Source organism: Callithrix jacchus, chromosome 9 (genome assembly GCF_049354715.1).
Source record: "Callithrix jacchus isolate 240 chromosome 9, calJac240_pri, whole genome shotgun sequence".
Lineage (NCBI taxonomy): Eukaryota > Metazoa > Chordata > Mammalia > Primates > Cebidae > Callithrix > Callithrix jacchus.
The window spans coordinates 4,674,351-4,804,302 of record NC_133510.1 but is presented as its reverse complement, the minus strand read 5'-3'; the positions used below and the strand labels follow the sequence as shown (position 1 = coordinate 4,804,302).

Here is a 129,952-nt window from a genome sequence, read left to right as displayed (position 1 = left end):
CATTTTGGTACCAGTGCCATGCTGTTTTGATTACTGTAGCCTTGTAGTATAGTTTGAAGTCAGGTAGCATGATGTCTCCAGCTTTGTTCTTTTTGCTTTGGATTGTTTTGTCTGTGTGGGCTCTCTTGTGATTCCATATGAAGTTTAAAGTGGTTTTTTCCAGCTTTGTGAAGAAGGTCATTGGTAGCTTGATGGGGATAGCATTGAATCTATAGATTACTTTGGGCACTATGGCCATTTTCATGGTATTAATTCTTCCTAACCATGAGCATGGAATGTTTTTCCATCTGTTTGTGTCCTCTCTTATTTCCTTGAGCAGTTGTTTGTAGTTCTCCATGAAGAGGTCCTTTACATCCTTTGTGAGTTGTATTCCTAGGTATTTTATTCTCTTTGTGGCAATTGCGAATAGGAGTTTCCTTTTGATTTGGCTCTCTGTTTCTCTGTTATTGGTATATAGGAATGCTTGTGATTTTTGCACATTGATTTTGTATCCTGAGACTTTGCTGAAATTGCTTATCAGTTTGAGAAGATTTGGGGCTGAGAAAATGAGGTCTTGTAGATATACTATCATGTCGTCTGCAAATAAAGACAGTTTGATTTCCTCCTTTCCTGATTGAATACCCTTTATTTCTTTTTCTTGCCTGATTGCTCTGGCTAGAACTTCCAATACTATATTGAATAGGAGTGGTGAGAGTAGGCATCCTTGTCTAGTGCCCGATTTCAAAGGGAATTCTCCCAGCTTTTGCCTGTTCAGTATGATATTGGCTGTAAGTCTGACATATATAGCTTTTATCATTTTATATACATTCCATCAATACCTAGTTTATTGAGAGTTTTTAGCATAAAGGGCTGCTGAATTTGGCTGAAGGCCTTCTCTGCATCTATTGAGATAATCACGTGGTTTTTGTCTTTGGTTCTGTTTATGTGATGGATTACGTTTATAGATTTGCATATGTTGAACCAGCCTTGCATCCCCAGGATGAAGCCTACTTGATCGTGATGGATAAGCCTCATGATGTGCTGTTGCAGTCAGTTTGCCAGTATTCTATTGAAGATTTTTGCATCTATGTTCATCATGGATATTGGCCCGAAGTTTTCTTTTCAGTTGAGTCTCTGCCTGGTTTTGGTATCAGGATGATGTTGGTCTCATAAAATGAGTTAGGGAGGGTTCCCTCCTTTTGTATTATTTGATACAATTTCAGAAGGAATGGAACCAGCTTCTCTTTGTATGTCTGGTGGAATTCAGCTGTGAACCTATCTGATCTGGACTTTTTTTGGTTGGTAGGCTATTGATTGCTGCCTCTACTTCAGCCCTTGTTATTGGTCTATTCAGGGTTTCAACTTCCTCCTGGTTTAATCTTGGTAGAGTACAAGTTTCTAGAAACTTAGCCATTTCTTCCTGGTTTACTGGTTTATATGCATAGAGCTGTTTGTAGTTACCTCTGATGGTAGTTTGTATTTCTGTGGGATCACTGATGATATCCCCTTTAACATTTTTATTGCATCTTTTTGATTATTCTCTCTTTTCTTTTTTATTAATCTGGCTAGTGGTCTATTTTGTTGATCTTTTTAAAGAAAAAAAACAGCTTCTGGATTTATTGATTTTGTGAAGGTTTTTTTTTTGTGTCTCTTTCTCCTTCAGTTCTGCTCCGATCTTAGTTATTTCTTGTCTTCTACCAGCTTTTAGTTTTTTTGATCTTCTCCCACTAGCTCTTTCAATGTTGATGATAGGGTGTCAATTTTAGATCTTTCCTTATTTCTCATGTGGGCATTTATTGCTGTATATTTCCCTCTCAACACTGCTTTAAAGGTGTCCCAGAGATTCTGGTAAGTTGTGTGTTCATTCTGATTGGTTTCGAAGAACATCTTTATTTCTGCCTTCATTTCATTGTTTATCCAGTCGACACTCAGAAGCAAGTTGTTCAGTTTCCAAGTGATTGTGCAGGTTTGAGTGTGTTCTTAGTCCTGAGTTCTAGTCTCACTGTGCTGTGGTCTGATAGACAGTTTGTTATGATTTCCATTATTTTGCATTTGCTGAGGAGTGACTTGCTCCTAATGATGTGGTCAATTTTAGATTAAGTGCAATGTGGTGCTGAGAAAAATGTATATTCTGTGGGTTTGGGGTGGAGCATTCTGTACATGTCTGTTATGTCTGCTTGGTCCAGCTCTGCATTCAAGTCCTGGAAGTCCTTGTTAATTTTCTGTCTTGTTGATCTGTCTAATATTGACAGTGGAGTGTTGAAGCCTCCCACTATTATTGTGTTGGAGTCTAAATCTCGTTTTAGGTTGTTAAGAACTTGCTTTATGTATCTGGGTGCTCCTGTGTTGGGGGTGTATATATTTAGGATAGTTAGCTCTTCTTGTTGGATTGATCCTTTTACCATTATGTAATGTCCTTCTTTGTCTCTTTTGATCTTTGTTGGTTTGAAGTCCATTTTATCAGAGATTAGAACTGCAACCCCTCCTTTTTTTTTGTTCTCCATTTGCTTGGTACATCTTCTTCCATCCCTTTATTTTGAGTCTATGTGTGTCTTTGTATGTAAGATGGGTTTCCTGAATACAGCACACTGATGGGTCTTGACTTTTTATCCAGTTCACCAGACTGTGTGTTTTGATAGGGGCACTTAGGCCATTTACATTCAATGTTAATATTGTTATGTGTGAATTTGATCCTGCCATTTTGTTATTGGCTGCTTTTCTTTCCCATGAGTTGCCTCATTTTCTTCATTGCATTTTTGGTCTTTGCCAACTGGTTTGCTTTTGCAGTGCCTGATACTTGTTCCTTTCTGTGCTTAGTGTTTCTTTCAGGAGTTCTTGTAGGCGGGTCTGGTGGTGACAAAATCTCTCAGTAATTGCTCATTTCTCCTTCACTTATGAAGCTTAGTTTGGCTGGATATGAGATTCTGGGTTGAAAGTTCCTTTCTTTAAGGATGTTGAATATTGGCCCCCACTGTCTTCTGGCTTGTAGGGTTTCTGCCAAGAGATCCACTGTAAGTCTGATTGGCTTCCCTCTGTGGATGACCTGACCTTTCTCGCTGGCTGCCCTTAGCATTTTTCCCTTCATTTCAACCCTGGTGAATCTGATGATTATGTGCCTTGGGGTTGCTCTTCTTAAGGAATATCTTTGTGGAGTTCTCTGTATTTCTTGAATTTGAATGTTGGACTGCCTTGCTAGGCTTGGGACGTTCTCCTGGATAATGTCCTGGAGTGTGTTTTCCAGCTTGGACTCATTCTCCCCATCATATTCAGGTACACCAATCAAGCATAGATTAGGTCTTTTCACATAATCCCATATTCCTTGGAGGCTGTGTTCATTTCTTTTCACTCTTTTTTCTCTTGTCTTGCCTTCTCTTTTTATTTCATTGAGTTGATCTTCAATCTCTGATATCCTTTCTTCTGCTTGATCTATTCAGCTATTAAAACTTGTGTTTGCTTCCCATAGTTCTCATGCTATTTTTCAACCCCACCAAGTCATTTGTATCCTTCTCTAAGCTGGTTGTTCTAGTTAGCATTTCGTCTAACCTTTTTTCAAGGTTTTTGGTTTATTTGCATTGAGTTAGAACGTGTTCCTTTAGCTCAGAAAAGTTTGTTATTATCCATCCACCTTCTGAAGCCTGTTTCTGTCAGTTCTTTGCATTCCTTCTTGGTCATGTTGTGTTTCCATGTTGTTGAGGAGTTGTGATCCCTTGCAGGAGAAGAGGTGTTCTGGTCTTTGATGGTTTCATCTTTTTTGCACTGTTTTTTTCCCATCTTTGTGGATTTACCTGGCTGTGGTATCAGAGAGCTGTTTGATAAGGTCGCTTGTCCACCTGTCAAGGCATTAGTGGGTTTCTAGGGACTCCTTTATGTTACTAGGGAAGCTTCCTGCGTCTGTTTTGTTTATACTGTGGGTTTAGGTCCGCCTCTTCCGCTGACCTGGTGGCACTGCTGGGTGGTCAGGAACACAGTACCGTTGCTATGTAGGCTTGCTGTATTTTTTGTTAAAACATGTAGCCCAGTCCCACCCCTCTAATGGTGGGTTGTGCCCTTCCTCTACTAGGCTGGATCATTTAGGATTCAGCTTAGACTGTGGCACTGGCTGTGCAACCCACTATAGTCAGAGCTTCAGCCCTCAGGGACTTGTAGGAGAGAGGAGGGACCCGCCCAGCCACACCTGGCTATCTCCCCCTTTCAGCTTCCTTTCTCTCTGGTCATGGGGTAGGGGCCCACCCAGCTGCTCCCACTTACAGCTCAGTCTCTCTCCAGGTGCGGGAAGGGGGTGATAGCTTGGTCTACAGGCTCTCCCAGCCAGCTTTGGGCTTATGTGTCTGTTTAGATCTGTGCACCAATCCAGGACACCATCCTGGATTATTATTCAACTTCACACTTGTAATTCCCGGCGCTTGACTAGCAAATATCCCGTTCTGTGTATTGCTGAGGCTTTGAGGGAAGCGCTGTATCTGGACCAGAGTGCCAGAGGGGGAGCCTCTGACTCACAGTCAGATGCACTTTCTGGGTAAAGCAGCACCCCTCCCTGCCTCAGTCTGCCCTGTGTGGGCTTTGCGCACTGTCGGATCAGTCCCATTGAAATGCACCTGGTAGCTCAGTTGTAGCTAGGAGATCTCTGGATTTCTATGTCTGTCTTGCTGGGTGTTCTGTGCTGCACTTGTGTCTATTCAGCCATCTTGGAGAGTCTGATTCATTGATCTTAATGGATGTATCAATAGTCTATTCCTTCAAATATTTAATTACGTTAAATAGTATTGGACATAACATTATTTATTATCTATTCCTTTATTACACTAAATAGAATTGGACATAACATCATTTGTTATCTATTCACCTGTTCATGAGCATTTGGGTTGTTTCCAGTTTGGGGTTATTATAAATAAACTGCTATAGGCACTCATGGAAAGCCTTTATGTGAACATGTGTTTTCATTTCCCTTGAGTAAATGTCTAGGACCAAAAAGACTGAGTTATCTGGTAGGTATGTGTTTGACTTTATAAGCAATTGTCAAACTGTTTTCTTGCTGATTGTCCCACTTTACATTCCCACTAGCAGTGTATGAGTTCGGTTCTCCACATCCTCCCCAACATTTGGTATGGTCATTTATATTTTATTTTAACAATACTAATGATAACTCATTATAGTGTTAAGTTGCCTTTCCCTGATGATGAATGGCATTGAGCCTCTTCTCATATGCTTATTTGTCTTTCACATATTTCCTTTTGGCAAGTGTCTGTTCAAATATTTTGCCCATTTTCCTTATTGGGTTGTCATTATTAAGTTGGAAATATTCTTCATATAGTCTGGACGTAAGTCCTTTGATATATGTAGCTTAACTTATCATTTTCATTATGGTGTTTTTCAAAAGGCAGAAGTTCTCTTTTAAAAATTTTTAATGAAATCAAAACTATCATTTATTTTATGTCTCACACATTTAATATTTCAAGAAACTTTGCTTATCCCAAAGTTACAAAGATATTCTATTTGCTTTCTTCTAGCATTTCATAATTTTAGCTTTTCCATTTAGTTTTATGACCCATTTCAGTTAATTTTTGTGTATTGTGCATTAAGTGACAACACTTATTCTTTTCAGACAGCCCAAAATTAATAATCCTGGTTCTGTTATTTACTGTAAGCCATAGGCAAAGTGTATAATTCCTGTAGACATTCCCTCAATGTTTCTGGCCCTGTTTCTTTAACAATATTATGTAAGATTGTTAAAAGGATTAAGATTCATTTTGTTAATATTAGGCACACATTAGGCCCTGGCTAACATTGCAGATATGGTGATTAACACGTTAGAAAAGAGACTGCCCTGTGAGAAGAATGGAAAAGATGACTGAAAGTGTGCAAGTTAAATTATGTACACAGGGAGAGTAGAAAGAGGCCACTAAACCCTGAAAACAGGTATGTTATTGAGGCGTTTAACAGCACCTCCCTTGAATGCTGAGCTGTTGTGTAAGCATAGAAGAATGCAGAAGAAAATCGATCTCTTCATCGTTTCAAATCCACTCCAATTCACCCCTTCGGTGTTTGGAATGAGAGTTTTCAGTGGCCGGTAGAAGCAGCTTGACTATGAATCCTGTAGGAGGCTCAGATTTTATGGTCTAATAATTTAGAATGCATCCTGAGAATCCTTTGCTGGCACATACATTTCCAGTGTCTGAGAATCCTTTGTTGTACACACATTTCCAGTGTGTTATTACTTTGAGAGTCATGCAATTAAACAGATGTTTTTGCAGTACTGAGAATAAAGGGATCCGAAGAACTCTTGAAAAATGAAATGCAGTCCATATATTCTCCCAATAAAATGTCCATTGTTCAAATCTATAAGCATTTCACTCAAAAGGGATTCCATTCTCTCTGCACTAACCTACAGCACAAGCTTCTTTCTAGTGTGGCTCCCAAATCTCCCCTGAGATTTGCACAAAGGTTTTGACTGGAACTCCTAGAGGCTCTAAGGGACATGTTTTACATCCCTCAAAACCCTCCCTTATATCCAACGTTTGTAATGGAGATCTTTTTACAGCTACAGGGAAGCTTTCTCCCACCTCTTTCAGAGACAAGGCAACTTCACTCTTTAGCAACCAGTCTTTCATTTACCTCCAGTGACCATCATTTCCCAGACCAAAGTCCAGATAAGTCATGTTCTATTTGAGGCCCTAACCAACTATAACAAGAAAAAAAAAAACCCTTAAAAATAGCAACATAAGTAAACTTTTCTGTAGCACATATCAGTAAAGGGTAATGGAAGAAGTCAGAATTTGTTTAGCCAAAGACCACCAGGAACGCACAGTTGTATCTATGGTTCCCTATAAAAGGAGACACAACACAGGAAGCCATGGGGCATCTCTCTAACAGGGGATTAGAAAGGACTCACTATTGGATTTGGGCCTGTATTAAATGATTTGGAGAAGATTGAAAAAAAAGTTCTCTTTCGTTTGGATGTTGTCAAGAACAGAGGTCAATTCTCTGATTAGAGTAAATCTTATCTATAAGACGAAAAGGAATAAATCAAGGCTAAAGTGATAATTGGTAAAAAAATTAATAGTCATTTAGGTCAGCCACGACAGGGGAGCGTGTAGCATTGTTGCGTTTGGACAATACTCATGTTCTTGCTGTGCGTTCAATCGTGATTACAGCATGGGTCTTGTCTTTGTCTTGTCCTGTCATGGTACAGAGTGGCTGTGTCTGGGTTGATGCTCTGTGAAACTGTTTATGTTCAACAAGGAAACACCACAGTCTGGCTGTGAGCTCCATGGCAGCTCGTAGGGCTGATAGCACAAAGTTGGCTCCTAGCTGTCATCCGCTGTAAAGAAGCGTAAGTCAGGGAATATAACCGAATCTAGGAGAACGTGGATGGCTTCCCCGAGGAACTGACATTTAGACTAAGACTTTAAAGTTTAAAAAGTCTTCTGTTGCCACAGTCTCAAGGGTTTATTTTAGCCTTTCCCTGTGTTCCCTTCCATTTACCAACACAACTTTTTCTTACAAATGAATTGTACCTAAAAAGCATGAGTCAAATCCGGCTTCTGGTAACATCCCCAACCTCATCCAAATGTGAGAACATTCCCTGACTCTCGAGTTTTATGTGAATAAAATCTGCTAAATGTTCCCATGAGAAAATTATAATCAAAATTCTAGTTCAATATATAAGGGACATTAAATGGAATGCACATTTTAAGATGGAACCAAAATGTTTCAAGACATCACAAGATTCTCAAGCAAGAAATAATTTAATATTTCCCTCAAAGCCCATATTCGTAATATAGAGTAGAATATTTCAAACTGAACAATTTGGCCTTCAGAATTAGTGAGATAAGTTTGGTACCTAAAGAAAAGGAGAGAAAATAAAATATATCCTTTTTCCATCTTGTTTCGAAGCTTGATGGTGTAAATGAGAAGCAGAATTTTATTCTACTACAGAATTAATGAACTCTTCTCAAAACTCACTTGATTAAATTCTTTAAATTTCATGGAATTCCAGATCTTCAGAAGGCCTTAAGAGATTAAGGGAGGGTAAAGCCTTGGGTCAACGGGCTAAACATCCCTCCTGCTATCATGCTGAACGGAAGATGATTTAAATAAGATCCATCCATTATCTGGCAAAACAGAAGCATCTTTTTAAGAATTGTCTGTGCATCCCTACTGGGAATGGTGTGCACTGATCTTAAATCCAGAGAGCCCTTGAGGTAGAAATTGGAAGATTTGTGCAGTTAGTAATCACGTACATTTCTTATCACCTATGGCTTGGGAATTTGAGTTCTCAGTGATAAGTTTATTTTACACATTTAGTGCTGAGAGTAAACCATGATACAGTAAAACATGCTAGATGGGTTGTATTTCCTGGTCATAAAGATATAATGTGTTAGTATACATCCCAAACAGTCGTTTTTGTTACTTTAGTTGTTAGGAATCAATTGCAGAAGTACCTGTTAAGGGCCCCCCAGTTTTGTCAAATATTGTGCTGAGTGCTTTCACACTACCACCATGCAACAATGTGGTAGAACTAGTGTTAACATCCCTGGTTTCCGTATCCTTCTACATGACATTTAATAAAGCAAAGTTCTGCTGTTGGTAAGAAGCCTAGCTGGCCAGGTGCGGTGGCTCACGCCTGTTATCCTAGCACTTTGGGAGGCAGAGGTGGGTGGATCACCTGAGGTCAGGAGTTCAAGACCAGCCTGACCAACATGGAGAAACCCCATCGTTACTAAAAATACAAAATTAGCCACATATGGTGGCGCACGCCTGTAATCTCAGCTACTCAGGAGAATCGCTTGAACCGGGGAGGCGGAGATTGCGGTACAGCTGAGATCACACCGTTGCACTCCGGCCTGGGCAACAAGAGCAAAGCTCCATCTCAATAATAATAACAATAATAATAATAAAATAAGTCCAGCAAATGAGATAGCACAGGATTCTCATCTTTGACCAAGAGACCATTTTGAAAGTATATTTAGTCTAGATTGAGAAATACTGCAAATTAATTCAAGATCCAAGCATGTAAGTCCACACAGATCTCTTTTATAGATATGGAGCCTGAATACTGTTTGCATGCAAATCAATTTTATATACACCATAAAAATGGCTGTCTAATTGCAGGGTACCAATTCCAGTGCACAGCATTAAGAACTAGCATAAGAATGCAGGGGCCAATTACTCTCCAGGATATAAAAGTCTCAGAGGGCCCAGCAATCTAATTCCTTCCCGTGAAAACACGCAGTAGTGGAGGTCTAGAAGTTAAAACACTCTTAGATTTCACGTTTATTTTATACTGCTAAATATTTGCCAATGTATCTTTTACAATCAGACATATTTCAAAAGCTTATAAATTCTAGCAATTAAAAATGGTACAAGCCAGTTGAAAGCAACTGAGCAGCAGAAGAAGGGCAGGAGAAATCAGCTAAGAAGAACGCCATGCTGGGTCAGGACCCTCTGAAGTTTCCGTTTTCTTTCTTCCACTGATTTATTTTGTGTATTTTTAAGTGAATGGGCTCAATATTTCTAGTTTTATGAGTAATTCTTTTTGTGTTTCAAAAGAAAACATAGAGACGTTCATTTTGGCTGTTTTATTGTGATGCACAGCTAACAACGTGTCAGATATCATTAGCTGTTATCTGATGTACCAAACATAAACAAACAGTGAAGCAGGCTCAAGGCTCTCACCCATTCTGGACAACAGAGGAACGCGACGGTAACCTGCAAGAGAAATTATGTCTAATTAGACCAGTAACCAATTAATCAGCGGTGGCCCCAGTAGCCGTGCTGAGAAAGAAGAGCTCTTTACTAAGCATACATTAAAAACCATGACTAGAGAGTTACATTCCCATCTGGTATATTAATCTTCCACAAAAATTAAATATGTGCATTTTCTATTCTGACTTCCTGCTGCCCAGCACTGAGCACACAGCTCATACTTCTCCTTCCGCAAAGTGCAGCTTGATCCAAAATTAGCCCCCATCCTTCTGCTTCAGGAAGACCTGTTTCCTAGGCACAGAGGAGGTTCAGATGCCGTTAGAAAAGTATTGTTAAAAAGAGGTAATTGGGAGCACAGTGTAAATCACCTTGGAAGGCTGACTCTGCAACACAAAGATAATCAGCCCTGAAAAGGGGTCAGGAAAGGATAGTCTCAGGCTCCCAGTCTCTTCTCCTCAGGCAGGAGGATGAGTCACTGCTTCTCCCTTCTGGTTACCACCCATCATCATTCCTTTATGGTAGTCATGACTACTCTTCACTGAAGCAAAAGAACTCTGATGCATGTAAAGAAATGCTTATACATGCCAAGTTTGTCTAATTAGCCTTCCTGTCAGTCCCACACCCCCACCCCACGTTCCACATGAGAACACATTTCTGTAATTCCACAGAGAAAAAACTATGTATCAATACATAAAATTTCCTTTATATCCTACTTTATGGATAGAGCTATTTGGTGTGTCCAAATGTGTCTTGATATAGACAAGTTATATTTAAATGTTTGTACGATCATCTACCTTTTAAAAACATTACCTTTGTTCATGCACAGAAGTGGCAAAGTATATTGCCCAAGAAATTCATTTCCTGCTATTAAACCTTGACTTTCAACAACAAAACGTATTAATGCCAGTTCTGGCACATGAATAATAAATGTAAATGTTTCATTCCATCTTGGACTAAAAGCTGAAATAGAAAAAAGAAAATACAAAGAACAGTAGATACCATATCTATGAAAAAAATAGACAACACTTGTTCTCCAAACTTTTTCTTTTTTAACCCTTTAACAAGAATAATATCTCCTGTTTTAGAACACATAGGTTTTTAACATACTCAGCGTGAGAGGAATAAGAATGAAACAATATTGAGTGTTTACAATTGCTGTTGGCAATGGCCAATTTTACATGGATCAACTCAATTAATCCTGATAACCACCCCATCAGGGTAGGATGGGAAAACTGAGCCACAAATATGTTATATAATGTCCTGAAGGTTTCACATATGTGGTCATGAAGTGGCAGAGCAGGAATTCAAACACGGGGAGTCTGACTTCAGAGCAGAAGCTTTTAAGCATTATGCATATGACTGATGTGCTTGGCAATGCTTTAGCCAATAAACAGAAAGGAAGAAAATCAAGGAACACCATTTTTCTATACTAAGTCCTTGGTATGGTTAGGCTTTGTGTCCCCACCCAAATCTCATCTTGAATTGTAATCCTCAGGTGTTCAGGAAGAGACCTGGTGGGAAATGATTCGATTAAAAGGACAGTTTCTCCCATGCTGTTCTCGTGATAGTGAGTGGGTACTCATGAGATCTGATGGGTTTCCTCGCTCTTGCTAGCACTCTTTCTCCTGCCACCACATGAAAAGGACCACATTTGTTTCCCCCTCACCTTCTGCCATGATTGTAAGTTTTCTGAGGCCTCCCCAGCCATGTGGAACTGTGAGTCAATTAAACCTCTTTCCTTTATGAACTACCCAGTCTCCAGTAGGAACTTTAAAACAACGTGAAAACAGACTAATACAGTCAGTCTTGTTATGGGAAGAACTTCATAAATAGTTGCTAGATACAAACTAAAGCCAACTCTTGATCCTTCTTTAGACTAAATGCACTTTTCAAAGTCCAAAGTTGATGAATTTCAATCTCTAGGAAAAGAAATCATCCCAAACAACCAATTTCTTGCCAGGTAAGAAATGCAAATTGTATCACAATATGACCAAAATCATCCAAAAAGTAAAGCATAATTTAACAGAAGCAGGAAATTCACAATCAGATTAAATATAAACTCTACTTAATAAAGACTCAAAGGTTTAGGAAGGAATTATATGCATTATTTTTCATTTACAAGGGCGATGTTACACTTTCTACGTCAATAGTTTTTGTTCGACTTACATTTCCAGAAGCTCTGATGAATTTCTAATTATACTACATCTATGTTTTCTATGGTGCACCTGTGGTCACAAGAGCACATTTACCACATAGCAGTCCAGGGTGCAGTCTATGCCCACAGAAATAGTAAACTAATTGGCTCATGCTGAAATAATGACCACATTACCTTGACCTAAGAAGAAAAATAATTTCATGGAGTACAGAGGCAGGTTTATAGTCAATTCTTTATAGACACCGCAAAACACCTGCAGAAAACATTTATACTGATTTCTTCTTCCTCCAATCCCACTTCATTACGCATATGCCTCTGCCTCCCTTCCATCCTCCTCCTGTATCTCTCTGTCTCTCTCTCTCTCTCACACACACACACACACACACACACACACGCAAATACTATGATTAATTATAAGAGAAAGCCCTCACTGTTAGATGTCAATATAAAATAGTAAACAAAGATACAAAATCTGATGGTGATGAAAACAGTTCTCCCAGATTTGACCAAAACTGAAGAATTACTTCCACGCTCTAACCAAATGTTATCCTTTTCCTCCCAGGCTCTCGTGTCTAGCTAAACCATCTTAAAATCCTTCCTGTCCAGCCATCTGCACATTGACTCCTGCACAGTGTTTCTCACTTACGTCCCCCAGTCCTTTCCCAATGCGATGGCCTCCTCTACATCATGGCTTTTATATCCTGTAACCACTGAAATTTTATCCTGACTCTGCTTTGTATTTCTCATTTCCCTCTCTTATACTTCTTCATCTCAAATCTGCAGAAACAACCTAACACTCAACTCTGTTCGAGTTATGGCCCTCTTTAAAAGTCTGAATTTATCCATTTTCTAGAAAAAAAAAAAAAAAGTTCCTGATACCTTAGCATGGCTTTTGAGATTTTCCATGACCCTCCCTAAATAACTTTCTCATTTTCTCTCTCTCTCATCTTTCTTAAGCGCCCTATCTTTCACCCATCTTGAGTTTCTTGGCTTTTCTCTAGCATGTTTAAATTGTGTTTTCTTCATATTTTAGGATTTAAATTGTGTTTTCTTCATATTTTAGTATTTAAATTGTGTTTTCTTCATATTTTAGGATTTATATGACGTCTTCTGCCTTAAATGTCCTTGTCCCCAGTCTCTCAAAAATTCTACTCATTGTCCACAAACCATCTCCAAAAGTGCCCCCTTCCAGTACAATTCTTTGTACTCTCCTTGAAGTACTAAGTACTCTAAATCATAATTGTTTTACTTATATCTGACCTTTCACACTGAACTATAAACTATCTATAGCAGAGCTATTTGGTCCGTATATAAGAATATATTTAATAAACAGATTTTACGTCTTCTACTACTTAGCACAAGGCTTTTAGCATAGCCGAGGCTCAGTAATGTTGGATAAAACAAATTGAATTGCTGCAAGGATATTCCCGTAAAATCGAGGGATGTAATTAAAATTCTAGAATCATAGTATTATAAGGAGTGCATTGAATAAATTAAGGTTCTGAGCATTTTGTGATGAAGATTCAAGTAGAGGATGGAGGGAAGAAGAGATAGATTACTATAAGCTTCATGACATCAGCAGTTAACATCTCTGGACACAGCCATAGCAATGTACCTTCAACTTTAAAGGGTGTCAAATGAGGCAGGAAGTCATCATCAATATCTCTTCCTATTGATAACATGGGATAAGGCAGTAAATATTTCCCAAATCTTTTTCCATGACTTTTGCTCTAGAGGCCACACAGGAAGTGTACAGGGGAGTGCAAGGGAGGCAGACTAGAGGCATTGTTAGAAATTACCATCCAAGAAGATAAAGGAAAAGAAAACTGTGCCTGCTCCTCTATTGGTACCATTTGGACTGGAGCATTTTGCCAGACTCTGGAATGATGCTCACTTTGCTTTAGGAATATACCTTGAAGAATCAGTCCCAATGTCTCCTTCAAGGTGACCCTGACGAGGGGTCAATCCCAGGAAACTATCCTTTTCTAATTTCCTTAGTTATTCCAACCTCAGAGAGGAAATGGCAGTGCCAGTACATACTGTATAAGATGCCATGGCATGCCAGAATGCTGAAAATCTTACCAAAGTTATTTTCTCTAATTCTACACTTCTCTTATGGCAAAAATGACTGAATTATCAACATATTATATCAGTAGGTTTCTATGGCATCCTTCTGATTCAGAAGCCACAGACATTTAATCTAAAATTATTCAAATAATTCATTATAAAAATACATAATATGCTATGTCAAAAATTATAGATTTTTGATTTACTACAAAGGCTAGAAAGAAGGTAAGTAGATTTGAGGCTGTCAGAATATCTTTCTTAATTCAGTGATATAAGGGAAAATATAAAAAAAAAAAGGTAAATTTTTTTAAGCAATGATTTTGCAGGTCAGATAAATTTCTATATCCATAATCTAAAAATATAGCTAAACGACCTAATCATTGTAAAAACGCTTTTGCTGCATATAACGTTTTGCTAATTTTGGACGTAATGGAAATCTCTTGCCTTATGAATAATAAATTTGTATAAAAACTCTATCAACATATAATTTGGAAGCTTTCCAACAAGAAGTCTAATGGCAGTTCAATAAGGTATATTAGGAGCTCACCATTTTTTTTAATTACACGAGTCTGCTGCTTCATTTGATCATTTGGAACACCAAACACTTCTATAATGACTAATGTGTCCCCTTTGTTAGATGAGGAATGACTAAGAGGCAACTGGATACCACTGATGAGCTGCACAAATATATATAATACAAGAATTTAGCAAGATGTTAAGGTACATCACCGCTTATCTCAAAATTAAATTATGTGTTACAAAAAGTTGAGAGACTGTAAGTTCCCACAAAAATTTAAATTGGAGTATAATATATAATACAAATTCAAAATTAAGTCTTTTATCCTCAATTATCAGTAGACAAATACCAAGAAGGTGTCCAGAATTACAGTGGAATCCACAATGTCCATAATTTTTGATTCATTAACATTTTAAAATCATTTGTTATTATCACATTTTATGGGATTCAGATTGAGTTACTCTGATAGCATGTACTATTTTTGAATGCATATATATATATGCTGCAAAAAAATTAAACGCAATATAAATATTACTTTTTAAAAAGTACCATTTAATTTCCCATGATAGCATTTTCTTAGTTTGACAAAATCAGTTATCTTAAATGTATATTAGGGACTGGGTATCCAAAAAATCTTAACAAAGTAATTAATAATCATTGCACTTAAACTTTTATTTGCTAAGCTAACTGTTGAAGCAAAGATTGGTTTTAATTTAAGGAACAAAATGAGCACACAGGAAAACGATATTTGAAATGTTCTAACTTAAGCTAAGAGATAGAAGATACAAGTGTAAAACTGCAGTTATAAAAATTGAGGCATAATTCTAATTTCTGAAGGCTACGTAAGGGGAAACAAATATATAATTAAGTTTGATTATAATGGAATAAAGGAAGGAAAAGAGGAAAGACAGGAGGGAGAGAAGGAGGAGAAGAGACAAGAAAGGAAAACAAAAACCACTAATGTGTAATTTTTCCTAATTCCGCAGATTATGGCATTAGCTAGAAGCCAGTGTGACTGTGCAACTATTTAGCAATCAGTGTGGAATGGGCATCAGCATAAACAGACATCAAAGTAATTAGAAAGAACAACGGCCATTAACATTTAGTACGCCGGTCCCAATGCCACTGCAGACTAAATAGCACTCTGCAGGTAATAGACCCTTACCAGAATGGAGTAGGTTCTGCTTGGTGTAACTCATTCCAGAAAAAGAATTACCTAATTCTGAAAAACATAATTGGATACCAGAACTGAGAATATAGGGCAAGTTTGTCCAACCTGTGGCCTACATGCAGCCCAGTCTTTGAATGTGGCACAACACAAATTTGTAAACTTTCTTAAAACATTATGAGATATTTTTTTGCATTTTTTTAAAGTTTATCAGCTGTCAGCTTTCAAAAGGTTGGACACCCCTGAATCAGGGAATACTGATTTGCAAAGAAATTCACAAATTTGTTTGTAGAGGAGCCAGTGCAGAGGAATGAATGTCAAACCAAAAGCCCTCAATAATCAACCCTGTTGTTGTCCATTGGCCTTACTCGTAAGATTTTGGATTTAGAAAGCAGTCCTGTAGTTTTTATAAATTTGAAAATAACTGGCCTCGACCAAAACTCTCAGATTGCAGATGACAAGGGTAAACCAGCCATGTCAAATCCCTTCCTTCATCAAGAACTTAAGAACGCTTACAGTAAAACTAGGCCCTCAGATTCCCAAATCATGCCTCTACAAACTGCAATTCAAAAAGGAACCATAAAGCTCCCTAGAGTGATCAAGGCAACAAAGACCCGTGTGGCCATGGCAGCAGCTTCCCTGAGAATCATTAACTCTCCGTAACACGAGACTCCTCGGAATACAAATGTGGCATTTGTGAGCGTTTGTGCACTCTAGCTGCCTTCCACCTTCACTTTCTCAATAAAAGAGCGCATATGTTCTCTTTACTATTCTCACCAGAAAAAAATAATGTATTTGTTCAATGAACCTAGACATATTAGCCACATACTTTGTGTCATCCACAAATAGGAATGGAAAATAACACATCCTTTTTTTTTTTTTTTTTTTTGAGATGAAGTTTAGCTCTTGTTGTCCGAGCTGGAGTGCGATGGCACGATCTTGACCCACTGCAACCTCCACCTCCTGGGTTCAAGCAATTCTCATGCCTCAGCCTCCTGAATAGCTGGGATTACAGGCATGTACCACAACACTCAGCTTATTTTTTGTATTTTTAGTAGAAACAGGGTTTCACCGTGTTAGCCAGGCTGGTCTCAAACCCCTGACCTCAGATGATCCTCCCATCTCAGCCTCCCAAAGTGCTAGGATTACTGGCATGAGCCACCGCACTCACCCACATCTTATCCTTAAGAAATTCTCACACAAATGAAGAAGACAAGTAACAAATAAATGAACAGTTGTCAACCTTGTGATAAACGTGATAAATGTATAATATATGCATGCAGAGAGGCTTACGGAAAACAACAAAGCCACAAAAAGAGGCACACAGCTAACCTAGCCTGGGAAAACGTGTTCAAAAAGAAGTGATTCCTACGTCTTGAACAGTGAGTCAAAATGGAGGAGGCAGGTGAGGGCTGAAAGAATACTCTAGTGACGGGAAGAACATACAGAGTTCATGGAGGCGAGTCATGGTTAGAGAAGGATCCTAGCTCCCGATGGTCATAGAACAGGGTGCAAGACGAGAATTGGTGAGAGAGAGGCCAGACAAGTAGGCCAAGGCCTGAGAAAGTGGTCAAGAGACACAAATAAGTACTATGTATGCATGATTAGCACTGTAGCAAAATCTATCTGGTCAACCTGTGGAGGATAGAGATGGAGGACTGAGACAAACTACCTGAAACCATCAGGAAGCCAAAGGAATAGACCTGATGACAGGTAGTAAATTCCTGATACAGGACAGCAGCAAAGTAGGTCAGATCAAGAGAATGGAGAAGGAAAACATTTAGGAATAGAATCATCGAATTTAAAGTTGATCTGCATGTGGGAAATGAAGGCTATGTGGAAGAGGAGAATGCTTCTCAATTTTCTAGTCTGAGCAGAGTGGAAGAATGAGGCCATTTGTGGAAATTTAAATAGGAGTAGAAGTAGATTTGACCAGGAAGGGATGTTCAAGTTTTAATATTATAGCTTTGACAGAATGGTGATTACAGAGGTGAGGGTGCTCAGTGAGCTAAAATATGCCTTTAGATTCCCAAAATGAGGTCCAATTAAAACTTGAGCATTGCTGGTGGTGAAACTATGGATGCTTATGTAACAGAACCCAAGGAGAATCATTTGAGAGCAGGTTTAAGGAAAGACTTTAGTTAGCATACATATCTTAAGGGAAGGCAGAGAAAGAGAAACCACAAATAAAAGTGACAATCACTTGGAAGGTAGGGGGTAAAAGGAGAGTCCAGTCCCAGAGCACAGAAAAGCAGTGTGTGTAGAAATGGAAGGAATCTTCAACCTGGTTGATTTGCCATTTCTTTTTAACCAGATCAACTACAAAAAGGGTGCCAACATTGTGATAAGGTTGTAAAGTGAACTCAGCGGCTGATACTTGGCCAGACCTTGAAAGAATACCAAGGATCCAGTGTTGTAGGCAGTTGCTTCCTATCCACTAAATGCTTCTACATCCGAGTTACGAACTCCTTAACGGACAGTGGAAAAGTCAGCTCCGTACTTCATAGGCACTGTTTCCTGCAGTGGTCAGGATCTTTCTAGTCCTGTTCATCTTTGCTATACTTTCCACATTAATTTCTGGAAAACAGCTCTCAATCCTCTCATTCCCAGCTGAGATAAAGTGGCCAGGGCCTGAAGTAGACATGGCATGTAGTTTCCCAAATCCTGCGGTATTAGGATGGTGGAAAAAGGAGCTGAGCTAGGAAGAGTCGCAGGAGAAGCACATTCTAGAAGCGCCAGCATTTCCTGCGCTCTGACAGCCAGGTAATGAGGAGCAGGGGGGCACTCAGCATCTAGCAGAGCTTCACTAAGTAATGACGTGCTGGTCAGGGATGGAAACATAAGTACTTACAAAATTCCAGGTAGGATCTGAGATGGTTTATACAGTTCTAGGAGCAACCAGTTAAATAGAAAGAGGGGCCAATGAAACCCTACCCACTCCCTCGATTTGCAAACAAGTACAGTTCCACCCTAAAATAGAATTGCTCATAAGTGGAGAGAAAAAGCGAGTAGAGGTTTTTCAAAAGATTTGGTGACCTTTTAAAAAGAAAATAAACACAGCACTTAGGTTATAGAGGAACAAGAAAGATGTTTTGAAAAGTCTTTACTAATGGAAAAAAATCTTAGACACTGCTTTTGTGCTCCGTAAGGTTTTACAGGATGTAACTTTTAAAGAGATAAAATAATAAGACAAGAGTTTGGAGGAAGGGTACTAAGTGGGATACGGACAGAAATAAAAAGGAAGCAACAGGAGGTCAACCGCCATGGGGCAGGAGGACTAACAATGCAGGAGGAAAAAAATCATCACATTAAAATTAAAATTAAATCAGTAAGGAACAAAATCAAATGCAGACTTTGAATCATCAACATAAAGGAAAGAAAATGTTAAAACTCTCCCAACATGCAGCGGAAAAGGGAGTATGTTAAAGTTGACACAGATTAACAGAGACAGAAGACAGATACTGGAGAAAGACATATGGGTAATTTTTCTTTTTAAGTAATCAAATGATATTCACAGACATAAGGGGGAAAAATCCTGACCTACAAAAGCCTAATAGTGGACACTGAGGAAAAGACAACAGCTCATAAAATACCCTGGTAAAATTCATGAAAGGCAAGAAAAAGCGACATGTTCGCAGCGTAATTAGTGGCTGGCTTGTGACCTGTATCTCACAATATTAAATTCCTAAATATAATGAAATCATATAAGTAGAACTTTGAGAGGAAAGGTTTTAGCCTCAATATGTCTAAACACAGGCAGCTAATCATGCATGTAAAATTGCAACAGGAAGACATTTTTCAGATGTAGAAGGATGCTGAAATACTGCCCACATATAGTACCTGAAAAGATTAACAGAAACTTAAAAGAAATTAAAGTAAATCAGTGGAATTCAAAATGCTAATGAACACTATCTAGTTTATATAATAACCAAAAAGTGTAAGAGAAAAGTTTTTCGTCTTACCCTTATTGTAAGTGTAACCGGCATGCTCTCTTTTATGTTACTTGGGTTAAAGTCTGATTTACTATCTCTTAAGAAATGTGGTTTCAAAATATATCCAGAACCACCATTATCCAAAAATTTCCCGTTTTGCAGATCCATAGGCAGACCAGGAGTCTGGAAATTTAAAGCCACTGTAAGAAAGAAGTGTCTTGACATTATCAGGAAGTAGAGAATACAGATAAAGGAACACAATTAAACCATTGACTGAAATCTAATCATGAGTTATGTATCCCCGAATGTTCTAAGAGCAAGCATCATTATCCTAATAATTCACGATTTTTAAACCTTTTTCTTCTGCCACGTCCCCGTGAATGAGTTCCAAAGTTTAATCTGTAATAAGTTACTACACAGCTTTGAGTAAATGGTATCCAGTATAGAGCATAGAATAACAATGCTCATGTCAGGTAACATTTAAGAAACATGAGAATGAAGAGGATCGGTGCATTGAATGCAAGAAGTAAAGCCAGCAACTATGTCATCCATTTTCAAGTCCAAGATGCTGTGGTCACTTGAGGGGGAGTGAGAAACAGGCAAAGCCATAATTGTCTTTAAAATAGGGAAGTGTCCTTGATACAGGCTGGTAAACAGCCACTGTAGAGAGTACCACCCTCCACCTCCCACCCAGCCCTACTATTCCCCCTCCTCACACCTACAGGCCTCGCCACAGTCTGGTGGAAGAAGGGTAACACCTGGTACTTTCTGACTGGTTAGTGCAGTGCTGTACCAGCTGTGCAATTTGGAATGAGAGTCTGGTGAGGACAAATAACACAGTTGTGCAATCTTACTCACTTTTCAAGGCCATGAATGTAGAAGCTCATGTAAAGTATAAAAGATAGAGGTCATTTGACTTGAAGAGGCCTTGAACAAATCTCAAGCAAAGGAATTTGATCTTCAATGTCCATTTGGGTTTCCTTGTGCCCTTCTTCCACCACACACGTCTCATATTCACTCCTCATGGCTTTAACCACCATTCCCTAAACCATCACCCACATTTACCCCACTTCCACCCAGTGAAGAATGACTTCAACTCTTAAAACCCATGATTCGCCATTACTGCCTGAACCCAAATCCCCCAGGAACAAAGAATTCTTTACAAAAAGTCTTTTGCATGAATGGTTCATACATCCATAAAGTGAATTCATTTTATGTTACTTTGCAAACAACTCAATATCCTATATAACATACCCATTTGACAACCTATATTCCAAAACTCTTGGGGATTAAAATTAGAAGAGTCTGCTCTTGTTGCTTTGGGATATATTCTGGTAATGAACTTCCTGGTGTGAAAAATAAACTCATGGACTGAAAAAGAACGATGAAAACATTGTGAAAGACTTCAAATGAATTAAATAAACCACTATTTCTATATATACCATATAATTCTATAATAGTTTCAACAATTTTTGTATGTATTTTCTTGGCAAAAATTTGCAATGCATGAAAATCAGAATAAATCCATGCTTTGTCTACAGTATAATTCACTATTATTTAGATGTTAGTGACAATTTTATCACAAAATTTATGTACACTGATTATTCAAGGAAAAATTGATTAGCTAATTTATATATTTTTTACATCCAAATTATTTCACTCTGTTGTAATAATACATAAAATTCCAAAATAAAATACATGCATTTTTCAAAACAAAAGCAGCATTTCCCCCCATTATTTTTCCATTTTGATTTTGGCAGTAGGACCGAATCACATGGAAGTCACACAAAGTTATTTGATTCCACTAAATTAATCCTACTTTCACAGATTCTCAGGGTCGAAAGGTACCTCAGAGTTGTCCAGTTCGACTTCCAGCCCCTTCACTCCAGCATCTTTCCCCAACGTTTATTCAATCTGAGTGCACATGTCTCTATTGAAAAACTCTCAATGCTTTTAATTATTTCCAATGACTTTCTTACTTGGGTAATCTTTGCCTACTTGTAGTATGCACATATTCAGGAACAAGCATACACATGCAATCTATTTCAGTTTCTGTATGTACTCTTTGTGTTTCTTCTTTTCTATATAATATTTAAGTCACTTGAGATTCAAACGTATACCCTTTATCGTTTGGCACCTTCCTCAGATTTCTGAACACAGTTTCATGCTTCTCCAAGGCTTTTCTCTTTCATTAAACGGATCCTGTTTCTGTAACCATTCCTGCTGACGCGGTGACTGGTCACGGGAGAATGGTTATTGCTTATGGCTTACTTGATTTGCTAATCCAATGAGAATAGAATCACCTTCCCCCTCACCCTAAATACTATTATTTAGGAAGCATTGTCAATTAAAAATTACAGTTAATTTTATCAATATGCATTTTCAAAGTTACACATTCCTTGAGAGAAAGTTTATCTCAAAACCGTGTGTGTATTAATGCCACATAGGTGTCCAAGCATCACACTCCCTTATCCAGTCCTAACAGATGTCTGTCCTTAGGCAAAACACATACTCTTCTAAGTTTAATGTTTCTCATTTACAAAGTAATAAATATGAATGATGACTAAGGTCTCATAACATAATATGATTTTGTTATTTCTGAGATTAACCTTTATAAATTAAACATTTTTGTTATTACAAATGCAGTTCACGTTCACTGTAAAATAGGAGCACATCAAAGAGGAAATGAAACCACATGTCATCAACTGGTAGCCACTGATAAATCCTTGATATATATCTTTCCATCCTTTTGTCTGTGTATAATTTTTAGTTGAATGATAATGGTTGCCCCTTTCATAAAACACTCTTTTTATTTACGAAAATAATCTGAACATCATTTCATTTCAATAATATTCATCTGCAACTTTATTTTTAATGATGTTTATTATGTTTGTAGTAATAATTGGCATCCTTCAAGTTAAACCTTTGCTGACTTCATTAATTATTTACCATTAACTTTTGGTGCAAGAAAAATGCTCTATACCCCTTCCAAGAGATGGTAATGCTATACTTTGACTCTACTCAGAACTATCCAATTCTTTTCCATATTTTTTTGCAAGTTTTTAATATGATGAAAGTAATATAATTATAATTAATCTATGTTGTGTACAGGTCCTGTCCTCATGAACAACAGCAAACAATACAATCATTTGAAGAAACAGAGACCAGTAAAGCATGTCATTCAAACTCTCTTAAGCATACCTTACAGTAAGAAATACATTTTCGGCTGGGCGCGGTGGCTCAAGCCTGTAATCCCTGCACTTTGGGAGGCCGAGGCGGGTGGATCACAAGGTCAAAAGATCGAGACCATCCTGGTCAACATGGTGAAACCCCGTCTCTACTGAAAATACAAAAAATTAGCTGGGCACGGTGACACGTGCCTGTAATCCCAGCTACTCAGGAGGCTGAGGCAGGAGAATTGCCTGAACCCAGGAGGCACAGGTTGCGGTGAGCCAAGATTGCGCCATTGCACTCCAGCCTGGGTAACAAGAGCGAAACTCCATCTCAAAAAAAAAAGAAAAAGAAAAGAAATACATTTTACAGTCCAGCACACATGCACCATGCACAATTGCTTCATAAAACCATACTACTATTAGTGCTTACAATACAGTCTTCTTCTATTTTATTCCATTCCATTCCATTCTACTCTACACTACTCTGTCCTATGCTATTATTTAACTGTAGTCCAGACCTACTGAATTAATTTTTGGTTATAACCCACAGGTTAAAAAAAGAAAAGACCCTTTAAAAAATACAGGATCTCTCTAATAGATAGAGAATATGAACTAAAGTAATCTTCAAAATCCTTGAATACCTGTGACCAGCCCAATAAGGTTAATCATTAAATATATCAGAATCTGCATTCCCAAACAGCAACTTTTCTCAAGTCAATTGTAGGTGCTGATTTTCCTTCTGTGGTATTTCTACACAAGATGATAGATTGCATTTTTTAACTTTTAATTTTTGTGGATACATAGATATATATATATTTATGGAGTACATGAGATATTTTTATACAGACGTACCACATATAGTAATCACAACAGGGTAAGTGTTGTATCCATTACCCCAAGCATTTATCCTTTGTGTAACAAGCAATCCAATTATACTATTTTAGTTATTTTTAAATGTACAATAAATTATTGTTGACTGTAGTCACCTGTTGTGCTATCAAATACTATGTCTTATTCAATCTATCCAACTATAGTTTTGTATTCATTATTGTCCCCACTTCCCCTACACCCCCACTACTAAAAAAAATTGTCACCTGGCGGTTAAATTAGTTGCCCTCTCCCTTTTAACTTTGGGACACTCCAAATAATGAGTCTTCTTCCCATTCTCTTTCTCACGCCCTGTTTTACCTTGGGCATTGCCAAACAGAATAACCACCTCTGGTTTAGAATTGGAGGCAATGAAAATAAGATGCAGAGACAGACGACACTTCTAGAGATGTGCAGTGTGTATGTACACTCCGCACAGCCATCTGGTAGTCCAGACTGGGCGCCATTTTTCCCCCTTCCTTCGAAATAGACATAGAGCCTCCAAGTCTGATTAACTCTACCCGCTTCGATGCCTATTAAATACACAAAGTTGATCCTGTCTCCGCTGTCACTGCCATAAACCTTCATTACCGCCTTCCTGCCTGCAATCTCACCCTTAGCTGCTAGCAGAGGCATTGTTTAGAAATACAGTGAATCATGCCACTCCTGAGATTTCAATCTCTCCTGCTCACCTTCACTCTAGAGCAAAGTTCAAGCCTTCCAATTTGGCTCTGCCTCCCTCTGCAGCCCTGCCGCTGCTCTCCTATATAAACAGCTCGCTGCAGCCCCCCAACCCTTCAACAATGGGAGTCACATCGGACATTCTCAATCCAAATGTCATGGCTTAGAAAAGTTAATTAATGGCTATGTTCTGTGAAATAAACCTTAGCAAGACCTGAGGAATGTAACCCTTTTCTAAATTTTGCTAAATATGTTGAAATTTTATAAGAATATACATTTTATAAATATCATTGAGCAATCTTAACACCCTAGCAGTGAATCTAACTCATTTAAACATTTCTTCTATTTGAATCATAAAAATTTACCTCGCAGTTTTGAAAGTTTTCGGGCTCGTGTCTCCCCAATAGAATTACTTTCATTAAATTGTTGATACAATCTTGAATGCTGAAAGTTTCTGAACTTCTCGGCTTTAGTATAAATGACAAGATCAGATAAGGCCAGAGAAATTTTTAGCTTCCTGATCTAAAAATAAAATGCAGTCATTTCAGATTTTTATGCTAATCATTGGGGAAAAATCTTTTTCTAATAAAACATACTTTGAAATAAATGATTTTCATCTTTTCATTAGATTATCTCCTCAAACACCATTTGTATTAATTCAATGTGGTTATTTTTGGGAACAAAAATATTTAATGTTAATAAAAACTAGCTCAAATTTAAAATCATGATTAATGTAATAAGTATTGAGGACCACAATTATTACTGTTTCATTTTTCATAAAGATCTCAGTATCTTCCTGTGAATTTTATAAATGTAGGAATTTTCATCATGAATACATGTACTTTGAAATGACTTCAATCCTATAGTGAACATTTGCCACCTCACAACCCGGCATCTATTTCTTGCACACTTCTCTGTAGCCGTTTCCCAAGTTTTGTTTTGGGAAAACATTTCTTGCTCATGCTCAATCCAAGCATGAGTTGTGCAGATTGGGTGGACTAAACAGCATTTCCCTAGCAGCAGTGACTGGTTCAGGGATATGAGCATAACCAGATGAGAGCCAACGTACCAAAAAAGAAAAAAAAATGCTTTCTCTGCCAAGAGATAGGCATGCCACTGGATTTGAGGTGGAAATGATATAAAGCTGAATTTTCGCAATAGTCTTGCACCAACACAGAGAAAGTGGGAGCAAAGCTGGAGAAAGAAAGTTCTGCTGACCTTATGTGAGACACTATATCAAGTCGTTTTTGAAGTTAAAATCCCTTTCACTGAATTTTTCATCTATGTAGGCCAATTAATTATCATTTTATCTAAGCCAGCCGGATTGGGTTTGTGTCCTATACAACCTAATGTACTTTCTTTCACCATGCTAATGTATATACATATAACACTGCATATTATAAACACTGAATCTTGTCTCTGCCTTTACTAATACCAGGGAATTTCTGTTGTGAATCTCGGCATCTTTTTTTTTTTTTTTTTTAGACGGAGTTTTGCTCTTGTTACCCAGGCTGGAGTGCAATGGCGCGATCTCGGCTTACCGCAGCCTCCGCCTCCTGGGTTCAGGCAATTCTCCTGCCTCAGCCTCCCGAGTAGCTGGGATTACAGGCACGTGCCACCATGCCCAGCTAATTTTTTGTATTTTTAGTAGAGACGGGGTTTCACCATGTTGACCAGGATGGTCTCGATCTCTTGACCTCGTGATCCACCCGCCTCGGCCTCCCAAAGTGCTGGGATTACAGGCTTGAGCCACCGCGCCCGGCCGGATCTCCGCATCTTTTGCACTTTGCACAAAGTGTGCTTCATAAGAGTGCATATTTATCAACTATAGAGAATTTTTTTATTTTTACTTATTTATTTTTGAGACAGGATCTCATTCTGTTGCCCAGGCTGGAGTGCAATGGCATGATCTTGGCTCACTAATCCTCCACCTCCCGGATTCAAGCAATTCTCCTCCTTCAGCATCCCAAGTAGCTGGAACTACAGGCAAGCACAACCACGCCAGGCTAATTTTTGTATTTTTATTAGAGACAGGGTTTCACCATGTTGGCTAGGCTAGTCTCAAACCCCTGACCTCATGTGATTTGCCCACCTCAACAACCCAAACTGCTGGGATTACAGGCATGAGCCACCGTGCCCAGCCTAGAGAAAAAAAAAAAAAATTTTTTTTTAAGCAGCTAACATAAAAAAAAAAGGCAATTAAAAAAATTTCTCTTCCAGCATCAATGTTTTCAAAGTAAATTGTAAATGTTAGACTAGAGTTTTTATAAGAAGGAAAAAGATTTTTCCAGAATTTAAAAAAATTCTCCACCAAGAATAAAATTAGAAAACTTCTTAATCACTTGTAAGATTTTCACAACCCACCACCTCACCTTCTTTTTCTTGAAAAGCATTACTCCAGATGGCTTTTGTACCCCTGTTTCCTTGTCTTGACTGTCTCCTAAAACAGACTCGAATATTTCTGATTCTTTGAGTTCCTCCTCCTCCTCCTCCTCCTCCTCCAGATCTGCCATCTCTTCTTCCCATTCCTCCACCAGACCATGCTTATTGGAACCTTTTCTTTCACGGGTTTCCTTCAAGGTTCCTATTTTCTTGTTTTTAACTAATACTTTGAATTTTAGTGCCTAAGGAAACAATTTGAGAGACACAATTACACATTTACAAGTAAATTTGCATTTTAACAGTCATTGAAAAGTGTTTCACTATATTTTCAATTAGCCTACATTAATAAGATATGTAAGAACTCCATTGTTTCCTATTCATACCTCAGTACAGGAATGAATACAGTGATATAACGTTATTGATTATAATTCACCAAAAAATAAGCCTGTTATGATTGAGACTTACCATATGCCATTTCTTTTATATTTCACAAGTTGGTACTATTCCAAAAATTTGAAATATGTGAAAAGTATATATATATATATATATATACCATAATATTGCAATTAAAATGTTACAAACTTCTGGTAGTAAATACTTCAGCTCATCATTTTCTTATCCAACATTAAAAAGTTTTAAATGAAATCAGGTATATTAAAATGTCTGTCCTAAGTGTCTGGCATCTAGTATAGACTAAATTAAAGATTTGTAATAAAGACTCTTCAAATTTCTTCTGTATTACATATAAGCATCATTAACTTAATATTTTCTGTCCATCAAATCTTGAAGCATAGCAGAATTTACCATCAGTGTCACTTGTTCTAAATTTGAAGACTCTGGTTCCATTCTTTCACTTGGTTATTCCTGCCCTTAGGAAAATTTCCTTAATTTAACGAGTACATTTAAGCGCCAGCTCTGTTATATACAATGCTGAAATCTGGATTATAAAGTTTTTTTCTCCAAAGCTCATTGATTGTCCTTTCCCTGTTGTCATCCTCAGGTATCCATTCAAATGATTCCATCATCTTGGGTCTTCTCTCTTTTAAGTGACCCTTCTAATACTCTGTACTGCAGAGTTTACCAGTGTACACTCTGCAATCCTGTGCATCAAAAATATTATCAGAAGTGCTTGGAAAAGGGACAAATTCCTAGGATCTATTTCAAAATTAGAGAATTCGATTCTTGAATTGTGGGGCTGGAATTGGGCCTCCTTAACAAGTCTCTAGGCTATTCTTTTATACACAAGGACAGAATATTGTAGGATAAAGTAACTTTTTTTTTTTTTGAAACAGAGTCTCACTCTATCACCCGGGATGGAGGGCTGTGACGAGGTCTTGGCTCATTGCAACCTCCACTTCCCGCATCCAAGCAGTTCTCCTGCCTCAGCCTCCCGAGTAGCTGGGTTTACAGGGTAACTTTAATTCTTCATTTACTCATTGAAAAGCACCTCCCTGCTTTAGTATGGAAGCTAAAATTTGAATGAAAGCTATGTACTGGAGTGCTAGAAAAATAGATTCACATATAATAGGAAGCAGGACTCTCTTCCAAGAAAGCTAAAAATTATTATAATTTCCAGAATTGGCCTATGGCTCGGGTTTAATCTTTGATAATATGTTTCCAGCACTTTACAACATTCTTTACTATTTCTTTTCTCCCACAATTGAATACATTATGTGGGCATTCTTATGAGGCAAGAGAACTGTGGTCTTTCCAATTATTACACAATTCACTTTTTTCTGTCTCAGTTCTATTGTGAGCCCTATATTTCTTGTCACTAGTGTCACAACACTTTCACTTTAAAATTTTTCACTGATTTAAATAAAATGTTAAAAGAAGTAAAATTTGAGGATCTTCCAAATTTATTATGCCATAGGGAAAAGTTCAGCCCTGGAAACTCAGTCATGTAATTCAGCTGTTTTTCTTATCTGGTGCCTGACTATTGCTTCCTGACCTTTGTGTTGAGATGTTATATGTTGACCAGACTCCCTATTCTTCATTCAAACCTAGACAAAATATTCTTAGAAATAGAGAACCTTGTAATTACCTCTTTACAATAAAGTGTTAAGCAAACCCCGTAGAGTGTAATCAACGGTAGCCAGTCAAATCTTAAATCTGTAGGTTAGCCATCGGATGGAAAATACTGTAACTCTCTTCAGCACATCTGTTTTGCCTGGATAAAACGATTTTCACTTTTTCTCACACCAGGGGCAAGGACACCATTCTTTGCTGTGTGTCCCAGAGAGCTACGCTCACACTTTACACTCGAATAAATTCTTCTAACTGAATCCTGAGCCTTTTGATTATTTTAGGTTGACAAAATAAATAAATAAATAAATAAGAAAAACACAGAGGGAAGTATTCAAATATTACAAAAATATTGCTGTGTCTACCAAAGTTGAAAACATGTCAAAACTAAACTATTGGTTGTTAGACAAACTATCATCAAAAAAAGTTTATTTATCATCTGATAAAAATGGGAGTAAAAAGAAAGGCCCAGCAAGGAAAACTAAACAGGAGGAGTCAAAGAGGGGCGAGGGAAGGCTAACGAATGTGATGTTACAGGCCAGGCGCGGTGGCTCACACCTGTAATCCCAGCACTTTGGGAGGCCGAGGCAGGCGGATCACCTGGGGTTGAGAGTTCAAGACCAACCTGACCGACAGGAAGAAACCCCATCTCTACTAAAAATACAGAATTAGTGGGGTGTGGTGGTGCATGCCTGTAGTCCCAGCTACTCGGGAGTCTGAGGCAGAAGAATCACTTGAACCCAGGAGGCAGAGGTTTCAGTGAGCCGATTAGGGCACCATTGCACTCCAGCCTGGGCAACAAGAGTGAAACTCCATCTCAAAAAAGAAAAAAAGAATGTGATGTTACAAGAGAAAGTGTTTCAGGGAAAGGAAGTGGAGGTCTACAGTACTGAATGTTAATGAGAGAACAACCAGATGAAGACTAAAATAAGTTCATTAGAATTTATCATTAAGAAAATCTCTGATGAATGTAACGGGAACTCTCCTGTCAAGCGGTTAGAAGAGGAAGAGGGACTGGATAGGTTGCAAGGAGATGAGAAAACGGAAATTTGGGCTGTGAGAGGGAGTAATAAAGAGAGAGCCAGAGACAGAAGTGAAGTCCTGAGAGTAGAATGGACGTGATTTTTCAAAGCAAATACTTCAGTATGCTCAAATTAAGATGGAAAGGGTCGTAAAGACAGTGAAATTGAAAACAGTACATTTTTTAAAGGGGAAACTGTTACCCAGCTATCGAGATATTGGGTACTGGCTCTATTGACAGTCTAGAACTTTTGCCACTTTCTGAGACTTTTGCCTATAAAACATACTAAATTTTTGGTCCCTGATACTCATTGCTTTGAAATTGGGGACCCATGAAGTAGGAGACACAATCAAAATGTGGATTTCACATAAAGATATATTCTCTTTATCAAAGTATATTCACTAAATGTTCATGAGAACATTCCCTAGGCAACATTGCCAAGACAAACCTCTATGAGTGATCAAAAATAAGCATTTTCATTGGTCTCTAGCCCAGTTTCAAGGGGCAATATAACAGTGACATGTTTTCACGGATTTTTTTTTCTTAAAGTGAATTTCTCAGAAAAAAAAGTTACCTCTGGTGATGGTAGAGTATCAGGAAAATCATCAAGCATATCAGAAAGCAAGGACTCTCCAAAAGTAGTCTGCAAAATGTCTGCCATTACTTCTTGTTGGGCGGGAGAGCAGTGATTTTCTAAAGAGAGCACCACTGGGTAGTCAGATGTCTAAAAAAGTAACCATTACTGTGGTTATTCATCAAAACTTCTAAACAACTGTAATGTAATTAAGTGTTTACTGTCTTTTTTTAAAAACTTACTTCTAATGTTTAGTACCTTTGCAAAATAAGTATTCTTTAAACTGTAAGTACTCGAGTTTGGCAAAACAGAGACCATTAAATCTGTATAAAAAGAAAAATTTATTACTATTTATGCCAAAAGAATAGAAACAACTGAAGCACCCAGCAGTGAGTACTTGTTTAAATAAATTATACTGGCCAGGCTCAGTGGCTTACACCTGTAATCCCAGCACTTTGAGAGGCTAAGACGGGTGGATCACCTGAGGTCAGGAGTTCAAGAACAGCCTGTCCAACATGGTGAAACCCCATCTCCACTAAAAATACAAAAATTAGCCAGGTGTGGTGGCATGTGCCTGTAATCCCAGCTACTAAGGAGGCTAAAGCAGGAGAATCACTTAAATCCAGGAGGCAGAGGTTGCAATGAGCAGAGATCGTGCCATTGCACTCCAGCCTGGGTAACAGAGAGAGACTCCATCTCAAAAATAATAATAATAATAAATAAATTACACCATATTCATAAAAAGAATGATATAGACCAATTAAGAAGAAGGCAGGTGGCCCAGTGCGGTGGCTCACACCTGTAATCCAGCACTTTGGCCAAGGCACGTGGATCACCTGAGGTCAGGAGTTCAAGACCAGGCTGGCCAACATGGCAGAACCCCATCTCTACTAAAAATGCAAAAAAAAAAAAAAAAAATTAGCTGGGCATGGTGGTGGGCACCTGTAATCCCAGCCACTTGGGAGGGTGAGGCAAGAGAATTGTTTGAACCCAGAAGGTGCAGGTTGCGGTGAGCTGAGACTGCATCATTGCACTCCAACATGGGCAACAGAGTGAGATTCTGTCTCAAAAAAAGAAGAAGGCAGAGCTATCTATACTGCTATAGAAAGTTATCTATACATTTATGAAGAAAAGCAAGTTACCAAAAAGTAACATACTACATTTTTATTTATTAATACACAAATATTTAGAGATTTTAAATGTGAGACAAAAACATTATTAATACTCATGAGTTGAGGGAAATGTTAATATTCTGCTTTTTTAGTTTTAAGTTTTGTAATCAAAACTCATTGTTTTAAAATTAGAAATGACAAAGATAAAGATATTTCCAGTTTCTAATAGCAAAGGAGTTTATTAAGTGAAGCGTCTGCCCTTTCTCACTGCTGTAACTTCAAAACTTGCCATAAAATCAAAACATCATTGGATCTTATTTAAGATTTTTTCTTTGTTTTGATTTCATATTTACTTATCAGGGCACAAATTTACCAATTTGTGAAAAAGCCAGGGGATCACAAGTCTTGCTGCATTTGCATAGCACTCAGAACAGAACAGATCATGACTATGTCTTTTTAATGTGTGAGTATGTTGTTCTGTGATTACTGTGATAAAAATCACTACAAACCTTGGTGGTTCAAAACAACATTTATTCTCTCACCCGTCTAGTCACCAGAAGTTTGAAGTCAGTTTCACTGGGCTAAAATCAAGGTGTTGGCAAGGCTGCGCTCCCTGGGGAGGCACTGGGGAAGAATCCTCCTTGCGTCTCCCAGGTTTGGGTGGCTGCTCACATTTCCTCCACTTGTGGCCACACCTCTCTAATCTCTGTCCCTGTCTTCCCATTGCCTCCTCTGGTGTATCAAATCTCTCTCTACTTCCTTCTTATAAAAGTGCATATGATGGTGTTTAGAGCCCACTCAGATAATGCAGAATCATCTCCACATCTAGAAGGGTTTAACTTCATTACATCTACAAAGGCACTTCTTCCAAAGGAAACAACACTTACAAGCTCCAGGAATGAAAACTTAATATTTTGGAAGCCCTTATTCGACCTACACAATGACCTTCTCAATTAGAGTGAGTCTACTGACTCACTCTGACCCCAACAGAATAGTGTAAATCTTTTTCCAAATATAGTGAGTAATTCTGAGACTGGGCAAAGTGATGGCCTAGAAGGTGAATTCTTCCATGTGGCCCTGAAAACACTGATGTCATTTCTTGATCTTCTTGGCTCCATCCTCTGGAAAGATTCTCTTTCTTTCATCTTCTTTGGCCACATTGAAAGCGGATGTTGAGGAGTTTGCTCTCTTGAAAGCTAAGCAATGTTTGCAGCCCATGTCCTTACCAAAGGCTGTTTTAAGGCTCACCTAAGGTCATACTTGCGGGGGTTTTTTTTTGGCAATACAAGTCCCTCAAAACTTCGATGTCTTATATATTTGTGCGAGTAAACTCATGCAACTAGACTCAAGGTTTTTTTCCTAGTCATAGTTATCGTGTCTTTAATTTCATGTCCTCTTTTTCCAACTTAATAGTGATTACCTTGAGTAGGAAGTCTAAACTTTAATCTGATCTCTGCTGCAAAACTGAGTCATCTTGTTCAGCTGGGAAGTCTCATTGAGTTTTCATTCCTCAAAGCGTTGTTTAAAATCTCACTTCTTGCTCTTTTGGGTGTTTTAAATAAGTTTTATTGTGTATACTTAACGTATACAACATGATGTTATGGGATACATGTAGATACTAAAAAGGTTATTACAGTGAATCAAATGAACATATCCATCTATCCATCATCTCGCAGTTACCCTTTTTTAAATTTCTGTGGCAAGAGCAGCTAAAATTTACTTATTCAGCATGAATAATATAAACAGTACAATTTTATTACCTATAATCCTCATTTGGTACATTAGATAGCTAAACTTTTTCATCCCACATATGTGGTACTTTGTAGCCTCTGACCCACCTGTCTCCATTTTCTTCCCACTCCCCATATCTCATTCATGTCAACCACTGTTTTGCTCTTTATCTCTGTATATTTTAGAGTTTCTTTTTTTTAATTCCACATATAAGAGAGATCAGCCATTATTTATCTCTGTGGCTGGCTTGTTTCACTTAGCATAATCTCCTCACCCATGTTGTGGTAAATGGAAAGATCTCATTCTTTTTAAAGACTGAATCATATTCCACTGTATATATCCATTTTCTTTCTCCATTTGTCTGTCAGTGAACACTTAGGTTGTTTCCATATCATGGCTATTGTGAATAATTCTACAATGAACAATGCAGCACAAATATCTTTATGAGATGGTGATTTAATTCCCTTTGGGTATATACCTAGAAGAGGGATTACTGTGTTATATGGTGGCTCTATTTTTTTAATTTCTTTTGCAAACTTCATGCTGTTTTCCCATTGGTGGTACCAATCTACATTCCCACCAACAGTGTACACTAGTTCCCCTTTCTCCACACCTTCGCCAACATTTGTTATCTTTTGACTTTTTGATGAGACCTTCTAAGATGGTAACACTGTGAGGTGGTATCTCATGATCATGTTAATTTGCATTTCCCTGGTGTCTAATAATGTCAAGAACCTTTTCATATGCCTGTTGGCCATTTTTATGTCTTCTTTGGAGAAATGTCTATTCAGATTTTTTGTTCATTTTTTAATTGAGTTGGTTTTTTTCCACTAATGAGTTGTATGAGTTCTTTATAAATTTTGGATATTATTCGCTTATCAGATACATGGTTTGCAATTATTTTTTTCTAATCCATAGGCTGCCCTTTCATTTTGTTGATCATTTTCTCTGCCGTGCAAAAGCTTGTTAGTTTGATGTAGTCCTAGTTATTTATTTTTGCTTTTGTGATCTGAGCCTTTGATGTAATATCAAAAAAAAATCATTGCTAAAATCAGTGTCTAGGAGCTTTTCCCCTATGCTCCCTTCTAGGATTTTCATAGTTTCTAGTCTTATATGTAGGCTTTTTTTAAAATCCATTTTAACTTGATTTGTTGTGTATGGTGTAAAATAAGAGTCTAATTTCATTCTTTAGCATGTTGAAATCTAGTTTTTTTTAGTACCATTTATTGAAGATACTGTCCTTTTTCATTATGTCTTCTTGGTCTCCTTGACAAATATTAGTTGACCATATATACTTAGGTTGATCTCTAGGCTCTCTATTCTGTTCCACTGGTCTATATGTCAGTTTTTCTGCCCAGGACCATGCTGTATTGATTACTATAGCTTGTAATATAATTTTAAATCAGAAAATGTGATGCCTCCAACTTTGTTTTTATTTCTCAGAATTGTTTTGGCTATTCGAAATCTTTTATAGTTCTTTACAAATTTTAGGAATTTTTTTTATTTCTATGAATAATGCCATTGGAATTTTGATAGGGATTGCATTAAATCTGTATATTGTAGCCTGGTATAGTTACACACACCTGTAATCCCAGCTCTTTGGAAGGCCAAGGTGAGGCCAGGACTTTGACACCAGCCTGGACAACATAACAGTGCCACACACCCCAAGCGGGGGGACCCTGTGTATTGCTTTAGATAGTATAAACATTTTAACAATATTGTTTTATATCTTCTGATTTAGGAAAATAGGATATCTTTCCATTTATTTGTGTCTCTAATTTCTTTCATCCATCTTTTATAGTTTTTAGTGTATAGATCTTTCACCTTCTTGGTTAAATTTATTCCTAGATATGTTATTTTTACACTATTATAAATGAGATTGTTTTCTTAATTTATTTCAATTAGGTCATTATTTGTGTATAAAAATACTACTGATTTAAATATGTTGATTTTGTGTCCTGCAACTGTACTGAATTCATTTAGTTCTAACAAGTTTTTTTGTGTTGCATCTTTGGGCTTTTCTACAGATAGGATTATGTCATTTGCAAATAAAAATAATTTTGCTTGTTTTCTTCCTACTGGAAGGAATAGGAAGTATTCCCTTTTGTCTCTTTTTCTTGACTAGTTTCCCACTTCTTGCTTTTTGGAATCTTAGAAACTGTAGGCTTTTCATCTTTGCAAGGCCTTTGAATTTTGAGCCTGTCTCCACTTTTTAAAACTTATTTTTCCACTCTGAATTCGGTGAGGGAGTTCACCATGCAAATATTTGGGAAGAGTATTTCATATAAAGGGGAAATAGCAAGTACAAAGGCCTTGAGATGTGTCTGAAAAAGACTAAGGAGGCCAGAACGGCCAAGTGAACAGGGATGGAGCAGCAGGAGAGTTCAAACCGGTGAAGAAAAACCGACCACTTAGGGCCTTTTAAGTCATCGTACAAATTTTAGCTTTTATTTTTGAGTGAGGCCGAAGGCTTTGAGAAGGGCAATGACATAATCTGACTTACCAAAAAGTCACTCTGGCTGATATTTTGAGATGAGACTGCCGGGGAGTAAGGAAAGAAGGAAGAATACCAGAGAAGCGGGTATTGGGATCATTCAGGTGAGAGATGGTGTTGGTTGACTGGGAAGTGACAGTAAGAATGAGAAAAGGGAGTTAAATTCCGGATACTTTTTTTTTTGAGACGGAGTTTCACTCTTGTTACCCAGGCTGGAGTGCAATGGCGCAATCTCGGCTCACCGCAACCTCCACCTCCTGGATTCAGGCAATTCTCCTGCCTCAGCCTCCTGAGTAGCTGGGATTACAGGCACGCGCCACCATGCCCAGCTAATTTTTGTATTTTTAGTAGAGACGGGGTTTCACCTTGTTGACCAGGATGGTCTCGATGTCTTGACCTCGTGATCCACCCGCCTCGGCCTCCCAAAGTGCTGGGATGACAGGCTTGAGCCACCGTGCCCGGCCCCCAGGATACATTTTAAAAGTAAAGCCAAGATGATTTGCCGAAATATTGAATGAGGGGCTTGAGAGAAAGAGAAGAAGGTTGGCAAAAAAGATTTTGGCTGGAGCATATGGAAGTTACCATTAATGAGATGGGGAAGACCATGGCAGAGCAGGACGAGAGAAATAGCAGGGAGCTCAGTTTTAAACGTGTTAAGTTAAGTATGCCCGTTCAATCGCCAAATGGAAATGTCAAATAGGCAGTGTGTACATTGGTGTGAGTTCAAGAAACAGATGGGAGTAGAGATACATGAATTTAGAAATCATCAGAAATGATGTGCTTAGGAGAATCAGTGCCATATTCTCAGTGTTTTTATATTAAGATAAAAGTTGTTCATATATAATATTTGTATCTTTGGAATATTTATTTTGTACTCTTTTAATATATAGTAGATAAATTTATATAAATTTGTGATTTTAAGTTTATGCTGACAGATTATGTAATGTATTGACATAGGAGAAGTTAATCACATTTGTAAATTTAATGTATTAGGTACACATTACATAGTTTTAGTAATGTAGTAAGAATTTGTTTAGCCATTTTGATGGTACTAAAATTGTACTGTAATTGAAGGGCTTAAGAAATCAAATGTGTTAAGTTTACAAAAACTTAAAATGTCTGAAGGTACAAAATTAGTCACGTTTATAAATGAAACCAAATGTTCAGAACTCCTTAACACTGAGGGATTGCAAAATCCTGCTCAATTCATAGAGTAGGATTCATACACCAAGTTTGAATTCTGGGAATAACTGTATCTTCGAATCTGTAATAAATTACAGATTTACTTTTGAATCCAAAGTAAACTTCTGAACATTTCTTGCTATATAAATAGCTGTCATTATAGTCATTAAAATGTCAACAATTGAAATGATGCATCGTTGACACATTTTACTTTGTCTTGAAAGTAAAATAGTTGAATATTGGGAAAACATTTACTATTACCTAGACCAGCATATCTCAAACTTGCCTGGGCATCATCCACAATAATAAATATATTTTACCTTGTGAAACAATACACACACACACACACACACACACACGTAAACAAAAATTTCCATGAAACACTGTGTACCTTACTAACTTTGACAAATCTACCTTTAACTATATATAACATGGATTTCACAGCCTACCAATGGGTCGTAACCCACAATTTGAAATTATTGATCTAAAGTAAGGCTACGCATTATAGGATTTTGAAAGAAGTAAATTAGAATTGCTTCTGTTTAAATAACTACAGTTGAACAAAGATGTTTACATACCATGAATGCGTATTTGTGTATTGCTTGGATAACAGTTTTAAACAGAAGTTTGCTGGTGAGGGTGTAGCCGTGATACACAACAGGTTCATGCTGGGCTCCATCCCAGCAGTCAATCTCCAAACAACGGCATCCTTTAACAAGGGCACTAGCAAAATTTAAGCAAAATAAAATGTTACCCCTGGACCATTAAAAATACATACCAAAGTCTTAAAGTATCCCGAAGACTTTCGATTTTATAATAAATGCATAAATGAGTCCATGACACTCTATAAAAACTTGTGTTTAAGACACGTTTTGCGTATCTGGAAATCTGCATTAAAAAGGAAGACAAAAGCTGCCTGTGTAGTACTTGACTGTGTCTTTCTTTCTAGGCAAATGTTTTACTCTCGTGCGCTCTCCATCCAAGGCTTGGTTTTCAGTAAGCAATGAAGATTCCTGCTCCGTAGTTGTAGCTCTGAAACATCTCTACTCCCAACCCAGACAGTTTTGCTTATAGTGGCATTTACCGTTCAATGCGATACTGTTGAAAAGCAACAATGTTCAAAGCCCTCTCAGAATAGTAAGATAGATTAATACAATCTTATCTAATTCTTTTCTCGTGTCAGGCTTTGGGGAATGGAGTAAATGGTAGGAAGGGAAGGACAAAGGAAAGATAAATTGTGACAGTACTTGCTCCCTGGACACAATGTTGGCTAGAGGGTAGGGAAACTAGAGGACCTAGCGAATCAGTTAATAATCCTTATCTCTCTAACCGTTTTACATAAGGCCATCTCTAATTGTAATACAAGTAAGTACTAGAGAAAATTAAATTTATGCAAAGGAAGCCTGGACATCAGCTAATCTATGTGTATTCGACTCATAATTTCACTGGGAAAAAAATCTGAGCTGACTGCCTCAGAATACAAGTTTACAGCTTTATCAAAACTGTGATTTCTGCTGCTGTTGATGTCTAAAACTGGGTCTGATTTTTCTACCTAAAAAATAAAGATCAGTTTCTTGATTTAGACATAAATTCTCTTAGGTTCATTAAATCAGTTGTACTCACTGGGTTAAAATTAATTCTCAGTGTTCATAATATAAGAGAGCGGTGACAGGATGCTTTATTAACACATATGCTTTGATTTACTCTGTGTCCGTTGAAGCTGATTGCATTCAGATTTTTCACTGACTTTATAATAAAGAATATAAGCAAACAGCGATGTTTCAGAATCTTCATACCCAGCCCAGAGCAGGCCACTGTATGCCATCATGAAATAGGTCATTTGCCCCAAACTACCAAGACCCAAGAGTTCCCTCAAATTGATTGATTGATTGATTGATTCCTGCAAATGTAGATATATCAATAAGATAATTCTTTGAATTATTTCACAGACACACACACACAGTTGTATAGTTGTTTCTATTATCTATGACCCTGGCCCGACATAGGAGCTAATATGTGCCAACCACAGACCAAGGATCAGCAACACTAGCATGAGGCAATGGTTAGTGCGGTTTCTACAAGAGCAGTGACTGAAATTTCAGTCTCATAAAACACGGTTGACAAACTGACTGTCGGTAAATATTTATTGTGTTTCTATGAGAAAAAGTGGGAACTGCAGAGATGTAAGAAGAAAAGTGGAAGGCAGAAAAATGTGATCTTCTAAAATGCAATCTTGGAAGAGACAAAACTGAATCAAAAGAACTGACTTGAAACTCCAGGATCTTAGAATCAATGTTCACACATTAGGAAAGAGGGTAAAAAGCTTCCTTGCCATACATAGAGATATTTTCCCATAGAAAACCAAGCTGACACATGTTTTCCGGTAAGTATATTAAATTATCCCCCTGTCTACAGGCTGCTGCTGTTTCACTGGGACGAGTTTGCCTCACTGGAGGGATTTGGCAGTGTCTGGAGATATTTTCAGCTGCCACAACTGGAGATGGGGGAGGGTTGTAACCGGCATCTGGCAGGTAATGGTCACAGTGATACTAAGCATTCTGCGGGGCCCTGGACAGCCCCCGACAACAAAGAATTATCTGACTGATAAAGTGAAAAGTTCGAGAAACCCTGCCATAAATCATGATAACCTGGAGAAGAAAGTGTAGTCCCAGCACCAAGTACTTTATATAATCAGTAGTTTTTCCAAACAGAAGCACAGAGCACCAGATGGGTCCCATGAGAAAATGAACCTTTTAGATTTAGTTCTTCTTTAGAGGTCATATTTAGTCCCTTTCTAGGGAGATGACCCAGGAAGAACCTAGGTAGGAGCATAGCTGAAAACAGATAAAACAATTATGACACTAAGTCAACGTACTGTATTCAGGACTGCCTAAAATATAGCAGAGAGGGGGAGGGAGAGGGAGAGGGAGAGGGACGGGGATGGGAAGGGGAGGGGGAGGGGGAGGGGGAGGGGGAGGGGAGAGGGAAAGGAAGAAGGAGGGGGAGGGGAAGGGGGAAGGAGAGGGAGGGGAAGAGGGAGGGGGAGGGGGAGGGGAAGGGGGAAGGGAAGGGGGGAGAGGGGGAGGGGAAGGGGGGAGGGAGAGAGGAGAGGGGGAGGGGGGAAGGGAGACGGAGGGGAAAAGGGAGGAGGAGGGGAAGGGGGAGGGGAAGGGGGAGGGGGAGGGAGGGGGAGGGGAAAGGGGAGGGGGAGGGAGGGGGAGAGGGAGGGAGGGAGGGGGAGAGGGGGGAGGGAGGGGGAGGGGAAGGGGGAGGAGAAGGGGGAGGGGAAGGGGGAGGGGGAGGGAGGGGGAGAGGGAGGGAGGGAGGGGGAGGAGAAGGGGGAGGGGAAGGGGGAGGGGAAGGGGGAGGGGAAGGGGGAGGGGGAGGGAGGGGGAGAGGGAGGGAGGGAGGGGGGGAGGAGGGGGGAGGGAGGGAGGGGGAGGAGAAGGGGGAAGGGAGGGGGGAGGGGGAGAGGAGAGGGGGTGGGGGAAGGGAGGGAGGGAGGGGGAGAGGAGAGGGGGAGGGGGAAGGGAGGGAGGGAGGGAGGGGGGAAGGGAGGGAGGGAGGGGGAGAGAGAGAGAGGGAGAGAGAGAGACCTTACATACTCGGGAATAACAGAGATAAAAGATGGAGGAAACCTGAGAAGGAAGGCATTAAAGAAGGGAACTGGTGAATCACATCTATCTTAGAAGCTTCCCCAATAGCTTAATTGTGAAAAATTAAATTCTTAGTAAATTCTTTTGGGATGTTTAGGGGTTTTAAATTTTGCTCTGTTTTTTGGTTTTTGTTTTTTGGGTTTTGTGTGTGTGTGTGTGTGTGTGTGTGTGTGATGGGGCCTCTTTCTGTCACCAGTCTAAAGTGCAGTCTCAAAGTCCTAGGCATAAGTCACCGTCCCACATCAGCCTCCCAGGTACCTGGCCTACAGATACATGCTACCACACTTGGGTGACTTGCTTTGGCTTTTGCTGTTGTTGTTGTTTAAGTGCACAGTGCTTTATTTCAGCACGTGGCAATGCACTACAATGTAAAATTTCAGAGTTTTGTTAACTAATTGTCTCTACTGGAGAAATGGACCTAGAATACTCCTAGAGAAATCTTGTCTGGCCCATGGATATTGTCTGGACAAATAAGGTGGTCACCTAATCCTTGGCAGAAGTTTTAAATTTGGCTGTATTTGTAAAATTGCAAGTGAAGATATTTCTTGGCTTATGGATTTCTTTATGTATTTAGACTTTAAGATGGAGAAGAAGCAATGTTTATTTGTAAAGTTTCTTAATTTCCATGGAAGAATTTTGCTTTCCTGCCTGGTAGTTGATTACGACAGTGAATTGTCTTGCCTGTTTTTTCAACATAGAGTCTGAGTTCTCTGTAGCGCTGCCAGAAAACAAGCTTGAGCTTTCTACTTGGGTGATGGGAGGACAAACCACCAAGAACTATATTGTGAACCAAAACTTTTCATAAATACTATTGATTCTTGCTACTTTTTAGATGGTTTTAATTTTAGCCATGGGTCAAGCCAATCTTTATAAAATTGCATCTTCAGACTCCCTGGCTCGGTCCCCTGCAAAAATGTTTTAAGTGACTGCACAATGTCATACCAACCACTTAGGTGTGAAGGATATGAGAGAAAGGTTTATCTTCTCTGATGGTGCTGTGTAGGACACTCCATTATTTCACTTTGAGCCTCCTTTTTGGACACAAATAGAGAAAATTTCTCTCTCATTCACTACTGTTTTTTATGATCACTGTAAACCTTATAACTAATCCTGTTTCTCTCTTGGCTTTGGCTGCTAGGAAACTTACAGGTGATATTCTCCATGCATTTTAGAATTTATACAGAACTTTATGGTATGAAATTTCCACTCTTAACTTTATTTCATCTATTTATCTCTAGATTTCCTTCAAACACTTCCTATAAACTATCAAGGTATAAAATATTATAATTTTTATTGCAATTTATTTAGATTGTATAATGTTATTATTTTCTATTTGAAGTTGAATTTTAACTGGTAATAAAAATAAATTTAAGGACTTTTTGGTAGATTAAAATATTGAATGCTACAGCAGTAATATTCTTTTTCCTTTTGTAAATATGAGGAAACTGAGATACACAATGGTTTTATCTGTCACAAAATTAACAGATGAGGAAAAGGGAAGAAATATGAGCACTAGAAACTTAAATACTGATGTTTAAACACTATATTATGCCACTAGTCATGAGGAAAAATATTTTGAAAGACTTTCATTCTAAGCATGTATCTTCAAAAGGTGGAAAAAGAGACAGAGAAAAGTACAATTAAATTTAAATGTAAATTTGCAGTTGGGTGAACCATTTTCTTGTAATTCAAAAGTAATTATATATATTTCTAAATATAACTGCTTTAATATTTATATTTTCTCTCTTTAAAAAATTAAAATAACAAAAAATGAACAGAAATTACTATAATGAAATTATAGCTACAAATTGGGCTATCTTTACAGAATTCTAAATGAATACATTTCCAAATGTATGAATTTCTGTCTTTAGTTAGATTTGAAATTAGAGAATCAGCATATTTATTTGTAAGTTTGGTATTATTTCAGAATTATAAGATATCTTTTCTATTGATGGTTTTACCTTAAGTAATCCCATCTAATCATTTGGTTTTAAATATCCCATATATGTTGATAACTTCCAATTCCACTTTTCCAATCTGATAACTTCCGAATTCCCCACACATATCTCATAGATGAGATACTGACTATCTCATCTAGCCATTTGGTAACTAATTGGTATCTTGAACTTAACATGGAAGCCACAGAATTCTTGCATGTTACCTCACACCCTACATCAGGCTTCTCTTTTGGGCTTCCCCGTCTCATGCAACAGTATCCCTGGTTAATGGGATGAAAATCTTGACTCCTCCCTTTCCCTTACATCTCTCTTCAAATCACCTGGTCAGTCATGTTGGCTCTGCCTCCTAAAATTACATGGTCCCCAACATATGATGATTTGACTTATAATTTTTCAACATTATGATGGTACACAGACAATATGCATTCAGAATCACACTTCAGCTTTTGAATACTGGTCATTTCCCAAGCTAGCAATACTCTGTATGAGATACTCTGTCGCAAGATGCTGGGCAGCAGCAGTGAGTACAGATCCCACTCAGCCACATGATCACAACGGTAAGCAACCACGATTCTAAAGTGTCCTGTGTGGCCAGTTTTTGGGGTGCTTTTGGAGCGGGGATATGATTTAGCCTCACTGTAAGCTAGTGTAAGTGTTCTGAGCACATTTAAAGTAGGCTTGGTTAAGTTCTAATGTTTGGTAGGTTAGATGTACTAAATGCGTTTTCAACTTAAGATATTTTCAAGTATTGGGATGTAACCACATCGTAAGCTGAGGAGCATCTGTATCTCAAATTCAACCACTGATCATCTCAGCTGCCACCTCATCTGTAGCCATCATCCATACCACCTGCACTGCTACACCAGCTTCCCAAATCATCTTCTACCTGCACTCTGGCCTCATCAGCCATTCCTCCACATTACTGAGTAAATCAAATTATGACACTATCTTAAAGAAAATCCTTCTCAGTGCAGCTGGAATAAAATCTATTCTCCTCTCCATGTTCTACGAGACCCTCGTAAACTGACTCTACCTCCTCCTCAAACTCATCTCCCTTCTTTCACCGTTGACTTGTCTCCAGCCATGCTTGCCATTTTTCTCTCATTTAAACAAGCCATGCACTTGTTCTGTTTAACATGACCTTTCTTTTACATCTTTCCAAGGTTTCCTCTATCATCACTCATGCCACAACTATTTAATTTCACCTCTTGACTTTTCTGACAACTTTACCCTAAGTAATACCCTCACAGTCACTTTCTATCACATTACCTTAGTTCGTCTTCTCCACGTGATTCATTCGTCCTTGAATATATATATATATATAATATATATAAATATTATATATATATATATATATTTTCTTTTGAGACGGAGTTTCGCTCTTGTTACCCAGGCTGGAGTACAATGGCGCAATCTCGGCTCACCACAATCTCCGCCTCCTGGGTTCAGGCAATTCTCCTGCCTCAGCCTCCTGAGTAGCTGGGACTACAGGCATGCGCCACCATGCCCAGCTAATTTTTTGTATTTTTAGTAGAGACGGGGTTTCACCATGTTGACCAGGATGGTCTCGATCTGTTGACCTCGTGATCCACCCGCCTTGGCCTCCCAGAGTGCTGGGATTACAGGCGTGAGCCACCGCGCCTGGCCTGAAAATATTTTTTACCTGGTCATTATCTATCTGCTTGTACACAGATGAGTGTAGCATGTGTATACCTATGTAACAAAGCTGCACATTCTGCACATGTACCCCAGAACTTAAAGTATAATAAAAAAAGAAATTAAATACCTTACATATCCCCAAAGGTCACTTGGTCCCACTAACTGACCAGATACCAAATACGTGTTATGTGAGGATGAAATAAAATAATCATTTAATGGATGAGTCATATCTTGATAAACTTTTCTACATTCATTTTTAAATAGTAGACATTCAGATGAATCCATGTATCTTGTAAAACCTTCAAATGACATTTGGCGTGCTTTCCTAACTAAAAAGAGAAAATAAAATAAGTTAAAAGAATGTAAAAATATCATTAGCAAGATAAAAAAAAACACATCTCACTTGTAAACTTAGTAGTAGGGCATGTTTCTAAAATAGTTCTTTAGAATTAGTATTAATACTCTATGTTGTTTGGGAAAAAATTTGTAGTAAAACCTTTAGTTCTTCCATACTAACATTCAAGTAAAGAATATTCTAATTATATCTGATTTTTTTAAGTTTTGAAAATACACACAAGAAAAGTACGTAGATTATAGACCAATGAGCTTCCACAAGCTACACATCTGGATAACTGGAACACAGATCAAAGAACTTTCTAGTCACCACACCCACGTACATCCACTGGTTTCACCTCTAAAAGCACACATTAGCTTTCTTGGGTTGTTGTGCTTTAACTGACTCAGGCAGTATGTATTTTTTGCCCCTGGTTTCTTTTACTCAACATCACGTTTCAAAGATTTATTCTTGTAGTTGCATGTAGTTATACATTGCTCATTCCCATTATTTTACAGAATTTCATTGTATGAGAATGCCACGATTTATTTATTCCTTTTATCACTGATAGGCATTTAATTAATTTCCTGTTTGGGGCTATTGCAGATAGTACTGCTAAAAGTAACAAGTGAATGTCTTTTGGTGCAAATATATACACATTTCTGTACGGTGCAAGTCTAGGAACGGAATGGCTGGGTCATGTGCATGCAATCGCCTTTAGTAATTAATCTCTGAACTTTTTCACTCACTACGAGATGTACCAAAATATGAATTTAAGCAGAAGACTGTTTAAGACTGGCTCTGGAAACAGACAGCCTGGACTCGTATCCAATTTAACTTGTTATATGACCTTGAGCATGTTAGCTAAGCTCTCCCTATCTGTGGAATGGGGGTAATAACAGGATCTACCCTTATATATTAACTCTATAATTATTAGTTGCCCTTATTGCTATTGATAGTTGATTTTGACCAAAAAGAAAAGGTGACATGAGCATTTACTTAATTAGAATGTGATCTTTGGCAGAGAATTTTATTTCCAGGAATTTATCTTTTAGAAGCAGAGACTCAGACAGTGATGTACAAGAATGCTCACATTAGCATTATTTATAAAAGCAACATAAGTGCAAGAGAATGAACAAATTAAAGCCCAAAATATGATATAATACTAAGCAGCCATTAAGAATAATGTATCATAAAAATATAGTGACATAAGTAAATGTTTATGACATTGTAAAAGTGAAAAAGACAGCATTCAAAATGCTATTACTATTTTGGTTAAAAAAAATAAAAGCTAGAAGAAAATACATAAAATTGTTATAGGCATACAAAGCCTCTATTTCAAATGCATGTAAATGTAGGAAGACAGAAGTGTATGGAGCACATGAATGATGCATTGTAACAGTACTGACTTGCATACATTTATGATTTTTCCCTGTTTAATTAGCAGTAATTGGCTTAGCCCTTTTGAACTATTTAATAATTAAATAAATATCTTCGGTAATGGAATAGAAAATAAACTCATTTTGTCCCCTTAAAAACTACCAGTTTGAAGTGAGGATTAATCACATGAATTTTTAAAAACTTCATTTGCTACATGTCACGTACCAATGAGGGATGAGGCTGAGGAGCTTGGTAGCATTTGGAACTTTAAGATCATAATTGAAATTGGCCTTGATAAGACACAGAAGTGATCAATAATCATGTAAATGAAATGCAAGGTCTTGGCTGTGTTTGAGAGTATTTGAGGCAGGTGAAGGCTCAAAAGAGGAATGGATGAACAGTGTAACATCGTAGTTAAAATGCAAACACAATTCCCAAGTGTCATTGCCACCATCCCAATATCTCATTTGTATCTTTTAATTTACCACCTGAAGTTGACAGTGCCAGAGTAATTTTTTTGGTAATATTCTCTAGATCGGTGCTACTGAAAGTGCTCATCTGTAAACTGGTTGTTTCCAGTTGGCAATGACATAAAGAGCTTGAGCCAGAACGCAAATCAATGCACTACTTCCTTAGAGAAAGTCTTGCTATTTTTGAAAAAAAAAAAAAAAAAGTCAGCTGAACTCATCAGGTCTGCTTAGTGATCAGTATGTATGTACTACATTCGCTTAATATTCTGGGGCAAGCTCTTTACCTTGCTGCAAACCTGCAAAAGTTTACTGGTGCTCAGACCAAATTGTCACGAACACTGCACTCAATCACGCCACTCCAGTGCTGAAAACCCTCCAAAATCTTTGCATGGCAGTGAGTCATGAGGCCAAAATCTTAATTATGGCCGACGAGAAACTATACGGTTTGATCTCTGCCAGTCTCTCCAAACTCATTTCCCACTCATTCTCAAAGCTCTAACCTCACTGTCCTCCTTCTGCTCCTTCAGTTCTTCACCTCAGGTCCAGTGCTTCCCTTGCTTGGCCCTTAGACACTTCCATTTGGTCACATAACTTATCTGTTCTTGCCATTTAAGTCTCAGCTCAGATCTCACACTCTCAGAGAGGATTATCCTGAACACCCAACCTGAACTAAGCTTCCCAGGTCCTTCATTCTCTGTCGCCTTCCCTGCTCTACGTTTCCACTGTCACTTAGCACTCTCTTCAGTTATCTGACATGCTTCATTATTTACCGTCAGCTTTCCTCCAGCCCAGCAGGAATTCAAGACCTAACTGCCTTGTTCTTCCCTATAGCGCCAGCCCCCAAAACCATACTTGGTTACTACAGATAAATATTTGAATAAATTATGAATGTATGGTCCAATGCAGAAATAAAATTGGTTTTGTTAGAACGTACATTATCATGTGTTAAACACTGGTGGCCTGAGCCAACTTTCAGAGGCAAAACTTGAACTTTCAAAATGAATTTTTTGAGCTGTCGTATCAGTTGATTTCTGTAAGGTTAAACATTGTGCTTTAACAATGTTTTGGTACAATTATATGAATATTTATTGTATTACATATTTATTATTTTATTTCAAAATGAACATAAATGAAAAACTGTGAAGTGTTCTTACCCATTGAAAGATGGAACAAAGATCTCAAAATCTATGACAGATCATTAGCCTAAGTAGTCACCAAATCACTTAGTGTTCAAAAATGAAGAAAAAGCAAAAAATATATATATTTATGAAATGTTGTAGATAATTATATTTATAAACAAAGGAAAATTAATCATTTTGTAATATTTTGTTCTTAGAATTTTTTTCATTTAGCTCAATCTTCACACATATTTTCAACAATATACTGCATGAAAATGGAAAACCACCTATAACTGAAGTTTTATCTTATTCATGAGATCGAGATACTTTCTTCTTCTAGTAGGTACATGTAATAGAATCGTTGTCTTGTTTTCACCTCTAAGCTCGTTTCTGAACACTTGAGAGATACATGAAAGCAGTTAAAAGAAAGAGCTGGACAGTGTGTAGGAAAGGATGTCATGGTTACACAGTACGACGTTTTAAAAGGTAGTAGAAATTCTATAAAATATATTTTCCCAAGGAAATTTTACCCATTCAAAAACTATAATTTGATAACCATAATTTGTAAAAATACTTTGCATTAAAATTTTTTTAAAAAAAAGAAAAAATACTTCACACATAAATATTCTGATAAAACTTTGAAATGCAAACATACCTTCTTCAATAGGCTCATATTTCTGAATGATCTCAAAAGCAATAGTTTGGCTCATCTCAACTGTATATTGTTCTTGTATCAGAAATTGAACCAGATTATATTCTGAAAGAATTTTCCGGTTTTCAGAATACGCGTTGAAAATCTCAATAATTTCTTCTCTGTGTGCAATAATTCGATAAATTGCTCTAAATTCTTCGATGGTGATTCTTCCTTGTTTCAGCTTGTCATTGTCCTACTGAAAACAATGACTGGTGGGCTCACATTGTGAGTATAAAAAATACATAAGTGAACATCAGAGTATTTATGTACTATATAATAATTATACTCGAAAGAAGATGAAACTTACATTAGATTCTTATTGAAGATAAAATACATAAAACTGCATTGAGTGATGTCAAAATTGGGAGTTAGTGGACTCTTGAAACCCACTGGTTACAGGGATGGAGAAAGGAGTGTGGGAGAAAATGAGGATTCCAGGTTGTCATTCAATTGCACATTTCATGTTTGTATTCTGTATTACTTCACTTCTTTCATAAAACCTTACCAGGCAGTGTGTAATCTCATGCCACTGGTGTATAGCCTGACCATATATGTCAGAGTGAGTCAGACACATTCAGCATCACTGTAAACTACAGAGCAATACCTTGAAGACGTGGAGTCAGTAACCATTAAAGAATTTGGGGCAGGTACAAACAAGATGAGTTCTGATAAGAAAGAGTGGATTAAAAAGTTCATATTTGAGCTTTATTAGAAAAGGCAAGAAAATAGGCTGGGTCCAGTTATTAAAAGTAACAGAACAACGTGGATTTCTCAACAGGAAAATGAATAGCAAAAATAGAAGATTGGTTTGATTAGTTGAAAGACATGGAGAACTGCAGGTAAGAGAGCAGATAAGATGAACTTGAAGTGGGAGGTGGAGAATAGATGCTAAAGAACAGATCTCACTGAAGTGACGAAGGGGGAATTCAGGAAGATTCAATACATTGAAATTGTCGACAAATGAGATAAAGAATTCAGGAATGGCTGGGGTCAGGGAGCGTTAGAAACACTCGTAGAACTATAGCATTACTAACAAAAAACTGGGAAACTGGCAGTTCAGCTTAGAGGGAGATTTAATTTGTAAAAAAATAGTTTTTTATAACATCTTAACTCTCTTGTTACATTGTAAACAGCTCGAATATGAGAAGCACGTGTTGACAGGACATTGTATCATGGTGGGATCTGTGGTTGTCCAATCAGATGCTGGGTCTCCAGAGCTTATTAAACAACCATAGCACCTTAAAATTATGTAGTCTTAAAGTAATTCATGCATATTGTTAATTATCTTAACTAACATGGTTCAACTTACTGTTTTTTAATTCTGGATTTGGAGGTCCATGGAAATGGATGTTATAGAATTCATTTCATTTTAGCCTTGTCCCACTCTTTATTTGTCATAAATCTTAAGCAAGTCAGTAAAAGTTTAAAATATGCCTGTAATTCCTGATAATTTTGGTTATAGGAAATTATATAAATAAAAAATTATGCTTCTACTGAATAGCAGCATAAAATAAAATATACATTATTCACTGAGTAATGAAAGTTTTATTACTTTCAAACAGAGTATAAGCTTGGTCATCTGCAATGTCCTGATAATTTGTTTTGTCTCATGTCCTTCTAGAAGGTCAAAGTTGCCGTCTTATACTAAAACAATTTGGAGACATAAAGTCCAAACAAAATTCCACAAATCCAAAGAATTGCTATAATTGATCAAAATCAAAGAATTGAAAGTGAAATATTAATCAAATTATTGAAAAATGAAACCCACACAAAATAGTGAGAGTTGTGTCACTGAAGAAGGGAAGATCTAATTTTAGTAGAAAGAGAAAAGGAAAAGGAAAGCAACAAGGAGCAAATAATGATGGGGAAGAAAAACAGGACATGGTAGCATCCTGATCAAGGGGAACAGGGAGAAGAAAAGCAATGACAAAGAAGATGCGATTTGAGTGCTGAGGCACGTGGTAGCAGCTCAGACTGCCGATGTATTAGTCTACCCTATAAAAGAAAACTGAGGCTCAAAACTCTTAGGTAAATTGTCTCCAGCCCCACGGGGAACCAGGATTTTTAACTAACTCTAAGACCACCCAGAGGAGCAGCTGGAAGAAAGAAAGTCAGTATATCATTACACAGATTAACAGTATATATGCAGAAATAAATTCTGTAAAATGAAAATCTGAGCATCTCACCTCTGTCTTAAAGTTCTCAATGTACCTCCTTTGTCTTCAAGACAAAACCCCAACTGTACTGTGTAGCGTCCAAGGCTGTCTAACACGTCACGATGATTTCTGCTCTTACCTTTCCTCCTTGCACCTCACACTTCAGGTGCTCTGAATCAGCTGCAGCTCAGGTACCAACCATCTCTTGCTATGGTACAGATTTTTTTTTCTTTCTCGAATATCCTTCTTTCTTTTTAAGTTACCAATTTCTGCGAATCCTTGAAAAAGTGTCACCCACTCAAGAAATCTCCCCTGGGTCGCGTCCTGTGTCTCCTTCCCAGGTTGCATTAGAAAGATACCCTTTCTCTGGGTTCTTAAAAGACTCCACTTTCTTCTCTCAGAGGGCTTATTAAATTGGAATGACAGTCGTTTTCTATATTCGTTCTAGAATTGCCTTAGAGAGTGAGTTTGTCATTTGTTTCTTGTGTCCTTGGGTCTTACAAAAGTGCCTGACTGAAGACATTCAGAATGTGGCCTACCACCCAAACGGTGTTATGAATCTGATGAAATCACTGCATTTAGACAATAATTAGATGTTAAGTATCTCCCTAACGTAAGGAGGATAGGAAAAGAGATTTAAAAATGCATGTTCCAGAAGATATGCAAAATCTCAGGCCCCACCTCGAGATTCACCACCGTCTTTAAAATGTTTCATATTAATCATTAAAAGTATAACATAAAATAAGACTAATAAAACCATTTTTCTCCTGTTTAAAAAAAGTTGTTCTTTGCAAAGCATTACCAAAAGCATTTTCCCAACAATTCATTCGATGTCTTGTATATTTAAAAACACACCATATACTTCAAGACCATGAAAATCCTGAAGGTAGATAATTTTATTCTTTTTATTCCCAGTGCCTGCCACTGGACCTACCCTAGAGCAGGAGTTTAATTACTATACTTTTAAATGAATTACTGAATAAACCAGGAAAAAAGAATACAAAATAATTCTATTCATAGTCATTTCAACCTGGCAGGGGGGATGCCATGATCATGACGGTGGTTTTTCCCAGGGTGAGGCTTATCCATTGCACTCCGGATGTGCTGGCCCCTGCGATTTCCCCAAATGTGGAAAACTCAACTGCATAACTTGTGATAGTGGGGGACTGCGTTCACACTTTCCCCTGGAAAATTTTTTTTTAAATAAAAAAATGCTAGTCATTTCAAGTGTACACTTTCAGAAAACAGAATGAACGCTTTCCATGTTGTCACCATTTTCCATTTCCAGTGCCCGGTTTGCTAGTAAAAATATGAAATGTTACTTAAATAATGTGATGAGAAAGCTGATTTGTCAAAACAGAATTTATTTTTTTCATTATATTTTAAGTTCTGATGTACATGTGCAGATCCTGCAGGATTGTTTATACACAGCCCATGGTGATTTGCTGCCTCCACCCTCCCGTCACCTACATTAGGTATTTCTCCTAATGTTATCCCTCCCCAGTGTCCCCACCTCTTGCTTTCCCTCCCTTAACCCCCACCCCACAACAGACCCCAGTGTGTGATGTACCCCTCCTTGTGTCCATGTGTTCTCATTGTTCACTACCCACTTATGAGTGAGAACATGCAATGTTTGGTTTTCTATTCTTGTGTCAGTTTGCTGAGAATGATGGTGTCCAGCTTCATCCATGTGCCTGCAAAGGACATGAACTCATCATTTTTTATGGCTGCTATTCCCTGGTGTATATGTGCCACATTTTCTTTATCCAGTCAATCCTTGATGGGCATTTGGGTTGGTTCCAAGTCTTTGCTATTGTAAACAGTGATGCAATGAATATACATGTGCATGTGTCTTTATAATAGAATAATTTATAATCCTTTGGGTATACCCAGTAATGGGATTGCTGGGTCAAATGTTATTTCTATTTCTAAATCCTTGAGGAATTGCCACACTGTCTTCCACAATGGTTGAACTAATTTCCATTCCCACCAACAGTGTAAAAGTATAAAAGTGTTCCTATTTCTTCACATCCTCTCCAGCATCTGTCATCTCCAGATTTTTTAATGATCACCATTCTAACTAGCATGAGATGGCATCTCAATATGGTTTTGATTTGCATTTCTCTAATGACCAATGACAATGAGCCTTTTTCATATATTTGTTGGCCACCTGAATGTCTTCTTTTGAAAAGTGTCTCTTCATATTCTTCACCCACTTTTTGATGGAGTTTTTTTTTCTTGTATATTTGTTTTAGTTCTTTGTAGATTCTGGATATTAGCCCTTTGTCAGATAGGTAGCTTTCAAAAATTTTTTCCCATTCTGTTGGTTGCCAGTTCACTCTAATGATTGTTTCTTTTGCTGTGCAGAAGCTCTGGAGTTTAATTAGATCCCATTTGTCTATTTTGGCTTTTGTTGCCATTGCTTTTGGTGTTTTGGTCATGAGTCCTTGCTTATGCCTATGTCCTTAATGGTATTGCCTAGCTTTTCTTCTAGGGTTTTTATGGTGTTAGGTCTTATGTTTAATCCATCTGGAGTTAATTTTTATATAAGGTGTAAGGAAAGGGTCCAGTTTCAGCTTTCTGCACATGGCTAGCCAGTCTTCCCAACACCATTTATTAAAGAGGAAATCCTTTCCCATTGCTTATTTTTGTCAGGTTTGTCAAAGATCAGATGATTATAGATGCATGGCTTTACTTCCAAGGCCTCTGTTCTGTTCCATTAGACTATATCTCTGTTTCGGTACCAGTATCATGTTGTTTTGATTACTGTAGCCTTGCAGTATAATTTAAAGTCAGGTAGCATGACACCTCCAGCTTGGTTTTTTTTGCTTAGAATTGACTTGGCTATGCAGGCTCTTTTTTGGTTCCATAAAAAATATAAAACATTTCATGAATTTGCATGTCATCCTTTTGCAGGGGCCACGCTAATCTCTGTATCATTCCAATTTTAGTATATGTATCATTCCAATTTTAGTATATGTATCATTCCAATTTTGCTGCTGAGGCGAGCACAAAACAGAATTTACTTTAACATAAGATACAGCATTTTAAAGTTGGTTGTATCTAAAATGACACTAAAAATAAAGCCTAATTAAATTCAAATTATAGTACAGGAAATGATATCACTTGCCACTTTCTTTTTTCCCAAACTCTGACACTAAATTGTTTGACAATTTTGTCTTTTTCCTTTTATTCTGCCCTTTCCTCCTTAACTAATACATGAGTCAGATACTATACTGGTTAATAAGGATGCAAAAGTAACACATTGTTAGCGCCCTCTTTGAAGCATAAAGTCTAGAAAAAGAAAGTAGGCATGCAAGTGTATAGGTGCCAAAATGTAAACTTCGTAGCTGAGCACAATGGCTCACACCTGTAATCCCCAAGCTTTAGGAAGTCAAGGTGGGAGGATCACTTGAGGCAAGAGTTTGAGACCGGCCTAGGCAACATAGTGAGACCTGTCTCTAAATTTTAAAAAAACAATAATAATTAGCCAGGTGCATTGGTGCCTGCCTGTAGTCCCAGCTACTCTGGACACTGAGGGAGGAGGATCCTTTGGGCCCAGGAGTCCAAGGCCCCATTAGCTATAATCATACCACTGCATTCTGGCCTGGGTGACAGAGAAAGACCTTGTCTCTACTTTTTTTTAATTTTAAAAATAATAAATTTTATTGACAATGGACACAATAAGGAAAGTTGGACAATTCTTCCTGGAGGGTCAAAGGAGAATCTTTATAGAAAAAGTGATCCTGGAGCTGAGTCTTCAGAGATGAGAAGGAAGATGTTTGCCTGAAATCAAGGGGGAAATGAGCTAATTCTGCTTGTTAAGATCAGAGCAAATGAAGGTACAAAGTACAAAACAGAGGAGTGTAATTAGAGAGAATGTTAGTGAAGCTGCGGGAGGAGATAAGGCGAGAGGTACAGCTGAATCCCAGGGGTCCTCGGAAGTCACACTGAGAAACTTGGACTTCATTTGGAAAGAACAAGGAGTTATTGATGAGTTTTAAGGAAGAAATCACGTAGATTTTTGTTCTAGAAAGATTAATCTGGCAGCAGTATAGAAGCTAGGTGTTGGGATTAAAAACAAAAAAAGACAGTCCGTAGGGTTTGTCCAACTTTGATGTACATATGAGTCACCCTGGGACTTGTTGAAATGCAATCAGCATCATTTCTGGTCTGAGGACCACAATGAGTAGTAAGTAGTTCAAGAGCAATTGACTTGGTAGACCTAAAAAGATAGGCCAGAGGAGGAGTCTGAAAATCTGTTTAATTTCTGCTTGGATAACTGAGAGAATGGTGCTGCTATCCCCAAGCAAAGAAATAGAGGAGGAAAATAATTTTAGATGGAAAGAAGAGTTTCACTTTAAACATATTAAATTTCAAGTACATCCGAGACACCTAAGCAGAGATGGCCAGTAGGCAAATGGCTTTGGGGTAGGGATAGAGGAAAGCAATACGCTACAGAAGAGAGTACAATAGGAACTTTGGAGTCAGATAGACCCAGACATGAGTTTCTACTGTTATGTGAGATATGGAGAAATTATATCAACATTCTTATGCTCAATATCCTTATGTGTAAAAAGAAGCTAATAATAACTTCCTTACATGCTTTTAATAAAATGGGAACAAAACCTAATCAGTGCCTAGATTATGGCAGATGATGGACAAATGGTACCATTTCCATGTCTTTGAGGTTCAGGATAGAAAAGCTGGGACTTTTCCTATTTAAGAAGTAGCTGTTGAGAGTCAATAAGATAGTTCAGGAAACGTTTGTAAAGTAAAAATAAAGGAAACAAAGAGCTCCACTTTAGGAGGAGAGTAGCAGGAATGGTCACAGGACAGAAGGAGAAGGAGTGGTCACAGATTTTCAGAGAAAATTGGGAGAGAATGACGTCATAAAAGTCAGAACAGGGACATTTTTTTAAAAAGAGTGTTGAGTGAAAGGCACAGAGAGGCTAACCAGTGGATTTAGCATTTATGACCTAAAGAGATTTTCAAGATAGGTGTGAAAGCAAAACGGATTGCAACGGATCATTGAACAAGTCGAGAAATAAATGTAAATGATTCTTTAGGGTTATCTGTTAAAACAGACAATGTGACATTAGAAGAGGATATGGTGCTAATTTTTAGATAGACTTTTTTGAAGTTTACACTGTGGAGGACCAACTAAGGTAAGAAACCATAAACTTTAGGTGGAACCCACAGAGTATAAGTGTCTGAGTTGATTCCAGGTGGCAGATTCATAGGGCAGAGTCAGTAGAGAAATAATGTATCTCTCTGAATACCAGCTTCGAATCCATTCTAACTAGTGCCAGGTTATTTATCTTAAAATACGTAGTATTTCTTTACTCAAGAAATTTCAGTGAGTACCCCTTGCCTACAAAGGGAAATCCAAATTCCCTGGTCTACTATTGGAGGTTTCCGTGGTCTGTCTGTAATTGTCAGTTGCAACACTTCTTACCACGTCCTTTCATGCATTCTCTACTCCAGTCAAGTTTAATTGCTTTCTATTCTCCGCGCACTCTTTCCACGTACTCCACATATGTTGCTGCTTATTTTTTAAGGGCCAGCAAGAATGCCACTTCCACCATGGCATCTCCTATTAAAGCCCCAATTAAATAGTCTCTTCTCAGATTCCCTGTTTGCATTACCCATGAGATTTATAAGCTACTTATAAAACAGTAATTTCTGCATTCCTTTTTCTGCCTAAAAAAGAGAGGTAACTATTCATTTTCTACAATTCACAGTTTCCGACAGAGTGTCAGCACATACTATAGATTTAATACTGGTTATTAATTCCTTAGAGAATTCGAAGACTTAGGGCAAATCCTGTTTTTAAAAATCCCAAAATTACAAAGGATACTCTTTCATACTCAACCAACAATCAAAAGTGTAATCTAACAATATTTTCTATAAAATATTTTAAATGCTATAAAGACTATTGCAAGATAAAAGCAATACTTTTTTTAACTAGAGGGATTTAATAAATCTTAGAGAATTGCTGCTCAAGCCATGAATCAATAATTAATCTTGTAGAAAGAAGTGCAGAATATATTGCCAAGATCATAAAGTCATATTTTCTTTACTCAAATTTATAATAAAATGTCACCTTGTAAGAAAATAAATTCGTGTCAGAATTTATCAGCAACTTAGAAAATGAATAAATGTAATTCAATTTTGTATATGTAACTGACGCAGCTTCCTTCTACATATATCTATTGGGCACCTACCTTGCGTCATGCCTGCTACTAGGTACATTCATACACAGATCTTATTTACTATCCGCAACTATCATGTGAGGGAACTATGCTAGGAGCCCCATTCTATGGATTAAGAAATTTGCTCAAGGAGACTTTTAACTTGCCAAGTACTAAACAGCGAGGATCGGATCTATTAGAGCCAAGAATCTCTAGTGCTCTAAGACACTAGAATACTTTGGTCACCAAAGATTTGTAAGGACTAATTTTATTTACTCTTGCAAAAGGTGCATCCATAAAGTGAGACAAAATTAGCAACAAGCGTTGAAGCAAATGAGTTGAATGTTAAGAAGCTTAATTTTCAACTATCATAAAATACAGTTAACCAATACACCTTCTTAATCAACGTTTTAATGCATATATGGCAATTTAGCCTGAGGTGATAAAGTTTTATATAAGTGGGTCCAGAATTATTTTAACAGATAAGAATAGTTTATCATGATTATCAGCCTTGTTTTATGTGATTTATGCTTCTAAAGTACTTACAGTTATTTTAAGGAGGTTTTTGAAGTATTCTTAGCAAAATCTGCCTCTCTAATTTTTCTAATTAGCGTTATTTTCATAGCCACTCCCAAAAGGCTGTGCTTAACAATAGATCTTCAGGCCTGCTCATGTCCCTAATCGTACATTTCAATTAGTGAACCATTTCTGTGCTTTTGCAATGGTTGAGAGTTCTGCATAATGCTTTTCAATACGGCATGTATTTCACTAACTTCACTCCACCTGTCTCTGCCCTGAAGAGAATGTAAAGCAGCCTGACAATCACTGAATAATACTTACAAAGTTTCACATTTGATACAGATTTCAATATATTACGATCTTTATTTTGTCGTTAAATTTTATTAAATCGGGAAGCGATAGCTTTTCTCCCTTTGGAAGATACTACCGGAGGAAGAATCCTACACGTAGAGACTTTTATAAAAACTTGTATTCTTCGAATGTGCTATTAGCCATGAATTGATTAAAATTCTGTTAGCTTATGGACACTGACTGGATTCAAAGAAACAATTCTGAAACGTTTACCTTCAGTGCAGTCTCCTGAGAAGCACAGCTTTTCCTTTCTAACCTCCTTTTTGTGGTTTGTAGGCTTGGGGGCTAAGTCTTACTGAGAGAAGTGGTTGTTATTAGACGATTCTCCATAGGTCTCTTGTGTTTCTGTGTGTTTTCTAAGCAGAAGTATTCATTGTCTTTCTTCCATACTAGATTTTCAAGGATGTTGGAATAGCGAAGAGCTTTGGTAAAGACAGGGTCTCCTTCCAGAGAAGAAAAGCAGTTTGGTTTACTGCTCGCTATAATAATGATAATGACAGCCTACAGGGCATCAGGTGGGCTTCCTGCCCACCATCAAAGACCCAGGTTTAGGCTATGGTACCTGTTCTATAACACAACCCACTGCGTGTCCCTTGTTCTCTTCGTACCACACTTTAAAACCCGGGGCTTGGGGAAATAACACCAAAATGTGAATACTCTGACAACCGTCATTTCTGTAATAAGCTGTCTTCCATGAAGCTGCCTCGGGCCAATTTGTTAGCTTCCAGGGAAGGTGTCATGTCAGACCCTTCCCAGTTTGTGTCACCAATAACAACTTCAACACAGATTGTGCTACCTGAGTACTCACGTTCAAAAAACACAATAGTACGCGGATTTTAATGCTCCTGACAACCTGGATCGGTCAGTCTAGCTCTGCTGCCTGATTCTCCAAGACATTTGTCATTGTCCTAGGATAAAACTCAGCTGAAATGGCTTTTCCTAATGTAATTAATGATCCTTCTGTTGTCTAGTCACAGAACTGAGCCAGGTTTCCCTCCTACCAGTTCGTCTTCAAACAAAGATAATTTTTGGATGATTTTCTTTTAGGGAGTAAGCAAAATAAAATGTTTTCAGATTACATATTCCTTCTTAGTTTTTAAAATCCCTTTATTGGTGTAAAATTGACATACAAAAAACTATACATATTTAATTTCTATGCAACTTGATGAGTTTGGAGTTAAGTATACAGCCATGAAATTATCAACACAAGCTATGAAATTATCTTCATTCATAAACATATCCATTCCTTCAAAAAGTTTCCTTCTGCCCTCTTTATTATTTTTTCCCCACAGTGTCTCCCTTTGTTACCCAGGCTAGAGTGCAGCAGTGCCAGGCTCACTGCAGCCTCTATCTCCTGAGCTCAAAGGATCTTTCCACCTCAGCCTCCCAAGTAGCTGGGCCCACAGGCACACACCACCACTCCCAGGTACTTTTTGTAATTTTTGTAGAGACAAGGTTTCACCATGTTGTACGGACCGGTCTCGAACTCCTGAGCTCAAGCAATCTGCCCGCCTCAGCTTCCCAAAGTGCTGGAATTACAGTCATGAGCCACTGCATCCAGACCCTCTTTATTATTTTGTGTGTGATAAGAATACTCAATCTAAGACCTACCCTCTTACATTTTTAAATATACAACACAGTGTTTTCACAGGTCCTGCGATGTTCAGTGGCTCGCTGGGGTCTATTTGTGTTGTGTAACAGAAACTATACCCTTTGACTAACACTCCCTTGTTTTCTCCTCCCGCGGCCCTGGTAACTATCATTCAACTCTCTCCTTCTATGAGTTTGACTATTTTAGACTCCTCACATCAGTGGTGCCTTGCAGTATTCGTCTTTCTGTGTCTGGCTTGTTTATCTTAATATAATGTCCTCTAGTTTTATCCAGGTTGTCACAAATAACAAGATAGTCTTTATCTTTTCAGGATGAGTGATATTTCATTGCATGCACGTACTATATTTTCTTCATTCATACACTGATGGACAGTTAGATTGCTTGCATATCTTGGCGATTGTAAAATAATACTGCAACATATATGGGAGTGCAAATATCTCGATTTCAGTTCCTTTGGGTATATATCCAGAAGTGAAATTGCTGGATTACATGGCAATTCTTATTTTCGTGGAACCGCCATACTGTTCTCAATACTGGTTGTACCAGTTTGCATTCACACCAATAGTATATAAGGGTTCCCTTTCTCCACATTCCTGCCAACACTTTTCTGTTGAACCTTTTTATAATAATCATTGTAACCGGTATGAGATGATATCTCGTGTGATGTGATTTGCATTTCCTTGTTGATTAGGGATGTTGAATGCCTATTTATATACCTGTTGGCCACTTTATAGCTTCTTTAGAGAAATGTCTATATTGCTACAAAATGTGCAAATCCCTTTGCACATTTTCTAATCAGATTACTTGGGGGTTTTATTCTATTGAGTTGTGGGATTCAATTTTGGATGCTATTCCTCTATCAGATATGCGGTTTGCAAACACTTTCTTTTATTCTGTGAATTTACATTTTGTTGATTATTCCCTTTGCTGTGCAAGAGCCACTTTGTTTCACGTAACCCCACGTGTCTCTTTTTAGACAAGTTTTTGTTACCTGTGCCTTTGGAGTCGTATCTAAGAAATTCTTGCCAAGCCCAATGTCAAAAAGCTTTTATCCTATTTTTTCCTATTTTCTGGGCTCTCCATATGTTCCATTGGTCTATATATTTGTTTTTGTGCTCTTACCATACTGCCTCAGTCATTTCAAATATATTTGAAAACCAAAAATTGTGATGCCTCCGCCTTTATTTTCTTTTTTAAGATTGACTGTGGTTATTCAGGGCCTTTTTCGGTTCTAATATGAATTTTAGGATTGTTTCTTCTATTTCCGTAACAACAAAACAAAAATGCCATTAGTCAAGGGCATGTTAGTAGGGATTACATTTAATCTGTAGATCGCCTTGGGTAATATGGATATATTAACATAGGATGTCCTTCTGTTTATTTGTATCTTTTAAAGTTTATTTCATCAATGGTTTACAGTTCTGAGGTACCAGTTTTTCACTTCCTTAGTTAAATTTATTCCTAAGTATTTTATTGTTTCAATGTTAATGTAAATGAAAATGTTTTCTTGATTTCTTTTTGGAAATTTCTCTTTGGATCGTTCATAGTTAATTAATAGAAATGCTGCTAATTTTTGCATACTAATTTTGTATCCTGCAACTTTACTGAATTTAATAGTTCTAGTAGTTTTTCGGATTTGATTTGTTTTGTTTGTTTGTTTGAGGTCTCTCTCTCTCTCTCTCTCTCTCTCCTCTCTCTCTCTCTCTCTTTCTGTTGCCCAGGCTGGAGAGCAGTGGTGTGACCTTGCAACCTCCACCTCCCAGATTAAAGCAATTCCCATGCCTCAGCCTCCCAAATAGCTGGGATTACAGGCATATACCACCACCCCTAGCTAATTTTTGTATTTTTAGTAGAGACAGGGTTTCACCATGTTGGCCAGGCTGGTCTTAAACTCCTGACCTCAGGTGATCCACCTGCCTCAGCCTCCCAAAGTGCTGGGATGACAGGTGTAAGCCACCACACCCAGCCTTCTAGTCATTTTTCAACAAAATCTTTAGGGCTTTCTACTTATAAGTTCATGTCATCTGTGAATAGAGATAATTTTTCTTCTGCCTTTACAATTTAATTACCTTTTATTTTCATTTCTTGACTAATTGCTTTGGCTGGGAATTCCAGTACCATCTTGAACAGAAATGGTGAGAGTGGGCACCCTTGCCTTTTTCCAGATCTTATTAAAAAAACTTTCAGTTTATTGTGTATGATATTATCTGTGGGCTTTTTATATATGGATTTTATTGTGTTAAGTTCCTTTTATAATTAATTTACTGAAAGTTATGAGAGGGAGTTAAATTTTGTCAAATGCTTTTTCTGTATTTTTGAGATGATCATGTGATTTTTATACTCCATTCTGTTCGTGTGGTGTGTCATATTGATTGATTTCTGTATGTTGAGCCATCCTTGCATGCCATGAACACATATTGTTTGATCATGGAATATGATCCTTTTAAAGTGCTATAAATTTTGTTTGCTATTATTTTGTTGGGGAATTTTGCATCTATGTTCATCAGGGATATTGGCGTAAAGTTTTGTTTACTTGTGGTATCTTTGTTCAGCTTTGGTGTCAGGGTGATGTTGACCTCATAAAATAAAACTCTTCTATTTTTAGAAGCATTTCAGAAGTAATGGTATTTATTTTTCTTTAAGTCTTTGGTAGAATTCACCTATGAAGTCATCTGGTCCTGGGCTTTTCTTCATTAGGCAGTGAGACCCTCCAAACAGGGTCTCACTATGTTGTCCAGGCTAGTCTCAAACTCCTGGCCCCAAGTTACCTTCCCGCCTTGTCCTCTCAAAGCATTGGGATTACAAGCATGAATCACTGCATCCAGCCTCTCAGTCTCCTTTTTGTTATTGGTCTATTCAACCTGTCTAGTTCTTCTTGGTTCGGCATTGATGGGTTGTATGTTTCTAGAAATTTCTCTATTTTTTCTAGATTGTCCAATTTTATGGTGTGTGATTGTTCATAATAGTTTCTATGGGTTTTTCATTCTTGTGAGATCTGTTGTCACGTCTCCACTTTCATTTCTGATTTTATTTATTTGAGTCTTCTTTCTTTTTTCTTAATCTAACCAAGTATTTGTCAATTTTAACTTTTAAAAAAAAACAAGTCTTAGTTTCCTCAATTTCTTCTAAATTTTTCTTTTCTCTTTTAGTTATTGATGTGCTAATCTGTATTATTTCTTCCCTTCTGCGAACTTTGGGCTTATTCTCTACTCTTTCTATAAGTCACTAACATCTAGTCCAGTTACCATTATTATTTTGATCTAAGTAGACATCCAGTCCTAGTTTGATGTGAGCATTTCTGTATGCTCAGGGAATTATTCTAAACTGAGATCCCGGCATAATTTCAGATTTTCTCAATAACTGATTTTACCTTCTACAGAAATGGTCTCCATATTGATTGTAAATACACTTAGTATAATTAATTCCTTTTCTTCTTAGGAGACTAATTTTTACATGACATTTACTCACATTGGATTAAGTTCCTCCTAGGGTGGGATAGGCAGGGGGTGGATATCATCTTACCTTAAAAATATTTTTCACATGAATATAACTGCACCGAATATCTAATTTTTCAAGTAACCTGTGAGTTTTTTCTAGGTTAATTTTTCCACCTCTAAAGTCATCCTGAATCTTCGACAAAAACCACGTATGAAGAACAAAAAAGTTAAGGAAATTCTCATAGAAAGTCATTGAGTATTTGAAATTCCTAAAGAAACATTTGATTTACTGTACTTGTTTTTATTTTTAAAGAATATGATTAAAATACAGGATAATTATATGATACAAATATTTTAAAATACAAAATTAAGTAATTATGATGCCAGAGTAAAGGTATGGAAGGGCATAGCACAGTAAAAATACAAAAAAAATTAAAATTTGAGAAGTAAAGTCATTACTTAGAAAATACATTAAAACATTATTACAATCTGTGGCCTGAAGGCATGAACTTGAGAGGCAGCTGGATTTCAATATCACCTCTCACCCGACCTCTCTCAGTTTTAGTTCTCTCTTCCAGAAAGGTGAGCAAATTTACCCTGAATCTTAAGGAAGGTAGAAGCATTAGATGAATTCCTAATATGTCACTGAATATAGTTGCTGCTACTTAGTGTTCAATAAATAGTAACCATGACTGATAAAATTATTATTAATAGATTAGTCATATGCCCAGCTACACACACACTCAAGAAAGTGACATTTTAAGTACCATCCAAAAGCATCAAAAATACCATGCTGAGTGTATACTGGTATGAAAGAGAAAACAAAAAATTTACTTATCATAGACAGATAAGCTACAAAAACTAGGACACCTCCATACTAAGACTGAAATGACATAATGACAATTATCACTAAAATCATAAAAGGTATGGGTACAAATCATGCAAAACTAAGTTTCAGGATTGTTAGAGCAAATTTGCGAGATGTCGTTAAACTGAATCGTTATGACTTAATACAGCAAAGCTCATGTCCTTGTAAGAAAAAGATACCAGAATGTAGGTAAACTTAGAAAAGCTCAGAGCAGACATGGAACAAGCAGTTCGACTTCAATGAAGAGGATTTAAATTCAGGACTCTTCGAAAAGAATAACAGCATCAAGTACAGAGGATAACTAGGAGAAAGGAGAAGAGGGGCAGGAGGAACTTTCAATGGATATCTCGTTTCCATAGTTGTATGACCTGTAGAGCCGTTTCTCCTCGCTTAGAAGTCTCTCCCAATAGGTGCTGTCACGGGTTCCAAATACAATTAACTTTGTCCCTTTGCAGAAAATAAATTCTTGATACTCATCGGCTGTTACCACTTTTCTAGGGAGAAAGCAGAGAATACACAGTGGTCTGCTGCCTTTGTTCTTTGAAGCTAGCTCACACTTAGCCACAGAAACAGTATGCAAGATGTGGTACCTGCATTACCCTGCCCTGGAAACTTTTCAGCTTCTTCAGTTCTGACTGTCTCCACACCCACTGTTTGAAAACACAGCTTTCTCTGATGTCTGGCATTTTTCCATGAACTGCTACTGTATCTCATTTAATTTTACTATTTTATTTTAACCCCTCAAACCTTTCATCATAATGTGCTTCCAGTGCGTTTGGGCAGCTACTCTGAGAGGCTGAGTATAAATCAACACCACTGTGACTCCTGACGCTCGAAAGGGCTGTCACTCTGGAAACTGGGCTGCTGCTCTAGATCCCTGACAACATGTAACGCACACAGAGACGCACCATTCTGAAGAAGACTATTCAGGAGGCTCAGTTCTTAAAATCTTCAAAATAGGTACAGCGGGTTAGCTGGGCAGCACACTGTCAGGTGACTGTCATTTTTTTCTTTTGGTCTGAATGCCCATTGTGATATCATCAGAGGTTCCCCACTGCATAGAGAAAGATTCTTTATGACCTCACCAGGAGGCTCAGAGCTTGCCAGACTGCCTGCTTTCCTGGGGGGGCACAGTCATCTTCAGCTTGAATGTTAACACCTTGATGGGAAAAGTGTCTCATGGAATGTTTTCTTATCCTTTGAACACTCTTTATTTCAGAAGCTTTGCTTCTGTTGCAATGAATCATGGCACTTAGCGTGCTGAGCAGGAAGGACAAGGAAAAAGTCATTCGCAGACTGTTAATACAGGTACCTCCGGGGGAATTTGTAAATGCCTTTGATGATCTCTGTCTGCTTATCCGTGATGAAAAACTCATGCACCGTCAAGGTGAATGTGCAGGCCACCAACACTGCCAAAAATATTCTGTACCACTCAGCATCGACGGAAATCCAGTACTCTTGTCTCACCACAATGTAATGGGTGACTTCCGATTCTTTGACTACCAAAGCAAACTTTCTTTCAAATATAACCTGCTTCAAAATCAGCTGAAAGACATCCGAAGCCATGGTGTCATTCGGAATGAGACAGAATGCCTGAGAGTCGTCGTGCTGTGCGCCTTAAAACTGTATGTGAACGACCACTATCCGAAAGGAAACTGCAACGTGCTGAGAAAAACTGTCCAAAGTAAGGAGTACTTGATAGCTTGCATTGAAGACCACAACTACGAAACGGGAGAGTGCTGGAATGGACTTTGGAAATCCACATGGATTTTCCAAGTTAACCCATTCCTAACTCAAGTAACAGGAAGAATATATGTGCGAGCTCACTTCTTCAGGTGTGTCAACCTTCATATTGAAATATCCAAGGACCTGAAAGAAAGCTTGGAAATAGTTAACCAAGCTCAACTGGCTCTGAGTTTTGCAAGGCTTGTGGAAGAGCAAGAGAACAAATTTCAAGCTGCAGTCTTGGAAGAATTACGGGAGTTATCCAACGAAACCCTGAGAAGAATTCTACGAAGGGATCTTCCGGTGACCCGCACTCTTATTGACTGGCAGAGGATACTCTCTGACTTGAATCTGGTGATGTATCCTAAATTAGGATATGTCATTTATTCAAGAAGTGTGCTGTGCAACTGGATAATATAAAGAACTGCTCCTGGTAACGATCTCGATCTGACTCATTTATGATTCTGGGGAATAGTTATTTTCCTACTATTAAGCAATCTGTAGAGATGTTTCTCACTTAGCCAATGCACGTTTAAATAAGGAACGTGTTACAAGTGATTTTACTTGGGAAATATTTATATATAAGGCAAGAAAGTGTAAAGTGAAATGTGTTTCATAGTAGTGATCATCATAAAGACCAAGACATTTGTTAGAAACTAAAATAGTTTTACAGAATATGGGATTCCAGAAATAATATATGGGTGGCCAGGGCTAAGGCCGTGTGTGTGTGTGTGTGTGTGTGTGTGTGTGTGTGTGTGAAAGAGAGAGACTTCTGAGTTTGTTTTGAACTGAAAAGGTATACAAATGGATATCACTCCACCAATGATATTTTACATCACTCAGTTTAGTCCTGGACCATCCACAAGAGGATGAATTTCAATAACTGACGTTAGGTTTGGATTTTCCATGAAACCAACAGATACCAAAAATCTAGCTCAGATGAAGGACTATTAACACATTTGGCTACTCTTCCTTTCTACTTCCCTCCCCTCAAGAATTGGGGTTACTCAAAATCTCTGTCTTGTCTGATAACGAACATGGTCTTCCAAGACTAGACAAGCCTGACTTCCCGAACTTTTGCAGCTGAGCTTTTGGGAAGTCATCACTGGAAACACTCAGAAGTGCTTACTGGATAACATGGCTTGTGCTAAATATTTTGCAAAAAACGTTTTCATCACTAATTTGGTCCTAGTATTCTCTCCATTGTACATAAGACAAACCCAAGATCTCAAGTTGTTTACATCTTCCAGACACATAATGTCATAGTTTATTTATGCAGCTATAACAAAATACCAGAAATTGAGTAACTTATAAATAATGGGAATGTATTACTCACAGTTAAGGGGGCTGCAAAGTCAAAGACCAACGTGCTGGCAGATTCAGTGCCTAGTAAAGGTCTGTGTCCTTCTAGATGGGACTTCTTTTTTTCTTTTTTGGGACGGAGTTTCGCTCATGTTACCCAGGCTGGAGTGCAATGGCGCGATCTCAGCTCACCGCAACCTCCTCCTCCTGGGTTCAGGCAATTCTCCTGCCTCAGCCTCCTGAGTATCTGGGATTACAGGCACGCACCACCATGCCTGGCTAATTTTTTTGTATTTTTAGTAGAGACAGGGTTTCACCATGTTGATCAGGATGGTCTCAATCTCTTGACCTCATGATCTACCCGCCTCGGCCTCCCAAAGTGCTGGGATTACAGGCTTGAGCCACCGCGCCCGGCCCATAGATAGGACTTTCTAACTGTGACCTTCATGGTGAAAGGGGCAAAGCAGCTCTGTAGAACTTATTTTATAAGGGCACTGATATCATTCATGAGGGCTCCACCCTCATGAGCAATCACCGCCTAAAGTCCTCACCTCAAAATACCATCACTTGGAGACTCAGTTTCAACATCTAAACCTTGTGGGGACAGAATCAGATCATGCCAGGTAGTGGCAAGTGTGTGTGGCTCATGCTCCAGGTACAACAGTACCCCAAGGAGGCCTATTCATTATGAGTTCTGGACTCTGATGTACAGGGACTTCAGCAAGCATCCCACCTTAAAGGACACCCTAGAAGAAATGGAACTTGTAACGGCTGTTTTCTAGCCAGAGCATGCCACCTATGCGCTCACCCTATCACTGTTCCTAGCAATGTTACTGACCACTGGTATCTGCTCTTTCAGTAAATTCCAAATGTAAACCTCTGTAACAAGATTACAGAAAAGCAGTAAGTAGGCCCCATCTTCCAAGTCTGGTTTACCTAAGAAGCAAAGTATTTTGTATTTTGAATTCAGGTGCTTGAAAACCAGTTATAATTCTACTTATTAACATTGGAACAGACGAGATCCCATGCAAGAATTTCTAAAGCTCAAACCTCCCCAGCTGGTGATTCTTAGAGAATCTCAGGAGAACTACCTGGGGTTTATCTTTAAAAATACACATTACTGGGGCCCATCCTAGGATTCTAATTTAGTAGGCTGGGAAATCTACATTTTTATCAAGTATCAGAGATTACTGTGATGCATAAGATTTCAGGGCCACATGTTAAGAAATGTGCCCTAATCTTAAAATAGCATGTCCTGTGCTTTCTATTTACTTAATTAAAATTTCCCATAAACCTTAGCCCAATGAAGGCCATTGCTTCTACTTCACTGCATTTACTATGCACAGATCAAGGGCAGGACTTACCATGTAAAAAAGGTAAAAACAAACTTTCTAAAGAAAACCAGAAAAGAAATTGCTCTCATAGCACGAAAATACAGCCGTCTGGTGAATTCTTAAGCAACAATTTGAATTGATATTACGGTTTTACGTGTACGTGTTGATTTTTCAGATCACTGCAGATTAGGACTCAATGGTTTGTAAATTGCAGAGGCATTTAGCCCCTGTTCTAACATCGGGGTTTTTAAAAATAATATTTATTGATAATTCTGAATATAAAAGTCATATGTACAAATTGCAGAAAATGCTTAAAGCACAAAGCCCATTTTATTCTGTGGCCCATTTTCTTCTGTCCAATTTTATAGGACTGCTTTAAATAGTAAGAATAGACAAAATATAAACATGCGTATCTTGTTCTTTTTTTATAACACATCTATCATAAACATTGCCCCATGTCATTAAAACCCCTTGAGCACATAATTTTAATTATTTACATAACATTCATACTGTAGATGCCATAACAAGACAAACCATTTTTCTTTTCATATATAATTTAAACTTTTAGCATTTTATCTCTGTTATTCATTATGCTATGATGAACATTTGTTTGTCCACATCGTAGATTATTTTCCTTGAGATAAATTTCTTAAAACTGCATATTAAAAAGACATGCACATATTAATGGTTAATATATATTGCCAAATTGCTTTTCATGAAGATTGTGACAAATTTCTAATCCCATTAGTAGCATTAAGAGGGTATCTAGCTCAGCACAGTAATCTTGATCATATAATATCCCCTTTTTTTAGATAAGCAACAAGAAAAACTTGAGACAATACAAATCAGAAAAAAAGTAATTTCATTAACTTATACTTCGTTATGTCAAGAGCTTTCCCACAAGGATATTTAATTTGGCAGTTATTTTCCTTATATGGACATTGGCAGAGCCAGGGAAATGCAGTTACTGCCTGTTCCCTATACCTCTCTCTGTCTTTTCTCTTTCTCTGTCCTCTTTCTCTTTCTTTTTCTCTCTTTCTCTTTCTCTCTCTCACACACCCACACACACTTAGACCTACACTCCAAGCACATACATCCACACATGTCTAGGCATATACACGCATAAAAATATTTCAGATTGAGAAGTCACTGTGTTCACTCCCTCAAATCCCGCTCCCAACAGGAATATAAGCTCCATCAGAATGATGATCTTGTCAATTCCACATACCTAGTCCATTATTGTCTGTCATATGGCACGTACTGGAATGAATGAATGAATGAACAAATGAATAAGGATAACAAAGATAGGAAGCACAGTAGGTTTAACTGGCCTTGAGATTTTGTACCCACCGACACCTTCTGTCCCTTAGGAGGCATGCGTTCCACCACAGATTCCCAGTGCTGATGTTATAACCCCTTACTCCAAGGCAGTTCATTCCCTTCAGAAACTGCCATTGGTCTTCTGCTGTGATGGAAACCTTCCCTTTCTTCTGATTCCAAATGGTAGGAGAGTCAGGTTTAAGAAAATCTCTATCAAGTTTAAGAAAATCAAGTTCTTCAAAAGTCATACATTTCTTTTCATTTTACATTGATTACATTTTACATGATTCTTCATCAAAGATTTTCTTCCTTGGAGGCTCAGAGAGCTAAAGGAATGACCATAACACGTTCTAGTCAAGCACAGGTCCATAAGGAGACTTACATCTGTCACACCCCAGCTGTTAGGGTGCATCCCTGCTGCCCTGGAGCATGGCCTGGCTTCACGAGTGCCTTGACATTAAAGCAGGTTTCATTGTTTCCTTTTTGTTTGCACTTTTATCACATTGTACAAGACCTAACTAGCCCCTTCTACATATCATGCATTTCTGGAATAATCAAATGGAGCTCCTATTCAACTCCTAGTGTTCAAAAGCTTATAAAGGCCCTCTCCATAGTGGATTACATGTTAGTGAGTCAATATGAAGTTTTTAGTTCACTGCCACTCAGCCAATATTTGGCCATGTTATCGATTTCTCTCACCTTCTTCTCAATCTTCTCGTCATGATGTACCTTAGATTCTTGTCCCTCTACTTGGATAATTGAAGCAGCTCCCTAGGGTTTCCTACTATTCTTACAAAATGAGTTACCAGTGCACCTTTTCCTAAACTCTCACGAAATCTATCTTGACTCCACTTCAGACGCTTGTCTTTCACTCCTGATGAGCAATCTATTGATTCTTTTTTCCTCACATCTGTAGTCTTTTAATGATATGCTTTCAATTTTCTCTACTAAACTCCACTTCTTCATCAGTGCTTCACAGAGCAAACAACTTTGTTCCTTCACCAACAAGATACATCTTTTCAGAAGAGCTATTGCTTTCTTTCTCTGCATTTGAAAACATGTTTCGGTTCTTCTCCTTCCAAATAGACACCAAAGAAGTGTCTGTTCCTTTCTAAGACTAACTTTTCTTCCTGTGCATCAAACCCTAAATTCTCGGTCTTTTGCCATCCATGCTCTTTATCCTTCAAGGTGTTTTATTTTGTTTGGTTTCGTCTCAGATAGCGTCTCACTCCGTCACCCAGGCTAGAGTCCAGTAGCACAATCAAGGCTCACTGCAACCTCCCTCTCCCAGGCTCAAGAGATCCTCCTACCTCAGCCTCCCAAGCAGCTGGGACTATAGGCATGCACCATCACACCTGGCTAACTTTTGCAACATTTTGTAGAGATGGCATTTCACCGTGTTTTCTGGGCTGGTCTCAAACTCCTGTGCAGTCAGTGGTAATACCCTCCTTAACGTTGCTCAGGTAATATGGCCTAATTGACTCAGCTGGTAAGTGGCAAAACAGGAATTCCAACTCAGGCCTGTCGCACTTCAAAATTCATGCCCTCTACCCTTGCCATACTGCCTTAACTCTACGCTCTGCCTTCTAGTCCATCAGCATAACTAACAGCCATTCTCAAAAGTTTCAACATCAATTATTCATTCCAATTACCTTTTCCTAGTTATCACAGGAACTTGATTTTATCTTGAAAATCTTATTTCCTCAGTTGTGGCTGCATCTTAGTTTCTCTCTTCTCTAATTTCTTTCATATCTCCTCATCCACCCCTCAGCCAAACACAGGCTTCTTCCAACTTTAGTTCTTTGTCCTCTTGTTTTTTTTTTTCTTTTAGCTTTATTTAGGTGTAATTGACATACAAACATTGCACACATTTATGCATAGATCTTGATGAATTTGGACTTATGTATACACCTGCGATACCATCACAACCAAGGCACTAAGCATATCCAAGACCCCGCCCCCAAAATCTCCTTAAGCTCATTTGTGGGGAGTTTTCGTAAGAATATTTGGCATGAGATCTATCTTCTTAACATATTTTTAAGGCACATAATAAGGTATTGCTCTCTATGTGTACCATGTTGTACAGCAGACATCTAGAACTTATTCGTCTTGCATAACAGAAACTAAATGCCCATTGAAGAACAATTTTCCATTTCTGCTATCCCCAGTTCCTGACAACGATTACACATTTCCAACATTGCCTACCAGTCCAAGCCATCCTATGTCAAAAATCAACATTCCCCGATCTAAACCGCTTATTTCTTTCCTGTCCCCCATCCCCACTTCAAACAAATCACTCTCTCTTATTTTTTGCTCTTGGAAATACTATCTTACCATAAACTCAAGGTCAAGACTTCAAGCATTCTTAACTTCTTTTCCAAAGGGAACACACAAAGGGAATGCAAATTAGCCCCAGCCATTGTGAAAAGCAGTCTGGTGATTTCTCAAAGAACTTGAAAGAGAAGTATTATTCAACCCCATAATCCTATTATTGGGGATATACTCAAATGGATATAAATTGTTCTGCCTTAAAGATATATGCACACACATGTTCATTGCAGCACTGTTCACAATAGCAAAGTCATAGAATCAACCTACATGTCCATCAGGATAGAATGGATAAAGAAAATGTGCCACATATACACCAGGGAGTACTATATAGCCATTAAAAAAACAAGATTATATCTTTTGCGGCAACATGGATGGAGCTAGAAGCCATAATCCTAAACACACGAACCCAGGAACAGAAAACCAAATACTACATTTTCTCCCATATAAGTGGGAGCTAAACATGGAAACGAAGAAGAGAACAACAGACACTGACGTCTACTTGAGGGTGGAGGGCGGGAAGAGGGACAGGATTTAAAAATTACCTATTGGTAGTATACTTATTATCAGGGTGATAAAATACTCTGTACACCAAACCCGTGACACACAATGTGCCAATGTACCTCTATAACAAACCTGCATGTGTACCCCTGAACCTACAAAGTTTTTAAAAAGTAAAATAATAACACAAAATAAAATAAAATCCAGTAAGTCATTGGATTCCTTTGTTTCTATCCTATCCTTGAAAGCATTTTCCATATTTATTCCCTGTGTCACTATTAATTACCCATTTCTTAAAATTCGTCATTGAGTCTTTTTATTCTATTTTGCATTTTTGAAAACGTATTCCCTCAGTCACCTTAATAATCCTTGTTATTTTTTACTTATCACGTTGTCTAACTGGTCTGCTTTCGTTTCTTTTTTTGTTAATCTCCAACCTATTCTATGAAGTTCCTCCAAAGTAATCTTTATAAACCTCAACTTATTAATTGATGTTCCTCACAATCCTGATCAAACACTTTTTCAAATATATACCAAGTAGGGGGTCCATTTCAATTTCCCTGGCCTAGCAGTCTAATGTCCTCCATGATCTGAATATCCCTATCTTTTCCAGCATCATTTTTTTTGATACAGAGTCTCACTTCGTCGCCCAGGCTGGAGTGCTGTGGTGGGATCTCGGCTCACTGAAACCTCCACCTCCCGGGTTCAGGTGATTCTCCTGCCTCAGTCTTCCAAGTAACTGGGATTACAGGCATGTGCTGCCAGGCCAGGCTAATTTTTCTATTTTTAGTAGAGATGAGGTTTCACCATGTTGGCCAGGCTGGTCTCGAACTCCTGACCTCAGGTGGTCGCCCACCTTGGCCTCCCAAAGTGCTGGAATCACAGGCATGAGTCACCCTGCCTGGCCTCTAGCACCTTTTTAAAAAAGCCTGCTCTACTGGCCTTACCAGAGGTGCTCTAAATTCCCTAAAGGCGAACACGTTTTATCTCTAATTCTGCCTTGGTACTTGTTCACAATATTTTCTTTTTCAGAGATGAGGACTTGCTATGTTGCCCAGGCTGGTCTTGAACTCCAGGCCTCAAAGGATCCTCTTTCTCTGGCTTCCGAAGCTGCTAGGATTACAGGTGTGAGTCACCACACTGGGCCTGTTCACCCTAATTTGAGTACTAAATGTGTCTGTGTATATCCTGCTTCTGTTATTAATGGAGGAATTTTTTTCATTCATAGGCAGAATAGTGGAAATCTATGAAACACTGAGTCAGACTCCATAGCTGCGAGTCTTTATTCGACCAGTTACTACCTTTGTAATATTAGGCATAGTGAAAACATGGTTTCTTTGATATTCAGTTGTTCCACCTGTTAGATAGAAAGGATTTTCGCAACATTAAAATGAGACATGAGTAACTGTACAGCACTTCACGGCTGCAAATCCGTAGCACGTGGTACGGTGCTTACTGCGTAAGCAGGAAATGATTGGTGAATGAATGAATGTCCAAAAGAAGAGAACTTCCGTCAGTCCCACAGGTTGGCCAGAGCTACACAGGCAATGTTCCTCAGTGATAAGAGAAAGCTTCTGAGAGCCTCATTCCCCAGTCCAGCCAAGCTCTCTTCCTTTCAGAAATTCGAATTCACAGATACTCCTGGGTTAGATGTACAGATTTGGAATTAAAAAAATTTTCACAGTACCTGGCACATAATAAGAATATATAATTTTCTCACTCTGTTATTTCCCTGACAATTCACGTATTTTATTTTATTTTATTTATTTATTTATTTAAGATGGAGTCTCGCTCTGTTGCCAGGCTGGAGTGCAGTGGCCTGATCTCTACTTACTGTGACCCCCGTCTCCTGGGTTCAAGCAATTCTCCTGCCTCACCCTCTCTAGTAGCTGGGACTACAGGTGTGCACTACCATCCAGCTAATTTTTGTATTTTTAATAGAGACGAGGTTTCACCATGTTGGCCAGGATGATCTTGATCTCCTGACCTCATGATCCACCCACCTCAACCTCCCAAAGTGCCGGGATTACAAGTGTGAGCCACTGTACCAACCTCTTGATGTCTTGTTATATGCCAAGTGGACATAGATTCTTTAAAAATGTTCCAGGGGCAAGATTTGTCTTCCAAATTCAATAAATCTGGACCCCAACAGGAAACAGATGACAAATACAAATCTAATAATTCAAAGTAGGCATAACGAAAGAATTATCACCAAAGATGTGAAAACACATGGAATGGCAGAGTAACACGAAAGCAGCCATATTGTTAGGCCCAGGTTAGGGAGTGGCCACTGGAGCCTGGAAGTAGGAATCTATTTATTGGGTGACCATAAGAAGGGGTGTAAACTTCTGTGGAAGGACACTGCCAGTCTAAAGACATTGCTCAGGAAAAGAGCTAGCAGCATAAATGTCCTCCTTTCTCTAGTCTCTGTTAGAGCTCCCCCGCTAACCTAATCAACAAACAGAGGACAAGAGAGCCCACGAGTATAGTCCATACACAGTCCAGGTTAACAGTGTGGAGGAGCACGTCGGAGGCACCAAACACCCAGGCCCCTGAATGTGATTTCTGACACCGTACAGAGCTTTTTGTTGGTAAGATGAACATCTAGCATTTGCTAATGATATTTTATCCTTTTGTTCATTTAGAAATGTCATTTGTTTAAGTAAATAAATATATTGTATAGCACTACATAAAAGATGTGTTTGGAAGATTTTCAAGTAACTCTTCTGTATATTTTAGTCCGTTTTATTTCCCCTGAAAAGGACAACTTCTTCTAGGTTATAAACACAACAGCTTTCCTGAATTAATTTTGTTACACAAATATAATTCTTACCATACTGTTCTTATCTCCCTAGTCACTTTTCGTTCTTATTTTAGCATATGTAAAGTGCCCTTGCTTTGCAAACACCCTGTTCAGACTCCAAGCTCATGCAAATAAAGAAGAATTTATGGTGCGAATAGGATTTACTAATTGGACAGATTTATTTTTTTCATTCCCTAGGAATGTGATCTCTGACCCTAATGGCACGCAAATGCAGCCTCAATTCAGAGGCAGTCGTGGCATGAGAAAGTGAGTTAACTTATTGGTATGTAAGACAGCTTTCTTATCAAACCCGGGAAAACCACTCAACTGGACAGCCACTAGGCAGATCTCAGTACTGTGATTTGCAAACACAGTGACAGCGAAGTATCCAATAGGCTTATTGCTGAAGAAAGTGGAAAATTCCACACACACCATATATTCTTTAGCAGGGACACTGGAACAGTTTCTCAGTGCTTCCTAATAAATATTTCGCACGTTCACTTCGCTATTTCATTTTATACCTCACTTTTGGATAAACAAACAGTCTCCTTCAACAGAGAACTTTCCTTTTCTTTGGGAATTTTCTTATGACTGATTCCATTCTTACCTTGAAAAAATTTATGTTGAAGGTATCTGCTGATGAGCCACATATAAGCTTAGAAAAAGTTTGAAGGCTGTAATAGTTTTGGTTTTTTATTTTCTTGGTTCTTGTTTGTTTGTTTGTTTGTTTGTTTTTGACTAAAAGATGATAGCCACCATACAGTTGTTTCTTCATTTATACTTCAGGAAACTGAAACAAGGCTCCGACAATTTGAAAGCTTTTTTAAAAAATCCTGCAACTTTAATTAATACTATAGTCCTGGTCCAGCATGACTCTCACATTTTGTTCCATTGTTTCTATTATTACTAAGCCCATCAGGCAGACCTTAGGAGAAATACATGTGAGGGGTTGGACACAAAAGATGTCGTTGAGCCTACACCTCATTTCAGAGAGGATGCTTCGAAAGAGCCGCTCGCGTTTCCACTACAATGGGCAGCCCAGCTGTGCGTTATGACAGAGGTACAATGAAACGTCAATGTTTGTCCTTTACCTTCTGATAATTGGAAAAACTTACCCTAAGAAAGAATGTCTCAACAGCTCCATTCTCATTTCTGTTTCCCAGTTGATGACAACTGGGTGGTATTTAAAAAGAAAATAATCTACAATTTCTTAGTAAATCAAATCTCGTAAGTTTTAATCAATCTTTGAAAAATATCTTCATATGGCTGATGAATGGTAAAGTGACTCAGGCCTTGAGTGGGAAGCTATAAAGAAGAGCAGTAAATCTTACCCTTCTTTCTCCTAGCAGTACACACATTCTTGGACATAAGAAACTGTTCAAATCAACCAGAAAATAGCAATCTTAATAGAAAAGTGGGTGAAGTATATAAAAACAAATTCCAGAACAGAAAAGCCAGAAGAACTAAGAAAAAAGCATATGAAATCAGCAAAGAAATGCAAAAATTACCATTAGTTTTATATCACACTTCTAAAAAAGGCAGAACTTAGAAGCCAGTTTAGGTCAATTCTTGGGGTGTGTGTGTGTGTGTGTGTGTGTGTGTGTGTGAACTCTCATACATTGCTGGTGGGAAGGTAGACAGGGCTGCTGTGAGCAAGGTGGCATTGTTTAGTCAAATTAATCACAGGCATACCCTATGACTTAGCAATTCCATTCCTGGGTCTATTTCTTTCCAAAATGCTCACACCTCTCTGGAAGGAAACATGTACGAGGATGTTCACTGCAGTGACAGGAAGTTACTTGCTATTTGGATGAATGAAGAGGGTAAAGGTGGCAGATCCACACCGAGGAGCACCATGGACAGCCGGAAGTAATGGAGTAGATGTACTTGGAGCGACACAGGTGGCAGATACACACCGAGGAGCAACATGGACGGCCGGAAGTAATGGAGTAGACGTACCCAGAGTGACACAGGTGGCAGATACACACCGAGGAGCACCATGGACAGCCGGAGTAATGGAGTAGACGTACCCAGAGTGACACAGGTGGCAGATACACACCGAGGAGCACCATGGACAGCCGGAAGTAATGGAGTAGACGTACCCGGAGCGACACAGGTGGCAGATACACACCGAGGAGCACCATGGACAGCCGGAAGTAATGGAGTAGACGTACCCGGAGCGACACGGGTGGCAGATACACACCGAGGAGCACCATGGACGGCCGGAGTAATGGAGTAGACGTACCCGGAGCGACACGGGTGGCAGATCCACACCGAGGAGCACCATGGACGGCCGGAGTAATGGAGTAGACGTACCCAGAACGACATGGGTGGCAGATCCACACCGAGGAGCACCATGGACAGCCGGAGTAATGGAGTAGACGTACCCGGAGCGACACGGGTGGCAGATACACACCGAGGAGCACCATGGACAGCCGGAAGTAATGGAGTAGACGTACCCGGAGCGACACAGGTGGCAGATACACACCGAGGAGCACCATGGACAGCCGGAAGTAATGGAGTAGACGTACCCGGAGCGACACAGGTGGCAGATACACACCGAGGAGCACCATGGACGGCCGGAGTAATGGAGTAGACGTACCCGGAGCGACACGGGTGGCAGATCCACACCGAGGAGCACCATGGACAGCCGGAGTAATGGAGTAGACGTACCCGGAGCGACACGGGTGGCAGATCCACACCGAGGAGCACCATGGACGGCCGGAAGTAATGGAGTAGACGTACCCAGAACGACACGGGTGGCAGATCCACACCGAGGAGCACCATGGACAGCCGGAGTAATGGAGTAGACGTACCCGGAGCGACACGGGTGGCAGATACACACTGAGGAGCACCATGGACAGCCGGAAGTAATGGAGTAGACGTACCCGGAGTGACACGGGTGGCAGATACACACTGAGGAGCACCATGGACAGCCGGAAGTAATGGAGTAGACGTACCCGGAGTGACACAGGTGGCAGATACACACCGAGGAGCACCATGGACAGCCGGAAGTAATGGAGTAGACGTACCCAGAGTGACACAGGTGGATCTTAAAAGCACACTGCTGGGTAACAAGGAGTTATAACACAGTGTGATAATTTATCACAGTAACAAATGCAAAAATTGAAAGGAGATGCTTACAAATTACAACATACATTTTTCAAGAACACATACTCTTTTTTAAAAAATACACATTAAATGTATTAGAATGGTGGCCTTTGCAGAGCAGAGCAAAGAAATGAGCTATGGGGAATAAAAGAAAACAGGTGAATAAAAAAGAAACAACCAGGACCACAAAACGAGAAAACTAAGGGAAAAGAAATAGAAGTAAAAAATTGTTTTATTTATTCAGAAGTGGCATGAAGTTAAAGCTGCCAAAGCTAAACTGAAATATGCCCCGACAATTTCCCTCTCCTCTGCTTTGTCAGGCAGAGAGAGCCACACTTCAGCCCTACCTTACGTAACTGCCAGTGGTCTGCTGTAATCAGATGAGGCTGAGTGCTGGGCAAGGGTGTGCTCTGAGCACAGTAAGAAATGCTGCTTATCTGGCTGGGGTTGAATTTCTCAAGACAAGCACACACTGGGATTGGAAAAAAGGAGTCTATGTCTGTTTTTGCCTAGGAGGCGATTGGAAAAAGTGAGTGACTTCACAGGCTGTCTGTGGCATCAAAGCATTACCTAGGACAGATCAAAAGAGTCCAGGACCTGTAAGTGGTGTCAAATTCTAACTGCGAAACTGAAAAGGTTGTGTGTTTCTTCTTACCAGATTGGTAGAGTATGAAAACCTGACCATAAAGATATAGCATAACTAGGGCCGGGCGTGGTGGCTCATGCCTGTAATCCCAGCACTTTGGGAGGCTGAGGCGGGTGGATCACGAGGTCAAGAGATCGAGACCATCCTGGTCAACGTGGTGAAACCCCGTCTCTACTAAAAATACAAAAAATTAGCTGGGCATGGTGGCGCGTGCCTGTAATCCCAGCTACTCGGGAGGCTGAGGCAGGAGAATTGCCTGGACCCAGGAGGCGGAGGTTGCGGTGAGCCGAGATCGCGCCATTGCACTCCAGCCTGGGAAACAAGAGCGAAACTCCGTCTCAAAAAAAAAAGAAAGTCAGCAGAGAAATCCATACTGTTTCTACCACATGCCAGGAAGTGTCAGCAACATTGACAGGGCAGCTTATGAAGCCAGGGGAAAATTTCTCTCAAATCCAAGTCTGTGATTGAAATTGGGCATTCTACTCTTCTTGTATTCAAGTGTCATACATCCATTCATACCCATTTCATGAAAATAAACAAAGGTCTGGTTTACAAGATTCTTTTAAAAAAAACCCTTCCACTTATTCTATGAATAGCTAGACAGATTACTTTCTATATTTCACTCTTATGAAAAATGAGAATATTTTTTCATTCAGTTAATATCTACTCAGCCCAATCTTATGCCAGACTCTGCATTAGGCACGAGAAGCACAAAAGGAAATTGGACACTCTTCTTCTTCCTGGTGGGTTCCAGCTGAGTGGAGGATACTGGCAGGTAAAGGACGAATTAGGCAAACACTTCACACTGTGGGAAACCAAAGAAGGGCAACAAACTCTCCCTCAGGAAGTTAGGAAAGGCTCCTATGATGGATGTTGCCACCACCTCGGCCACCACCCTCCCTCGGAGGACTGAAGCACTTCCCCTCCAGCTGCCTCATCAAGATAAGGCTCCTTCCCAGGAGCAGACCACCTGGGAAATCCTACCCCTTTGCCGCAGTTCAAGACAACTTTGCAGCATAACTGCAGCTTCCTGGCTCCCAGGAGGATTGACTGAGGCCTTTGTTAGGTCTGCATGAGCAGTTGGCATTCCCCCTTCCAACCCAGGAGCAGGCAAACTGTGTGAAAAGGCTAGAGAGTAAACGTTTTAGGCTTTGCAGGCCACATAGGTGAATTTCTGTCTGGTTTTCTATTTTTTTTTTTTACAACCCATTGAAAATGTAAAAACCGTTCTTTCTTAGCTCAGGGCCAAATACAACCAGATTTGCTTTGTGGATTTCTGTTCCTCCCTAAATGGCCTTCCTCGCCTGCCCTCCACAGCTGTTCATCTCAAAGTGACTTCCCAATAATCATCCTGCAAGTTAATCTCTGTCTCAAGTCTACTTCCCGGGGAGCCTGAGGATTACAGTTTGGCAAAGGAAGTACTTAGGACCCGCAGGTTTAACCAGGGTGCTGACATTGAACTTTACCTATGCCCTGTGGTCAGAAAAGTGTTTTTCCAGAATTTCCCACCCTTTTTGTGTTCTGCGAAAGGGTTTACGGCAGCATAAAGTACCTTTGTTTTGACAAAATTCATTTGTTTCAACAACGGAGACGTAGGTGAGACCAACAATAACTTCTGCCCCTCTTTTGATTCTGCTGAAGAAGCATCTCTCCTCCCACCAGCCAGCCTTGGTCATACGCGTGCCCGGCTGGTTTGCAGGTATCTGTTTTGTTTTGTAAAAAATTGGCCATTTATGCATTTGTTGAGATGGTTGCAGAAGAGCCAAGCCCTGACCTACCCCTGAGTGTATGACATTGGGGTCCTTCTTTTGCTGAAACTGCCTTATGTAATGGTTTCGCTCCTTGAAAGAGATTTAACGAAATCCGTTTTATGCCAAGTACCGGCCTGCACTGTTTCTGCAATGTGTGGTGTATGCTGTGGGGAAAAAAAAACTCCTTCCCAGATGACACATGAGACTCAAAATTCACTCTTTTTCCTAACTCACATGACTCACAAACGTTTCTGTATACAAGACCAGACCCTAAAAATCTGTCTTTGTTTCATAAATAATTAGCTGAACTGTCTGTTCATCCCCAGAAAACTAGCTTGACACCGAGATAAACATTCTTGTTCATCTTGCCGGAAGAATTCCAACCAGGACAACTTGAATAAGGGCTGGGAAAAGGCCGAGACCTCCTGAAGCAGGAAATCTCCCTGATCCCACTGTGGAACTCACGCCCACAGCTCTCAACTCCTCGTAGGAGGGAGAAAGCAAGTCAACAAGGCGGGAACTGGAGTACCTGAGTGCTGGAATCGGCCAGCCGCGTCATCACCCACAAGAACTCCATTCGCTCAGACCTGCTGCGATCCACCCCCCTTGGGAGAGGGCACACCGGTGAGTGTGGGCAAATGTGGGGGATATTACTGCTGATGAGAATGGCTCTCGGTGGGAACGGGAGTGGCAAAGGGGATGGAGCCAGAAGGTAATCTTACCCTGAAGTCTAGCCATCTCCTGCCAAATTCCTCTCTGAAGTTACCAGAGAAGCTGTCAATCTGTCCCTCTGAAGTCAAGTTGCTTCTCTCCAACATTCAGCCATAGTGGCCAACATCCAGCTCCTTCTCTTCTCTGCCTGCTGGGTTTGGGGTTTTTATAGGCACAGGATGCGGCAGGGTGGGGCTATGGTTGGTTTTGGAAAAGGCAACATTCAAGCAGGAAAACAGTGATATCAGTTTTTGCTTTGTGAGGCAGTCTCAGGCTTTTTTGGCTTGAGGATGGGGCCCTTGCCAGAGACCCGCCCTCTTTGGCCCAGAATTTCCCTGCTTCCTGTCCCTATCACTACTGGGCTACATTCCTAGGAGATTAGCCATTCTAAGTGACAGGATAAGATAGGAGGTTGGCATAAAATACAAGTCATGAAGACCTTGCTGATAAAATAGCTTGCAGGGCCAGGCGCGGTGGCTCACGCCTGTAATCCCAGCACTTTGGGAGGCCGAGGCTGGTGGATCCCGAGGTCAAGAGATCAAGACCATCCTGGTCAACATGGTGAAACCCCGTCTCTACTAAAAATACAAAAAATTAGCTGGGCATGGTGGCGCGTGCCTGTAATCCCAGCTACTCAGGAGGCTAAGTCAGGAGAATTGCCTGAACCCGGGAGGTGGAGGTTGCGGTGAGCCGAGATCGCACCATTGCACTCCAGCCTAGGTAACAAGAGCGAAACTCCATCTCAAAAAAAAAAAAAAAAAAAAAAAAAAGACAGCTTGCAGAAAAGAAGCCAGCCAAAATCCACCAAAACCAAGATGGCAACATGAGTGACCTCTGGTTGTCCTCACTGCTCATTATAAGACATTAGCATGCAAAAAGACGCTCCCACCAGTGCCATGACAGTTTACAAATGCTATGGCAATGTCAGAAAGTTCCCCGATAGGGTCTAAAAAGGGGAGGAACCCTCAGTTTCAGGTATTTCCCACCCCTTTCCCAGAAAACTCACGAATAATCCACCTCTTGTTTAGTATGTAATCAAGCAATAACTGTTAGTATCCTTAGTCAAGCAGCCCATGCTGCTGCTCTGCCTATGGAATAGCTGTTCTTTTTTTTTTTTTTTTTTTTTTTTTGAGATGGAGACTCCCTCTGTCACCAGGCTGGAGTGCAGTGGCACAATTTCGGTTCACTGCAACCTTTGCCTCCCGTGTTCAAGCAATTGCCCTGCCTCAGCTTCGTGAGTAGCTGGAACTACAGGCGTGCACCACAATGCCCAGCTAATTTTTTGTGTGTTTTTAGTAGAGATGGAGTTTCACCATGTTGGCCAGGATGGTCTCAATCTCTTGATCTCGTGGTTCACCCCCTTCAGCCTCCCAAAGTGCTGGAACTATAGGCGTGAGCCACCACACACAGCCTGGAATAGCCATTCTTATATTCCTATACTTTCTTAATAAACCTGCTCTCACTTTATTCTGCGGACTGGCTCTGAATTCTTTCTTGCACAAGATCCAAGAACCCTCTCTTGGAATCTGCATTGGAACCTCTTTCCAGTAACAATCTGACCAACTGAGTCTCCCCTGATTACAAAAAAAAAAAAAAAAAAAAAAAAAAAATCCTATCTGTGAAGTCATCTCGCATATAGCTTAGCCAAGCTCTTTGTTATAAAATCTAAGGCAAAAGCACCCTGCCGACACACTCTGATCCTCAGATCTGCGGTGCTCTCACTATTGCAAGATTCCAAATAAAATCAATCTCCTTACTTGTTCTGCGTTTTAGTTTTTGTCTTTGTTTTTGCCTGTGCCTTTGACGGTGAGAAGATGGCTGCAGGCAGAAGAAACATAAGGTTCAAAGCACCAAAGCACAAAAGGATCTGATATTGTCACAGACTGAGAGATTTGATGTGGAGAGAGTGTGGAGCTCTGGTGGGGGCCAGAGTGCAAGGCTGGAGTCGTGAGTTGGAACAGACTGAAGGGCCTTGCATATTAAACCAAGCATTCAACTCTTCATGTGCTCATGTTCCTGAGGACCTCGGTGCTGTCCCTTCCTGGAGATAAAGTAGCTTGGCCACCATTCAGGCAAAAATAGTTCCTGCAATGAAGAAAAAGATAGACCTTAAAAGTTATCACCAAGAAAACATGGTCCCCTAAGATAGAGGACTTCAGCTGACAAACTCTTAAAATCTTTAGAAGAATTTTAGAAAAATAGGTGTCTACTTGTACATTTTAAAGCTGATATTTAAGATTTATCTTTAAAAAAGTAAACAGTAACATGTGATTTCAGACATATTGTAAATATCAACATTTTCAAATAAAATCTTTTTATCAGATTTTTTAAAGTATGCAGCAGAATCTAAATACACTAGATTTTATTCATTTTTTAAAAAGATGAATAGACACTTTTCTAATTTTATACAGTTTCTTTATCTTTTTGAACTTTCCTATCTCATTTCACCAATAAATTTTAGACAATTTAATACATTTTTATGCTGAAAAGGTTTTCATTGATTATTCTATCATACATTTTTGCTACAAAAATATGTATATATTTTTTCCTGTGCCCAAAAGAGTCTAAGAGATTTGAAGATTTTTTCTTCTATAAACAACTGTTTAAAACAACATAAATTACATTAACAAATTTGATGTAATTATTAAAGATAAAAAATTAAATTTATTGAAAACACACCTCATACTGACATGGATCAAACTGATTTATTTTGGGCGAGTTTATATATCTATCAGTGGATATTAGTTATTACTGGAAAGAGTCTTCAACATCCAATCTATTTTTATTTTTACTTCATAGAGATGAGCAATGAGCAAACTTGATCAAAAAAAAAGGTAAATGGGAAAGAGTTTTCTTATGACAATGTCTCTCAGTTCTTCAAATTCTTCTGAATTTTATACCAAAAAAACACAGTAGTTTATCATCAAAAATTATTTTTAATACTATGTCAATGGATAATTTGTTAGCTAGCCCTTCTGTTGTAATAAAAGCAAACAAGAAACCAATTCGTTTGAAAATAGTCTTGTTATTCTATTATTAGAGCTACTGGTACCCTAAGTTTCTGAGAGGAAGAGTGTTAGGAGCACAAAGTCTTCACCAAGACCCAATGACCGGCCTATACCAGTGACTCTTTCAGTGAAAGGTACTTTGTTTAATTCAATACATTCAGGCAGGGAGGGAGAAATTAAAATATTCATTCAATGCATCTCTGAAACCTGTCAACATCCAGGAACAAAATGTAGTGTTTTGCTTATTTTAATTAGTGGCAAATATCTACCATATAACTGAATTAAGCAAGCCAACTCACATTTAATAATGTCAGCCATCAGCCACTCTAAAAAAAAATCAGAATTCAAGTTTTAATTTCCAATAAAAGGAAAATACACATAATTTCAGAAATATAAAAATCATTGTGAAATAAATTAGAAGTCAGACCTTGTAACATAAGTTACTAAAAGCAACAAAGACTACAGTTTTTCATATCTACGTGATGCAATTTATTTTCTAATAGACAGTGTGATCAAATGGCATTTTTCTTAGTTTGCAAGACTAAATTATGAGTTATTTATAAAGTGAGGAGTCTGATATATATATATGAACTATGTATAAAATATAGTAAACAAATCTATAATCACAATTCCCTATGTATTTTATTTTTAAAAATATATGTATTACTAAAGTTTACTTAATCCAGCAGTTAGTTTCAATTATGTTTTCCTGGTGGGAAGTAGAAAATATTAAATATTTTAGAGATGAAAAAACATAAGGCTGACAGAAATCAGAATAAGTATTTTATGAAATGATTTGAGAAAAATAAGTTTAACTACTTTAGCAAATGATAAACTCCAATTTTTAAAAAAAAGGAACAGTTTTTATCTAGTATCTTAAGGAATTTTACAGTCCCAGAGCACTTTTCAGTTGCATCTAAAGGAATCAACAGCCTAATTTGTAGTCATTTGGCTCCTCACTTCAAGCTAACAACAGCTTGAAGCTGACGGTGTCGAGCAAGCGTATCAACGCCAGTTTTCTTCCAGCAGCATGTGCTCACTTCATGTCTCTGTGACACATTTTGGTAATTCATGCAATATTTCAAATTTTGCATTATTAGCATTACATCTTTTATGATGATCTATGTTAGTGATTTTTTTTTTTGAGACAGACCCTTGCTCTGTCATTCAGGCTGGAATGCAGTGATATGATCACAGCTCACTGCAATCTCCATCTCCCAGGTTCAAGAGATTCTTCTACCTCAGCCTCCTGAGTACCTAGGATTACAGGTTCCCACCACCATGCATGGCTAATTTTTTTTTTTTTTTTTTTTGTATTTTTAGTAGAGACAAGGTTTCACCATGTTGGCCAGGCTGGTCTCATACTCCTGGACTCAGGAGATCCACCCACCTTAGCCTCCCAAAGTGCTGGGATTACAGGCATGAGTCACTGCACCCCGCCATGATTTTTGATAGTGCTGTTGTCATTGTAATGGCACATGCAAGATGGCAAATTTAATCGATAAATACTGTATGTGTTCTGACTGCTTCACAGACCAGCCATTGCCACATCTTTCTTCCTCTTTTTGGGCTTTCCTATTCCCTGAGACATAACAATTTTGAAATTGGGCCAATTAATAACCCACAAATATCCTCTAAGTGTTCAAGTGAACGGAAGCGTCACATATCTCTTACTTTAAATCAAGAGTTAGAAACAAGCAAGCTTATGAGGAAGTCACGCTGAAAGTCAAGACGAGCTGAAAGTTAGGCCTCTGTGTCAAACAGCTAGCCAGGTTGTGAATGCAAAGGAGAAGGTCTTGAAGGAGATGAAAAGTGCTTTTCCAGTCAATACATGAATAATGAGAAAGCAGAACATCGTTACTGCTGATACAGGAAAAGTGTTAGTGGTCTGGAGAAAAGATCAAGCCATCTACAACATTCCCTTAGGTCAAAGCCGAACCCAGAGCCCGGCTCTGCCTCTCCTGAATCCTACCAAGACTGAGAGGTTAGGAAGCTGCAGGTGAAAGGTTGGAAGCTAGCAGAGACTGGTTCCTGAGGTTTAGGGAAAGAAACCGTATTTATTACATAAAAGTACAAAGTGAAGCCGCAAGTGCTGATGGAAAAGCCGCAGCGGGTTACGCAGAGGATCTAGCTAAGGTCACTGATGGAGGCAGCTACGCTCCACAACGTATTTCCAATGTAGAAAAAACAGCCTTCTATTGGAAGAAGATGCCCCTACAACATGCATAGCTAGAAAGAAGTCAATGCCTGGCTTCAGAGTTTCAAAGGACAGGCTGACTCTTCTGCTAGAAGCTAATGCAGCTGGGGATTTGAAGTTGAAGCCAATGCTCGCTGACCATTCCAAATATCATAGGACCTTTAAGAGTTCTGTTAAATTTACTGTGCCTGGTTCTACAAGTGCATCTACAAAGCCTGGATGACGGTATATTTATTTACAACATAGTTTACTGAATATTTAAAGCCCACTGTTGAGACTTAGTGCTAAGAAATATGACTCCTTTCAAAGTACTACTCACTGACAATGCACCTAGTCACCCAAGCCCTCTGGGAAAGATGTACCAAGACTTTCTGCACCTGCTAACACGGCATCCATTCTGCAGTCCGTGAATCAAGGAGCAATTCTGACCGTCAAGTCATATTATAAGGCTACAGCTGCCAGAGACAGTAATTTCTCTGATGGATCTGGGCAAAGTAAATTGAAAAACTTCTATAAAGAATTCACCACTCTAAATGTTATTAAGAACATTTGTGATTCATGGGAAGAGGTCAAAATATCAACGTCAACAGAAGTTTGGAGGAAGTTGATTCCGACCCTCATGGAGACTTTGTGGGGTTTCAGATTTCAACAGCAGGAATGACTGCAGATGTGGTGGACATAGCAAGAGAACGAGAATTAGAAGTGGAGCCTGAAGATGTGATTGAATCACCGCATCTCATGATCAAACCTGAACAGATGAACAGTTGTTTCTTATGAATAAGCAAAGAGAGTAGTTTCTTAAGATGGGAATCTACACCTGGGGAAGATGCTGTGAACGCTGTTAAAATTACAACAGAGGATCCGAATATGACACAAACTCAGCTGATAAAGGGGTAGCAGAGTCTGGCAGGATCGTTGACTCTAATTCTGAAAGAAGTTCTACTGTGAGTAAAATGTTACCAAGCAACTCGCACGCTAAAGAGAAATCTTCTATGAAAGGAAGAGTCAATCGATGTAGCTAACTGCGCAGCACTTTGGGAGGCCGAGGCGGGTGGATCACGAGGTCAAGAGATCGAGACCATCCTGGTCAACATGGTGAAACCCCATCTCTACTAAAGATACAAAAAATTAGCTGGGCACGGTGGCACGTGCCTGTAATCCCAGCTACTCAGGAGGCTGAGGCAGGAGAATCGTCTGAACCCAGGAGGCGGAGGTTGCAGTGAGCCGAGATCGCTCCATTGCACTCCAGCCTGGGTAACAAGAGCGAAGCTCCGTCTCAAAAAATAAAAATAAAAATAAATTGCTACAGACACCTCAGGCTTCAGCAACCCCCATCCCGATCAGTCAACGGCCATCAGCACTGAAGCAAGGCCCTCCTCCAACAAAAAGATTATGACTTGCTGAAGGCTCAGTTGATCCTTAGAATTTTTAGCAATAAAGGTTTTTTTAAGTAAGTCAAGCGCATTTTTTAGACCTAATACCATTGCACACAATAGACTACAGTATAGTGTAAATACAACTTTTACATTTACTAGAAAACCAAAACTTCATGGGACTTGCTTTTTTGTGATATTTGCTTTATTGTGGTGGTCTGGAAGCAAACCTTAGTATCTCCAAGGTATTCCAATAACAAGGAAATGAAGAAAAGTATGAGGTATTTGGCAAAATTATTATGTCTTATTCTATGTCACAAGAGATTTTATATTATATGCCTCTTTATAATATTTCCATTAAAGAATAAAAGGGTTTCACCCTTTTATGACATATACACAAAAGGGAAAAGTTGTAATCGGGGATCATTAGTCAATGATCTCAGTATAAAAGAGAGGGTTACTTCTCCCGCAGAGAAGCCATGGCCAGTCCGTTGCAGGAGCTCGTCTCCTAAGACAGGGATGGGAAGGAGTGTGATGAGGATGGTTACTGGGGATGAGCAGTGGCAACACAGCTGTTCAATCACCAGAACTAACTCCCGAAAAGAAACTCTTCCCATTGTAGAGCTGAAAAAAACAGGATTAGCAATAGTTATTTATTGCTTTTGTTTTGTTTTGGAGATAGGTTCTCACTCTGTTGCCCAGGTGGTGAGATCTGGTGCAGTTACAGATCATTGCTGCCTTGACCTCCCTGGGCTCAGGTGGTCCTCCCACCACAGGGACTACAGGCATGCACTGCCATGCCTGGCTAATTTTTGTATTTTTTGTAGAGACAGGGTTTTGCAATGTTGCCCAGTTGGTCTCAGTCTCCTGGGTTCAAGCAGTCTGCCCACCTTGGCCTCCCAGGGTGCTGGGATTATGGGCGTGAGCCATGGTGCCTGGCCAATAGTTGTGTTTTTTTAATAACTTAATATTTTTACTTAATATTTTTGGCAGGAAGATAAAACAGACTTCATTGAAAAACTCTTTAGGCTTGCGTCTGTATCTTGGACTTCTGAGTATTTCACTCACTGCCGTGTAAAGGAACCCATAACTCCTTTAGGGCCTAGGAAGTAGAAGGGAGTCTCTCTTTTGGCTGTCACTTTATGTAAATTAGGTGATATATAATTGTATACTTTAAAATTATTACATACGATACACAAAACATATACAGATGCTCTTCTGTGTATGATGGTGTTATGTCCTGATAAGTTGAAAGTATCGTCAGTTGAAAAATGCATTTAATACACCTAACCTACTGTACATCACGGTTTAGCCTAGCGTACCTTAAACATGCTCAGAATGCTTATATTAGCTGAAAGTTGGGCAAATTATCTAACACGAAGCCTATTTCATAATAAGGTGTTGAATATCTCATGGAATTTATTAAATTTTCTACTGAGAGGGAAAAGCAGAATGCTGGTATGGGTACTTTGAGTGCAGCTTTCACACCACTGCCGAGTTGAAAAATTGTAAGTCAAACTATTGTAAGTTGGGGACTGTCCAAATACAAAACATACAGCAAACAAAAGAAAGGGGTTTGGTTTTCAAAATTGGAATTCTTATATGTTTTTCACATTTATTATGATTAAAAAAATGAAAAAAAAGAAGGAAAATTCTTTCTAGACAAAACCTAGCAGAATCTCTACTTGAGTACTTGAATTGCCATTGAAAAAAGTTAATCTTGCAATATTTTATATGAAATCTAATAATTGGTTCTATAGTTAATTAAAATTTCATTACCAAGCAGATATAAAAAGCACAGCTTATTTGAAGTATTTATTATTCCTTCTTGAATTGCTAATGAGTTAAAGCTTCAAGTGCCTCTGTATTAAAGTCACCTTCCTGCTCATCTAACTACATGCTCAGAAAGTAATATGTTAAAACCAAGAGTCTTCATATATTTGTTGCTATTATTTTTGTTGACTAACTAGTGAATGTAAATTTATTCTGTGGTACTTTCTGGAAAATTAACTACTGTTTCCATTAACATCATCTTTTCCAGTCCAGTTGCGTTAGTAATTAAGATTCAATTTGAAGTTCATTTTCATTTAAGCATATTATAACTTTTGTCAACATTTTTCTCATCATCAAAAGGTCAATGCAAAGTCGTGTCAATAGCATTAACTGTTCTGATCTGTAGACTTCATGGAAAAAGATGTTATTTCACCCTCTGAATTTTAGTTTATATTCCTTAATCCATTTAAAACAGATTTAAAAGAATCTGATTATTTATTAAAAAAAAATATCAGTGGTGGCTGGCAAGATGGCCAAATTGGAACAGCTCCAGTCTGTAGCTCCCAGCGAGATCAATGCAGAAGGCAGGTGATTTCTGCATTTCCAACTGAGGGACCCAGCTCATTTCACTGGGAGTAGTTAGATAGTGGGTGCAGCCCACAGAGGGCGAGTTGGTGCAGAGTGGGCTGCTGCCTCACCCAAGAATCACAGAGTCAAGGAACTCCCTCCCCTAGCCAGGGGAAGACATAAGGGACTGTGCCATGAGGAACAGTGCATTCTGGCCCAGATACTTTTCCCATGGACCAGGAGATTCCCTTGGGTGCCTACACCACCAGGACCCTGGGTTTCAAGCACAAAACTAAGCAGCCATTTGGGCAGACACTGAGCTAGCTGCAGGAGTTCCTTTTCATACCCTAGTGGCACCTGGAAATTCAGCATCCACCTGGAAATACAGAATCATTTACTCCCCTGGGAAGGGGGCTGAAGCCAGGGAGCCAAGTGGTCTAGCACAGCAAATCCCACCCCCACAAAGCCCAGCAAGCTAAGATCCACTGGCTTGAAATTCTCGCTGCCAGCAGGGTGCTTAAGCTTGGTGGGGGGAGAGGCATCTGCCATTATGAGGCATGAGTAGGTGGTTTTCCCCTCACATTATAAACAAAGCCACTGGGAAGTTCCAACTGGACAGGGCATACCGCAGCTCAGCACAGCTACTGGAGCCAGACTTCCTCCTAAGTTCCTCCTCTCTGGGCAGGGCTTCTCTGAAAGAAAGGCAGAGCCTCACTGAGAGGCTTATAGATAAAACTCCCATCTCCCTGGGACAGAGCACCTGGGGGAAGGGGCGGCTGTGGGCACAGCTTCAGCAGACTTAAACATTCCTGCCTACTGGCTCTGAAGAGAGCAGCAAATCTCCCAGCACAGTGCTTGAGCTCTGCTAATAGGATAGACTGCCTCCTCAAGTGGGTCCTTGACTCCTGTGCCTCCTGACTGAGAGACACCTCCCAGCAGTGATTGACAGACACCTCATACAGGAGAGCTGCAGCTGGATTCTGGCAGGTGCTTCTCTGGGATGAAGCTTCCAGAGGAAGAAAGAGGCAGCAACTTCTGCTGTCCTGCAGCCTCCACTAGTGATACCCAGGCAAACAGGGTTAGGAGTGAACTTCCAGCAGACGCCATCAGGGGCCTGACTGTTAGAAAGAAAACCAGCAAACAAAGGAATAACATTAACATCAACAAAAAGGGCATCCACACCAAACCCCATCTGAAGGTCACCAACATTGAAGGCCAAATATAGATAAATCCATAAAGATGAGGAAAAACCAGCGCAAGAAGGCTGATAATTCCAAAAATGAAGACACTTCTTCTCCTCCAAAAAATCACAATTCCTTGCCAGCAAGGGAACAAAACTGGATGGAAAATGAGTTTGACAAATTGACAGAAGTAGGTTTCAGAAGGTGAGTAATAACAAACTCTTCTGAGCTAAAGGAGCATGTTCTAACCCAATGCAAGGAAGCTAAAACCTTGAAAAGGTTAGAGGAATTGCCAACTAGAATAACCAGTTTAGAGAAGAATATAAATGACCTGATGGAGCTGAAAAACACAAAAGTATTAACAGCCAAATCTATAAAGCAAAAGAAAGGATATCAGAGATTGAAGATGAACTTAATAAAATAAGGTGTGAAGACAAGTAGAGAAAAAAGAATGAAAAGGAATGAACAAAGCCTCCAAGAAATACAGGACAATGTGAAAAGACCAAACCCACATTTGATTGGTGTACCTGAAAGTGATGGACAGAATGGAACCAAGTTGGAAAACACTCTTTAGGATATTATCCAGGAGAACTTCCCAACCTAGCAAGACAGACCAACATTCAAATTTAAGAAATACAGAGAACACCACAGATACTCCTTGAGAAGAGCAACCAGAAGACACATAATTGTCAGAATCACCAAGGTTGAAATGAAGGAAAAAATGGTAAGGGCAGCCAGAGAGAAAGTTCTGATTACCCACAAAGGGAAACCCTTCAGACTAATAGCAGATCTCTCAGCAGAAACCCTACAAGCCAGAAGAGACTGGGGCTAATATTCAACATTCTTAAAGAAAAAATTTCTACCCAGAATTTCATATGCAGCCAAACTAAGCTTCATAAGTGAAGGAGAAATATCATTTACAGACAAGCAAATGCTGAGATAATTTTGTCACCACCAGGCTGCCTTACAAGAGCTCCTGAAGGAAGCACTAAATATGGAAAGGAAAGACTTATACCAACCACTGCAAAAACATACCAAAATGTAAAGCCCATTGACATTTTGAAAAAACTGCATCAACTAATGGGCAAAATAAGCTAGCATCATAATGGCAGGATCAAATTCCCACATAACAATATTAGCCTAAATGTAAATGGGCTAAATGCCCCAAGATCCATTGGAGTGCTGTATTCAGGAGACCCATCTCATGTGCAAAGACACACATAGGCTCAAAATACAGGGATGGAGGAATATTTACCAAGCAAATGGAAAGCAAAAAAAGCAGGGGTTGCAATCCTGATAAATCAGACTTTAAACCAACAATGATCTAAAAAGACAAAAAAGGGCATTATATAATGGCAAAGGGATCAATGCAACAAGAAGACCTAACTATCCTAAATATATATGTACCCAATACGGGAGCACCCAGATTCATAAAGCAAGTTCTTAGAGACCTACAAAGAGACACAATAATAGTGGGAGACTTTAACACCCCACGGTCCATATTAGACAGATCAACGAGACAGAAAATTAACAAGTATATTCAGAAACAGAAATCAGCTCTGGATCAAGAAGACCTAATAGGAATGTATAGAATTCTCCACCCCAAATCAACAGAATATACATTCTTCTCAGCACCACATAGCACTTATTCTAAAATTGACCACATAATTGAAAGTAAAACACTCCTCAGTGAATGCAAAATAAGGGAAATCACAACAAACAGTCTCTCAAACCACAGTGCAATCAAATTAGAATTTAGGATTAAGAAACTCACTCAAAACCACATCAATACATGGAAACTGAACAACCTGCTCCTGAATGCCTCCAGGGTAAATAATAAAATGAAGGCAGAAGTCAATAAGTTCTTTGAAATCAATGAGAACAAAGACGTAACATACTATAATCTCTAGGACACAGCTAAAGCAGTATTTAGAGGAAAATTTATAGTACTAAATCCCCACAGGAAAAAGCAGGAAAGATCTAAAATCAACATCCTATTATCACAATTAAAAGAACTAGAGAAGCAACAGCAAACAAATTCAAAAGCTAGCAGAAGACAAGAAATAACTAAGATCAGAGCAGAACTAAAGAAGACAGAGACACAAAAAACTCTTCAAAAAACCCAGGAGCTGGTTTTTTTAAAAGATTAACAAAATAGATAGACACTACTTAGATTAATAAAGAAGAAAAGATAGAAGAATCAGATAGACACAATAAAAAAATGATAAAAGGGATATTACCACTGATCCCACAGAAATACAAACTACCATCAGATAATACTATAAATATCTCTATGAAAATAAACTAGAAAATATAGAAAAAATATATATAAATTCCTGGATACATCCACCCTCCCAAGACTAAACCAGAAAGAAGTCAAATCCCTGAATAGACCAATAACAAGTTCTGGAATTGAGGCAGTAATTAATGGCCAACCAATTAAAAAAAAAAAAAAAGCCCAGGACCAGGTGGATTCATAGCCAAATTCTACTAGAGGTACAGAGAGGAGCTGGTACCATTCCTTCTGAAACTATTCCAAACAATTGAGAAGGTGGAACTCCTCCCTAACTCATTTTATGAGGTCAGCATCATCTTGATACCAAAACCCAGCAGAGACAACAAACAAGAAAATTTCAGGACAATATCCTTCATGAATATCGACATGAAAATCCTCAATGAAATAGTGGCAAAACAAATCTAGCAGCATCTCAAAAAGCTTACCCACCACAATCAAGTCAGGTTTGTCCCTGGGATGCAAGGCTGCTTTGACACACACAAATCAGTAAATGTAATCCATCACATGAACAGAACCAATGACAAAAACCACATGATTATCTCAATAGATGCAGAAAAGTCCTTTGATAAAATTCAACATATATTCATGCTAAAACCTCTAAAAAAACAAGGTATTTATGGAACATATCTCAATATAATAAGAGCTGTTTATAATAAACTCACAGCCAATATCATACTAAATAGGCAAAAGCTGGAAGCATTCCCTCTGAAAATCGGTACAAGACAAAGATGCCCTCTCTCATCACTCCTATTGGAAGTTCTGGCCAGGGCAATCAGGCAACAGAAAGAAATAAAGGATATTTAAATAGATAGGGAGGAAGGCAACTGTCCTGATTGCTGATAACATGATTGTATATGTAGAAAACCTCATTGTCTCAGCTCAAAATCTTTTTAAGCTGATAAGCAAATTCAGCAAAGTCTCAAGATACAAAATCAATGTGCAAAAATCACAAGCATTCCTATACACCGATAACAGATGAACAGAGAGTCAAATCATGAGTGAACTCTCATTCACAACTGCTACAAAGAGAATAAAATACCTAGGAATACAACTTACAAGGGAGGTGAAGGACCTCTTTAAGGAGAACTACAAACCACTGCACAAGGAAATAAGAGAGGACACAAACAAATGGAAACATTACATGCTCATGGATAGGAAGAATTAATATGGTGAAAATGGCCACACTACCAAAAGTAATTTACAGATTCAGTGCTATCCCCATCAAGCGATCATTGTCTTTCTTTACAGAATTAGAAAAAAACTACTTGAAATTTCATATGGAACCAAAAAAGAGCTTGTATAGCCAAGAAAATCCTCAGCAAAAACAACGCAACTGGAGGCATCTCACTACCTGACTTCAAACTATACTACAAGGCTACAGTAACCAAAACACCATGGTACTGGTACCAAAACAGATATACAGACAAATGCAACAGAACAGAGACCTTGGAAATAATGCCAAACATCTACAACCATCTGATCTTTGACAAACCTGAAAAAAACAAGCAATCAGAAGAGGATTTTCTATTTAATAAACGGTGTTAGGAAGACTGGCTAGTCATATGCAGAAAACAGAAATTGGACCCCTTTCTTACACCTTACACAAAAATTAACTCAAGATGGATTAAATGTAAGATCTAAAACCATAAAAACTCTAGAAGAAAATATAGGCAATACCATTCAGGAAATAGGCATGGGCAAAGACTTCATGACTAAAACACCAAAAGGAATAGCAGCAGAAAGCAAAATTGACAAATGAGATATAATTAAACTAAAGAGCTTCTGCACAGCAAAAGATACGGTCATCACAGTGAACAGGCAACCTACAGAATAGGAGAAAATTTTTGCAATCTATCCATCTGACAAAGGGCTAATATCCAGAATCAACAAAGAGCTTAAATAAATTTACAAGAATTAAACAAACAACCCCATCAAAAAGTGGGCAAAGAATGTGAATGATACTTCTCAGAAGAATACATTTATGCAGCCAAAAAACATATGGGAAAAAAAAGCTCATTATCACTAGTCATTAGAGAAATGCAAATCAAAACCACAACAGATACCATCTCATGCTAGTTAGAATGGTGATCATTAAAAAGTCAGGAAATAACAGATGCTGGAGAGGATGTGGAGAAATAGGAATGCTTTAACATTGTTGGTGGGAGTGTAAATTAGTTCAATCATTGTGGAAGACAGTGTAGTGATTCCTCAAGGACCTAGAACCAGAAATACCATTTGACCCAGCAATCCTGTTACTGGGTATATGCCCGAAGGATTATAAATCATCCTACTATAAAGACACATGCACACGTATGTTTATTGCAGCACTGTTCACAATAGCAAAGATTGGAACCAACCCAAATGCCCATCAATGATAGACTGGATAAAGCAAATGTGGCACATATACACCATGGAATACTATGCAGCCATAAAAATGAGTTCATGTCCTCTTCAGGGACATGGATGAAACTGGAAACCATCATTCTCAGCAAACAAACACAGAAACAGAAAACCAAACACCACGTGTTCCCACTCATAAGTGAGAGTTGAATAATGAGAACACCTGGACACAGGGAAGGGAACATGACACACTGGGGCCTGTTAGGGGTGGAGTTCCATGGAGGAATAATATCAGGAGAAATGCCTCATGCAGATGACAGGTTGAGGGGTGCAGCAAACCACCATGGCACGTGTATACCTATGTAACAAACCTGCATGTTCTGCACATGTACCCCAGAACTGAAAGTACAGTTTAATGTAAAACATCAGTGTTTTTGTAGTTCCTTGAGATTTGCAAATATCTTACTTTGAAACTAAATACATTATGTACAAATCAAAATGCATATAACAGATATTTTATTAATAGTAAATTTTATGAAGATCATTTTCTGTATTTATGAAGCCATGAAAAACATTCCTTAAGGGTTTAAGATGCTCTTTGTTATGGAAACTTTCTACTGCTAATTATTAAAAGTCAACTAAAGAAAACTTATGGTTATGGACATTAGAGCAGACTTACAATTATAAATATAGCAAGGTGAATTTTTCCCACTCGAAGCATGAGTAAGACATTTTGACGAGGAGTATTAAGTGTCTGGAATTCTGTGTTTCCACATAAAAACCACTGTATAAGTCTCAAATTCTATATTCATTTCAGGGAAAGACACGAAGGACAAGGAGAAGGAGGCTCAAACCAAGTCTGCCTATTATTAGGATGAAATGCATGATGTCGCTGACATTCAACCTCTGCTGAGCTGCAGAATCAACAGTTTCATCAAGTTCAGCCTATAAAGCCAATGTTCATTTCCCATCACTTTTTCAGCTGTTTTAGACCATGTTCCCACGGAGTTCTGCAGAAGCATCTACACTGCTACTCAAGAAGAGAGACGGGCTGATGCCATGCGGGAGGCAAACCCTGTGAGTAGGGCTCTAGTTACTTGTCATTGTTCCGACCAGATAAGCTCTGTTTTTATCTTTTTTATGCAGTGGAGCTCCCAGTAAACCATTGTGTAAAGAGAACGAGAATTACACTCCTAAATATGACACTGAAATATCACAGCTATATTCCAGTATCACAAAAAGATATTGAAATTGTATTATTAAAATGCAGAAGTGATCTTTTCTAATATCCATAATTGACAGAAGATGCTGAGACCCTGAAAGACTAATGCTTTCCCCAGGGCCACAGTGTGACTCCTTGACAAAGCCACGATGGAACCCAAGTCACTTCAAATCCAGTGTTGTCTTCAGTATACCATTTGCTAATATCACCGCCTTATAGTACTAGGACCCAAACCCTCCATTTTCTAGGCTACACTTCTGTAGTTCCATCGTATACACTCAAGTGCTATGCTCTCTAGACACCTCACCATCCTCATTTCCTCTACTTACGTTCCAATTTCACAAGGTTCCTCCTAATAAAAAGGACCCAGGATTCTATATAACACAACCTGATGTATTCGGACCCTTTCTAAGTACAGTGAGATGATGCCTCATTTTTTCTAGGCACAAACTTATCTTTTCTGTCATTTTATGGTAGAAATGCAAGTGTCAGATGCTACTCTCAGGGCTGTCTCCAAACTTCTGTCACTTTAGGAATTGAATGGACAAAGGCTACGAAATGCCACCTCAGAGTTAGTAAAATAAAACCATGAGAGCGAAATAGAGCATTCTGATTAGAAAGTGAACTGTATCATCCTAACAAAGCTCTGTAGGGAGTCCCAGTTACCCTGCTATAAAACACGGTTGATCCAAGCAGCCTGCAAGATAGAAATAACAGGTCATTTTCTTAAAATAAGAAAACACTTCTTGTTTACTGCTTGTGAAATAACTTCTTCATGGGTGAAAAAATTCTCTTATCTTTAACTAACTATCAGAATGGAAGACAATCAGTTGTAAAGTCAAATTACGAAGTTTGTATGACGTGCAGGTGATGGAGAAATCACCTGACTACAGAAACTTACCTCTTTGTGAGAACATACTTTGTAAGTACTAATGTCAATATTCTAATGTAAGTCAAGGCCAGGATATCACTAACTGTCAGAAAGAATGAGAAAATTATTCTAAAGCATAAAATAATAATGACTTTACATATAATATCCAGGCAGCTATTATAGCAAATTTGAAGATAAATATATCCAAATCTTAAAAAAAAAAAAAAAAAGATGCAATAACAAGAAGGGCCCAAGCCAGAAAATTTACTCAAAAAGATAGAAAAAGATTATTTAAAGATTTTTTAGATAACTTGAATAATCTTTTAATAAGATCATACAACACAATATACAGCAAGATACATTTCAGTAAGGAGTTTCATCAAATTACACACATTTTCCCCTGCAATTTGATCATGTGATGATATGTCCTTAAACTTTTAACTATTTTGATGTTATTTTGCCCATATGTGTAAAATTGAGATCAAACTGATTTTTTCTCCTCCACCAAAAATGCCAGTGCCATCTGGGTGAATACTCTTGCCTATACAGTCTTTGTGTAGGTTTTCCTTCTGATACATACATGATACATATACTTGTGTCTGCTTCATTACATACACTCGTGTTTCTTCCATTTTTAAATTTTCTTTCCTTAAATGCTTATCACATAATCTCAAAAGTGTTGTGTTAGGACATTGTCATAACTCCTTTTAGTCAAAAAGTTCTTGACCATTTCTGTGTGGTTATTTTTCACTGGATTTACTTTAGAATTTCTGTCCCCCCTAAAAATTTTTTTTTTACAATTTGATTGGAATTCTGTTTAACTTATCAATTAATTTGAGGAAAATTGTTCATTCTGACATTCTGAACCCCTATAATTTTCAAGACATTGTGCTAAGAACTTTACCAAAATGTGTGACAATGTATTCACAAGCCCCATGGGAAGTATCACTGTATCCCCACCACATGGATGGTAAAGTAGAGTCTTTAGAACTTTAAACAACTGCTAAGTAGAGGAGAGAGGATCCCAGCCTGGGTCACTTTGATTCCACACCCATGATCTTAATTATCATCATATACTACCTTCTTATCAATTATTATAATACATCTCTCCATCCATTCAAGAACCCCTTCCTACAGAAAAGTAAAATGTTATAGGTTTTCTTATGTGTCTTTACATTTCATGAGTTGACCTCTAAATACATTATGATTTTTTTCTTTTGCAACTGTGAATAAGATTGCCCTGTTGTTTTACCTAATTGGGTACTACACTGATAATAATTATCAATTTTGTATCATTTTATTAAATCCAGCCACTTTAATGAAGTTACTCAGTTCTAGGCTATCTATATTTTTAAAATTACATTATCTGCAATAGTGATTGTCTCAGTCTTTCAAAACACTCTAGTTTTATTGTTCCATGTTCAATTACATTGGCCTTCTAGAATACTATAACAGTAAATAATATAGTATAATATATACACTACATAATATAGTATAATAATATAGTATAAATAATTTAATGGCAATGAAAGGTCTTTTGTTCAACCATTAAGAATAATGCACCTCTTAGTTTCAAACAATTTTAAATTTATTGTTGCTAATTAATTGATTTTTTAACCAGAAATACATTCAATTTTATTAAATAACTTTCAGTACCTATTAAAAGTACTTTTTTCTTACTTAGTCTATTAATGTAAAGTAAATGCTTTCATATCAAGCCATCATTGCATGTTTTAATACAAATTACTTATTGATGGTGAAGTATTTTCCATGATGGTGAAGTATATCTATTTGTTAATATTTTATTTAGAATTTTTTTAATGAAAGATGAAATTTCGCCATAATTATTTTATACACCATCTTTTCAGATTTTGGTATTATATGTGATACTTCATTCCATGATTTGTTATTGATGAATCAGTGTAACAGCAAGAAACAAATATAGACAAATTAATTTCCAGAAAGATTAATAAATTTACCCTGTACAAAGAAGAGTGCAAGGAGTGTAGATTAACCACTAGTTACACTACAGTGCCTTAGGATGGCTAACACACCTAGGTCTGAAGGGGTAAAGGGAGAAATAGTTACCAAGCTTGGAATGAGAGAATAACCTTAAAATGGCCAACTTGCAAAAACCTATCATCTTTAGTAGGGGTCACAAACAGTTACGCCTAAGGTAACTCCTCAGAAAAAGAGCTAAAGATATAAATACTGCAAGTTCACTTTCTTTCCTCCCTCCAGTTTCCTGCTGGGTTTCCCATTTGGCTGAAACGCATCTGAAACAGAGTGCAGAGTCCTTCAAGGTAGTACATCAGGGTATAGGGCAGTGAGGAGAAGTGTAGAGTAGATCTAGAGGAAACCATGAATGACACAAGCACACACAGGTTTTTAATGTTCTGAGCAAAGTGTATACTGTTGAAATTAGCTATTCCTGGAATATTTAAATGCATAATTTTCAAGCACTTTGTGACTCTGGAGAATGTATTTTTAGATAATTGGTATGTTTTTAAAGTTCTTTCCCAAAGATTACATTGGAAAGGTTTTCTACATCTTGAGTCAATTTTAATACTTTTTTCATAAGAAAAGTTATTCATGTCATTGAAATGTTCAAGCTTTAGGCTTTAATGTGCACAAAATCTCTTATGATTTTAATTTATCCTTTATTTAATGCTAAATCCTCTTTCTCATTGCAAACAGTGTATATATCCTTTTTTAGATTTTCCATTAGTTTGGCTTTTTTAAAAAAATCTAATTCTTGTCTATATCAATCTGTGATTTTTATAATTTTATCTCTTTAATTCTAATTTATATATGTGTGTGCATGTGATTATGTGTATATATTTCCTTTTACTCAGATTCCTTACGTTTAACATTTTTGTTTTGTTTCTTTTAAAACCGAATGCTTAATACATTTTCTTTTATTAATGTACAAAGCATATAAAAATGTTTACTTAGATTTAAATCTTTAATTCATTTTAAGTTAATTTTTACATATGTTGAAACACAGGGGTCCAGCTTTGATATTCTGCATATGGCTAGCCAGTTATCCCAGCACCATCTATTAAATAATAAGTCTTCTCCTCATTGCTTGTTTGGTTGGTCCTGTCAAAGACAAGATGGTCATATGTACATGGCTATATTTCTGCATTTTCTATTCTGTTCCATTGGTCTTTGTATCTGATTTTGTACCAGTACCATGCTGTTTTGGTTACGGCATTTTTATAGTATAATTTGAAGTCAGGTAGTGTTATAGCTTCTGTTTTGTTTTTTCTTTGTTTTTGTTTTGTATGCTTAAGATTGTTTTAGCTATTTGCATTCTTTTTTGATTCCATATGAATTTTAGAATAGCTTTTTCTAATTCTGTGAAGAATTATGTTGGTAGTTTGACAAGAATAGTAGCAATCCTAGGAGACAACCTAGAAAGTACTCTTCTTGACACTGACCTTGGCAAAGAATCCCAAAAGTAATTGTGACAAAAACAAAAATAGACAAGTAGGTCCCAATTAAACCAAAGGGTTCTGCATAGCAAATATTCAGAATCTATAAGGAAATCAAATCAATGAGTGAAAAACAACCCCATTAAAATAAGAGCAAAGGACATGAACGGACACTTCTCAAAAGAAGGCATACAAACAGCCAACAAACATGAAAAATGCTCACCATCGCTAATCATCAAAGAAATACAAATCAAAACCACAATGAGATACCATTTCACAGTAATCAGAATGGCTAATATCAAAAAGTCAAGAAAACAACAGATGCTGGCCAAGCTGCCAAGACAAGTGAATGCACTGTTGGTAGGAATGTAACTTAGTCCAGCCACTGTGGAAAGCAGTCTGGAGATTTCTCAAGGAACTTAAAACAGAGCTACCATTCAACCCAGCAATCCCATTCCTGGGTGTATACCCAAAGGAAAATGAAATCATTCTACAAAAAGATGCACGTACTTGCACATTCATCACTGTGCTATTCACAGGAGCAAAGTCATGTAGTAAACTCAGGTGCCCATCAATGGCAGATTGGCTAAAGAAAATGTGGTACATAGACAACATGGAGTTCTTCTCAGCCATAAAAAAAGAGCAAAATGATGTCCTTTATAGCAACGTGGATGGAGCTGGAGGCTATAATCCTAAGCAAACGAATGCAGGAACAGAAAAGCAAATTTTACATTTTTGCCCTTATAAGTGGGAGCTAAAGATTGAGTACACATGAACACAAAGAAGAGACCAACAAACACTAGGGCCTGCTTGAGGGTAGAGGGAGAGGATCAAAAAACCACCTCTCAGATACTATGCATCACTGGGTGATGGGATCCATACCCCAAACCTCATCAGACAATATTTCCATGTAAAACACTTGTGCACATGTATCCCCTGTATCTAAAATAAAAGTTAAAACTTAAAAATATATATTTACTTGTGAATAAGTTTATATTTGGCCAAATAATATAAGTTTTGATAGAAATATTTCTTTTTAATCTTTAGTAAGCTATTGACTGTTTTTTGGTTTTTGATTATATAGTAATCTGCAGGGATGTTTTAAGTATACAAATGATTGAAAAAATGTTATCAAAATTTTGAAATCAATCTTTGTTACATTTTAGGTAACCAAGTGCCTACAGGGGCAAATTGTATTGAAAGATTGCACAGAGAAGGCTACCAAAGTAGGAACAAGGCAGCACTCTCTCCCAGTTGGGAGTGCAGTTTCTGTAGCGTATTAGTTTCCTATTGCTGCTATAACAAAGTACCATCAACTCAGTGCTTAAAACAATGTATAGCAGAGGTGGAGCAAGCTGGCTGAATAGAAGGTTCCACCAATTGTCCCCCTGGAAGGGACACCAGTTTAGCAACTATCTACATTTTTTTTTAAAAGCACCTTCGTAAGAACCAAAAATCAGGTAAGCACTCGTAATACCTGGTTTTAACTTCATATCACTGAAAAAGGCACTGAAGAGGGGAGAAAAGACAAAGTTCTTTGTTAAACAGGTCCTGCTCCCCATGCCACCCAACTGGTGAGACTCTCAAACAGGGATTGTCAGGACCCCTATATAGGAGGGATCCTACCGGCATCAGGTTGGTGCCCCTCAAGGTCAGAGGTCCCAGAAGAGGGAGCAGGCACCCATCTTTGCTGCACGCAAGCATCCTCGGTGAAATGTCCAGACACAGGAGTGAATCAGACGAATAAGGCCTGAAGTAAACTTCCAGCAAATGGCAGCAGCCCTACAAAAAAGGGACCTGACTAGTTAAAGGAGAACAAACAAGCAGAAAATGGCAACAACAACAAAAGGCCCCTCAAAAACCCCTCCTGAGAGTCAGCAGCCTCAAAGACCGGAACTGGACAAACTCACAAAGATGAGAAAAAATCAACGAAAAAATGCTGAAAACCCAAAAGGTCAGAGTGTCGCTTCTCCAAAGGATTGCAACATCTCTCCCTCATGGGTGCAGAGTTGGATGGAGAATCAAATGGATGAATTGACAGAAGTAGGCTTCAGAAGATGGGTAATAAAAAACTACAATGAGATAAAGGAGCATGTTCTAATCCAATGCAAAGCTTAGAACCTTGTAAGGTGTAGAGTTTTTATTAGTTTTCTTTTTGCTTGTTTATTTATACAAACAATGTTAAGTGGTTATCAAGCTTAAAATAATGGGTTGTAAGATAGGATTTGTAAGCCTCATGGTAACCTCAAATCAAAAAACATACATTGGATACATGAAAAATAAAAAGCAAGAAAGTGAATCATACTACCAGAGAAAATCACCTTCATTAAGAGGAAGACAGGAAGAAAAAAAAGCAAGGAAGAGAAGACTGTAAATAACAAATGGCAGGAGTAAGTCCTGTAAGGGAAAATAAACCATAAATCTTGGGACCTCAAAATCATTAAGCCAAAGGGAAAATTTAAGCTCGGAACTATGTCAGGCAAACCTGCCTCCCCTTTTATCCCTAAATATGAAAGCTACAAATGTAAAAAAGATGCATACTTTCTCACACTTTGCCCACAAGAAAATTCCCTGTGGACCTCAAGATCTTCACCCTAAAACAGTTCTGTTGAATTTCATCTTGGCAATGTAAATTGATAGCGTATCTTCACATGTTCCGGACAAAGGACAGTGCTGGGAGCCATCCCTCTGCTCACCTGAGACAAATACATATCTGATTTCTTCCTCTGTCCAATTGTTTATGTAAAAATACAGATTCTCTGAGCCAGATTAAGGCGGAAGTGACTATTTCCTACCCCACCCCTCACATATAAACTGTATATTCAGTAAAAAGCTGATCAAACACTCAAAAGAATGCAACCATTTGTCTTTTAGCTACCTATGACCTGACGGCATTCATTTCAAGTTGTCCCGCCTTACCGGACTGAACGGTGTACATATTACACATGTTAATTAATGTCTTACATCTCCTCAAAATGTATAAAATCAAACTGTATCACAGCCACCTTGGCATATGTCGTCGGGGCCTCCCGAGGCTGTCATGGGCGTGTCTTTAACCTAGACAAAATAAACTTTATAAATTGATTGAGACCTATCTCAGATACTTTTGGGTTTGCAGTCTTTACCTATAAATAACATTGAATGTAAATTGACTAAACTCTTTAATCAAAAGACAGAGTGGCCAAATGTTTTTTTTAAAAAGACCCAATGATCTATTGCCTACAAGAAACACACTTCACCTATAAAGACACACATAAACTGAAAATAAAGGGATGAAAAAAATATTCCGTGCCAAGGAAAACCGAAGAGCAGGGAATAAAAATTCACTGTCTTCATGGGGTAGGAGTAGTTAGCTCTCATAACCCACCCCCGGCAGAAGGCAGGTGACTTTCTCCTTATTAACTGGACCTCTGGGTAAATATACTACAGAAATGTATTAGGAAGAGGAGAACTTATTTCTGAATTGCCTTTAACAGGAAGTCTCTGGCTACAGATTACCTATAGTAAATAGAATCCAGGATCTATGGGGCATGACCCCTTGGAGAATGCCTTGTGGGCTATTCAGTTCCCCTGGAGGAGATTCTCCCATAACCTCACATGAAAAGCAGCCTATCCTGAGCCACAGGGACAGAGCCAACATGGACAGTTCTCACCGCCTCTGAACCTATTGAGTGCCTGTTCCTTGACTTACTTGGATAATATAAGGTAAGATCTCTGATTCATGTGGGGCTGACTTTCCAATCCAATTCTGTGCATTGGTATTCTCACTATACCATTGATTTAAACTGTAGAACCAAGTAGCATTGATAACTAGCTGCCACATATGTATATCAATATATTTCAAACATATAACAAAAAAGACCCACATTAATAAAAGCACGAGACAAAAATATAAAAAGTTACTAATAGTGAGTATTCCAGTGTCATAGATGCATTGCAAAACTTTGTAAAAACTTTTTAAAATAATACATATATAAAAACTGTTGAAAATTTTCTAAAATGAAAAAGTAGCCCAAATTTTTCTATGAGGCAAAAACTGTTTCGATTGCCAAACCTAAAAGAGAAAGGTCAACAAAGTTTCACTAGGCCAATCTCAATTATAAATTATGTATATTTCATAATACTTGAATATTCGATTACTATAAAAAGTATTCAAGTATTATGAAAACTGCCAGTGATTTACTCTGGGATTTCAAACTGATGTAGCACAAAGAAAATAATCGACAGGATTCGTCATATTCACAAGGGGAGAAAATGCTAAAATCTTCTCAAAAGCACATTTAACAAAAATCCAATATCTGTTCCAAGTTTTAAGCCTAAAACTAGAGTCATTGAGACTTTCTTAACTCACCTCAAAGAGTATATCTATTTCAAGTCACATATTAATATATTTAATACAGATTCATTGAAGTCATTCTCTTAAAAAAAAAAGACAACAAATGCTCCCTTTTAGTATTTCTACTTAATATGTTAATAATCCTGGCAATTTGTTTGTTAATACCATGAGAAATATTATTCAAGCAAAAAGAGAAATAGGCACACAAACACAAAAATGAAAATATAAATGAATCATAATTGCAGATGGCATGAATATGTATCTGTAGAGCCAGAAGCAAAAAATAATAATAAAATTATTACTAAAGACAATAAGCCGCTGAGGTCCAGACTGAAAGATGAATCCACCAAACTTAATTGCATCTCTTTATAAAATGATTCCTGACTACAATAATTGAGAAGCAGAATTAATTTCACTGATAATATAGGTCAACATATTTAATTGCTAGAATACTCATTTAAGTTAGGTCGTTAGGGTTTGAATTTTTTAATAGCATAGCAGAAAAGGCCTGAATAGTTTAACAATATGTTGTGTTTCCGATTGGGAATATTAAACAGAAGGTGTCATATCTATTGTTGTTATAAATAGCACATTAATGGTAAAAATAGCATTTACTGCTTAGTATAAGGCAGTTATTATGGAAAGGGCTCTAGTTGCCTTTTTCTGCTTAATCATCAATCTTATGAGATAAATTCTATTCTAATCCCAACTCTATAGACAAAGAAATTGAGGATGAAAGAGGCCAAGTCGTTTGTGTATGATCAATAAGTAGTAAGTGACAGAGACTGGTCTTAAATGACTACTCGCTGGCTGCCTAATAAAAATTGAAAAATTGGTAGGTGGAACTTAATAAAAAGAATAGGCAAAAAGTTAGCACATCTTTTTCCCTAAAAAGATAACAATGGTGAACACGTTGTACCAGATTTATAAATGCCTCAAAGTGATAATTATATATTTGTATTTTTTGAGCCTGGCTACAAATGGTATGTTTGATTAGAAATGAAAATATAGAGGCAATTTGTTAACATATAATCAAACTGTGGGTTTCTGCCAAGTATCTAAGCTATTCTGGGCACTGGGCTCGATTCAGGTTCATACTGCCCAAGTCTTGTAACTGGCAGATCTCCTGGCCTCACAGGTGTGCCCACAGTGGAGGGCACAGGTGGGGAGAGAGGGCACAAGCACTCTTGGGTGTTGTCTACCCTCTGCATGAGGGCTCTGGATCTCACCATATGCTGGGATGGCACTGGCAGAAAGCCACAAGAATCCGTTTCCAAGCTGGAGCACTCTACCAAACATTCACCACCCACCCGGAGCAGTACGTTTCACGAAAATTATAATTTTCTCATCTTCTTCTGTTTTTTAGACTTTATTTTATTTGATGGGTCTAAAAAGCTGCAGACATTAAAAAACAAAAATAAATTAATAAAATTAAATAAATAAAAAGTGGCATAGTCTCAGGCACTGTATAATCCTGGCTTGTGCTCATTTGCCCTCATTTTATAATGAAATTTTCTATGCATACAGGACTCATTTCCACTTCCTTTAAATCTCTTGACTTTTAAAAGATATATTTGTTTATAATTCTTGATAAAATATTTTTATATTTTAATTTTTTTCTTACCGAAATATTTCTTCACAACTATTCATCCCTCTGTTGTAGTGCTTTTACATTTTAACTTTCTAATATTCGCTTGCTTTTCCTTTTTAACTTTCCTAAAAATTCTAATTATTTATAATTATTTTATTATTGCAAAGAATTCTTTTTCCTTAACAACTTTTGGTTGTAATAGGTACTCACAACCATTTTTAATATTATGGGTTTCTAACCATGCTTGACTTTTGTTATTATTCTAATATAAATACTGCTGCACTTGAATATTTTTTCCCCTCATGAGGTGTTTCTGTAATCGCTGAGACAATAAAACCAGAGTCCACTGCAAGCGGGAAAAGCGACAGTCTCTTTTCATGTCACCCCTCTCCTAACCGGCTGCTTCCAGTTTTCACCCTTCTGTTGGCTTCTCTAACAAGGTCCAACCATGTGGAAGCTCTCACCTTTGATGGAATTTATCTGATACCAGATAACACAGGCAAGACACTCACTGTTCTGGTTACCTACTACAAAGTAACATAGTATCGTCACATCTTAGATGATTCAGAAAAATAACCAACTTACCACATGTCACGATTCTCTACATGAGGACTTTGGGGCCCAGTGGGTGATTCTTACGATTCCGAGGTCTTCTTAATGAGGACGGGCAGCCAAAGCACCTACACATAGCTTCTCTCGCGTGGGAGTCTCAGGGTTATCACAAGTCTTCCACCACGACTCGGAGATCTCAGAGAGTGATCTCGGAGACAGGGAGTGGAAGCTGCTGTTTTCCTAAGGCCTTGGCTAGGAAACTGTCACCAGGTTACTTCCGCCATATTCTGTTGGTCAGAGCAGTCACAGACCCCTCTCAGATTCAAATGGAGGTGAAAAAGATGGCTTGCAGACCTCCTGTTGCTGGGTATGTATTTAACTGAGGGGCCCCGCTGCTACCCTTTAGAGTCCTCATCTCTCCACCAGGGATTGAGAATTGTGCAGATGATCAGGAAGACCCATGCCTGGAAGACACAGGACTCCTTTGCCACTCACCTTTGGCCCAAGGACTCCCCAGCTGCTTTGCTGAGCCTTTCTTAGATACACAACAATCTAAGGTGATGCTCCCACCCTTCCTTCCCTCTTCCCTGTGCTCAGGGGGACTCACCCTGCTGTCTGCCGACTCCCCCAGACCTCCCTGGCTTCTGTTTCCAACCACATAGGCATGGCCTCTAATAAAATCCTTGCCTATTTAACACTATTTTGCTGTCGAATTCTCAAATTAGTGCATTATACTCATACTAACATAAAATTTCACCTCTCAGTGGAAGGAGAGTCAAATAATTTGTGGCTCTTTTAAATCACCACATCATTTCTTTTTCCATGCCCCACCCCTGGAAACTTCTCAAGGTATTTAACTTCAACTGGAGTTGAGAATTTTCCACCTGCAATACTGCCACACCCCCACCTCCAGCCCCAGTTGCTTGAACCCCAGGTGTTCCTGATTCAGGCAATCCACAAGCTGGGCTGAAACAATCATGATGTCTCTCTAAAGAATATTAATTAAAAGCCAGAGACCCCAGTCAGTTTTTAGGAGGTGTGCCGCCAGAAACCAGGATCAGCACCAAACCAAAGTTACGGAAGAGCAAAAACCAAAAATCTTGCAGAAGAATCAGATTTGGAGAGAAGAGAACAGAACCCAAACGCAGAAAGAAGCAGAGAAGAGAGGCAGCACGTGGCCCTTGAGACAAAGACACAGACATTCCAGTGCTGCCAGGCAGATTTCCAGTTTCTGTGCGGTCCCTCTACACACCACACAAGAGAGTTGTGGGAAAACCCCTGCTATGAGTCGAATTGTATTCCCTCAAAATGTATATACCGAAGTCTTCGCCTCCAGGGCCTTAGAACGGGACCTGACCTGGAGCTGGAGTAATTGCAGGTGTAATTAGGTAAGATGAGTTTCTGCTGGAGCAGGGTGGGTCCCTAAGCCAATATATTGTTGTCCTTACAAAAGGGGGAAGTTTGGCGAGGATAAACTATCAGCCAAATAGTAACGGAGGAACCGATCATTTTCATGTGGGATTTCTAGCCGTGGCCCAGTTAAAAATTAAGGAATAAGTACACGCAGTGAGAACACTCTGGGGTGATGGGGGCAGCGATTAACATGAGGCATCAGCAAACCAGGGAAAGCCAGAATTTGCCAGAAACCATCAGAAGCGAGGGGAAAGGCCCGGAACAGACACCTCAGTCTTCAGACGAAGGCAACCCTGCTGACACCTGGACCTCGGACGTGAAGCCTCCAGAACCGTGAGCTAAAAATTTCTGTTGTTTAAGCCATTCAGTTAGTGGTACTTTGTCATGGCTCTGGCAAATGACTACGACCCCTATGACCCCATTTCCATAGGAGCTCGTTTGAGTGTGTGTCTGTTCCTTGAAAAAGAAAAATGATACGAATCAAACACCCAACCTAAACTGCGTTTGCTCTCAGCAGAGGGAACAGCCTCTGGCAGGGCCAGGGTTCTTCACAGAAAAGTATTCCCAGTCTCCTCCAGGACTGAGATAAATGAATGGGCAAAGTTTAAAAGTTCCCTTCTAAAGAGCATGGTCAAAATAGTGTTAGCCTGTAAAACTTTGAAGGCGGATAAAACCAGAATCCAGCCTCGGCCAAATAAACTCCAAATAAAGTAACCTCAGATCCTTAGCTTTTAAACGCCGCTTTTTTGTTTTCTGTATTCCTTCCAGGATATACTATTAGCCAGATATTTAACAGAGTAATTAGTCATTTTTATATGGGATTGTTATTCATTGCCCAGTTGAAAATTAAAGAATCAGTACCAAAAAAAAAAAAAAACCTTCTGTTTTAGAAAAGAGGAATCAGATGTCCTTTTTTAGCAATAATTAACTAGGAAGGTCATGTTGTCAGCACAATTTAAAAATATCTTTTTCTTTCATGGCAAGTGTATTCATCTAGCCCATCTGAAAGTGGCACTAGAAGATGAAAATATAAATGTAAAACAAGAGGGAGGCAGGAAAGGAGTGAGCAGCAGGCACAACATAACCACGTGTTGGCAATTTCTAACTCCCTGGCCTAGGATGACTCATTAATCACTCTCATCCCACAGACGTGTAATGATTCTGAATATCTACATATGCCACAAATTATCTAATACTGTTCCTGATTTACTAGGTGTGGAGTGGCCATATATAAAACCTGACTGTTACTCACATAAAACATTGGCCTGAGAATCTCAGACTTTTAAGCAAGTAGCAGATTTGGATGGAATACACCACAAATTAATAAAACCGCAATCCAGAGACGGTAATAAATCGACTTTTTAAATATGGGACACTCTAAACTCTGTCTTCAGTGGGGAAGATTTTTTTTTTACTTCAAGTTATGCTGGTTCATTTCAAAATAAGCTTTTCCAAGGCACTGACCTTTGTAATGAAGGCTAATATTACAAGTTTGCTAAAAAAAAAAAAAAAAAAAAAAAAAAAGGCCAGGCTAGGTGGCTCGCACCTGTAATCCCAGCACTTTGGGAGACCAAGACGGGCAGATCACGCAGTCAGGAGATCAAGACCATCCTGGCCAACATGGTGAAAGCCTGTATTTACTAAAAAATACAAAAATTAGCTGGGCGTGGTGGTGTGCACCAGTGGTCCCAGCTACTCAGGAGGCTAAGGCAGTAGAATTGCTTGAACCCAGGAGGTGGAGGTTGCAGTGAGCTGATGTGGCACTACTGCACTCCAGCCTGGCACCTGGTGACGGAGCAAGACTGTGTCTCAAAAAGAAAAAGGGGTTTTATAAAACTCCTTACTTTATATAAACAGTTGTAAGCTTTTTGTTTTTTCCAAAAAAAAAAAAAAAAAAAACTTTCACTAAGTACGAGTCGCACATATATCTGTAACTCTCAGAGGAATTTCCCCAAGCATTCTGGCTTCCCAAGTCAGAGATTATATCTCCTAGGTCAAGTTTCATTTCACTGTTAAGCTGGCTGTTATTTCATGAAGACTTGCCATCTTAATAGTATGTCTCCTAATCCGTGAATGTCATATGACTCTCCAACTTATTTAAGTCCTCTTCAATTCTATGCAGCAGTGTTTTGCTTCTGTGTGTAGGTTTTGGAAATCTATAATTAAGTTTATCCTTGAATATTTTGTGGTTCTTTGTTATTATGAATTGTCATTTTTATTTCATTTTCCAATTGTTTTGCTAGTATAGAGAAATATAATTTGTTTACCTCTATGGACCTGGAAGATCACAGCTTTGTTAAACTCGACTAGTTATATTCGTTGTTTTGCAGATTCCTTAGGATTTTCTGCATTTTAAAAACAAAGTCATCTAAGAATAAATAATTTTGAATTCTTTCCAACTTTGAACGCTTAATTGCCTTTTCTTTTTGTGTCACCCTGGTTAGGCCTTTCAGTACAATGTCGGTTAGAAGTAGTCAGCACGGAGATCCTTTCCTTGTTCTTCGTCTTAGGGGAACAGCATTACGTCTTTTACAATCCGATAGGATGTAGCCAGTAGGATTTCTACAAATAGCCAACTGATCTTCTTAGAATAAAAATTAGATCCAGTCACTCCTTTGCTCAGATTCTCCAGTGGTTTCCCAAATTATTTAAAATAATTTCATAAATCCTTAAGGTGGCCAATGTAATCTGGCTTTCTGTAATCTCTCTGAACTCGTGTTCTCCCCTCCTCCCCGCTGGCCATCACCACACTGGGGGTTTCGCATGGAGCACTACAGACAGGCCCCACCTCAGTACTTTGGCTCTTGCTCCTGCTCCCTGAAATGCTCTTACCCCAGAGAGCTACAGGGATCGCTCCTCTCTTGTCTCTGCTATTTCTAAGATAGAAATTTCACCATATTAGCTTTCCTGACCACTTGATATAAAATAGAAACCCCTTCTCTAGCTTGCCTAGGTATTCTCTACCTCTCTTATCCTGTTTACTTTTCTTCGTAGAACTTATCACCATCTGACATATTATATACTTCTTTCTATATTTATTTATATGTCCTTTCCCATATCATGTAATATCATTGAGTGTGGGGATTTTTTGTGTGAGAAAACAGGGAATATAGTTTGTGTTTTAGAAGTATTGAATGAAAAAAAATATATATATATATCTAATTTACGTTTGGGTATAAATGACAATCTCCCTGCTAGTTGCTATATTGATAGGAATAATGGGAAGCAAAATCATTACCATCGTCATCTACATAATTCAGAAATACTATAATCTTAAGTAACCTAGATCATACTATAATCTTTTTTAAAATTTATTTATTTTACTTTAGGTGCATGCTATATCTGACATTTCTCCCCATGTTATCCCTCCCCTCCCTCCCCACCCCCGCCTCTGTCTCTCCCCTACCCCCACCAACTGCCCCCAGTGTGTGATGTTCCTCTCCCTGAGTCCATGTGTTCTCATTGTTCAACACCCACCTATGAGTGAGAACATATGGTATTTGGCTTTCTGTTCTTGTGTCAGTCTGCTGAGAATTATGGTTTCCAGATTCATCCAAGTCCCTGTAAAGACCACGAACTCATCATTTTTTATGGCTGTGTACTATTCCATGGTGTATATGTGCCACATTTTCTTTGTCCAGTCTATCATTGATGGGCATTTGGGTTAGTTCCAGGTCTTTGCTATTGTACACAGGGCTGCAATGAATGTAAATGTGCATGCGTCTTTATAGTAGAACGATTTATAGTCCTTTGGGTATATACCCAGCAATGGGATTGATGGGTAAAATGGAATTTCTATTTCTAGATCCTTGAGAAATTGCCACACTGTCTTCCACAATGGTTGATCTAATTTACACTCCCACCAACTGTGTATCAGTGTTCCTATTTCTCCACACCCTCTCCAGCATCTGTTATCTCCAGATTAATGATTGCCATTCTAACTGGCGTGAGGTGGTATCTCAATGTGGTTTTGATTTGCATTTCTCTAATGACCAGTGATGATGAGCATTTTTTCATGTTTATTGGCCTCATATATGCCTTCTTTTGTAAAGTGTCTGTTCATATCCTTCACCCACTTTTGAATGGGGTTGTTTTTTCTTGTATATCTGTTTTACTTCTTTGTAGGTTCTGGATATTAGCCCTTTTTCAGATGAGTAAATTGCAAACATTTTTTCCCCATTCTGTTGGTTGCCTATTCTCTCTAATGATGGTTTCTTTTGCTGTACAGAGCTCTGAATTTTAATTAGATCCCATTTGTCAATCTTGGCTTTTATTGCGATTGCTTTTGGTGTTTTAGTCATGAAGTCCTTGCCTATGCCTATGTCCTGGATGGTTTTGCCTACATTTTCTTCTAGTGTTTTTATGGTGTTTAAATGTTTAAATGTTTATGTTTAAATGTTTAATCCATCTGGAGTTAATTTTAGTGTAAGGTGACAGGTAGGGGTCCAGCTTCTGCTTTCTGCACATTGCTAGCCAGTTTTCCCAACACCATTTATTAATCATGGAGTCTTTTCCCCATTGCTTGTTTTTGCCGGGTTTGTCAAAGATCAGATGGTTGTAGATGTATGGTGTCTTCTGGGGTCACTGTTCTGTTCCATTGGTCTATGTCTCTGTTTTGGTGCTAGTACCATGCTGTTTTGATTACTGTAGCCTTGTAGTATAGTTTGAAGTCCAGCAGTGTGATGCCTCTGGCTTTGTTCTTTTTGCTTAGGCTTGTCTTGGCTATGCGGGCTCTCTTGTGATTCCATGTGAAGTTTAAAGTGGTTTTTTTCAGTTCTGTGAAGAAGGTCATTGAATCTGTAGATTACTTTGGGTGGTATGACAATTTTTATGATATTAATTCTTCCTAACCATGAGCATGGAATGTTTTTCTTATAGTATGAGGATCTGGTTTAGGCAATTAAAATAGAAAATGTGACCAGATTCTGGGATATAACTACCAATGGCATGATTGTCATAACTAAAACTATGAAAGACATTTCATTTGACATCATTTTTAAATTTCCTTTAAAAATAGGGAAAGGGTCTCAGTAGGGACAGGGTCTCACTATGTTGCCCAGGCTGGTCTTGAACTCCTGAGCTCAAGTGATCCTCCTATCTCGGCCTTCCAAAGTGCTGGAATTACAGGTGTGAGCCACCACATCAGGCCCCTATTGACACCTTGGAGACCCATTTTTCTCAATTTAATAATCCAAGAAATACTGCTATGAACTTCATCAACCTCACATCCCTTTCTAATTGACCATTGACAATGATTTTTAAATTTTAATTAGGCACAGGGTCTTCCTCTGTTGCCCAGGCTACAGTGCAGTGGTGAGATCACAGCTCACTGCAGCCTTAAATTCTAGGCTCAGGTGATCCTTCTTCCTCTGCCTCTGCCTCTGCCTTCTGAGTGGCTAAGACTACAGGTACACAACACGACACCTGGATATTTTTTTAAATTTTTTGTAGAGATGCCCAGGCTTGTCTCAAACAGTAGGCCTCAAGATATCCTCCTGCCTTGGCCTCTCAAAGGGCTGAGATTATAGGCATAAGCCATCTCACCTGGTCAACAATGGTTTCTTAAAGCACTGTTGATTATAAAGCTTACATTAAATAAAGACTGTCTGCAGAACTGTGTATGGCCCACCCTGGCAAATGCTAAAAAATTGTTTACCCTTATGAATTCTTGAATTCAGGTCTCAACTAGAGGCCTGAATCGAAAGTATCTGCTATCTTTTTTTTTTTTTTGAGACGGAGTTTTCGCTCTTGTTACCCAGGCTGGAGTGCAATGGCTCAATCTCGGCTCACCGCAACCTCCGCCTCCTGGGTTCAGGCAATTCTCCTGCCTCAGCCTCCTGAGTAGCTGGGATTACAGGCACGTGCCACCGTGCCCAGCTAATTTTTTGTATTTTTAATAGAGACGGGGTTTCACCATGTTGACCAGGATGGTCTCCATCTCTTGACCTCGTGATCCACCCGCCTCGGCCTCCCAAAGTGCTGGGATTACAGGCGTGAGCCACCGCGCCCGGACCTGTTATCTTATTTTTTATAAGGTGATCTATTTTCCAATATTATAGTGATCCTAGTTCATTAGTTCATTGGAGGTGACTCCTAAGCTCTGTTACTGGTCTGCAGGGAATGTTATGAGGTCTCTCAGAATCTTAACAATAGGTGAAATACTGTTGCTCCTGACGGAGTACCTACAAAAGGGATCTGTCAGCAATGGAAGCAGAGAAAAAGGAAGGTTACAGGAGTTAACATTACGCTCCTACAATAGAAACCCCCAACTTAGTGACTGGATCGGTTTTGTTCCATAGTTGGGTATAATCCATTTATTGTGAAAATTGATGCATGAAACAATCTTAGACTGATATAATGAAAAATCAAATACAAGTTATTAAAACTTTCGGATTATAATGGTGTGCAAGAGAAAATAAACTACCCAGATAAAGAAAGTAGTTTCCCTCTTCCTTCTATTTTTTTTTTACATACATTTACAGGATTTTACTCTCACGCCATATCGGGGGAGTCAAGTCCAGACAAAGATAACCTATGTTCCCAAATGAACATTCTGAACAAGCCTTATATAAGATACAGAACATATTTTATTGCAATATTCCAACTCTGTAGTAGGTCTTAGGAACTGATAAATATGACTTCAGGTCAGGAGTGCCGGCTCATGCCTGTAATTTCAGCACTTTGGGAGGCTGAGGCAGATGGATCACATGAGCCCAGGAGTTCACGACCAGCCTGGACAATTTAGTGAGACTCCGTCTCTACAAAAAATGCAAAAATTAACTGGATGGGGTGGTGCACACCTGTAATCCCAGCTACTTGGGAGGCTGAGGCAGGAGAATCACTTGAACCCAGAAAGTGGAGGCTGCGGTGAGCCCAGATCTTGCCACTGCACTCCAGCCTGGGTGCCAGAGTGAGATTCAAGACAATGTCTCAAAAAACAAAAAAGTGACATTGTGTCATGTGTAGTGTCATGTAAATAAGTTCAATTTGCAAGGTCTTTCCCCTGATCTACTTATGAATCCATGGTCACAATTCTGGTACTGGTTACTGAATGGGTAAAGTCTCAGAGTAGAAGGCTCTTTTTAAAGCAAGACTTAGCAATAAATAAATGCACATATTGAAAGTACTTGACATAGTCTTTATTTAAAACATCCATTTAGTAATTGCTCTTGATTGTCAGCCTCTGCAGCTGGATTACTTCCCCAATCTGCATGGTATATCGTCTCACAGAAAGGACTGTGATTTTGTTTCATCTGTTGATGACATCAATAAAATACAGAGTGAATCACCACTACTGTGTGGTTTCAAGAAAGTATAGTGTGTTCACTAGAATCATATCATGCACTGTATTATTTTTTATTTTTTGACTAAATTAGGAAATGTCCATGTTTTATTGACTATGTGGAATTTAATATATAACATAATAATCATGATGAGTAGCCCCAAACTGAAAATAACACTGAGACATGCCACCCTCATTCCATAATGATTTTTTTAAAAAATCTTCTACTTAGATGTATATGAATAATAGGTACCAGCATGACACTAAAACCATCGGAGAGAATAGACCCACACATTCCTTCAGGAGAAAACGTATCTGAGCAAACTGAAACATCACCTAATTATAAAACAGTTCTTAACTAGCTCTAGGCTCTAATTTTAATGCAAAATATAAATTTCAGTCACTTACTTATTTATGTATGATTGAAGATTTATCTTTTGCTGATATTATTTTAACAGAAATAATTCTCATAAAGAATGAAGATGCAGCCAAAAAGAGCCTTAAAGTAGAATTTGAAAATGGACATCTTGGTAGCAGGAAGGAAAATATAATTTATGTGTAAACATCTTTTGAAGATTTCTATATAATCAAACTTCTCTTTCGTAGGAAAAGTAACGCTCAGTAACAACTGAATGTCAAACGTTACTTCTCTAAATGAAAAACAAATCCAGAAGTATCCTTTCTCCTTCACAGAAACTGACTTAGCTTTTCTATTTTTATTCATATACATTCACCTCCCATTACTTCATTCTACAAGGAAGCTGAAGCTCATGATGAAGCTGCTGTGTATGATACTACTACAAAATACTAAGATATTTTAGGAATGATCATTGATAACGTTTATGTTTATTAAACAAAATTAATCCAGCAATCTTGAGCACATCAAAGTGAAATTCAGTTCAAGTTAGGCTCTTGAGCCTTAAAATGCAATGAAGACCAGTATCTCAGGTTCTAGTTCTTAAGTTAGAGAACCTGAGATACTGGTCTTTATCCAGCCAGAAGATAGAATTAAATCTTAGTATATACTTTTCAGTCATAAAGTTCATGAAAAAGACTTAATTTGATTTTTAAACTTGACGATTACATTAACTCTGTCATCACCTATGTCTTTGATTATTCTCATTTACGTGAATCTGCTCTCACCTATCATGGTATAGATTTATTCTATGTGCTCCTTTATCCTTTGTGCTCTGTTGGAGTTTCATGTATCAGTTCTTATCATCTAAACTGATCCATCTAATTTGATTCTCGAGCTAAGGGAAGGCAGCACACCTATAGAATACTGTTTTAATCCATATGGCCATACATTGATTGTAGCAGGTTTTTAGTTAATACTAATGAAAAACCTTTCAGACTAATAAATTATAAATACCTTAAATTTGGGCACTTGAAACAGAATGAGAATCTGAATTTAACCTCATTTTGTGTTCACATTAAGACTAAAGAGCTAAAAATCGGTCTAAAAATTTTGCATCCATTATTCATATCCAGTTAGTGTTCTGCTTTTGTGCCAGAAGAAAGTGATTAATGTATTGGAAGCACCAAGGTCAAATGTATTTTGGGCACAACGTAATGTACCTCTGTGTTCCAGATTACTGCCATGGCATGAATTCTTAATACACTCATAACATCAACTTCTTGTATAATCGTAATAATCATAATTTAGAAAGTATTAATGTTTATACCATGTTAAGTTGTAGAAACAATTGCACATACAGAACAAATACGGGCTGTCAGCTAGTTATACTTCAGATAGTGTCTTTTTTAAAGTGATGATACCATACGGTTTGTAAAATATTTTGGGTACGTGATAGCTTTTTCCTGTCCCAGAAGCCTGGCCTACAGAAAAGAAAAAAAAACACTGTCACTTCCACTTCTAATCTCACCCTATTTTCAAATAACCTTAGCTTAACACAGCTTTAGCTCATTAACTGTAGATATCCATCACTTTTCAAATTAGACATGCTTCCTTGAATCTGGCTGCAATGCGAATTTATACAGATTTAAGTCCGATATTTTTCAATGACCTCCCAAATATAATAGAAAATGTGACATCATCGGAAAGTTCCTTCCTTCAACTCTGGACACAAAGCGTGTTAAAGGCACAGTGAGACCGTGGCCGCCAGAGGCTCCCTCGCCGTGGAGCACTGCGTGGTTCCAAAAACCTTCAGCTCTGGCTGCTCAGAGAAAAGCCCCTGGGCCTTATGCCCCTCAGAGTAAGAGCTGCAGGTCCTGAAACTCACCAGTCCAGATAGGGCTGCATGGAGGCCCGGGTCAGAGGCAGCCTTCTCGGTCAGAAAACTCAGCTTTGGTCCAGAGCCCACTCAGAGCTCCCTGAATAGACTCAGGCAGGCTGATGGTCAAGGGCGCAATTCTTAAATCCAAAATCCCGAAATTCAAAAAGTCCTAAAGCTCCAAAGTCTTTCAGCAGCAAAACTGAAATGACCTGAATCATTTGGCTGCAAAACCTGACCTGAACTGGTGTAAGGCTATTTATAGACTTTATTTATCTCATGTTAGGTGAACATTATTGTCTTTCTGCCAAAATATGAATCCGTTTGATTGCAGGGAGCCCCAGACCTTGCTGGGACTGTATATAGTACATGATATTTGCACTCCATTGTCTTCTAAATTCTGATACCCAAAATATATGTGGCACTAAGGGATTTGGATAAGAAATAGGAAAATAATATCTTATGAAATTATAGGGAAATGAATTTAAATATTGCGGTCTACTCCTATGTACTAATTACGTGACTTTGGACAAATTATCTACTTTCCTTAACCTTGTTCTTATCTTTAAAAAGTGAAGAAATCAAATACTGCTACAAATGTTTTGATAGTACTTGTTTAACTCAGGAATCACCTTTCAACACTGTCTTTTCCTAAAAAATCACTTCCTTTCCCTGCCTCTGCCCTTACTAAATATCAGAACTCAGTGGCTTATGGGGAGATCCCCACATGTAGGGTGTTACAAATGTTGCTCATGTCCTTTCCTCTGGATATTTACAATGTTTAATAGAGCTAAACATTGTAAATATCCAGAGGAAAGGACATGAGCAACATTTGGGAGGCCGAGGCGGGGGGATCACAAGGTCAAGAGATCGAGACCATCCTGATCAACATAGTGAAACTCCGTCTCTACTAAAAATACAAAAAATTAGCTGGGCATGGTGGCGCGTGCCTGTAATCCCAGCTACTCAGGAGGCTGAGGCAGGAGAATTGCCTGAACCCAGGAGGCGGAGGTTGCGGTGAGCCGAGATTGTGCCATTGCACTCCAGCCTGGGTCAAGAGCGAAACTCCGTCTCAAAAAAAAAAAAAAATAGAGCTAAACCACAAAAGTGTATTTATCTATGTGTTAGCACAATCTAGATGTGTGTTTCTCAAGGACAAGAATCATGGTGTTTCCTTTTCTGGAAACACCTGCACATGTTGTAGGGGGGAAAACTAGAGTCTCAGAATCTGAAATATGACTATCCAAATAGAAACTAGATGGCAGAGGAGGAGAAGGGAAGTTCATGTGCACCAGAGGCTGGAGACCACCTCAGCTCAATTCCTTCATCCATTAGGTTTACAAACTTTCCTCTATAGTGAGCTCAGCTAAATCCACCCCACTCCCACTTTCTTGAGGTCGACTGGCAAGGAGGGGCCCTGTGAAACTCACATAAGGGAAAGAAGCCTATGCTCCTGGGCAGGAGAGGAAAAGCTAGTTCCAAGTTAGCAAATATCAAGAAGTGGTTTCCATAATTGTCCAAGAAAATGGTGAACATCCATAGAAGTTTGGTTTTTCTCCAGGAGAGGCAAACACTATGGGCCTTTTCGGATTTTTGATATTTTAACCAGCCCTGGGATCTATGAACACTCCATTCATAGAAAGATGGACTCAGAGAAAAATGTCCAATAAATCCTTCTCTGATACTAAATGTAACATGTTCACTAGTGGAAAGCATAGCATATAAAGATAATCTGAGTGTGCCGAGAAACCTGAGAAATTATCTAATATCATTTAACAAATAAGAAACTGAAGCCCGGAGAAGCCTGGTAACTTTTTTTTTTTTTTTTTTTTGAGACGGAGTTTCGCTCTTGTCACCCAGGCTGGAGTGCAATGGCGCGATCTCAGCTCACCACAACCTCCGCCTCCTGGGTTCAGGCAATTCTCCTGCCTCAGCCTCCTGAGTAGCTGGGATTACAGGCACGCGCCACCACGCCCAGCTAATTTTTATTGTGGGATTCTTTTTTTTTTTTTTTTTTTAGCCTGGTAACTTGATTAAACTTACAGAGCTGGTAAAAGGAAGAGCCAGAAGGACTCAAATCTTTGTGTTTATTAAGAAAATAATAAATAAATGACAGCCTACGTCTCCACTGAAAAATATTTGTATTAAAATTAAATATCCTTGGACACAGAGTCGTGGTGTTGTGTGGGCAACAGAGTTGGAGACTTAGTGCTAGAAACGGTTCTGCCAGTCACTTAGGCAAAGCAGACATCTAAGGCCCTTCCAGTGTGAGGTGTTCTGAGGCCATGCTCCTTTCCAGTAACATCAAAGTAATATAATCTCCAAAGATAAGAACTGAACGGGACATCTGTGTCTTCTTGTAAGAATCTGATCTAATGGTTTTAAACATTAAGTTGAATGTTAAATAAAAGAGACTTTAGCTTGATGCTCAAGATTTGAATGTATGGTATATTTAAACCCATGGCCGAATATATTTTTAAATTATACAAAATGCTATTTTCTCTGTCGGGAAATTATTAGGAATTCTAATTTTATGCATACCGCAAGTCTTCAAGTATTTATGACTGTTCAAAAGAAACCATGCTGAGTTTTTCTGTCAATGACTTCTAATCAGAGAAGCCTTCTGTATGTTTAGCATGAGCAGGTGATGAGAGCAATGAAAGGGCATCACCGTTTGTGGCAACACTTGACATTTAATATTACTGTCACAGATGCAGGCCTCCTGGGAGAGGAAGGAGAAGTTATTAAGACAAGAGACTTAAGGATACTTTATAAAATCCTACCCTTTTGCTTTTATTTGATTTTTTTTTTTTTTGAGATGGAGTTTCGCTCTTCTTACCCAGGCTGGAGTGCAATGGCGCGATCTCGGCTCACCACAACCTCCACCTCCGGGGTTCAAGCAATTCTCCTACCTCAGCCTCCCGAGTAGCTGGGATTACAGGCCCGCGCCACCATGCCCAGCTAATTTTTTGTATTTTTAGTAGAGACGGGGTTTCACCATGTTAACCAGGATGGTCTCGATCTCTTGACCTCATGATCCACCTGCCTCGACCTCCCAAAGTGCTGGGACTACAGGCTTGAGCCACCGCGCTCGGCCTATTTGATTTTTTAAAAAACATTCAACTCATTCTGTTTGGAGAACCCCTCCTCCTTTTTTCTTACTTATGTCAACTTGATTCTTTCTACCTTCCCCATAGGCTTGTGCTTCTTGTTAAATTGACATGCCACGAATCTTTTAGGGATCAATTCTCAGTAGAAATCCTTCAATATCATTGAAGACCGTGTGCTTGCTTATTTGAACTTTATGATTTTTCCCTCTACATACTATTTACTTCAAACCATGTAATAGACTTTAAAAAATGTGTTCACATTATCTTTGGGTAAGTACTCTTACTCCATGGGACAGTATAACAGCAAGTTTCCCTCAAAATCTCTTACAAAACATTAGGGGGTGATTATTTGAATTACAAAAGATGTTGTAAAGGCCACTCCTTTGGTGCATTTAAGTGTTTATTTACTGAACTCTTTCATGAGGAAAGTGGCTTAAGTAGCCACTGTCAAATGGTGGCCAATGATAAGAGAAAAGGCAGCTGGACAGTACAGGGTAATCCGCAGGAAAATGCTACCGTAATGCAGTTACTATGCATCTCATCATTCAGGCAAAGCAAAACATCCTTTTCTGGAGATACTGCGTCCAGTTCACCTTAGATGGGAAAAGTACCAACTATACAGATGTGAAATGATCCTGCTACTTCTGGTTAATTTGATGCCACCCATGAAGTATAGTTTAATTGTTGCCACGAATCAGAAAAAGAACCTTTAAAAAACTGAGAGGACACTATAGTATATCTTATACGTTAAACTTATAGTTCCTTTCAATGCTGTTCATGATCCAACCCATCTTAAGCCCTATTGAGGCAACTGAAATAGACATTACTCTGAAAGGGAGCAATAATTGTGACTGCTTGTAATAATGTATTATTCACATATTACAGAATTAAGGACTTCTTATATGCAGATTTTTTAATCTCAAGGATGACAATTTTGATCTGAAAAACTATGTTAAATAATACATGTACCACATGAATATGTTATATTCTTAATTTGAGGAAAAGCCGTATCTCTGTAAACAGTGATTTGCTCTTCGTGTTAATAATGGTGTAGCTGAGTGAGCAGCTTAAACTAGCTGGGTGCTGAAGCTGACTGAGAGGGGCGTTGAGGAGATCATGCTGAGCTTGGATTGCAGTTTATGAGAGAAAGCATGGTTCAAGAATGGATGGTTCAGGCGGAAACCAGAGTCACATAGCATTACAGGAATTTGGTAAATGAGAACATGTGAAACGCTCACTCACAAAGTTGCCCACTGATTATTAGTTTTGAACCCAGACACAATGCATGCTTACTACTTTTTAGAAATTAGAATTATTTTGGCAAGAGAAAGATCAGGCATACTTGGACTGGTTCAGATTCTTATTTCTGCTTTACTGACTGGCTCCCTGGAGATTCGATGGCTGCTGTAGGTCTTTCAACTGGTCCAAGTAGCTCTGCGCGGGTACAGACTACAGATTCCATAAACAGAGAAATTTCCAGATGGTCCCATCTCAGGGGGAGTCATTTGAGTCATGACTGGCACACACCACTGAAGATGCTGGAAGGATGGTAAACATTAGTGACTGATAATACTAGAGGAGTGAGTTAGAGCATGTAAAACCCAGCATTTAAATTTATTTCAGGAATCAAAAACACCAGACTCTCTATGTCCCTGGGAGACTGTTTCCCTCCTCTAGAAAGCTCATATAGCAGGGTATAAAGTAGCAAGAATTTGCATATGGAATTCATGACTAACATTAAAATGAGAAGAAATGTTCCATTTTGTGTTTCTGTTGGAGGGACGGCAGCAGTGGACCAGCTAGCAAAGCAGCATTAGAATTGATTGGGTCAGTCCCAATGAATGGGATTTTTATCCATCAATTATTCAAAAATTCTGAGTTTCATCATAAAATCGAAAGGCTGCATAAATCTCAGACATAAGCAGCTCATCAGGTAGCAGGTGATGTTAGGGGCCTTTTGGGAACAAGACTAAGTAATCAAATTCAGACCTGAGTCACCAAGATGGGCTTGAGAAAGAGGATGAACTGAGAAAATTAGAGCAGTGAGAGGACCATATGGGGACATTTGGATCGATGAGACGGTGTTTTTGCAGCTGCTGTGAGTGCATAACATTTAGGCAAGAGAGATGCATTAGTTATCCATTGTCATAGTAATGCTGCATAACAATTTACCCCAAAACTCATGGCTTAGAACAATAGGCATTTATTGAGCTAACGCGTTTGTGAGTTATCAATTTAGACTGACGGCATGGCAGCTCCAGCCTTAGCTAGGCACACTCACGTGTCTGGCAATCAGCTGCCAGTCAGCTGATCTTGGATGGCCTCCATGGAAGCTGGAGCGATTCAGAGCTGGGTCTCTTCTCCAGCAAGTTAGACTTTCTCATGACGAAGGGATACAGCAAAAACACAAAAGTGCTTTTTTAAGCCTCTGCATTATACCTGCTGACATCTCAGTGTTCAAAGCCAGTCCCAGGGCCAAACCAGAGTTCAGAGAGGGAAAAATAAACTCCTTCTTGTTAGCAAGAGAAAATATAAAGCCAAAGGCAGAGGCTACTGTGTTAAATATCTACTGCTCCATTAAAACACCACCGCAAAACGTAGTGACATGACACAACTACCATTTAATTTGCTTGCTATTCAGAGTTAGTCTTCTTCAAGCTCAACCAACAGTATAGCTGAGATTAGATAATGTAAGATGTCCCGACACATGTGGCTGACAGTTGGTGCCTGCCATCAGCTGGATCATGTATCACCAACAGATCAACCCAGGATTTCTCAGGATGGCTGATTTACAAAAGCGACAAGACGGGGCATATTCTGTCACACAAGTGCTTTGTGGTCATGATTGCTACAGTCCCATCAGCCCAAGCAAGCTGTGTGGTCAAAGAAAAATCACAGAACCAAGCCCAGGATCAGTTCGGGAGGGTGTGGACACAGAGAAACATGAGTATTAGGGACTATTAATGTAACAAGCTACCTCGGGTGTGGATGCAGGGAGAGGATCAATGTGATGACATTATCAATGTAATCAATCTACCATAAGAGAGATGCCGAAGGAGAAATGTAAGGGGACTCTGAGCGCATCGGCACTAAATTTCCTGTGGAATTTTCAAGAATCGTAATGGAAGGTTTTTGTAAAGGAGCTTTGGTGAGTTCTGCTTTATGACACACTTTACTTTCCCCTCAGTGTATATATTTTCTATTAACAATTGTAAAGACTTGAAATGCTTCAAATTAATCCAATTAGAAATAAATCCCTAGCTACAGAAAATATTTCTTGAACTGTAATTCATGCAGGACTGAGCTATGAGCACCTTGGCTTTACAGGATACATAATGGTAACTTAGGCTATATATAGCAAAAGTATCAGAATGTGCAATCAATCTATGTTCTAAAGAGTATGGTTGCAAAAATGTAAAAACCTCATATCTTCATGAGAAATAAAAGGGAAAATGTAACTAAACACCTTTTAGGCTGGCTGCCAGATTCAAAGTGAATCCCCCTCATCTGAGTAAAGCCTCCCCAGGTAGAATGGCTTCTTTGAGGCCATATCTCTAGAACATGATTCTAACTCAATGAGGTGGGCGGATCACCTGAGATTGGGAGTTCAAGACCAGCCTGACCAACATGGAGGAAACCCCATCTCTACTAAAAATACAAAATTATCTGGGTGTGGTGGTGCGAGCCTGTAATCCCAAGCTACTGGGGAGGCTGAAGCAGGAGAATCGCTGGAATCCGGGAGGTGGAGGTTGCAGTGAGCTGAGATCACACCATTGCACTCTAGCCTTAGCAACAAGAATGGAAATCTGTCTCAAAAAAAAAAAAAAAACAGTTTTCACCCCGGAATACAGTAAACTGTGGCTCTTACCGGTCACTTCAGGGTTCAGGGCCGAACAGTAGGAGCCAAGGAAAGAGTCACAGTCACAGAGGTGATTAATTTGGAACATCACAAGAAAGCCACTGTCCGTATCGGCAGGAAGAAGGCATTTGGACTTTGACCTGGGACTCCCCTTCCAAATGTTGATGGTAAATGGAGAAAAGCAACAGCCACCCCCTGAGAAAAGCACGATGACCAGGAACTCTTTAAGAAAGAAGAGTCTAGGCTGTCTGGGACGAAGCCACCGGACCAGCAGAGGTGCCGGCTGAAAGCTAAGACATCTAGACTAGATAACTGGTCACAGCAGCAGCAGCACTGGGGTTGTGGTTTCTTCCAACTAAGATCTATCTTGTAAGTTTTCCCAGGAAATAATTTAAACACACACACACACACACACACACACACACACACACACACACACACACAATTTTAGAGAACCTGTTTCTAAATGGGATGAACTTACTTTAAGAAGCAAATAGGGCCGGGCGCGGTGGCTCACGCCTGTAATCCCAGCACTATGGGAGGCCGAGGTGTGTGGATCACGAGGTCAACAGATCGAGACCATCCTGGTCAACATGGTGAAACCCCGTCTCTACTAAAAATACAAAAAAAGAAATTAGCTGGGCATGGTGGCGCGTGCCTGTGATCCCGGCTACTCGGGAGGCTGAGGCAGGAGAATTGCCTGAACCCAGGAGGCGGAGGTTGCGGTGAGCCGAGATCGCGCCATTGCACTCCAGCCTGGGTAACAAGAGCAAAACTCTGTCTCAAAAAAAAAAAAAGAAAAAAAAAGAAGCAGCAAATAGATCCAAGCAGCATGGGGTGGAGAGAAGAGGATGTTGCGACGTAGTGCTCTGACATCCGCTTACGACTAAGGCACTCATTTCCACTGCTGCCGAGAATGTTGGCTGCAGACACCTCAAAGCTTTATCCCTCTCTGGGAACTATCCTGTCAAGGGGAGACCCCTAATGCAAGTTCATTCCCCCTTCCCTGGTGTAGCCCACGTCCGATGGCTGCTCAGTATGGGAGTACAAATATCCAGACCCTTGCTTCATTTTGGAACAACTCTGAATGGCCATCCCAGTCCACAGCTCCCTGAGGGATTGATTACCTGTGGCCTTTGTGGCAACTCCATCACAGATCATCTTTTCCTTCTTCCTGTTTCTGCCTCCCTTCTTCCTCTCAGCTGCTGTCCTGAGTTTTATCCAGGAACTCAACCTAAGGCACCTTAACCTCTGTCAAAATGAATATAGCAGCTTCTTTTGGAGGAATATGTCATAAAACGTGAGGGGAGAACGAGAGGGAAAGAGAGAGATGAATGCTCACAAAAGTTCTGTAAGCTACACACTGTAATTATCAATGGTTTACGGATGATGCAGTTGGAGACATGGAAGCTAAGCCCTTAAGAGACTTATCTAAGTGGTCATGACCAGATCTACCTGATGCGAGAACTTGTACTGTTTACTACATTGTTCATAAATAGTCCATTTCCTTTGTATGGGTCTTTACTGGCCTAGAGCTGAAAAAATAGAAGTAAGCATTTTTGCTATTCCTTCCCAGAAGCCCTCCATGAGCTGAGCGTGTGCTAAAGCCAAGATAAGATGCTATCTCATGAAAGCAGCAACTTAATCCAGTCTCCAATGCCGATGTTATGAGTTACGTATCAGGCCCTATGTGAAAACTCTATATAAGAAGTAGCAAAAAAAAGTAACTCATTAGCTGCATTCTAAATATTGAACAAATGTCTATATATGTGTACTTCCAACACACACCAAAGAAATGGATGGACCAGAATGTCCAGGTAGAGATCCTACGTCCAAATGATGAGTTCTGATGCATTATATATGACTGTCCTCCTTATTTACAATTTAATTTAATCTGGCAGAAAGAAAATGTAGGAAAGAGGGGGAAAGGATGGGAAGGAGAATAAGAGGAAGAAAGAGACTGAAATGTTAGTACCATTTACATGTGGAGGTAGAATTTTTGTTTAACTTTTCTAAATTTTCTACAATTAGCAGAGTTATACAATAACAATTATGAAATAAGGTATAAAACCATATGACTTACGACCTCTTCGAAAGGATTGAGGAAATACTATTTGGAATGTGTATAGAGAAACAAGGCTAGATGGTATTTTGAGGTCCCAGGGTACCCTACAATGGACTGTTCAGACACGATTCTGATATAGCCTCTTCCTTAGCAGAGAAAAAACACATTATGGAAGGCTGGTCATCATCTTCAGCCAATTCAGTGTGTTTTGCTTTCATGAACTGTAGGTCACATTGTGTATGAATGAGTTGGCAGAACTTTATATATTCATGAACACAGATTGAAAGTCAGAAGAATGGTGAACTCTTCCTCTTATCAGAAATACTAAATGTGTTCAAAATTTTCAAAAAGATAAAAATTAATAACGAAGTTAATCCTGTTATTCTCTAAGAAGACCAGATGGGAAAGTTGCTTTGTATGAAAGTCTTTACAAAGACTTACAAAGAAAAATAATCGTTAGTTGCAATTCCCTTACTGTCTTCACTCTAATGCCTCTACCAGGTATATTTTACAAATTCCATGCTCAAATGGCACGTCTATTCATGGCATTTTATTTCTCCAGCCTGATATTGGGGTAACCTTTTTAAATGAACTGACTACTTAATTACATTATCATGGGATCTAGGAAGTCACAGCCACAAGAAGATAATCTCTGTAAGGAACCAGAGAAACAAAACTATTTTTTATTTGCATATCATCTGCAATGTATCCCTCCGCAACATACCCTAGAATAAAGTTTTTTGTGTAATTCGGAAAAAGAATATTGAAAACAAGTTCTTGCCTGTCAAATAAAATTCTAAGTAACAAGCTCGTCTGCCACTATTCTATTAAAATGTTCTACACTTTGAGTTGTCCTTATTTCTGAAGGGCAAATGAACCCAGCAGGTGATCGAGTGATTATGACTTCTGATTCAGAGCTCATTTTTTAAAATATGAGCTGTTTAATGCTTGCTGATTGCCATCACTAACATTCCCTTGTTTTCGATGCTGTCTGCTTCTCATTCACCGGCGGAAGCCTGCCCTGCATCCAGAGAGCCCACTCAAAGAGAATCTACAGCTGAGTTTCAATTCCCAGGATGGCAAAAAGACTTACTATAAAATTAATTTTCAAAGACATATTTAGAATCCTCTATTTTCCTATTCCGGAAGTAAATTTTAAGGGATGGTTTGAAGAAAAGGATGTTTAATAACATAGTGAAATGAAAGGAAGTTACCGTCAACAGGAGACTGTACTTCATGTAAAATATGCCCCATATGGGTGTCCAGGGGGAAAGTTACAGCAGTACAAGCAGTTACTCTCCTCCTCTGAAACGTTATAAAAACAAAGCCAAACAAAATGACAACGGCAACACAGTCCACAAACAAATCCATCTCTCAGCACTGTCTTCTTTATTAAAATTTCTGGGATATTCCCAAAATACTGAATATGCTGTCTTGTGATTATGAAATAGCATCCTGCATTTTATGGGTTTATAACCTAAATGCAAAAGGTAGAAACAGTAATGTGTTACGGCACAGGCTCCTGCAGTTTTCAAATATCATGCACATCCTCTACCTTTATCTGACTAAAGCAACCGCTCTTTGACAAAAGAAGTGACTATCCCAAGTTCTGATGTCTTGGAAGATGTGAGGGCTAGCCCATTTTTGAAAGGCTATTTTTATACTAACTAGAAGATGCAGAAACCTGCAATAAGGCCACAAGGATGTTTCTCCTCCACTGCATCCTCAAGTGCTTCATCACTTGTCATTTCGAAGATGAGCATTAATCAGAGCACTCGGCACTCAAGCCAACCTGTAACCTATGGGCTTTTTACAAACATAACAAGCTACAACCATAAAATGCAGCTGTTGTGAAGAGAAATGAGGCCGTTCATCATCATATGAGTAGCAGCCTAAAACAGGAAGATAAAGACGACTGTTACAGCCAGTTAAAAACGCTGCCATTGTTTTCTTCTTCCTAAATTCTATTTGATATCTCAAGTGTAAGTGTCAGGTACACAAGAAATAAACATTTGAAGGCCAATATTAAAAATCACGAAGAGGTGGATGTTGAAAATAGAACTGGTATATATAAATTAGCATGTATATTATACCAAAAGGCCAAGTTTGTACCTATGCCGTACAAACCAACCTAATTGGTGCTTTTTTCTCTTTGGTTGCTAGTTACAGAAAACAACTAATTGCAGCAAATCCTGGTTGGATCCTCTGGACGACCGCTCATCTCTTACGGTGTAGCTAAACTTCCATTGTTTTTCAAAATATTCTCTCTCAATACAATTTCTCTCCAAGTCCAGCTCTTCCAGTCTCTCCAGTTAAGCTCTGGGACTTAGACCTGAGCTTCCTTTCTTACACAAAGCAATTGAGATATGTAGCTCCCCGGCCGGAGTGCTTCACCCATGGGATTAGGTACCAACTCCTTGGAAGGCAGAGAAAACAGTGTCAGGTATTTTCATGCTCGACAAGGTGGTTCACCACTGTAATCCTAGCACTTTGGGAGGCGGAGGTGGGTGGATCACTTAAGTCCAGGAGTTTGAGACCAGCC

The 129,952-nt window shown here is 38.7% G+C and overlaps 2 protein-coding genes, 1 long non-coding RNA gene and 2 other non-coding genes across 6 annotated transcripts; 3 read left to right on the top strand and 2 right to left on the bottom strand.

Moving 5' to 3' along the window:
- Nucleotides 1–9,530: 9,530 nt before the first annotated feature.
- Nucleotides 9,531–64,159, bottom strand: PLCZ1 (phospholipase C zeta 1). 2 transcript variants are annotated; one of them, XM_035255234.3, is made up of 14 exons: nt 64,080–64,159; nt 63,518–63,665; nt 62,389–62,512; nt 47,996–48,227; nt 44,166–44,367; nt 37,344–37,488; nt 30,247–30,396; nt 26,617–26,868; nt 24,610–24,766; nt 20,778–20,894; nt 19,554–19,723; nt 14,454–14,583; nt 10,495–10,644; nt 9,531–9,687 (listed from the first exon to the last, which is right to left on the bottom strand). In XM_035255234.3, the coding sequence occupies exons 2-14, from the start codon at nt 63,526–63,528 to the stop codon at nt 9,602–9,604; spliced, it is 1,926 nt and encodes a 641-aa protein (XP_035111125.2). In that variant the 5' UTR covers nt 63,529–63,665; nt 64,080–64,159; the 3' UTR covers nt 9,531–9,601. The 2 variants fall into 2 exon arrangements, 1 of the variants encoding a protein (XP_035111125.2); XR_013522257.1 differs by lacking the exon at nt 9,531–9,687 and adding an exon at nt 11,851–12,019 and having other exon boundaries at nt 10,521–10,644.
- On the top strand, nt 51,213–51,377 carry LOC118144742 (U1 spliceosomal RNA). Its single transcript, XR_004729480.3, has one exon. It is a non-coding gene; the product is annotated as a U1 spliceosomal RNA (small nuclear RNA).
- On the bottom strand, nt 53,062–53,169 carry LOC118144601 (U6 spliceosomal RNA). Its single transcript, XR_004729369.1, has one exon. It is a non-coding gene; the product is annotated as a U6 spliceosomal RNA (small nuclear RNA).
- A 114-nt stretch (nt 64,160–64,273) lies between the features above and the next one.
- Nucleotides 64,274–65,356, top strand: CAPZA3 (capping actin protein of muscle Z-line subunit alpha 3). The gene has a single exon (XM_002752106.6). It carries the CDS (start codon nt 64,417–64,419, stop codon nt 65,314–65,316), a length of 900 nt encoding a protein of 299 aa, XP_002752152.3. The 5' UTR covers nt 64,274–64,416; the 3' UTR covers nt 65,317–65,356.
- A 6,327-nt stretch (nt 65,357–71,683) lies between these two features.
- LOC118144068 (uncharacterized) lies at nt 71,684–97,047 on the top strand. The gene is made up of 3 exons (XR_013522258.1): nt 71,684–75,544; nt 80,319–80,616; nt 96,256–97,047. It is a non-coding gene; the product is annotated as an uncharacterized LOC118144068 (long non-coding RNA).
- The last annotated feature ends 32,905 nt before the right edge of the window (nt 97,048–129,952 follow it).

What these genes read in the sequence shown, in the direction of transcription:
- CAPZA3 (XM_002752106.6), top strand. Translation starts at nt 64,417, where the DNA reads ATGGCACTTAGCGTGCTGAGCAGGAAGGACAAGGAAAAAGTCATTCGC.
- PLCZ1 (XM_035255234.3), bottom strand. An exon ending in GAATATAGGTTGTCAAATGG is followed by an intron (nt 19,724 to 20,777) that starts GTATGTTATATA and finishes TCTTTCTTACAG; the next exon opens with TGGCTTTAAATTTCCAGACT. An exon ending in ACTTCTGTGCATGAACAAAG is followed by an intron (nt 9,688 to 10,494) that starts GTAATGTTTTTA and finishes TTTCTCTTGCAG; the next exon opens with GTTACCGTCGCGTTCCTCTG.